The sequence below is a fragment of the Nansenia antarctica genome (assembly GCF_963989245.1).
Source record: "Nansenia antarctica genome assembly, chromosome: 12".
Classification (NCBI taxonomy): domain Eukaryota; kingdom Metazoa; phylum Chordata; class Actinopteri; order Argentiniformes; family Microstomatidae; genus Nansenia; species Nansenia antarctica.
The window spans coordinates 32,166,147-32,310,325 of record NC_137682.1 but is presented as its reverse complement, the minus strand read 5'-3'; the positions used below and the strand labels follow the sequence as shown (position 1 = coordinate 32,310,325).

The following is a 144,179-nucleotide window of genomic DNA, read 5'->3' as shown; positions in this document are numbered from 1 at the left end:
ATGGCCCAATTGGCCGCAGTTCCTGCAGAGCTTCGGCATACCGTAGTAGTAGACTGAGCCCCTGTTGTTCCCCAGGTTGATGGTGCTGGGGATATGTTGGACTCCGCCTATCCCCTCCGGGTCCGGACGGAGTTGCACCAGCCATTTCTTGGCCCCCGTCCACACTCCGTCTTCATCCAGGACCATCCGGGCCCCCGATTTAAGGGTGGCATGACGGTGTAGCCACACCTCAATATCATATTCCTGAATCACCTCATTGTGGAATTGAATTGTGACCACTTTTGATTCTAAATCCGTTAGTGGGTGGGCTGTAAAACGGTTAAGTGGGGGTTTGTGTTCATTAATCCTATGAAAGGTCCAGAATTCCTCTAACAGTTGGGGGGTTTTAAAGCTAACTTCAAAACATTCATTCGGCCCAGGGGGCTTCACCAGGCAGTTTAGATCAGACGGCACAAAGCCCATACCTCTCTGTAGAACCGCCCTGCTGAATTCCAGGCGGGTCATCGTTGTTACTGGTCTGGCAGTCTTCTGTTGGGGGGCTCCATCCATGGCAGCCTCCTCAGTTGGGTTGAGCGTCAACCTGACGGCGTTGTAGCGCCGCATCGCTCCGGGGTTCATCGTTGGAGTGGGGTGGGGGGGTGGGGGATCAGGGAGGAAGGAGGGAGAGGAATAGGGTTAGGGGGAGGTTGTAGATAATTTTTTGGGGGGGGGAATAGGGTACTTGCCGTTAGGTTAGGGGTGTTGTTCCTCTCAGGTCCTCACGGCAGATTTTGGACTCTGGCTTGGGTCTGGAACTGGGTTCCCGTCTGGGGACAAAAGAGGGACACCTGAGAGCGAGTGGGGACACCAGGTGGCCAAAGACCTACGGTCTTCAAAGCACTCCCCTGTGTCCCTCTCGCTCCTAGCTTAGATGTTATAGTTGTCCTCCCTCCTGGTCTGGTTGGGGTCCACTGGCTCAGCTGGGTCGGCTGGTGGGTGTTGGGCCCTCTCTCACCTCTGGCGTGCTTGGGAGAGTCGAGGTCTTCGGAAGCTCCTCTCGGGGTCCGGCCTTTCCGCTCTTTTGAGGGGGGCTGCCCAGGGGCCGAACTCGTGCTCCAGTGGCGGGCAGGCCACCTACTGAAAGAGTCGCGGTCTTTGGAAGCTCCTCTCGGGGTCCGGCCTGTCCGCTCTTTGGAGGGGGGCTGCCCAGGGGCCGAACTCGTGCTCCAGTGGCTCCAGTGGCGGGCAGGCCACCTACTGGTCACCTACTGGAAGAGTCGCGGTCTTTGGAAGCTCCTCTCGGGGTCCGGCCTTTCCGCTCTTTGGAGGGGGGCTGCCCAGGGGCCGAACTCGTGCTCCAGTGGCTCCAGTGGCGGGCAGGCCACCTACTGGTCACCTACTGGAAGAGTCGCGGTCTTTGGAAGCTCCTCTCGGGGTCCGGCCTTTCCACTCTTTGGAGGGGGGCTGCCCAGCGGCCGAACTGCCCCAGTGGTGAAAAGGCCACCTACTGGAAGAGTCGCGGGTCTCCGGCAGCTCCTCTCGGATCCCGGCCTGTTCCGCTCAAAGAGGGGGGGGTGGGTCGGGGGAGCCACCTCCCAGCAGCGGTCAAGCCACCTACTGAGAAGACGTGCTCCCCGACCAAGAATAGAAAAAAAGGAGGGGCATAGAGCCTAGTGAGGAAAAAGGAAAAACCCTAGATTTCTCAAAAAAACACAAAAACCCACACCCCACCGAAGACTAGCTTTAATAGAAGTCTCTAGTGAGGGCGAAAGGCCTGTGCGTTTCTTGAAGAGAAACCAGAGTTTGCTCTTAGCCAAAAGGCCGAGAAGCCCGCTGAAGCCCGCTGATTTAGGTGAATTTACCCTTGAACGTGTCACCTTAACCATCAACGCAACAATTGCCCCCCCTGAGAGATTTGGCAGGAGCCGCCACTGGTGCTGAAGGCGGGACAAACAGTCAAACCGGTATCTGATTGGGATGTCTATACTCGGCTCTGCCATCTGATTGGTGTAGCGAGTATGGACACTGTCATCTGATTGGCGTAGCGAGTATGGACACTGTCAATCACAACGCGTAGTGAGTATGGACATTGCACGACGATAGACTCGGCTTCTAGTCAAATGAGTGTGCAACAGCGCCGCCACTCTCCCTGTGTTCAATGTCGGCATTGCAGCCGGGTGTCTCACGGTCCTCTCGACTCTCACTCACAAACAAGGAACGACACATTAAAGAAAACACATTGAATCCATTTGGCCGATGCGTCTGAACTCTATTCGTTATACTGGCGGATATACAGTGTTCTTGCTTAGTTTAAGATCTCAGATGGACTGTAAAATATGCTGTAGCTGTACATGTTATATATGCCGCAATGCATGATGGGGAAATGACTGAGCCACACCGTGGCCAGTAGTTTGTGCACCACAGTCACTTGCCCACGACCGACGTGTACGACTCATACTTACCTGGCAAGGGAGACACCATGATCAAGAAGGTGGTTCACCATGGGCGAGGCTCAGCCATTGCACATTCGGCTGTACTGACCCCATCGAATTTCTCAAATGTAGAAATCTCGATTGCATAATTTCTGGTAGTGGGGGACTGCGTTCGCGCTCTCCCCTGATAAATTGTACAAAGTAAAGATCTGGCCTGGGTTGCACCAATTTGGCGTAAGTCATTACTAAAGGGGGTCCGTTGTATCTGAGTGCAATTGTTGAAGACGTGATTGGATAATAGTCCATAGACAGTCGCACCACCTGACGTGGGAGGTTCAAGGAAGAAAAGGGAGGTGACATTGACCGTGAGTGACAGATGAGATCTCCTACATACCAAGTAGCCATGTGTTACTAAGTGCCCTATGGCTTAATCACTGGTACAAACAATAACAATAACAGACTTAGCGATGTTATTGGACTGATTTTCCTGCTTGGAAATACAGCTTATTTGATCAAAAGTATACTTGTGCTTTGTCTTTTCCTAAATGCCATTTATTTACATTTATTCACATGTTATTGGACTGATTTTCCTGCATGGAAATACAGCTTATTTTATCAAAAGTATACTTGTGTGAGAGTGCTTTGTCTTTTCCTAAATGCCATTTATTTACATTTATTCACACAGAAATATGAAGATGTCTTAAGATGTCTTGAGGTGTCTTGGAAATATGAAGAACACAATGAATGTCATAGTATTGTCTCAGCATTTTATTATTTAAAAAACAACATACACAAATACATAATCATACTGTGGATTACTAATTGATAAAGACATTTACAGGAAATTGCAGGAACTATTATAAATAGGAACAAAATGATTATGTGTACAACATTATTATATGAACAAAATTATTATATGTACAAAACCTTTTGTAGGTAGGACACTATTGGACCTCGGCCCAAATCTAGTACTGAACCTGACCCCCCATGCTAAACCATTTGGAAGTACAGTATACTAGGACTCCAATTCAGACACACTGGGGGGCTGTCACAAATCTACTAACTCTAATTATGTAAAATACAAATAAATAAATAAACAAGAATGTGTTGTGTAACAACTCCCCCAAGATTCCCCTCCACCACAGAGAGACTAAACTGTCCTTCTGAAAGAGACTACACTGACATCCTCCATCCCAGACAGACTACAATGACCACCATCACAGTGTGACATGGGAGAGTTACTCCATATGAGAGTGGAGAAACCTATTCTTCAGGTAGCATGTGTTCCTGATGTTGTGGACTACTCTTTTATCAACAATTTCACAGTATTGCCCATTGGTGGCAGTTGACTTCATACCTATCCCAACAAGTTGGCGTGGTTCCCAAAAACATTTATGATGTAGGAACAGGAGGGTGTCAGTGATGGCTGAGGGTGGGAAGAGAAGCTCCCTACTCTTCACAGCCTGTCAGGGGATCTTCTCTGTGGAGTGGCAGGAACACGGTCCCTTCAAACAGGAGCTGTGGATTCTCTGAAAATAAAAGATATCAAGTATTAAGGTATACAGGCTATATATTCCCACCAATATTTTTTATACAAGGTCTTTCAGTAAGACTATTTTACCTGACATGGTAGCCCATATGCCTGTGATTTTCACCGGTTGCCTGTGGTTCCTGTCTTCACCAAGTAGGGTTGAGTTGGGTTGGCATTGTCTCCACATTTTTTTCTTTTTGTGGGTGCAGCTTTGTGGGTGCAGCACTGGCCAGAGAAGTCATTACACATCCTCTCCACCACCTCCTTCACCACCTCATCCTTGAACTACCAGAGAGAGGAGGAGGAGAGAGACATAAGGAGGAGAGAGACATAAGGAGGAGAGAGACATAAGGAGGAGAGAGAGAGACATGAGGAGGAGAGGAGGAGAGAGACATAAGGAGGAGAGAGACATAAGGAGGAGAGAGAGACATGAGGAGGAGAGAGAGACATGAGAGTGAGAGAGGAGGAGAGAGACATGAGGAGGAGAGGAGGAGAGAGAGACATAAGGGTGAGAGAGGAGGAGAGAGAGACACGAGGAGGAGAGGAGGAGAGAGAGACATAAGGGTGAGAGAGGAGGAGAGAGAGAAAATCATATTGGGCCAGAATAAAAAAAAAGATATATGGTCTGACAGACAGTACATATCATCTTCACCAATCATGTGTACATCTGAAACATTTGACAATCACCCATAACTAGCGCACTGTCCATAATGGACTAATGGGTGGATTCATACATGAATGAATGAATAAAGGATTAATTGAGTGGAGAGGCAGAGGGATAGGATAGGGCTTTCACACCGGCAAAGAACCGTGCCGAATACACGGTGCTGTAGGCGCGTGCAGTGGCCGAGGAGAGTGTACTATTTTCGGATAGACATATATGCATGCTCTCGGGGTTCAAAACATTACTTCCCGGGGTGCCAGAATGATGCCTGATGGCTCAAACTGACCGTATACTGATGGTGGAGTTATCAAGCATAGTCTTGTATTTTTACCACCTTCCTAGCCGGTGTTAGAGAGTGTATCCCGGGCACCGTCTTTGTCCGCGGTAGGTGTTATTCGCGGACAAAGACGGTGCCCGGGATACACTCTTTGCGGGTTAATAACGTCGCCTTACCGGGGCTTACGGTGAAAATTCAAATGTGTCCGGACAGGGGAGAGGACAGGGAATGTAAATCACTTTGAATGGAGTCGATTGGAGACCCCCATCGATGTCGACACTGCTCGGAGTGAAAAGAACTAGCTAACGCGCTAACTAGCATGCTTCGTGAAGGACATTGCTTCATTTACACAGAAATACTTTGACTTATTAAAATATTAAATATTTATATCAAAATGACTTAGTTACTCACTCGTTTTGAAGGCTAGAGTCTGATCGCTCTTCTGCTCAGCTCGCTCTGTGCTGAAGGCGTGACTGTCTTCATTGAAACAGTCAAACCTCTGTGCTGAAGGCTGGACAAACAGTCAAACCGGTATCTGATTGGGATGTCTATACCCGGCTCTGCCATCTGATTGGTGTAGCGTGTATGGACACTGTCATCTGATTGGCGTAGCGAGTATGGACACTGTCAATCACAACGCGTAGTGAGTATGGACATTGCACCAGGGTAGACTCGTTGCCTTGCGAAGGGGGGTCCGTCGTATCGGAGTAATGAGTGTGCAACAGCGCCGCCACTCTCCCTGTGTTCAATGTCGGCATTGCAGCCAGGTGTCTCACGGTCCTCTCGACTCTCACTCACAAACAAGGAACGACACATTAAAGAAATAACATTGAATCCATTTGGCCGATGCGTCTGAACTCTATTCGTTATACTGGCGGATATACAGTGTTCTTGCTTAGTTTAAGATCTCAGATGGACTGTAAAATATGTTGTAGCTGTTCATGTTATATATGCCGCAATGCATGATGGGGAAATGACTGAGCCACACCGTGGCCTAGTAGTTTGTGCACCACAGTCACTTGCCCACGACCGACGTGTACAACTCATACTTACCTGGAGAGGGAGACACCATGATCAAGAAGGTGGTTCACCATGGGCGAGGCTCAGCCATTGCTCATTCGGCTGTACTGACCCCATCGAATTTCTCAAATGTAGAAATCTCGATTGCATAATTTCTGGTAGTGGGGGACTGCGTTCGCGCTCTCCCCTGATAAATTGTACAAAGTAAAGATCTGGCCTGGGTTGCACCAATTTGGCGTAAGTCATTACTAAAGGGGGTCCGTTGTATCGGAGTGCAATTGTTGAAGACGTGATTGGATAATAGTCCATAGACAGTCGCACCACCTGACGTGGGAGGTTCAAGGAAGAAAAGGGAGGTGACATTGACCGTGAGTGACAGATGAGATCTCCTACATACCAAGTAGCCATGTGTTACTAAGTGCCCTATGGCTTAATCACTGGTACAAACAATAACAATAACAGACTTAGCGATGTTATTGGACTGATTTTCCTGCTTGGAAATACAGCTTATTTGATCAAAAGTATACTTGTGCTTTGTCTTTTCCTAAATGCCATTTATTTACATTTATTCACATGTTATTGGACTGATTTTCCTGCATGGAAATACAGCTTATTTTATCAAAAGTATACTTGTGTGAGAGTGCTTTGTCTTTTCCTAAATGCCATTTATTTACATTTATTCACACAGAAATATGAAGATGTCTTAAGATGTCTTGAGATGTCTTGGAAATATGAAGAACACAATGAATGTCATAGTATTGTCTCAGCATTTTATTATTTAAAAAACAACATACACAAATACATAATCATACTGTGGATTACTAATTGATAAAGACATTTACAGGAAATTGCAGGAACTATTATAAATAGGAACACAATGATTATGTGTACAACATTATTATATGAACAAAATTATTATATGTACAAAACCTTTTGTAGGTAGGACACTATTGGACCTCGGCCCAAATCTAGTACTGAACCTGACCCCCCATGCTAAACCATTTGGAAGTACAGTATACTAGGACTCCAATTCAGACACACTGGGGGGCTGTCACAAATCTACTAACTCTAATTATGTTAAATACAAATAAATAAATAAACAAGAATGTGTTGTGTAACAACTCCCCCAAGATTCCCCTCCACCACAGAGAGACTAAACTGTCCTTCTGAAAGAGACTACACTGACATCCTCCATCCCAGACAGACTACAATGACCACCGTCACAGTGTGACATGGGAGAGTTACTCCATATGAGAGTGGAGAAACCTATTCTTCAGGTAGCATGTGTTCCTGATGTTGTGGACTACTCTTTTATCAACAATTTCACAGTATTGCCCATTGGTGGCAGTTGACTTCATACCTATCCCAACAAGTTGGCGTGGTTCCCAAAAACATTTATGATGTAGGAACAGGAGGGTGTCAGTGATGGCTGAGGGTGGGAAGAGAAGCTTGTACTCTTCACAGCCTGTCAGGGGATCTTCTCTGTGGAGTGGCAGGAACACGGTCCCTTCAAACAGGAGCTGTGGATTCTCTGAAAATAAAAGACATCAAGTATTAAGGTATACAGGCTATAGATTCCCATCAATATTTTTTATACAAGGTCTTTCAGTAAGACTATTTTACCTGACATGGTAGCCCATATGCCTGTGATTTTCACCGGTTGCCTGTGGTTCCTGTCTTCATCAAGTAGGGTTGAGTTGGGTTGGCATTGTCTCCACATTTTTTTCTTTTTGTGGGTGCAGCTTTGTGGGTGCAGCACTGGCCAGAGAAGTCATTACACATCCTCTCCACCACCTCCTTCACCACCTCATCCTTGAACTACCAGAGAGAGGAGGAGGAGAGAGACATAAGGAGGAGAGAGACATAAGGAGGAGAGAGACATAAGGAGGAGAGAGAGAGACATGAGGAGGAGAGGAGGAGAGAGACATAAGGAGGAGAGAGACATAAGGAGGAGAGAGAGACATGAGGAGGAGAGAGAGACATGAGAGTGAGAGAGGAGGAGAGAGACATGAGGAGGAGAGGAGGAGAGAGAGACATAAGGGTGAGAGAGGAGGAGAGAGAGACACGAGGAGGAGAGGAGGAGAGAGAGACATAAGGGTGAGAGAGGAGGAGAGAGAGAAAATCATATTGGGCCAGAATAAAAAAAAAGATATATGGTCTGACAGACAGTACATATCATCTTCACCAATCATGTGTACATCTGAAACATTTGACAATCACCCATAACTAGCGCACTGTCCATAATGGACTAATGGGTGGATTCATACATGAATGAATGAATAAAGGATTAATTGAGTGGAGAGGCAGAGGGATAGGATAGGGCTTTCACACCGGCAAAGAACCGTGCCGAATACACGGTGCTGTAGGCGCGTGCAGTGGCCGAGGAGAGTGTACTATTTTCGGATAGACATATATGCATGCTCTCGGGGTTCAAAACATTACTTCCCGGGGTGCCAGAATGATGCCTGATGGCTCAAACTGACCGTATACTGATGGTGGAGTTATCAAGCATAGTCTTGTATTTTTACCACCTTCCTAGCCGGTGTTAGAGAGTGTCTTTGTCCGCGGTAGGTGTTATTCGCGGACAAAGACGGTGCCCGGGATACACTCTTTGCGGGTTAATAACGTCGCCTTACCGGGGCTTACGGTGAAAATTCAAATGTGTCCGGACAGGGGAGAGGACAGGGAATGTAAATCACTTTGAATGGAGTCGATTGGAGACCCCCATCGATGTCGACACTGCTCGGAGTGAAAAGAACTAGCTAACGCGCTAACTAGCATGCTTCGTGAAGGACATTGCTTCATTTACACAGAAATACTTTGACTTATTAAAATATTAAATATTTATATCAAAATGACTTAGTTACTCACTCGTTTTGAAGGCTAGAGTCTGATCGCTCTTCTGCTCAGCTCGCTCTGTGCTGAAGGCGTGACTGTCTTCATTGAAACAGTCAAACCTCTGTGCTGAAGGCTGGACAAACAGTCAAACCGGTATCTGATTGGGATGTCTATACCCGGCTCTGCCATCTGATTTGTGTAGCGTGTATGGACACTGTCATCTGATTGGCGTAGCGAGTATGGACACTGTCAATCACAACGCGTAGTGAGTATGGACATTGCACCAGGGTAGACTCGTTGCCTTGCGAAGGGGGGTCCGTCGTATCGGAGTAATGAGTGTGCAACAGCGCCGCCACTCTCCCTGTGTTCAATGTCGGCATTGCAGCCAGGTGTCTCACGGTCCTCTCGACTCTCACTCACAAACAAGGAACGACACATTAAAGAAATAACATTGAATCCATTTGGCCGATGCGTCTGAACTCTATTCGTTATACTGGCGGATATACAGTGTTCTTGCTTAGTTTAAGATCTCAGATGGACTGTAAAATATGTTGTAGCTGTTCATGTTATATATGCCGCAATGCATGATGGGGAAATGACTGAGCCACACCGTGGCCAGTAGTTTGTGCACCACAGTCACTTGCCCACGACCGACGTGTACAACTCATACTTACCTGGCAAGGGAGACACCATGATCAAGAAGGTGGTTCACCATGGGCGAGGCTCAGCCATTGCACATTCGGCTGTACTGACCCCATCGAATTTCTCAAATGTAGAAATCTCGATTGCATAATTTCTGGTAGTGGGGGACTGCGTTCGCGCTCTCCCCTGATAAATTGTACAAAGTAAAGATCTGGCCTGGGTTGCACCAATTTGGCGTAAGTCATTACTAAAGGGGGTCCGTTGTATCGGAGTGCAATTGTTGAAGACGTGATTGGATAATAGTCCATAGACAGTCGCACCACCTGACGTGAGAGGTTCAAGGAAGAAAAGGGAGGTGACATTGACCGTGAGTGACAGATGAGATCTCCTACATACCAAGTAGCCATGTGTTACTAAGTGCCCTATGGCTTAATCACTGGTACAAACAATAACAATAACAGACTTAGCGATGTTATTGGACTGATTTTCCTGCTTGGAAATACAGCTTATTTGATCAAAAGTATACTTGTGCTTTGTCTTTTCCTAAATGCCATTTATTTACATTTATTCACATGTTATTGGACTGATTTTCCTGCATGGAAATACAGCGTATTTTATCAAAAGTATACTTGTGTGAGAGTGCTTTGTCTTTTCCTAAATGCCATTTATTTACATTTATTCACACAGAAATATGAAGATGTCTTAAGATGTCTTGAGATGTCTTGGAAATATGAAGAACACAATGAATGTCATAGTATTGTCTCAGCATTTTATTATTTAAAAAACAACATACACAAATACATAATCATACTGTGGATTACTAATTGATAAAGACATTTACAGGAAATTGCAGGAACTATTATAAATAGGAACACAATGATTATGTGTACAACATTATTATATGAACAAAATTATTATATGTACAAAACCTTTTGTAGGTAGGACACTATTGGACCTCGGCCCAAATCTAGTACTGAACCTGACCCCCCATGCTAAACCATTTGGAAGTACAGTATACTAGGACTCCAATTCAGACACACTGGGGGGCTGTCACAAATCTACTAACTCTAATTATGTTAAATACAAATAAATAAACAAGAATGTGTTGTGTAACAACTCCCCCAAGATTCCCCTCCACCACAGAGAGACTAAACTGTCCTTCTGAAAGAGACTACACTGACATCCTCCATCCCAGACAGACTACAATGACCACCGTCACAGTGTGACATGGGAGAGTTACTCCATATGAGAGTGGAGAAACCTATTCTTCAGGTAGCATGTGTTCCTGATGTTGTGGACTACTCTTTTATCAACAATTTCACAGTATTGCCCATTGGTGGCAGTTGACTTCATACCTATCCCAACAAGTTGGCGTGGTTCCCAAAAACATTTATGATGTAGGAACAGGAGGGTGTCAGTGATGGCTGAGGGTGGGAAGAGAAGCTTGTACTCTTCACAGCCTGTCAGGGGATCTTCTCTGTGGAGTGGCAGGAACACGGTCCCTTCAAACAGGAGCTGTGGATTCTCTGAAAATAAAAGACATCAAGTATTAAGGTATACAGGCTATAGATTCCCATCAATATTTTTTATACAAGGTCTTTCAGTAAGACTATTTTACCTGACATGGTAGCCCATATGCCTGTGATTTTCACCGGTTGCCTGTGGTTCCTGTCTTCATCAAGTAGGGTTGAGTTGGGTTGGCATTGTCTCCACATTTTTTTCTTTTTGTGGGTGCAGCTTTGTGGGTGCAGCACTGGCCAGAGAAGTCATTACACATCCTCTCCACCACCTCCTTCACCACCTCATCCTTGAACTACCAGAGAGAGGAGGAGGAGAGAGACATAAGGAGGAGAGAGACATAAGGAGGAGAGAGACATAAGGAGGAGAGAGAGAGACATGAGGAGGAGAGGAGGAGAGAGACATAAGGAGGAGAGAGACATAAGGAGGAGAGAGAGACATGAGGAGGAGAGAGAGACATGAGAGTGAGAGAGGAGGAGAGAGACATGAGGAGGAGAGGAGGAGAGAGAGACATAAGGGTGAGAGAGGAGGAGAGAGAGACACGAGGAGGAGAGGAGGAGAGAGAGACATAAGGGTGAGAGAGGAGGAGAGAGAGAAAATCATATTGGGCCAGAATAAAAAAAAAGATATATGGTCTGACAGACAGTACATATCATCTTCACCAATCATGTGTACATCTGAAACATTTGACAATCACCCATAACTAGCGCACTGTCCATAATGGACTAATGGGTGGATTCATACATGAATGAATGAATAAAGGATTAATTGAGTGGAGAGGCAGAGGGATAGGATAGGGCTTTCACACCGGCAAAGAACCGTGCCGAATACACGGTGCTGTAGGCGCGTGCAGTGGCCGAGGAGAGTGTACTATTTTCGGATAGACATATATGCATGCTCTCGGGGTTCAAAACATTACTTCCCGGGGTGCCAGAATGATGCCTGATGGCTCAAACTGACCGTATACTGATGGTGGAGTTATCAAGCATAGTCTTGTATTTTTACCACCTTCCTAGCCGGTGTTAGAGAGTGTCTTTGTCCGCGGTAGGTGTTATTCGCGGACAAAGACGGTGCCCGGGATACACTCTTTGCGGGTTAATAACGTCGCCTTACCGGGGCTTACGGTGAAAATTCAAATGTGTCCGGACAGGGGAGAGGACAGGGAATGTAAATCACTTTGAATGGAGTCGATTGGAGACCCCCATCGATGTCGACACTGCTCGGAGTGAAAAGAACTAGCTAACGCGCTAACTAGCATGCTTCGTGAAGGACATTGCTTCATTTACACAGAAATACTTTGACTTATTAAAATATTAAATATTTATATCAAAATGACTTAGTTACTCACTCGTTTTGAAGGCTAGAGTCTGATCGCTCTTCTGCTCAGCTCGCTCTGTGCTGAAGGCGTGACTGTCTTCATTGAAACAGTCAAACCTCTGTGCTGAAGGCTGGACAAACAGTCAAACCGGTATCTGATTGGGATGTCTATACCCGGCTCTGCCATCTGATTTGTGTAGCGTGTATGGACACTGTCATCTGATTGGCGTAGCGAGTATGGACACTGTCAATCACAACGCGTAGTGAGTATGGACATTGCACCAGGGTAGACTCGTTGCCTTGCGAAGGGGGGTCCGTCGTATCGGAGTAATGAGTGTGCAACAGCGCCGCCACTCTCCCTGTGTTCAATGTCGGCATTGCAGCCAGGTGTCTCACGGTCCTCTCGACTCTCACTCACAAACAAGGAACGACACATTAAAGAAATAACATTGAATCCATTTGGCCGATGCGTCTGAACTCTATTCGTTATACTGGCGGATATACAGTGTTCTTGCTTAGTTTAAGATCTCAGATGGACTGTAAAATATGTTGTAGCTGTTCATGTTATATATGCCGCAATGCATGATGGGGAAATGACTGAGCCACACCGTGGCCAGTAGTTTGTGCACCACAGTCACTTGCCCACGACCGACGTGTACAACTCATACTTACCTGGCAAGGGAGACACCATGATCAAGAAGGTGGTTCACCATGGGCGAGGCTCAGCCATTGCACATTCGGCTGTACTGACCCCATCGAATTTCTCAAATGTAGAAATCTCGATTGCATAATTTCTGGTAGTGGGGGACTGCGTTCGCGCTCTCCCCTGATAAATTGTACAAAGTAAAGATCTGGCCTGGGTTGCACCAATTTGGCGTAAGTCATTACTAAAGGGGGTCCGTTGTATCGGAGTGCAATTGTTGAAGACGTGATTGGATAATAGTCCATAGACAGTCGCACCACCTGACGTGAGAGGTTCAAGGAAGAAAAGGGAGGTGACATTGACCGTGAGTGACAGATGAGATCTCCTACATACCAAGTAGCCATGTGTTACTAAGTGCCCTATGGCTTAATCACTGGTACAAACAATAACAATAACAGACTTAGCGATGTTATTGGACTGATTTTCCTGCTTGGAAATACAGCTTATTTGATCAAAAGTATACTTGTGCTTTGTCTTTTCCTAAATGCCATTTATTTACATTTATTCACATGTTATTGGACTGATTTTCCTGCATGGAAATACAGCGTATTTTATCAAAAGTATACTTGTGTGAGAGTGCTTTGTCTTTTCCTAAATGCCATTTATTTACATTTATTCACACAGAAATATGAAGATGTCTTAAGATGTCTTGAGATGTCTTGGAAATATGAAGAACACAATGAATGTCATAGTATTGTCTCAGCATTTTATTATTTAAAAAACAACATACACAAATACATAATCATACTGTGGATTACTAATTGATAAAGACATTTACAGGAAATTGCAGGAACTATTATAAATAGGAACACAATGATTATGTGTACAACATTATTATATGAACAAAATTATTATATGTACAAAACCTTTTGTAGGTAGGACACTATTGGACCTCGGCCCAAATCTAGTACTGAACCTGACCCCCCATGCTAAACCATTTGGAAGTACAGTATACTAGGACTCCAATTCAGACACACTGGGGGGCTGTCACAAATCTACTAACTCTAATTATGTTAAATACAAATAAATAAACAAGAATGTGTTGTGTAACAACTCCCCCAAGATTCCCCTCCACCACAGAGAGACTAAACTGTCCTTCTGAAAGAGACTACACTGACATCCTCCATCCCAGACAGACTACAATGACCACCGTCACAGTGTGACATGGGAGAGTTACTCCATATGAGAGTGGAGAAACCTATTCTTCAGGTAGCATGTGTTCCTGATGTTGTGGACTACTCTTTTATCAACAATTTCACAGTATTGCCCATTGGTGGCAGTTGACTTCATACCTATCCCAACAAGTTGGCGTGGTTCCCAAAAACATTTATGATGTAGGAACAGGAGGGTGTCAGTGATGGCTGAGGGTGGGAAGAGAAGCTTGTACTCTTCACAGCCTGTCAGGGGATCTTCTCTGTGGAGTGGCAGGAACACGGTCCCTTCAAACAGGAGCTGTGGATTCTCTGAAAATAAAAGACATCAAGTATTAAGGTATACAGGCTATAGATTCCCATCAATATTTTTTATACAAGGTCTTTCAGTAAGACTATTTTACCTGACATGGTAGCCCATATGCCTGTGATTTTCACCGGTTGCCTGTGGTTCCTGTCTTCATCAAGTAGGGTTGAGTTGGGTTGGCATTGTCTCCACATTTTTTTCTTTGTGGGTGCAGCACTGGCCAGAGAAGTCATTACACATCCTCTCCACCACCTCCTTCACCACCTCATCCTTGAACTACCAGAGAGAGGAGGAGGAGAGAGACATAAGGAGGAGAGAGACATAAGGAGGAGAGAGACATAAGGAGGAGAGAGAGAGACATGAGGAGGAGAGGAGAGAGACATAAGGAGGAGAGAGACATAAGGAGGAGAGAGAGACATGAGGAGGAGAGAGAGACATGAGAGTGAGAGAGGAGGAGAGAGACATGAGGAGGAGAGGAGGAGAGAGAGACATAAGGGTGAGAGAGGAGGAGAGAGAGACACGAGGAGGAGAGGAGGAGAGAGAGACATAAGGGTGAGAGAGGAGGAGAGAGAGAAAATCATATTGGGCCAGAATAAAAAAAAAGATATATGGTCTGACAGACAGTACATATCATCTTCACCAATCATGTGTACATCTGAAACATTTGACAATCACCCATAACTAGCGCACTGTCCATAATGGACTAATGGGTGGATTCATACATGAATGAATGAATAAAGGATTAATTGAGTGGAGAGGCAGAGGGATAGGATAGGGCTTTCACACCGGCAAAGAACCGTGCCGAATACACGGTGCTGTAGGCGCGTGCAGTGGCCGAGGAGAGTGTACTATTTTCGGATAGACATATATGCATGCTCTCGGGGTTCAAAACATTACTTCCCGGGGTGCCAGAATGATGCCTGATGGCTCAAACTGACCGTATACTGATGGTGGAGTTATCAAGCATAGTCTTGTATTTTTACCACCTTCCTAGCCGGTGTTAGAGAGTGTCTTTGTCCGCGGTAGGTGTTATTCGCGGACAAAGACGGTGCCCGGGATACACTCTTTGCGGGTTAATAACGTCGCCTTACCGGGGCTTACGGTGAAAATTCAAATGTGTCCGGACAGGGGAGAGGACAGGGAATGTAAATCACTTTGAATGGAGTCGATTGGAGACCCCCATCGATGTCGACACTGCTCGGAGTGAAAAGAACTAGCTAACGCGCTAACTAGCATGCTTCGTGAAGGACATTGCTTCATTTACACAGAAATACTTTGACTTATTAAAATATTAAATATTTATATCAAAATGACTTAGTTACTCACTCGTTTTGAAGGCTAGAGTCTGATCGCTCTTCTGCTCAGCTCGCTCTGTGCTGAAGGCGTGACTGTCTTCATTGAAACAGTCAAACCTCTGTGCTGAAGGCGGGACAAACAGTCAAACCGGTATCTGATTGGGATGTCTATACCCGGCTCTGCCATCTGATTTGTGTAGCGTGTATGGACACTGTCATCTGATTGGCGTAGCGAGTATGGACACTGTCAATCACAACGCGTAGTGAGTATGGACATTGCACCAGGGTAGACTCGTTGCCTTGCGAAGGGGGGTCCGTCGTATCGGAGTAATGAGTGTGCAACAGCGCCGCCACTCTCCCTGTGTTCAATGTCGGCATTGCAGCCAGGTGTCTCACGGTCCTCTCGACTCTCACTCACAAACAAGGAACGACACATTAAAGAAATAACATTGAATCCATTTGGCCGATGCGTCTGAACTCTATTCGTTATACTGGCGGATATACAGTGTTCTTGCTTAGTTTAAGATCTCAGATGGACTGTAAAATATGTTGTAGCTGTTCATGTTATATATGCCGCAATGCATGATGGGGAAATGACTGAGCCACACCGTGGCCCAGTAGTTTGTGCACCACAGTCACTTGCCCACGACCGACGTGTACAACTCATACTTACCTGGCAAGGGAGACACCATGATCAAGAAGGTGGTTCACCATGGGCGAGGCTCAGCCATTGCACATTCGGCTGTACTGACCCCATCGAATTTCTCAAATGTAGAAATCTCGATTGCATAATTTCTGGTAGTGGGGGACTGCGTTCGCGCTCTCCCCTGATAAATTGTACAAAGTAAAGATCTGGCCTGGGTTGCACCAATTTGGCGTAAGTCATTACTAAAGGGGGTCCGTTGTATCGGAGTGCAATTGTTGAAGACGTGATTGGATAATAGTCCATAGACAGTCGCACCACCTGACGTGAGAGGTTCAAGGAAGAAAAGGGAGGTGACATTGACCGTGAGTGACAGATGAGATCTCCTACATACCAAGTAGCCATGTGTTACTAAGTGCCCTATGGCTTAATCACTGGTACAAACAATAACAATAACAGACTTAGCGATGTTATTGGACTGATTTTCCTGCTTGGAAATACAGCTTATTTGATCAAAAGTATACTTGTGCTTTGTCTTTTCCTAAATGCCATTTATTTACATTTATTCACATGTTATTGGACTGATTTTCCTGCATGGAAATACAGCGTATTTTATCAAAAGTATACTTGTGTGAGAGTGCTTTGTCTTTTCCTAAATGCCATTTATTTACATTTATTCACACAGAAATATGAAGATGTCTTAAGATGTCTTGAGATGTCTTGGAAATATGAAGAACACAATGAATGTCATAGTATTGTCTCAGCATTTTATTATTTAAAAAACAACATACACAAATACATAATCATACTGTGGATTACTAATTGATAAAGACATTTACAGGAAATTGCAGGAACTATTATAAATAGGAACACAATGATTATGTGTACAACATTATTATATGAACAAAATTATTATATGTACAAAACCTTTTGTAGGTAGGACACTATTGGACCTCGGCCCAAATCTAGTACTGAACCTGACCCCCCATGCTAAACCATTTGGAAGTACAGTATACTAGGACTCCAATTCAGACACACTGGGGGGCTGTCACAAATCTACTAACTCTAATTATGTTAAATACAAATAAATAAACAAGAATGTGTTGTGTAACAACTCCCCCAAGATTCCCCTCCACCACAGAGAGACTAAACTGTCCTTCTGAAAGAGACTACACTGACATCCTCCATCCCAGACAGACTACAATGACCACCGTCACAGTGTGACATGGGAGAGTTACTCCATATGAGAGTGGAGAAACCTATTCTTCAGGTAGCATGTGTTCCTGATGTTGTGGACTACTCTTTTATCAACAATTTCACAGTATTGCCCATTGGTGGCAGTTGACTTCATACCTATCCCAACAAGTTGGCGTGGTTCCCAAAAACATTTATGATGTAGGAACAGGAGGGTGTCAGTGATGGCTGAGGGTGGGAAGAGAAGCTTGTACTCTTCACAGCCTGTCAGGGGATCTTCTCTGTGGAGTGGCAGGAACACGGTCCCTTCAAACAGGAGCTGTGGATTCTCTGAAAATAAAAGACATCAAGTATTAAGGTATACAGGCTATAGATTCCCATCAATATTTTTTATACAAGGTCTTTCAGTAAGACTATTTTACCTGACATGGTAGCCCATATGCCTGTGATTTTCACCGGTTGCCTGTGGTTCCTGTCTTCATCAAGTAGGGTTGAGTTGGGTTGGCATTGTCTCCACATTTTTTTCTTTTTGTGGGTGCAGCTTTGTGGGTGCAGCACTGGCCAGAGAAGTCATTACACATCCTCTCCACCACCTCCTTCACCACCTCATCCTTGAACTACCAGAGAGAGGAGGAGGAGAGAGACATAAGGAGGAGAGAGACATAAGGAGGAGAGAGACATAAGGAGGAGAGAGAGAGACATGAGGAGGAGAGGAGAGAGACATAAGGAGGAGAGAGACATAAGGAGGAGAGAGAGACATGAGGAGGAGAGAGAGACATGAGAGTGAGAGAGGAGGAGAGAGACATGAGGAGGAGAGGAGGAGAGAGAGACATAAGGGTGAGAGAGGAGGAGAGAGAGACACGAGGAGGAGAGGAGGAGAGAGAGACATAAGGGTGAGAGAGGAGGAGAGAGAGAAAATCATATTGGGCCAGAATAAAAAAAAAGATATATGGTCTGACAGACAGTACATATCATCTTCACCAATCATGTGTACATCTGAAACATTTGACAATCACCCATAACTAGCGCACTGTCCATAATGGACTAATGGGTGGATTCATACATGAATGAATGAATAAAGGATTAATTGAGTGGAGAGGCAGAGGGATAGGATAGGGCTTTCACACCGGCAAAGAACCGTGCCGAATACACGGTGCTGTAGGCGCGTGCAGTGGCCGAGGAGAGTGTACTATTTTCGGATAGACATATATGCATGCTCTCGGGGTTCAAAACATTACTTCCCGGGGTGCCAGAATGATGCCTGATGGCTCAAACTGACCGTATACTGATGGTGGAGTTATCAAGCATAGTCTTGTATTTTTACCACCTTCCTAGCCGGTGTTAGAGAGTGTCTTTGTCCGCGGTAGGTGTTATTCGCGGACAAAGACGGTGCCCGGGATACACTCTTTGCGGGTTAATAACGTCGCCTTACCGGGGCTTACGGTGAAAATTCAAATGTGTCCGGACAGGGGAGAGGACAGGGAATGTAAATCACTTTGAATGGAGTCGATTGGAGACCCCCATCGATGTCGACACTGCTCGGAGTGAAAAGAACTAGCTAACGCGCTAACTAGCATGCTTCGTGAAGGACATTGCTTCATTTACACAGAAATACTTTGACTTATTAAAATATTAAATATTTATATCAAAATGACTTAGTTACTCACTCGTTTTGAAGGCTAGAGTCTGATCGCTCTTCTGCTCAGCTCGCTCTGTGCTGAAGGCGTGACTGTCTTCATTGAAACAGTCAAACCTCTGTGCTGAAGGCTGGACAAACAGTCAAACCGGTATCTGATTGGGATGTCTATACCCGGCTCTGCCATCTGATTTGTGTAGCGTGTATGGACACTGTCATCTGATTGGCGTAGCGAGTATGGACACTGTCAATCACAACGCGTAGTGAGTATGGACATTGCACCAGGGTAGACTCGTTGCCTTGCGAAGGGGGGTCCGTCGTATCGGAGTAATGAGTGTGCAACAGCGCCGCCACTCTCCCTGTGTTCAATGTCGGCATTGCAGCCAGGTGTCTCACGGTCCTCTCGACTCTCACTCACAAACAAGGAACGACACATTAAAGAAATAACATTGAATCCATTTGGCCGATGCGTCTGAACTCTATTCGTTATACTGGCGGATATACAGTGTTCTTGCTTAGTTTAAGATCTCAGATGGACTGTAAAATATGTTGTAGCTGTTCATGTTATATATGCCGCAATGCATGATGGGGAAATGACTGAGCCACACCGTGGCCCAGTAGTTTGTGCACCACAGTCACTTGCCCACGACCGACGTGTACAACTCATACTTACCTGGCAAGGGAGACACCATGATCAAGAAGGTGGTTCACCATGGGCGAGGCTCAGCCATTGCACATTCGGCTGTACTGACCCCATCGAATTTCTCAAATGTAGAAATCTCGATTGCATAATTTCTGGTAGTGGGGGACTGCGTTCGCGCTCTCCCCTGATAAATTGTACAAAGTAAAGATCTGGCCTGGGTTGCACCAATTTGGCGTAAGTCATTACTAAAGGGGGTCCGTTGTATCGGAGTGCAATTGTTGAAGACGTGATTGGATAATAGTCCATAGACAGTCGCACCACCTGACGTGAGAGGTTCAAGGAAGAAAAGGGAGGTGACATTGACCGTGAGTGACAGATGAGATCTCCTACATACCAAGTAGCCATGTGTTACTAAGTGCCCTATGGCTTAATCACTGGTACAAACAATAACAATAACAGACTTAGCGATGTTATTGGACTGATTTTCCTGCTTGGAAATACAGCTTATTTGATCAAAAGTATACTTGTGCTTTGTCTTTTCCTAAATGCCATTTATTTACATTTATTCACATGTTATTGGACTGATTTTCCTGCATGGAAATACAGCGTATTTTATCAAAAGTATACTTGTGTGAGAGTGCTTTGTCTTTTCCTAAATGCCATTTATTTACATTTATTCACACAGAAATATGAAGATGTCTTAAGATGTCTTGAGATGTCTTGGAAATATGAAGAACACAATGAATGTCATAGTATTGTCTCAGCATTTTATTATTTAAAAAACAACATACACAAATACATAATCATACTGTGGATTACTAATTGATAAAGACATTTACAGGAAATTGCAGGAACTATTATAAATAGGAACACAATGATTATGTGTACAACATTATTATATGAACAAAATTATTATATGTACAAAACCTTTTGTAGGTAGGACACTATTGGACCTCGGCCCAAATCTAGTACTGAACCTGACCCCCCATGCTAAACCATTTGGAAGTACAGTATACTAGGACTCCAATTCAGACACACTGGGGGGCTGTCACAAATCTACTAACTCTAATTATGTTAAATACAAATAAATAAACAAGAATGTGTTGTGTAACAACTCCCCCAAGATTCCCCTCCACCACAGAGAGACTAAACTGTCCTTCTGAAAGAGACTACACTGACATCCTCCATCCCAGACAGACTACAATGACCACCGTCACAGTGTGACATGGGAGAGTTACTCCATATGAGAGTGGAGAAACCTATTCTTCAGGTAGCATGTGTTCCTGATGTTGTGGACTACTCTTTTATCAACAATTTCACAGTATTGCCCATTGGTGGCAGTTGACTTCATACCTATCCCAACAAGTTGGCGTGGTTCCCAAAAACATTTATGATGTAGGAACAGGAGGGTGTCAGTGATGGCTGAGGGTGGGAAGAGAAGCTTGTACTCTTCACAGCCTGTCAGGGGATCTTCTCTGTGGAGTGGCAGGAACACGGTCCCTTCAAACAGGAGCTGTGGATTCTCTGAAAATAAAAGACATCAAGTATTAAGGTATACAGGCTATAGATTCCCATCAATATTTTTTATACAAGGTCTTTCAGTAAGACTATTTTACCTGACATGGTAGCCCATATGCCTGTGATTTTCACCGGTTGCCTGTGGTTCCTGTCTTCATCAAGTAGGGTTGAGTTGGGTTGGCATTGTCTCCACATTTTTTTCTTTTTGTGGGTGCAGCTTTGTGGGTGCAGCACTGGCCAGAGAAGTCATTACACATCCTCTCCACCACCTCCTTCACCACCTCATCCTTGAACTACCAGAGAGAGGAGGAGGAGAGAGACATAAGGAGGAGAGAGACATAAGGAGGAGAGAGACATAAGGAGGAGAGAGAGAGACATGAGGAGGAGAGGAGAGAGACATAAGGAGGAGAGAGACATAAGGAGGAGAGAGAGACATGAGGAGGAGAGAGAGACATGAGAGTGAGAGAGGAGGAGAGAGACATGAGGAGGAGAGGAGGAGAGAGAGACATAAGGGTGAGAGAGGAGGAGAGAGAGACACGAGGAGGAGAGGAGGAGAGAGAGACATAAGGGTGAGAGAGGAGGAGAGAGAGAAAATCATATTGGGCCAGAATAAAAAAAAAGATATATGGTCTGACAGACAGTACATATCATCTTCACCAATCATGTGTACATCTGAAACATTTGACAATCACCCATAACTAGCGCACTGTCCATAATGGACTAATGGGTGGATTCATACATGAATGAATGAATAAAGGATTAATTGAGTGGAGAGGCAGAGGGATAGGATAGGGCTTTCACACCGGCAAAGAACCGTGCCGAATACACGGTGCTGTAGGCGCGTGCAGTGGCCGAGGAGAGTGTACTATTTTCGGATAGACATATATGCATGCTCTCGGGGTTCAAAACATTACTTCCCGGGGTGCCAGAATGATGCCTGATGGCTCAAACTGACCGTATACTGATGGTGGAGTTATCAAGCATAGTCTTGTATTTTTACCACCTTCCTAGCCGGTGTTAGAGAGTGTATCCCGGGCACCGTCTTTGTCCGCGGTAGGTGTTATTCGCGGACAAAGACGGTGCCCGGGATACACTCTTTGCGGGTTAATAACGTCGCCTTACCGGGGCTTACGGTGAAAATTCAAATGTGTCCGGACAGGGGAGAGGACAGGGAATGTAAATCACTTTGAATGGAGTCGATTGGAGACCCCCATCGATGTCGACACTGCTCGGAGTGAAAAGAACTAGCTAACGCGCTAACTAGCATGCTTCGTGAAGGACATTGCTTCATTTACACAGAAATACTTTGACTTATTAAAATATTAAATATTTATATCAAAATGACTTAGTTACTCACTCGTTTTGAAGGCTAGAGTCTGATCGCTCTTCTGCTCAGCTCGCTCTGTGCTGAAGGCGTGACTGTCTTCATTGAAACAGTCAAACCTCTGTGCTGAAGGCGGGACAAACAGTCAAACCGGTATCTGATTGGGATGTCTATACCCGGCTCTGCCATCTGATTTGTGTAGCGTGTATGGACACTGTCATCTGATTGGCGTAGCGAGTATGGACACTGTCAATCACAACGCGTAGTGAGTATGGACATTGCACCAGGGTAGACTCGTTGCCTTGCGAAGGGGGGTCCGTCGTATCGGAGTAATGAGTGTGCAACAGCGCCGCCACTCTCCCTGTGTTCAATGTCGGCATTGCAGCCAGGTGTCTCACGGTCCTCTCGACTCTCACTCACAAACAAGGAACGACACATTAAAGAAATAACATTGAATCCATTTGGCCGATGCGTCTGAACTCTATTCGTTATACTGGCGGATATACAGTGTTCTTGCTTAGTTTAAGATCTCAGATGGACTGTAAAATATGTTGTAGCTGTTCATGTTATATATGCCGCAATGCATGATGGGGAAATGACTGAGCCACACCGTGGCCAGTAGTTTGTGCACCACAGTCACTTGCCCACGACCGACGTGTACAACTCATACTTACCTGGCAAGGGAGACACCATGATCAAGAAGGTGGTTCACCATGGGCGAGGCTCAGCCATTGCACATTCGGCTGTACTGACCCCATCGAATTTCTCAAATGTAGAAATCTCGATTGCATAATTTCTGGTAGTGGGGGACTGCGTTCGCGCTCTCCCCTGATAAATTGTACAAAGTAAAGATCTGGCCTGGGTTGCACCAATTTGGCGTAAGTCATTACTAAAGGGGGTCCGTTGTATCGGAGTGCAATTGTTGAAGACGTGATTGGATAATAGTCCATAGACAGTCGCACCACCTGACGTGAGAGGTTCAAGGAAGAAAAGGGAGGTGACATTGACCGTGAGTGACAGATGAGATCTCCTACATACCAAGTAGCCATGTGTTACTAAGTGCCCTATGGCTTAATCACTGGTACAAACAATAACAATAACAGACTTAGCGATGTTATTGGACTGATTTTCCTGCTTGGAAATACAGCTTATTTGATCAAAAGTATACTTGTGCTTTGTCTTTTCCTAAATGCCATTTATTTACATTTATTCACATGTTATTGGACTGATTTTCCTGCATGGAAATACAGCGTATTTTATCAAAAGTATACTTGTGTGAGAGTGCTTTGTCTTTTCCTAAATGCCATTTATTTACATTTATTCACACAGAAATATGAAGATGTCTTAAGATGTCTTGAGATGTCTTGGAAATATGAAGAACACAATGAATGTCATAGTATTGTCTCAGCATTTTATTATTTAAAAAACAACATACACAAATACATAATCATACTGTGGATTACTAATTGATAAAGACATTTACAGGAAATTGCAGGAACTATTATAAATAGGAACACAATGATTATGTGTACAACATTATTATATGAACAAAATTATTATATGTACAAAACCTTTTGTAGGTAGGACACTATTGGACCTCGGCCCAAATCTAGTACTGAACCTGACCCCCCATGCTAAACCATTTGGAAGTACAGTATACTAGGACTCCAATTCAGACACACTGGGGGGCTGTCACAAATCTACTAACTCTAATTATGTTAAATACAAATAAATAAACAAGAATGTGTTGTGTAACAACTCCCCCAAGATTCCCCTCCACCACAGAGAGACTAAACTGTCCTTCTGAAAGAGACTACACTGACATCCTCCATCCCAGACAGACTACAATGACCACCGTCACAGTGTGACATGGGAGAGTTACTCCATATGAGAGTGGAGAAACCTATTCTTCAGGTAGCATGTGTTCCTGATGTTGTGGACTACTCTTTTATCAACAATTTCACAGTATTGCCCATTGGTGGCAGTTGACTTCATACCTATCCCAACAAGTTGGCGTGGTTCCCAAAAACATTTATGATGTAGGAACAGGAGGGTGTCAGTGATGGCTGAGGGTGGGAAGAGAAGCTTGTACTCTTCACAGCCTGTCAGGGGATCTTCTCTGTGGAGTGGCAGGAACACGGTCCCTTCAAACAGGAGCTGTGGATTCTCTGAAAATAAAAGACATCAAGTATTAAGGTATACAGGCTATAGATTCCCATCAATATTTTTTATACAAGGTCTTTCAGTAAGACTATTTTACCTGACATGGTAGCCCATATGCCTGTGATTTTCACCGGTTGCCTGTGGTTCCTGTCTTCATCAAGTAGGGTTGAGTTGGGTTGGCATTGTCTCCACATTTTTTTCTTTTTGTGGGTGCAGCTTTGTGGGTGCAGCACTGGCCAGAGAAGTCATTACACATCCTCTCCACCACCTCCTTCACCACCTCATCCTTGAACTACCAGAGAGAGGAGGAGGAGAGAGACATAAGGAGGAGAGAGACATAAGGAGGAGAGAGACATAAGGAGGAGAGAGAGAGACATGAGGAGGAGAGGAGAGAGACATAAGGAGGAGAGAGACATAAGGAGGAGAGAGAGACATGAGGAGGAGAGAGAGACATGAGAGTGAGAGAGGAGGAGAGAGACATGAGGAGGAGAGGAGGAGAGAGAGACATAAGGGTGAGAGAGGAGGAGAGAGAGACACGAGGAGGAGAGGAGGAGAGAGAGACATAAGGGTGAGAGAGGAGGAGAGAGAGAAAATCATATTGGGCCAGAATAAAAAAAAAGATATATGGTCTGACAGACAGTACATATCATCTTCACCAATCATGTGTACATCTGAAACATTTGACAATCACCCATAACTAGCGCACTGTCCATAATGGACTAATGGGTGGATTCATACATGAATGAATGAATAAAGGATTAATTGAGTGGAGAGGCAGAGGGATAGGATAGGGCTTTCACACCGGCAAAGAACCGTGCCGAATACACGGTGCTGTAGGCGCGTGCAGTGGCCGAGGAGAGTGTACTATTTTCGGATAGACATATATGCATGCTCTCGGGGTTCAAAACATTACTTCCCGGGGTGCCAGAATGATGCCTGATGGCTCAAACTGACCGTATACTGATGGTGGAGTTATCAAGCATAGTCTTGTATTTTTACCACCTTCCTAGCCGGTGTTAGAGAGTGTATCCCGGGCACCGTCTTTGTCCGCGGTAGGTGTTATTCGCGGACAAAGACGGTGCCCGGGATACACTCTTTGCGGGTTAATAACGTCGCCTTACCGGGGCTTACGGTGAAAATTCAAATGTGTCCGGACAGGGGAGAGGACAGGGAATGTAAATCACTTTGAATGGAGTCGATTGGAGACCCCCATCGATGTCGACACTGCTCGGAGTGAAAAGAACTAGCTAACGCGCTAACTAGCATGCTTCGTGAAGGACATTGCTTCATTTACACAGAAATACTTTGACTTATTAAAATATTAAATATTAATATCAAAATGACTTAGTTACTCACTCGTTTTGAAGGCTAGAGTCTGATCGCTCTTCTGCTCAGCTCGCTCTGTGCTGAAGGCGTGACTGTCTTCATTGAAACAGTCAAACCTCTGTGCTGAAGGCTGGACAAACAGTCAAACCGGTATCTGATTGGGATGTCTATACCCGGCTCTGCCATCTGATTGGTGTAGCGGGTATGGACACTGTCATCTGATTGGCGTAGCGAGTATGGACACTGTCAATCACAACGCGTAGTGAGTATGGACATTGTAGTCTAGCAGGAAGGGCCCTCAGATTTTGAGATACCCCTACCCGAGGTAGAGCAAATGACAACAATGATTTTTCTTATCTTTAGGGTCTCCCATTAATGAAATTGATTGTTGTCAAATTTTATTTTTGGGGAAAATATGTTTTTTTGGTTGTTCTTTAGAGCTACCCCAATCCCTGAAAAAGAGCCAAATTAGACCAGGCCGAATATGGGGAAGGTGACAAAAAAGCCCATAACTTGAGAATGATCACTCCTTTCCTCTTCAGATTTGCTGAGGTATGAACCAGGTGGTTGTCCTACATCACCAAATAGTCAGACAACTATTTACCTAAATAAATACTGAATTATAGTCCTGTAAACTTAGCTTTAGTTTAGACGGAAATTGTACTTTTTGGTGACAGGAACATAGGACTCCATCACTTTTCTCTCATTTATCAGAAAAACAGAAATCCCTGAAAAATATATCATTACTGAATTGTCTAGGGTGCTATTGAACAATAACCAGTAGTTGTATGGAAATATCTCATACAGTTCTATTGCAAATGAGATTTCTTTAGACATAGGCCTACCTCTTCTCTGATACAGTCAAATTCCGAATGGGGGATAAGTGGCATAATAGCCTATAAGTTAAGAATGCTCACTCTGATGGTCATTATATTTGGAGAGGGAAATACCAGGTGGCTGAACTACATCACCAAATAGTCAGAATAAGAGTAACCCAATCAATCCATTTTCCATTTTCTTTTTTCCATATAGGAGTAGCGCAAATTCTCTTGCGACTGGCAAAGACTCTTCCAAGCTGGCAGAGAGTCCAAAATGGGCCAGATCTTTGAGCTCGCTGAGATGGGTCTTGAGTTTGTTGAATGCTGTTGTCTTTCCTATTCTGTACAAACGACTTGTTGTGTCACAGCCAGTGAGTGCATGACATGCTGGTAGACAGTTAGACATGTCTTTTCCAATCTTCTCAGATATGGTGTTGATGGGGACATAGCTCTCTCTCATTCCATGGCCTGTATGCATGTACACCAGAGATGAACCAAACATTTCTTTGCTTGCATAGTATATGAGCAGTACTTCCACATCTGTGTCATCAGACCTCACAATGATGCGGGAATATGACTCTGCAAGATGTATGGCATGGAGCACCATCCTTGTGTCTGCCTCCTCCTGATCACTGTACAGTGATGTCAAACTGCTGACTCCTGCTGTGCAGATGCTCTTCACCTCCTCCCCTTTGTCAAATCCACCTGCCAAGATGATGGAGTCATCTGAGTGTAGTCTCTATGGGGCTGCAATGACAATGTAGTTGCTCACAAACATGCACAGTGCAGTCTTGTTTCCACTACTCCTCAAGTACTTCCTGTAGTTTGGGACATTTGTGTTGCCAGTGATAACATGTGTAGGCCTTCCATCACTTGCACCTCTCCTTTGCCTCTCCAGGTCTTTGATTGACTGTGGGCCGTCATACCTGTCAAATACCATGACCACACATTGCATTTCATCCTGCCAGCAGCCCGGAACCATGGTATTGCTTCAGACATGCAGTTGAGATGAAGGTCAAAGTTAGCTTCACGCTCTGATCGTAGCATTCTGAGTAAGAGATCAGCCCCTTTGAGGAAATTCAGCCAGTACTTAAAAGTTGCTGATTGTTGAACTCCCCTCTCTGAAAACTGTTGTATTCTTCTCCTCAGTTCAGGACGGTCTGTCTCCACTTCACTTAAGAACTGTCTGGCAGAGACCTGGTCGTCGCCATGAAAGGCATGCTGCACATCTCGCAGGAGGTGTTCTTGTTCAGCAGACAATGGACTCTGGCCTTTTTTGTTCAGCCAGGAGACCAGTGCCATCCAGAAGAGCCTGAACAGAGCCTCTGAAACAACCTTGATGCTCCTCACACCTCTTGTCAGTTGTTTCCCCTGAAGCATCTGCCGAGCTGTTGCGTCAGCATAGACTCCAGACTCGGTTATCATGTCAAAGAGGCCCCCGTCTGCATACACCTTCCCAATGCTTGCCAGAAAGGCCATGGTGACGTGCATTCCTCCAATTCTCATGGTGATCTTGCCATCCAAAGCTTCAGGTTTGCTCCACAGAATTTGCTGTGCTTTGCTGTAGATGGCAAGGTCAGCAGTTACAAGTATATGCCTCTGTCCCAGTTCTTGAGCAAGCTGTGTGAGCTGCAAAAGAGCTGTATAGATTGTAGATAGGTCTGATGGTGAAGCTCTTATGAAGGGCATATATTGTACTGTTGTTAATGGGATGTCTGACGTGGATACATAGGCATTGAATGCAGACCATCCTGGGATTCTCTGGTCTTCTTCTTTCATGATACGGCTCACCTTCCAAAGTAAGTCTTGGCCTTCTGCTGCCTGAGCTTTTGTGCTGTCTGATTTGAGGACCTGTGGTAGAACTGCTGGTGGTTCAGATCGCCTACCTGGCTTGATGTATCTGAAATTCAAGAACAAGTCATTAGGCATCTTTTGTCATATAATTCAATCTTTAACAAAATGCCCTTACAAACAACAACACTCCAGATTCCTTAGATTATGATGTGTGACCTCACAAATAATGTGTAACTTGAATATTGGACAAATGCTAGTCTGACTTACACAAGTGTAATGTGAAACTTGAAGCCTCCAGTGCACATTACACATTTTACATTTTAATATTGGATTATATTGCATTAACATACAGTATATCAGAGCCATTTCAATCAAGTATTGCATGTGTCTGGCAGATAGTTGGTCTATAATATTTACCTCTGAACCTCTTCATTATCCAAATCACAGCTGTCCAGGGCATGGAGAGATCTCTCTGGGATTCTCAGGATGGGGTTGTGTGCTGTGGCAACATCACCTCTTCTGTATACAACAATTGCCATGGAATCTGTTGTATTTTTGCCATCCAGCGTCTCTTCATTCTGGTCAAAGTTGTCAATGGCTGCATCAATTATCCCATGTTCTGTGGTTCTTGTCAGTCCATTTGGAATGTAAACACCTTTGCTTCTCTGTAATTGATCTGCTGCTACTGATGTGAGAAATTGACGCACTTCATCATACGACACACAATGACCCATCATGTGTAGCTTGTTGATAAGGGCCTTGCTGCCAAACTCATGATGGATCATAATCCCAAGTCCTAGTGTGATATGTGTACGCCTGCTGCAGCACTGTGCAATTAGATCATGGCAAAAGGTTATAACACTTGTGTTATTCTTCACAGCTGGGTCCTCATCACAGGTCTGCACATTTTTAAATGCACCTGCATTGACACACCAGTTCACAAAATCATACAGAGTGTTTGGCACATATTCACTGCACTGGAGAAGGGAAAGCTTGTCACTGCTTATGTAGAATTGAGGCTCATGCTCAACCTTTTCCATAGTTTTCCTCAATATACCTGCAGCCTGGTGGAGGATTTGAGTGTCAGTGAGGGTCTCTGTTCTCTGTGGAGGCATTGTCTCCCTGTCTTCTGTTATGTTTTCTCTGAGGAGAGAAGCTTCTCTCATTGCATGGCCAACAGTCATGGCACCAGAACAGATCAGATCAGATTTTCCAGGACGTTCAATGAAGATGAGTTTATCCCCATAATGCTGGTTCATCTTTTCTTTGAGTTTCCAGGATTTATACATTGTTGGTTCTGTAGCTGTACTCAGTTTTCCTTTATAGCTCTCAGTTACAGCACTCAGTGTTGTGACAGTCATATGCTTTGAAAAAACTGTCTTAGTTAATTCTTCAGTTAGCTCAATGAAAGCTCTTTCATGTTCATTTAACTTCTTTTCTGTTAAATGTTTGTTTCTAGCTGCTTTGCATCATAGGCAAAAAGATCTTCATAGGTCAGCATACGGTGATGTATTATTTCATCAAACCTCTCTGAGACTGCATTGAGGACCTTTGACCTTGTACTTTCACCTGTACCGGTACATATAGGGGTCAGGCCTTCTCTCTTTGTGACTTTCTGGCTGCAATTGAAACATTGGCTGCAAATGAAACACTGGCTACGGATGTCAAATCTAGTGTCTCTGGACAGTCTAAGTCTTTTACTGATCCTGGGGTGGTTCTTGATCACTGGTTGTAGGCGTATAGTTATGTGTGCTTGAATAACTGGCCCGACATGACCTGTGATATGAAACCTTGACCTTGAAGGACAGTATGTCATCTGAGTGGGGCGATAGTCTCTTATGAACTTCATCATCTCGTCCTTGAGCAACGTTCAGTATGGTTCTGAGTCCTTGTAAGCTGGGCTCTGCTAGCCTCTGCCTAGATCAGAATGCCTGCACTATGGTTTAAAAGCTCACAAATCTTTCAACATATTCAACAACATATTAATATCATAGTTGGACATATGTGTTACCTGTTATCTGTCATTAGATTGGTGATAATCTGAACAGAACTGTCAATCCACAGCCCCTCTCCCTCTGAGATGGAGATTGTTATGGCTGCTGCTGCCCAGTTGGCTACACAGTTTTGAAACATGCAGCTGTCACTCAAACCAGAGTGGCAGAGAGTGTTCCACTGTCAAGCTTCAAAATTATTTCTATACTGTACTTTGAATTAAGGTTCCAGTTTTAATAAAACCTGTACTATTTACACCTATGTTTTAGAGGCTTGCAATTTAGAACAAATAAACTTTATTTTATTGGGTTACTCTTATTCTGACTATTTGGTGATGTAGTTCAGCCACCTGGTATTTCCCTCTCCAAATATGATGACCATCAGAGTGAGCATTCTTAACTTATAGGCTATTATGCCACTTATCCCCCATTCGGAATTTGACTGTATCAGAGAAGAGGCAGGCCTATGTCTAAAGAAATCTCATTTGCAATAGAACTGTATGAGATATTTCCATACAACTACTGGTTATTGTTCAATAGCACCTTAGACAATTCAGTAATGATATATTTTTCAGGGATTTCTGTTTTTCTGATAAATTAGAGAAAAGTGATGGAGTCCTATGTTCCTGTCACCAAAAAGTACAATTTTCGTCTAAACTAAAGCTAAGTTTACAGGACTATAATTCAGTATTTATTTAGGTAAATAGTTGTCTGACTATTTGGTGATGTAGGACAACCACCTGGTTCATACTTCAGCAAATCTGAAGAGGAAAGGAGTGATCATTCTCAAGTTATGGGCTTTTTTGTCACCTTCCCCATATTCGGCCTGGTCTAATTTGGCTCTTTTTCAGGGATTGGGGTAGCTCTAAAGAACAACCAAAAAAACATATTTTCCCCAAAAATAAAATTTGACAACAATCAATTTCATTAATGGGAGACCCTAAAGATAAGAAAAATTATTGTTGTCATTTGCTCTACCTCGGGTAGGGGTATCTCGAAAACTAAAGCCTTTTTTGAGGACTTGCTGCTAGACTATTGCACCAGGGTAGACTCGTTGCCTTGCGAAGGGGGGTCCGTCGTATCGGAGTAATGAGTGTGCAACAGCGCCGCCACTCTCCCTGTGTTCAATGTCGGCATTGCAGCCAGGTGTCTCACGGTCCTCTCGACTCTCACTCACAAACAAGGAACGACACTTAAAGAAATAACATTGAATCCATTTGGCCGATGCGTCTGAACTCTATTCGTTATACTGGCGGATATACAGTGTTCTTGCTTAGTTTAAGATCTCAGATGGACTGTAAAATATGTTGTAGCTGTTCATGTTATATATGCCGCAATGCATGATGGGGAAATAACTGAGCCACACCGTGGCCTAGTAGTTTGTGCACCACAGTCACTTGCCCACGACCGACGTGTACAACTCATACTTACCTGGCAAGGGAGACACCATGATCAAGAAGGTGGTTCACCATGGGCGAGGCTCAGCCATTGCACATTCGGCTGTACTGACCCCATCGAATTTCTCAAATGTAGAAATCTCGATTGCATAATTTCTGGTAGTGGGGGACTGCGTTCGCGCTCTCCCCTGATAAATTGTACAAAGTAAAGATCTGGCCTGGGTTGCACCAATTTGGCGTAAGTCATTACTAAAGGGGGTCCGTTGTATCGGAGTGCAATTGTTGAAGACGTGATTGGATAATAGTCCATAGACAGTCGCACCACCTGACGTGGGAGGTTCAAGGAAGAAAAGGGAGGTGACATTGACCGTGAGTGACAGATGAGATCTCCTACATACCAAGTAGCCATGTGTTACTAAGTGCCCTATGGCTTAATCACTGGTACAAACAATAACAATAACAGACTTAGCGATGTTATTGGACTGATTTTCCTGCTTGGAAATACAGCTTATTTGATCAAAAGTATACTTGTGCTTTGTCTTTTCCTAAATGCCATTTATTTACATTTATTCACATGTTATTGGACTGATTTTCCTGCATGGAAATACAGCGTATTTTATCAAAAGTATACTTGTGTGAGAGTGCTTTGTCTTTTCCTAAATGCCATTTATTTACATTTATTCACACAGAAATATGAAGATGTCTTAAGATGTCTTGAGATGTCTTGGAAATATGAAGAACACAATGAATGTCATAGTATTGTCTCAGCATTTTATTATTTAAAAAACAACATACACAAATACATAATCATACTGTGGATTACTAATTGATAAAGACATTTACAGGAAATTGCAGGAACTATTATAAATAGGAACACAATGATTATGTGTACAACATTATTATATGAACAAAATTATTATATGTACAAAACCTTTTGTAGGTAGGACACTATTGGACCTCGGCCCAAATCTAGTACTGAACCTGACCCCCCATGCTAAACCATTTGGAAGTACAGTATACTAGGACTCCAATTCAGACACACTGGGGGGCTGTCACAAATCTACTAACTCTAATTATGTTAAATACAAATAAATAAACAAGAATGTGTTGTGTAACAACTCCCCCAAGATTCCCCTCCACCACAGAGAGACTAAACTGTCCTTCTGAAAGAGACTACACTGACATCCTCCATCCCAGACAGACTACAATGACCACCGTCACAGTGTGACATGGGAGAGTTACTCCATATGAGAGTGGAGAAACCTATTCTTCAGGTAGCATGTGTTCCTGATGTTGTGGACTACTCTTTTATCAACAATTTCACAGTATTGCCCATTGGTGGCAGTTGACTTCATACCTATCCCAACAAGTTGGCGTGGTTCCCAAAAACATTTATGATGTAGGAACAGGAGGGTGTCAGTGATGGCTGAGGGTGGGAAGAGAAGCTTGTACTCTTCACAGCCTGTCAGGGGATCTTCTCTGTGGAGTGGCAGGAACACGGTCCCTTCAAACAGGAGCTGTGGATTCTCTGAAAATAAAAGACATCAAGTATTAAGGTATACAGGCTATAGATTCCCATCAATATTTTTTATACAAGGTCTTTCAGTAAGACTATTTTACCTGACATGGTAGCCCATATGCCTGTGATTTTCACCGGTTGCCTGTGGTTCCTGTCTTCATCAAGTAGGGTTGAGTTGGGTTGGCATTGTCTCCACATTTTTTTCTTTTTGTGGGTGCAGCTTTGTGGGTGCAGCACTGGCCAGAGAAGTCATTACACATCCTCTCCACCACCTCCTTCACCACCTCATCCTTGAACTACCAGAGAGAGGAGGAGGAGAGAGACATAAGGAGGAGAGAGACATAAGGAGGAGAGAGACATAAGGAGGAGAGAGAGAGACATGAGGAGGAGAGGAGGAGAGAGACATAAGGAGGAGAGAGACATAAGGAGGAGAGAGAGACATGAGGAGGAGAGAGAGACATGAGAGTGAGAGAGGAGGAGAGAGACATGAGGAGGAGAGGAGGAGAGAGAGACATAAGGGTGAGAGAGGAGGAGAGAGAGACACGAGGAGGAGAGGAGGAGAGAGAGACATAAGGGTGAGAGAGGAGGAGAGAGAGAAAATCATATTGGGCCAGAATAAAAAAAAAGATATATGGTCTGACAGACAGTACATATCATCTTCACCAATCATGTGTACATCTGAAACATTTGACAATCACCCATAACTAGCGCACTGTCCATAATGGACTAATGGGTGGATTCATACATGAATGAATGAATAAAGGATTAATTGAGTGGAGAGGCAGAGGGATAGGATAGGGCTTTCACACCGGCAAAGAACCGTGCCGAATACACGGTGCTGTAGGCGCGTGCAGTGGCCGAGGAGAGTGTACTATTTTCGGATAGACATATATGCATGCTCTCGGGGTTCAAAACATTACTTCCCGGGGTGCCAGAATGATGCCTGATGGCTCAAACTGACCGTATACTGATGGTGGAGTTATCAAGCATAGTCTTGTATTTTTACCACCTTCCTAGCCGGTGTTAGAGAGTGTATCCCGGGCACCGTCTTTGTCCGCGGTAGGTGTTATTCGCGGACAAAGACGGTGCCCGGGATACACTCTTTGCGGGTTAATAACGTCGCCTTACCGGGGCTTACGGTGAAAATTCAAATGTGTCCGGACAGGGGAGAGGACAGGGAATGTAAATCACTTTGAATGGAGTCGATTGGAGACCCCCATCGATGTCGACACTGCTCGGAGTGAAAAGAACTAGCTAACGCGCTAACTAGCATGCTTCGTGAAGGACATTGCTTCATTTACACAGAAATACTTTGACTTATTAAAATATTAAATATTTATATCAAAATGACTTAGTTACTCACTCGTTTTGAAGGCTAGAGTCTGATCGCTCTTCTGCTCAGCTCGCTCTGTGCTGAAGGCGTGACTGTCTTCATTGAAACAGTCAAACCTCTGTGCTGAAGGCTGGACAAACAGTCAAACCGGTATCTGATTGGGATGTCTATACCCGGCTCTGCCATCTGATTGGTGTAGCGTGTATAGACACTGTCATCTGATTGGCGTAGCGAGTATGGACACTGTCAATCACAACGCGTAGTGAGTATGGACATTGCACCAGGGTAGACTCGTTGCCTTGCGAAGGGGGGTCCGTCGTATCGGAGTAATGAGTGTGCAACAGCGCCGCCACTCTCCCTGTGTTCAATGTCGGCATTGCAGCCAGGTGTCTCACGGTCCTCTCGACTCTCACTCACAAACAAGGAACGACACATTAAAGAAATAACATTGAATCCATTTGGCCGATGCGTCTGAACTCTATTCGTTATACTGGCGGATATACAGTGTTCTTGCTTAGTTTAAGATCTCAGATGGACTGTAAAATATGTTGTAGCTGTTCATGTTATATATGCCGCAATGCATGATGGGGAAATGACCTAGCCACACCGTGGCCCAGTAGTTTGTGCACCACAGTCACTTGCCCACGACCGACGTGTACAACTCATACTTACCTGGCAAGGGAGACACCATGATCAAGAAGGTGGTTCACCATGGGCGAGGCTCAGCCATTGCACATTCGGCTGTACTGACCCCATCGAATTTCTCAAATGTAGCAATCTCGATTGCATAATTTCTGGTAGTGGGGGACTGCGTTCGCGCTCTCTCCTGATAAATTGTACAAAGTAAAGATCTGGCCTGGGTTGCACCAATTTGGCGTAAGTCATTACTAAAAGGGGTCCGTTGTATCGGAGTGCAATTGTTGAAGACGTGATTGGATAATAGTCCATAGACAGTCGCACCACCTGACGTGGGAGGTTCAAGGAAGAAAAGGGAGGTGACATTGACCGTGAGTGACAGATGAGATCTCCTACATACCAAGTAGCCATGTGTTACTAAGTGCCCTATGGCTTAATCACTGGTACAAACAATAACAATAACAGACTTAGCGATGTTATTGGACTGATTTTCCTGCTTGGAAATACAGCTTATTTGATCAAAAGTATACTTGTGCTTTGTCTTTTCCTAAATGCCATTTATTTACATTTATTCACATGTTATTGGACTGATTTTCCTGCATGGAAATACAGCGTATTTTATCAAAAGTATACTTGTGTGAGAGTGCTTTGTCTTTTCCTAAATGCCATTTATTTACATTTATTCACACAGAAATATGAAGATGTCTTAAGATGTCTTGAGATGTCTTGGAAATATGAAGAACACAATGAATGTCATAGTATTGTCTCAGCATTTTATTATTTAAAAAACAACATACACAAATACATAATCATACTGTGGATTACTAATTGATAAAGACATTTACAGGAAATTGCAGGAACTATTATAAATAGGAACACAATGATTATGTGTACAACATTATTATATGAACAAAATTATTATATGTACAAAACCTTTTGTAGGTAGGACACTATTGGACCTCGGCCCAAATCTAGTACTGAACCTGACCCCCCATGCTAAACCATTTGGAAGTACAGTATACTAGGACTCCAATTCAGACACACTGGGGGGCTGTCACAAATCTACTAACTCTAATTATGTTAAATACAAATAAATAAATAAACAAGAATGTGTTGTGTAACAACTCCCCCAAGATTCCCCTCCACCACAGAGAGACTAAACTGTCCTTCTGAAAGAGACTACACTGACATCCTCCATCCCAGACAGACTACAATGACCACCGTCACAGTGTGACATGGGAGAGTTACTCCATATGAGAGTGGAGAAACCTATTCTTCAGGTAGCATGTGTTCCTGATGTTGTGGACTACTCTTTTATCAACAATTTCACAGTATTGCCCATTGGTGGCAGTTGACTTCATACCTATCCCAACAAGTTGGCGTGGTTCCCAAAAACATTTATGATGTAGGAACAGGAGGGTGTCAGTGATGGCTGAGGGTGGGAAGAGAAGCTTGTACTCTTCACAGCCTGTCAGGGGATCTTCTTTGTGGAGTGGCAGGAACACGGTCCCTTCAAACAGGAGCTGTGGATTCTCTGAAAATAAAAGACATCAAGTATTAAGGTATACAGGCTATAGATTCCCATCAATATTTTTTATACAAGGTCTTTCAGTAAGACTATTTTACCTGACATGGTAGCCCATATGCCTGTGATTTTCACCGGTTGCCTGTGGTTCCTGTCTTCATCAAGTAGGGTTGAGTTGGGTTGGCATTGTCTCCACATTTTTTTCTTTTTGTGGGTGCAGCTTTGTGGGTGCAGCACTGGCCAGAGAAGTCATTACACATCCTCTCCACCACCTCCTTCACCACCTCATCCTTGAACTACCAGAGAGAGGAGGAGGAGAGAGACATAAGGAGGAGAGAGACATAAGGAGGAGAGAGACATAAGGAGGAGAGAGAGAGACATGAGGAGGAGAGGAGGAGAGAGACATAAGGAGGAGAGAGACATAAGGAGGAGAGAGAGACATGAGGAGGAGAGAGAGACATGAGAGTGAGAGAGGAGGAGAGAGACATGAGGAGGAGAGGAGGAGAGAGAGACATAAGGGTGAGAGAGGAGGAGAGAGAGACACGAGGAGGAGAGGAGGAGAGAGAGACATAAGGGTGAGAGAGGAGGAGAGAGAGAAAATCATATTGGGCCAGAATAAAAAAAAAGATATATGGTCTGACAGACAGTACATATCATCTTCACCAATCATGTGTACATCTGAAACATTTGACAATCACCCATAACTAGCGCACTGTCCATAATGGACTAATGGGTGGATTCATACATGAATGAATGAATAAAGGATTAATTGAGTGGAGAGGCAGAGGGATAGGATAGGGCTTTCACACCGGCAAAGAACCGTGCCGAATACACGGTGCTGTAGGCGCGTGCAGTGGCCGAGGAGAGTGTACTATTTTCGGATAGACATATATGCATGCTCTCGGGGTTCAAAACATTACTTCCCGGGGTGCCAGAATGATGCCTGATGGCTCAAACTGACCGTATACTGATGGTGGAGTTATCAAGCATAGTCTTGTATTTTTACCACCTTCCTAGCCGGTGTTAGAGAGTGTATCCCGGGCACCGTCTTTGTCCGCGGTAGGTGTTATTCGCGGACAAAGACGGTGCCCGGGATACACTCTTTGCGGGTTAATAACGTCGCCTTACCGGGGCTTACGGTGAAAATTCAAATGTGTCCGGACAGGGGAGAGGACAGGGAATGTAAATCACTTTGAATGGAGTCGATTGGAGACCCCCATCGATGTCGACACTGCTCGGAGTGAAAAGAACTAGCTAACGCGCTAACTAGCATGCTTCGTGAAGGACATTGCTTCATTTACACAGAAATACTTTGACTTATTAAAATATTAAATATTTATATCAAAATGACTTAGTTACTCACTCGTTTTGAAGGCTAGAGTCTGATCGCTCTTCTGCTCAGCTCGCTCTGTGCTGAAGGCGTGACTGTCTTCATTGAAACAGTCAAACCTCTGTGCTGAAGGCGGGACAAACAGTCAAACCGGTATCTGATTGGGATGTCTATACCCGGCTCTGCCATCTGATTGGTGTAGCGTGTATGGACACTGTCATCTGATTGGCGTAGCGAGTATGGACACTGTCAATCACAACGCGTAGTGAGTATGGACATTGCACCAGGGTAGACTCGTTGCCTTGCGAAGGGGGGTCCGTCGTATCGGAGTAATGAGTGTGCAACAGCGCCGCCACTCTCCCTGTGTTCAATGTCGCCATTGCAGCCAGGTGTCTCACGGTCCTCTCGACTCTCACTCACAAACAAGGAACGACACATTAAAGAAATAACATTGAATCCATTTGGCCGATGCGTCTGAACTCTATTCGTTATACTGGCGGATATACAGTGTTCTTGCTTAGTTTAAGATCTCAGATGGACTGTAAAATATGTTGTAGCTGTTCATGTTATATATGCCGCAATGCATGATGGGGAAATGACTGAGCCACACCGTGGCCTAGTAGTTTGTGCACCACAGTCACTTGCCCACGACCGACGTGTACAACTCATACTTACCTGGCAAGGGAGACACCATGATCAAGAAGGTGGTTCACCATGGGCGAGGTTCAGCCATTGCACATTCGGCTGTACTGACCCCATCGAATTTCTCAAATGTAGAAATCTCGATTGCATAATTTCTGGTAGTGGGGGACTGCGTTCGCGCTCTCCCCTGATAAATTGTACAAAGTAAAGATCTGGCCTGGGTTGCACCAATTTGGCGTAAGTCATTACTAAAGGGGGTCCGTTGTATCGGAGTGCAATTGTTGAAGACGTGATTGGATAATAGTCCATAGACAGTCGCACCACCTGACGTGGGAGGTTCAAGGAAGAAAAGGGAGGTGACATTGACCGTGAGTGACAGATGAGATCTCCTACATACCAAGTAGCCATGTGTTACTAAGTGCCCTATGGCTTAATCACTGGTACAAACAATAACAATAACAGACTTAGCGATGTTATTGGACTGATTTTCCTGCTTGGAAATACAGCTTATTTGATCAAAAGTATACTTGTGCTTTGTCTTTTCCTAAATGCCATTTATTTACATTTATTCACATGTTATTGGACTGATTTTCCTGCATGGAAATACAGCGTATTTTATCAAAAGTATACTTGTGTGAGAGTGCTTTGTCTTTTCCTAAATGCCATTTATTTACATTTATTCACACAGAAATATGAAGATGTCTTAAGATGTCTTGAGATGTCTTGGAAATATGAAGAACACAATGAATGTCATAGTATTGTCTCAGCATTTTATTATTTAAAAAACAACATACACAAATACATAATCATACTGTGGATTACTAATTGATAAAGACATTTACAGGAAATTGCAGGAACTATTATAAATAGGAACACAATGATTATGTGTACAACATTATTATATGAACAAAATTATTATATGTACAAAACCTTTTGTAGGTAGGACACTATTGGACCTCGGCCCAAATCTAGTACTGAACCTGACCCCCCATGCTAAACCATTTGGAAGTACAGTATACTAGGACTCCAATTCAGACACACTGGGGGGCTGTCACAAATCTACTAACTCTAATTATGTTAAATACAAATAAATAAACAAGAATGTGTTGTGTAACAACTCCCCCAAGATTCCCCTCCACCACAGAGAGACTAAACTGTCCTTCTGAAAGAGACTACACTGACATCCTCCATCCCAGACAGACTACAATGACCACCGTCACAGTGTGACATGGGAGAGTTACTCCATATGAGAGTGGAGAAACCTATTCTTCAGGTAGCATGTGTTCCTGATGTTGTGGACTACTCTTTTATCAACAATTTCACAGTATTGCCCATTGGTGGCAGTTGACTTCATACCTATCCCAACAAGTTGGCGTGGTTCCCAAAAACATTTATGATGTAGGAACAGGAGGGTGTCAGTGATGGCTGAGGGTGGGAAGAGAAGCTTGTACTCTTCACAGCCTGTCAGGGGATCTTCTCTGTGGAGTGGCAGGAACACGGTCCCTTCAAACAGGAGCTGTGGATTCTCTGAAAATAAAAGACATCAAGTATTAAGGTATACAGGCTATAGATTCCCATCAATATTTTTTATACAAGGTCTTTCAGTAAGACTATTTTACCTGACATGGTAGCCCATATGCCTGTGATTTTCACCGGTTGCCTGTGGTTCCTGTCTTCATCAAGTAGGGTTGAGTTGGGTTGGCATTGTCTCCACATTTTTTTCTTTTTGTGGGTGCAGCTTTGTGGGTGCAGCACTGGCCAGAGAAGTCATTACACATCCTCTCCACCACCTCCTTCACCACCTCATCCTTGAACTACCAGAGAGAGGAGGAGGAGAGAGACATAAGGAGGAGAGAGACATAAGGAGGAGAGAGACATAAGGAGGAGAGAGAGAGACATGAGGAGGAGAGGAGGAGAGAGACATAAGGAGGAGAGAGACATAAGGAGGAGAGAGAGACATGAGGAGGAGAGAGAGACATGAGAGTGAGAGAGGAGGAGAGAGACATGAGGAGGAGAGGAGGAGAGAGAGACATAAGGGTGAGAGAGGAGGAGAGAGAGACACGAGGAGGAGAGGAGGAGAGAGAGACATAAGGGTGAGAGAGGAGGAGAGAGAGAAAATCATATTGGGCCAGAATAAAAAAAAAGATATATGGTCTGACAGACAGTACATATCATCTTCACCAATCATGTGTACATCTGAAACATTTGACAATCACCCATAACTAGCGCACTGTCCATAATGGACTAATGGGTGGATTCATACATGAATGAATGAATAAAGGATTAATTGAGTGGAGAGGCAGAGGGATAGGATAGGGCTTTCACACCGGCAAAGAACCGTGCCGAATACACGGTGCTGTAGGCGCGTGCAGTGGCCGAGGAGAGTGTACTATTTTCGGATAGACATATATGCATGCTCTCGGGGTTCAAAACATTACTTCCCGGGGTGCCAGAATGATGCCTGATGGCTCAAACTGACCGTATACTGATGGTGGAGTTATCAAGCATAGTCTTGTATTTTTACCACCTTCCTAGCCGGTGTTAGAGAGTGTATCCCGGGCACCGTCTTTGTCCGCGGTAGGTGTTATTCGCGGACAAAGACGGTGCCCGGGATACACTCTTTGCGGGTTAATAACGTCGCCTTACCGGGGCTTACGGTGAAAATTCAAATGTGTCCGGACAGGGGAGAGGACAGGGAATGTAAATCACTTTGAATGGAGTCGATTGGAGACCCCCATCGATGTCGACACTGCTCGGAGTGAAAAGAACTAGCTAACGCGCTAACTAGCATGCTTCGTGAAGGACATTGCTTCATTTACACAGAAATACTTTGACTTATTAAAATATTAAATATTTATATCAAAATGACTTAGTTACTCACTCGTTTTGAAGGCTAGAGTCTGACTCCCTCGGGGGAGGGAGGTGGGGGAGCCACGGCTTTGCACTGGTGGGCAAACTGGATAGTAGTCGCTCTACAACTAGAGGGCTGCAGGGGAATTTTTTTCCCGGATGCACAGCGAACAGGTTTTTTACCCCTGCCTCCTACCGACACTGGAACCTGGACACTGAACACTGAACACTGAACATTACACTACACTGGACAATACACTGAACACTGAGCACTTTAGTTAGTTTAATGTTGGTTGTTGTTGAATGTAATGTCTTAAATGTCTGATTGTTTGATTAATTGATTGTATACACGGTGTTGCGTTTTTATAAAAACCAATAAAAAACACCTCTCGACTCTCACTCACAAACAAGGAACGACACATTAAAGAAAACACATTGAATCCATTTGGCCGATGCGTCTGAACTCTATTCGTTATACTGGCGGATATACAGTGTTCTTGCTTAGTTTAAGATCTCAGATGGACTGTAAAATATGCTGTAGCTGTACATGTTATATATGCCGCAATGCATGATGGGGAAATGACTGAGCCACACCGTGGACCAGTAGTTTGTGCACCACAGTCACTTGCCCACGACCGACGTCCACAACTCATACTTACCTGGCAAGGGAGACACCATGATCAAGAAGGTGGTTCACCATGGGCGAGGCTCAGCCATTGCACATTCGGCTGTACTGACCCCATCGAATTTCTCAAATGTAGAAATCGCGATTGCATAATTTCTGGTAGTGGGGGACTGCGTTCGCGCTCTTCCCTGATAAATTGTACAAAGTAAAGATCGATAGTTATGGAGATAGACTCCAGTTCTATGAGTGGAGCGGAGCCCCATAGGGGAGCTCTGCTCCTATTGGTTTACCCGCTACCTAAAGTAGCCAATGACTGAATTTTTCAATGCCTGCGCCCGCCTGGGGTGCTATATAAAGGGGCATACTTCGCTCCATCATTCTCCCAAACATACAAAACAGCCGGGTTTGAACGAGTCGAAGTGGGCCAGCAGCCCTATGGGGCTCCGCTCCACTCATAGAACTGCAGTCTATCTCCATAACTATCGTTCTATATCGTGGAGCTCCGCCCCATAGGGGAGCTCTGCTCCTATTGGTTTAGGCGGAGCGAGCGAGGCCAAATGTACCCCCACTGAGACTATTAATCCGAAAACAATCTCAGCGGCACCCGGAGCTGACCACTGATGTTGGTTCAAGACAACCTTAAAAAGTTGGCCCAACCCACACCGAGTCTGCTCCACTGATCTAGCCCTTACGTGAGCACGCAGGGTTGTAGATCTAACGGAACATGTCCTGGAGGAGGGTCCCCTCCCCAGGCACATCCGTAATCATCCTGACAGCACTTGAATAGCATCCCCAACCAGGGTAATCCAAGTGCCATCCCCACTACATCAGTCCTCAGCAAACTGAGGACAGAATGAGAAAAGGATGAGGAAGAAATATCACTTACCTAACCCTTACGTTGGGTTGTTGATCTAACAGACATGTCCTGGAGGAGGGTCCCCTCCCCAGGCACATCCGTATTCATCCTGACAGCACTTGAATAGAATCCCCATGACCAGGGTAATCCAAGTGCCCTTCCCACAACATCAGTCATCAGCAAAACTGAAGACAGAATGAGAAAGGATTGAGGAAGAATATCACTGACCTAACCCTTACGTGAGCACGTAGGGTTGTTGATCTAACGGAACATGTCCTGGAGGAGGGTCCCTTCCCCAGGCACATCCGTATTCATCCTGACAGCACTTGAATAGAATCCCATGACCAGGGTAATCCAAGTGCCTTCCCCACTACATCAGTCATCAGCAAAACTGAGGACAGAATGAGAAAAGGATGAGGAAGAAATATCTTCCAAGTAATACCGTATAAAAGTGATGGCGATGACCAAGACGCCGCCACACATATCTCCTCCACTCCCACTCCCCTGAGAATGGCCACTGATGTGGCCATGCCCCTGGTGGAATGAGCCCGAATGCCAGTCGGCACGGGCTGCCCCTTCGATTCGTATGCGAGGCTAATAGCCTCGCAAAACCAAAGGGACAGCCTCTGCTTCGAGAGTGGTGTCCCGGCTTTCTGTCCGCCATAGCAGATCAGAAGCCGGGGAGAAGATCTCAGTCCTGCCGTGCGCTTCACATATTGTGCCAACGCGCGCACCGGACAATACAATGTAAAACGCCTCTCCCTCTCTCCGTCGTGAGGAGGAGGAAAAAAAGGCGCTCAGAGCACAGCTCTGAACCCTAAACCCACGATTAACCTTAGGGATAAAAGCCGGGTTAGGGCGTAATACAGATTTTGTTTCGTCATCAGAAATGATCAAACAATCTGCCCGTGACGAGAGAGCGCACAAATCACTCACTCGCTCAGCCGTAGTCAAGGCGAGGAGTAGACTCGTCTTGAGAGACAATAAAACGCAACGACACAGTGACAATGGGTTCGAATGGGGGCACGCACAGCGCCTCTAGCACAATCGACAGGTCCCATTTTGGCATTAGAGTCCTATGAGGGCGTCTAAGCCTACACACTCCAGTCAAAAAACGCTTAACCAGCGAATGACTGAAAAAACCAGTGTCGTTGTCGCAAAACCCTCATGACAAGCTGAGATGGCAGCCGCGTAAACTTTAATAGTTCCCGCCGCCAATCCCTTGTCAACAGCGACTGTAAGAAGCACAAGAACGTTTCGACCCGACAACAGACAGGGTCAACGTCCTGTCCCTCACACCACTGTGTAAAACTCGCCAGCGCGCCGCATATCCCTTTGCAGTGGATTGCGCGCGCGCACTCTGAATGGTCTGAATGACCGCGTCTGTCAGACCCCTGCGTTCTAACAATCCCTCTCAGTAACCAGGCCATGAGGGGCCCCCCCTCATAGGCGGCCCCTTCACCAAGCCTCCGGCTTGAGAGAGTGCATCTTGTCGATGAGGTATGGGCCATGGGCCCTCTACCAACATCTCCATCAGTTCCGGAAACCACGGGGCTCCGGGACGGTCCGGGGCTACAAGAATTAACTCTAGCCTCTCTGACCTCACTCGTGCCAACAGTGGGAGGATAGATGCCAGGGGTGGGAACGCGTATAACAGGACCCTCGGCCATGGGTGGTGTGCGAATGTATCGACTCCCAATGGCGGGTTGTCCTGTTCGCGCAGGAAGAACCAAAGGCGACACTGCGCATTCGTCCGTGACGCAAACAGAACCACTTCTGCTTGCCCGAACCGTGCCCAAATCAGCGACACAATGGAGGGTGCTAACCTCCAGTCGTCGTCCCTCGGGCCTCCCCGTGATAACAGATCTGCTCCTTCGTTGAGCAGACCTGGAATGTGGAGAGCTTTCAGCGAACTCAGGCGACTCCGCGCGCGATGACGCGCGGGTCTCTCCAGTAGCTCAGGTCGGTTTTCACCGATCTCTGTATTACAATTAACTTGCGACGGCGTCTCACTGGAACCCGTCGCAGTCGTGCGAACCGCCTCTGCAGTCTGCGCATGTGTAACAGGCCTAAGGGGACCACTACATGGGCTGCAGACCTCAGTCCTAGTAAGGACATCCTTGACAGAGCGGTGATTGTATTTGTCACTCGACACACCCGGAGAGCTGACGTCAGTGTCGCTCTCCGTGGTGCCGATAAACTGGCCCTCATCTCGGCAGTATCCAACTGAATGCCTAGATAGGAAAACTGTTGAGCCGGCCACGGAGCACTCTCTGTCCAGTTTACAGCTAACCCCAGCTGAGTGAGGTGCTGCACCAGTGAGGTTGCGTCCCGAATGGCTCGATTTGGGCATTGGGCCAAGACCAGTAGGTCGTCGAGATATGCTAATATGCGTATCTCGTTACGCCTCAGTGGTTCGAGTGCTGTCTGCACGCATTTGGAGAAAAAACGAGGAGCAAGCGCGTACCATCTCATGTCCCACTGGTCCCTCGGAACCAATGTCACTGCGCCCTTTGTTAGGAGATTCGTAATCTCCTCCCGGAGCGCACGTGTCTTTATCGGGCAGGACAAAAAACAGTCTCTCTCACGCCCCTGAAGGGCGGAGGAGGCTGAATGAACTGTAGTGCATATCCCCTCCTCAATGTCCTGTCTAGCCAGCCCGACAGAATACCTGTCCCTTCTAGTCATTCTGCATAACGCAACGACAGCGGCTGGGCCGTCTGTTGTGTTGCAGTCGACAGAAAAAGCTTGAATTTCTGTATGACCCCAGCCGCCGCTGCCCACCGAGGAGGTGGCACAGCCCAAGGTGGGGTCATTTCAAAAAAGGTTGGGCTGCCGTCTGTAAAGAGTGTTTGTTATGTGTAACAATGCTCTTTATTGACGCAGGTTTATTATGCCTGATAATCAAAGAACCGGCCGCACGCTCATGAGCTGGGCCAGGTCTTGATAGACATGGAGGGGTTTTTGATGTAAATAACGCCTCGTGTCGTGATAGGGGTAAGTCCGCTAGGCAGAGAGCTGGCCACACGCCGGTAAGCTGGGCCAGTCTCCGCTCTGTTTCTAACCGGTAGCGATTCGACCACACTCTGACAATGCAGGTGGATCTCCACTCTGGTAGATACCATGGAAAATCCTCCTTAGGGATTTACTGTCTGACTTACCGTCTGTAAAGAGTGTTTGTTATGTGTAACAATGCTCTTTATTGACGCAGGTTTATTATGCCTGATAATCAAAGAACCAGCCGCACGCTCATGAGCTGGGCCAGGTCTTGATAGACATGGAGGGGTTTTTGATGTAAATAACGCCTCGTGTCGTGATAGGGGTAAGTCCGCTAGGCAGAGAGCTGGCCACACGCTGGTAAGCTGGGCCAGTCTCCGCTCTGTTTCTAACCGGTAGCGATTCGACCACACTCTGACAAGGCAGGTGGGTCTCCGCTCTGGTAGATACCATGGAAAATCCTCCTTAGGGATTTACCGTCTGACTTACCGTCTGTAAAGAGTGTTTGTTATGTGTAACAATGCTCTTTATTGACGCAGGTTTATTATGCCTGATAATCAAGAACCGGCCGCACGCTCATGAGCTGGGCCAGGTCTTGATAGACATGGAGGGGTTTTTGATGTAAATAACGCCTCGTGTCGTGATAGGGGTAAGTCCGCTAGGCAGAGAGCTGGCCACACGCCGGTAAGCTGGGCCAGTCTCCGCTCTGTTTCTAACCGGTAGCGATTCGACCACACTCTGACAAGGCAGGCGGGTCTCCGCTCTGGTAGATAACATGGGAAAATTACCTTTACTGAAAAAGTAAGGTGGGGATTTTCCTTCCTTTGCCTCTTTATGAGGTAGCAGCCATGAAGAGGAAACCGGTGGTGGGGTCATTACCGACCCCTCCGCCAGTGAAACCGGGTCACGCTGCCGTGGGGGGCCGTAGCGGGCCCTCCCAGTGGTCAGCGGCGGGGGCTGGGGATGCCGAGTGGGGCATGGCTCCGTCGGTAGAGGTGGAGCCAGTGCCGCATCACGCCGAAAACTCCGTTTCGCAGCCGTTGACGGCCTAGTCGTCACCACGGCGGAAGAAGAAGAGGTGGACCAGGTACATCGTCGCGGCACTGAGCATGCTCAGAAAACTCCGCCTCCGCTGCAGACAGACCGATGGGTCGATCTGTGGTGATTTTCGCAATGGCGGCGTTAAACACGGCGATGTTATTCGCCGCCGCCGCCGCCTGCGCACCGAGCTCATCAGAGCTTTCTGATTCTGACACCGGCACCGACCACTCAGCTGGGTGAGGGCGGCGTGATGTCAGGGCCGGCTGAGCGGGCGGGACCATCCCTACTTGGGGAGGTGCCTGCCCAGAACGCCGCTCTGGGGCCTGTCCGGACGCATCATCGGCAGAGCTATTCGAGTCGGATAGCATCCCCGAGATAGCGCCCGCCAGGGGAACGCTCTCCTTGAACCAGGCCATCCCCTTTCGCCTTTCCGCGACGGAAAGGAGGTGGAAGGGGAGGCAGCTGGGGGAGGCGACCAACGCCGCCTCGGCATGTTCGGGGCCTAGGCAGACGTGGCAGAAGTCGTGCTTGTCCTCCGCTGCTAGGAAATCGCAGCGGCAGGTGTCCCGGAGGAACTTCTTCGTGGTCGGCGGCGGACGATCCATCGCTGAAGGGAAAAGTCTCCTCCTGTAGGAGTGACGGCAATAACAGGACGATGTAGTCGGTTTGCCGGTAGAAAAACAATCATGTGCTTTATTCTCACTCTCTGCATGCGTACTGACAACAACAAACATTCATTCATTTCTGTCCCACTTATATCCCGTCATATCACCCGCTAAGCAGCCTGGGTGATGGAGTAAACACAAACATATCAACAGTGCTTTATACAAGGCTGGAACGCCGTGAATTACGAATACTCTGCTCACTAACGAGCGGTCACTACACACGTCCCCCCAGAATTCACAAGAACCGGCCCCAAAAAACGGTCAGGGACTCTGATAACTCGCCCAAAGCGACTCTGGCGCCCTTGAGCAGGCACAGGAGACCGAGGCAGGGGAAAAACAACAGGCGGCCGGCCTCGGACGGCAGGGCAGGGGGTCTGCAGGAGCTAGGGTCGGGACTGTTTTAACAGGGGGGCGACCGCGGCGGGGCGGGTGGGCCACCTCGATGGGACGGTCCAAGTCCAGATGAGCTGGCTTAAGGCGATCCACCGAGATGCGTTCCTTACTACCCCCCATGTCGATAATAAAGGATTTGTCGCCTGTCTCCACGACCCGGTAGGGACCATCATAGGGCGGTTGCAGAGGGGCTCGATGGGCGTCTTGGCGGATAAAGACATACCCCGCTGCCTTAAGATCAGGCGGGACACGTACCTTAGGAATGCCGTGAATGAGGTAGGGATCGGCCGGAAGGACTTGGCCTTGTCCAGCAGCGCACTTCGCTGTTCTGGTGCTGACCAGGGGACCGTAGCACAGGGGAGGAAATCCCCCGGAACCCGGAGGGGTTGGCCGTACACCAGCTCAGCAGAGGACGAAAGGAGGTCCTCCTTAGGTGCAGTACGGAGTCCCAGCATCACCCAAGGAAGCCTGTCGACCCAGCCGTCGCCCCGGAGATCGGCTTTAAGTGCAGCCTTCATGGACCGGTGAAAACGTTCACACAGGCCATTAGCCTGTGGGTGGTAAGCCGTAGTGCGGTGGAGGGAGACACCCAGCTGCTGAGTAATGGAAGTCCATAAGCCAGAAGTGAACTGGGCCCCCCGATCAGAGGACAGGTCTGAGGGGACCCCAAACCGGGAGACCCAGGTGCCGATGAATGCGCGGGCCACCTCAGCTGTGGTAGTCTCCGTCAGTGGGACGGCCTCTGGCCAACGGGTGGTCCTGTCCACCATCGTCAGAAGGTGAGTGTACCCCCTGGAGGCGGGAAGGGGACCCACCAGATCAATGTTGACGTGGTCGAAGCGTCTTTCCGGGACCGTGAACCGCTCCAGCGGGGCCTTAACATGACGATGGACCTTCGCACGCTGGCATGGCACGCAGGTCCTGACCCACCCACCAATGTCAACCTTCATCCTGGGCCAGACGAATTTCGCCGCAATCAGGCGCTGCGAAGGTTTCCTGCCTGGGTGTGAGAGGCCATGTATGGCCTCGAAAACTTGCCGTCTCCATGCATGTGGAACCACGGGGCGCGGCTGCTCCATGGACACGTCACAAAGCAGCGTTGTGCCGTCGTCACTGAAGGGGATGTCCGCCAACTGGAGGCCAGAAACTTTAGTCCTGCATGCCTGGATGTCTGGGTCCGAAACCTGATCCGCAGCCATATGGGCGTAGTCGATGCCGAGGTGGACAGCCCCGATAGTGGCACGAGAGAGGCAGTCAGCTACGGGGTTGTCCTTCCCCGCCACATGCCGAATATCTGTAGTGAACTCGGAGATATAAGCCAGATGACGCTGCTGCCTGGCAGACCACGGCTCCGACACCTTAGCCATGGCAAAAATCAAGGGTTTGTGGTCCACAAAAACTGTGAATGGACGAGCCTCCAGCAGGAAACGGAAGTGCCTGACTGCCAAGTACAGAGCGAGGAGCTCTCGGTCAAAGATGCTGTATTTTTGCTCACTGGAGCGGAGTTGTCGGTTGAAAAATGCCAGGGGTTGCCAAACCCCCTTGACCAGCTGTTCGTAAACGCCTCCAACGGCATAATCTGAGGCATCAGTTGTCAAGGCCACGGAAGCTTCAGGCACGGGGTGAGTCAGCATGGTCGCGCTCGCGAGGGCTTCCTTGGTGTCTGAGAATGCCTTTGACATTTCGTCGGACCATGTGATGATGTGCTTAGGGGTCTTGTCCTTGAGAGCCCTATACAGGGGTCGCATTAGGTGGGCAGCCTGGGGGATGAATCGATGGTAGAAATTCACCATCCCCAGGAACTCCTGTAAAGCTCTAATGCTGGTAGGGCGTGGGAGCTGCAGCACAGCGTCCACCTTTGATGGCAGCGGGACCGCCCCAGCAGTAGTGATGTGGTGGCCGAGGAAATCCATGGCAGGCAGTCCAAACTGGCACTTTGCTGGGTTGATGATTAATCCATGTTCCCGGAGGCGACTGAAGAGGAGACGGAGGTGGGATAGGTGCTCTGCCTTGGACGTGCTAGCTACCAGGATATCGTCTAGGTAGACAAACACAAAAGGGAGGTTGCCCAGCATGGCGTCCATCAACCTCTGAAAGGTCTGGGCAGCATTCTTGAGGCCAAACGGCATCCTCAAAAACTCAAAAAGTCCGAATGGTGTTATAACCGCTGTCTTGGGGACGTCCTGAGGGCTAACTGGCACCTGGTGGTATCCCCGTACCAAATCCACTTTAGAAAAAATAGACGCGCCCGCTAGATGGGCTGAAAAGTCTTGAATGTGTGGAACGGGGTAACGGTCAGGTGTGGTGACATCATTTAGACGCCGGTAGTCGCCGCACGGACGCCAGCCTCCGTTGGACTTGGGAACGAGATGGAGAGGCGAGGCCCAAGGACTGTCAGAACGGCGAATGATGCCAAGTGCCTCCATGGCTGCAAACTCCTCTTTCGCGATGGTGAGCTTGTGTGGGTCGAGGCGACGGGCCCTGGCATGCACTGGTGGGCCTTCCGTGGAGATGTAATGCATGACGCCGTGTTTGGTGGTAGCAGCCGAGAAGGTAGGTGTTGTGATGTCTGAGAACTCCAATAGAAGAGGAGAGAAATCATCAGCCGGCGAGACAGCACTGGACAGCTTCATTGCGGCTGCGTCACTGCGAATGTCTCAGCGTTGACGAGTCGGCGGTTCCCCACGTCCACCAGGAGGCTGTTAGCGCAGAGAAAGTCAGCGCCTAAGAGGGGAGTAGACACTTTGGCCAACACAAAACTCCAGGTAAAACGCTGGTCAGCAAAACACAAAGCCACAGTGCGCTTGCCGAAGGTAGCGATAGCACTGCCATTGGCAGCCTCAAGGGAGGGTCCTCGTTTCGCTGTTTTAATGTCTATTGCCGATACAGGCAGCACGCTCACCTGGGCACCTGTGTCACACAGAAAACGGCGGCCGGAGAGGGAGTCAGTGACGTACAGCAAGCCTGCAGAATGGCCGGCACCCACAGCTGCTAATGAGTGGCGGCCTGTGCGTTTCCCGACACACTGAAGTTGCATGGTGGCAGGCACTTCTTAGCTTTGTCCCCGAATTTCATATGGTAAAAGCACAACCCCGACGGCCTCACCCGTCGGGCCACAGCAGTAGCGGAGATGGAGAGTGGTTGGAACCCAAACTCATCCATGGTGGCTGTAAAACACTTCTTCCCAACTGAGAAAAAAATATCCGCTTCCTTGGCTAGCTGACGAAAGTCTGTTTTGATGGAATTAGCCATTGAAAAACGAACCTGGTCTGGCAACTGTTGCAAAAAAAGCTCTTTAAAAAGAAAACACGGCTGATGGTCGCCCAGCAGAGCTAGCATGTGGTCCATCAGTTCAGAGGGTTTTGTGTCACCGAGCCCAGGGAGAGAGAGGAGCTGGCATGCACGTTCTGATTCAGACAGACAAAACGTATCTATAAGGTGTGCCTTCAAGGTAACATATTTGTGCTGTGCCGGTGGGTTTTCAATAAGACTCACCACTCTCGCTGCAGTTGAATTGGTTAGAGCTGCTACCACGTAGTAGTATTTGGTATTATCCACGGTAACATCTCTGAGGGCGAATTGAGCTTCAGCTTGTGCAAACCATGCTATGGCATTTTGTTCCCAAAACACGGGCAGCTTGAGTGAAACTGCGTTTGTTGTCATGTTCAATGATCTCCGAAAACGTTCGAGAGAAAACCAGGGTCACCAATGTAGGAGTGACGGCAATAACAGGACGATGTAGTCGGTTTGCCGGTAGAAAAACAATCATCTGCTTTATTCTCACTCTCTGCATGCGTACTGACAACAACAAACATTCATTCATTTATGTCCCACTTATATCCCTTCATATCACCCGCTAAGCAGCCTGGGTGATGGAGTAAACACAAACATATCAACAGTGCTTTATACAAGGCTGGAACGCCGTGAATTACGAATACTCTGCTCACTAACGAGCGGTCACTAAACTCCGCTGAAAAGTGTCCTCCGCTGCTTGGAAGTCGCAGCGGCAGGCGTCCCGGAGGAACTTCTCCATAGGCGGCGGACGATCCATATCTTGAAGGGAAAAGTCTGGCGGGTTCTCCAGTCTTAGTAGTCGTCCTTCTCAGTCTTCAGATATAAACCCGTGCTGAACTTTTTGGGAGAATGATGGAGCGAAGTACGCCCCTTTATATAGCACCCCAGGCGGGCGCAGGCATTGAAAAATTCAGTCATTGGCTACTTTAGGTAGCGGGTAAACCAATAGGAGCAGAGCTCCCCTATGGGGCGGAGCTCCACGATATAGAACTGGCCTGGGTTGCACCAATTTGGCGTAAGTCATTACTAAAGGGGGTCCGTCGTATCGGAGTGCAATTGTTGAAGACGTGATTGGATAATAGTCCATAGACAGTCGCACCACCTGACGTGGGAGGTTCAAGGAAGAAAAGGGAGGTGACATTGACCGTGAGTGACAGATGAGATCTCCTACATACCAAGTAGCCATGTGTTACTAAGTGCCCTATGGCTTAATCACTGGTACAAACAATAACAATAACAGACGTAGCGATGTTATTGGACTGATTTTCCTGGGCCCTATTCCACAAAGCTCGATAAAGTTCTAAGCCTCGATAAAGTTCTAAGCCTCGAAAATGTTAGCTTGCGTTCGGTGCCATCAATGTGGCTCAAATAATTCGCTGCTTGTTTGAGCTCCTTCTGAGTCAGATATAATTAGCCTGGTCCCGACCAGGCTAAAACACAGGCTATAGTCATCCGTGCGTCAAAAAAGGCTCACAGGCGGAAACTAAACCCTGAACGAAAGTTCCTCATGTGTCTTTTAGGAAATATTAGTTCCCACTTCACACGAGATAGATAGATTAGATAGTTTGATTAGATAGTTTGACTGTGTGATAGATAGATAATTTGATATTTTGAAAGTGTGATCGATCGATAGATAGTTTGATTGTGTGATAGATAACTTGATATTTTGAAAGTGTGATAGATAAATCGATAGATCAATAAAGAAAAGAGTGTAAAAATAAAAAGAAGTAATTGTCTCAACTTGCATTACCGTCATCACAGCGGTCTGGCTGGCGTAGTGGTAAGACTGCGGACTCGAGTTCCAAAGGTTGCGAGTTCGAGACTTGACTAAGTCATTCATTTTATTTATTTTTACATTTAACCGAAGATTTCATGCAAAGGTTTCAAACACCATTGTAATCGTGTCAGTTCTTGTAAATTAGCCTGCACCATAATTTTATAGCCTACAATACTTTTTTAGATGAGATTTTAGATTAGATTCAGACAACGAAATGCAGTAAAAAGTGCGCCTGAAGAGGGATTCGAACCACTGATATAAAATGACGAATAAATCCTATGGCAGCAGTCAATACCACTAGGCCATTGTGGCGATATGACGGTTTGTAGCCTGCTGCGGATATCACCACAGTAGTAATATTCATTTATTAAAATATGAACATATAACAATAACTGGGGCTAGTATGACCTACGCATTTAATCGGTCAGCAATTTCTTGCCAAACCATTTCCCTCGCCTTGTTAATTGCGGCAGTATTGCACTATTTTACATCTTATTTTTCCGTCTTCATAAAAAGCAATAATTCGGAATGCTGCGCAAATGTAGTACCCCTGCAGAGTGGAGTATCTTTATTTCGACAGATCGACACTTCAGGGCTTTTTATGTCTGCGTGCACGCGCCCATATCGAGGATTTGTAAGCCTGTCTTCTGTGAACACTGATGACACAAGGCTGATCCTCATTCGAGGAATCACCTGAGGCTTGAATACTAATCTCGAGTTCCCTGAGCGCCGCATTTATTTATAGCGCCGCTATATTAAGCCACCTTTAGTGAAATGGACCCCTGGTGTGTATCTAAGCTGGTGTGTATCTAAGCTGGTGTGTATCTAAGCTGGGCCCTATTCCACAAAGCTCGATAAAGTTCTAAGCCTCGATAAAGTTCTAAGCCTCGAAAATGTTAGCTTGCGTTCGGTGCCATCAATGTGGCTCAAATAATTCGCTGCTTGGTTGAGCTCCTTCTGAGTCAGATATAATTAGCCTGGTCCCGACCAGGCTAAAACACAGGCTATAGTCATCCGTGCGTCAAAAAAGGCTCACAGGCGGAAACTAAACCCTGAACGAAAGTTCCTCATGTGTCTTTTAGGAAATATTAGTTCCCACTTCACATGAGATAGATAGATTAGATAGTTTGACTGTGTGATAGATAGATAATTTGATATTTTGAAAGTGTGATCGATCGATAGATAGTTTGATTGTGTGATAGATAACTTGATATTTTGAAAGTGTGATAGATAGATAAAGAAAAGAGTGTAAAAAAAAAAGAAGTAATTGTCTCTACTTGCATTGCCGTCATGACAGCGGTCTGGCCGGCGTAGTGGTTAAGGCTGCGGACTCGAGTTCCAAAGGTTGCGAGTTTGAGACTTGACTAAGTCATTCATTTTTTTTTTTTTACATTTAACCGAAGATTTCATGCAAAGGTTTCAAACACCATTGTAATCGTGTCAGTTCTTGTAAATTAGCCTGCACCATAATTTTATAGCCTACAATACTTTTTTAGATGAGATTTTAGATTAGATTCAGACAACGAAATGCAGTAAAAAGTGCGCCTGAAGAGGGATTCGAACCACTGATATAAAATGACGAATAAATCCTAAGGCAGCAGTCAATACCACTAGGCCATTGTGGCGATATGATGGTTTGTAGCCTGCTGCAGATATCACCACAGTAGTAATATTCATTTATTAAAATATGAACATATAACAATAACTGGGGCTAGTATGACCTATGCATTTAATCGGTCAGCAATTTCTTGCCAAACCATTTCCCTCGCCTTGTTAATTGCGGCAGTATTGCACTATTTTACATCTTATTTTTCCGTTTTCATAAAAATCAATAATTCGGAATGCTGCGCAAATGTAGTACCCCTGCAGAGTGGAGTATCTTCATTTCGACAGATCGACACTTCAGGGCTTTTTATGTCTGCGTGCACGCGCCCATATCAAAGATTTGTAAGCCTGTCTTCTGTGAACACTGATGACACAAGGCTGATCCTCATTCGAGGAATCACCTGAGGCTTGAATACCAATCTCGAGGTCCCTGAGCGCCGCATTTAATTATAGCGCCGCTATATTAAGCCACCTTTAGTGAAACGGACCCCTGGTGTGTATCTAAGCTGGGGGTCATTCCACTAAAGGTGGATCAGTTTAGCTGCGCTATAAATAAATGCGGCGCTCAGGGAACTCAAGATTGGAATTCAAGCCTCAGGTGATTCCTCGAATGAGGATCAGCCTTGTGTCATCAGTGTTCACAGAAGACAGGCTTACAAATCTTCGATATGGGCGCGTGCACGAGAGTCGATCTGTCGAAATGAAGATACTCCACTCTGCAGGGGTACTACATTTGCGCAGCATTCCGAATTATTGATTTTTATGAAGACGGAGAAATAAGATGTAAAATAGTGCAATACTGCCGCAATTAACAAGGCGAGGGAAATGGTTTGGCAAGACATTGCTGACCGATTAAATGCGTAGGTCATACTAGCCCCAGTTATTGTTATATGTTCATATTTTAATAAATGAATATTACTACTGTGGTGATATCAGCAGCAGGCTACAAACTGTCATATCGCCACGATGGCTTAGTGGTACCGACTGCTGCCACAGGATTTATTCGTCATTTTTAGACGTGGTTCGAATCCCGCTTCAGACGCACTTTTTACTGCATTTCGTTGTCTGAATCTAATCTAAAATCTCATTAAAAAAAGTATGTAGGCTATAAAATTATGGTGCAGGCTAATTTACAAGAATTGACACGATTACAATGGTGTTTGAAGCCTTTGCATGAAATCTTCGGTTAAATGTAAAAAAAAAAGAAAAAAGAGTGACTTAGTCAAGTCTCGAACTCGCAACCTTTGGAACTCGAGTCCGCAGCCTTAACCACTACACCAGCCAGACCGCTGTGATGACAGCAATGCAAGTTGAGACAATTACTTCTTTTTTTTTTACACTCTTTTCTTTATCTATCTATCACACTTTCAAAATATCAAGTTATCTATCACACAATCAAACTATCTATCGATCGATCACACTTTCAAAATATCAAATTATCTATCTATCACACAGTCAAACTATCTAATCTATCTATCTCGTGTGAAGTGGGAACTAATATTTCCTAAAAGACACAATGAGGAACTATCGTTCGGGGTTTAGTTTCCGCCTGTGAGCCTTTTTTGACGCACGGATGACTATAGCCTGTGTTTTAGCCTGGTCGGGACCAGGCTAATTATATCTGACTCAGAAGGAGCTCAACCAAGCAGCGAATTATTTGAGCCACATTGATGGCACCAAACGCAAGCTAACATTTTCGAGGCTTAGAACTTTATCGAGGCTTAGAACTTTATCGAGCTTCGTGGAATAGGGCCCTGGTGTGTATCTAAGCTGGTGTGTATCTAAGCTGGTGTGTATCTAAGCTGGTGTGTATCTAAACTGGTGTGTATCTAAGCTGGTGTGTATCTAAGCTGGTGTGTATCTAAACTGGTGTGTATTTTGTGACATCTAAACTGGTGTGTATCTAAACTGGTGTGTATCTAAGCTGGTGTGTATCTAAGCTGGTGTGTATCTAAGCTGGTGTGTATCTAAGCTGGTGTGTATTTTGTGACATCTAAACTGGTGTGTATCTAAGCTGGTGTGTATCTAAGCTGGTGTGTATCTAAACTGGTGTGTATCTAAGCTGGTGTGTATCTAAGCTGGTGTGTATCTAAGCTGGGCCATATTCCACTAACGGTAGCTTAATATAGCTGCGCTATAATTAAATGCGGCGCTCAGGGACCTCGAGATTGGTATTCAAGCCTCAGGTGATTCCTCGAATGAGGATCAGCCTTGTGTCATCAGTGTTCACAGAAGACAGGCTTACAAATCTTCGATATGGGCGCGTGCACGCAGACATACGCAGCCCAGAAGAGTCGATCTGTCGAAATGAAGATACTTCACTCTGCAGGGGTACTACATTTGCGCAGCATTCCGAATTATTGATTTTTTATGAAGACGGAAAAATAAGATGTAAAATAGTGCAATACTGCCGCAATTAACAAGGCGAGGGAAATGGTTTGGCAAGAAATTGCTGACCGATTAAATGCGTAGGTCATACTAGCCCCAGTTATTGTTATATGTTCATATTTTAATAAATGAATATTTACTACTGTGGTGATATCAGCAGCAGGCTACAAACCGTCATATCGCCACAATGGCCTAGTGGTATCGACCGCTGCCATAGGATTTATTCGTCATTTTATATCGGTGGTTCAAATCCCTCTTCAGACGCACTTTTTACTGCATTTTGTTGTCTGAATCTAATCTAAAATCTCATTTAAAAAAGTATGTAGGCTATAAAATTATGGTGCAGGCTAATTTACAAGAACTGACACGATTACAATGGTGTTTGAAGCCTTTGCATGAAATCTTCGGTAAAATGTAAAAAAAAAAAAAACATGACTTAGTCAAGTCTTGAACTCGCAACCTTTGGAACTCGAGTCCGCAGCCTTAACCACTACGCCAACCAGACCGCTGTCATAACGGCAATGCAAGTTGAGACAATTACTTCTTTTTTTTTTTACACTCTGTTCTTTATCTATCTATCACACTTTCAAAATATCAAGTTATCTATCACACAATCAAACTATCTATCGATCGATCACACTTTCAAAATATCAAATTATCTATCTATCACACAGTCAAACTATCTAATCTATCTATCTCATGTGAAGTGGGAACTAATATTTCCTAAAAGACACATGAGGAACTTTCGTTCAGGGTTTAGTTTCCGCCTGTGAGCCTTTTTTGACGCACGGATGACTATAGCCTGTGTTTTAGCCTGGTCGGGACCAGGCTAATTATATCTGACTCAGAAGGAGCTCAACCAAGCAGCGAATTATTTGAGCCACATTGATGGCACCGAACGCAAGCTAACATTTCCGAGGCTTAGAACTTTATCGAGGCTTAGAACTTTATCGAGCTTTGTGGAATATGGCCCTGGTGTGTATCTAAGCTGGTGTGTATCTAAGCTGGTGTGTATCTAAGCTGGTGTGTATCTAAGCTGGTGTGTATCTAAGCTGGTGTGTATCTAAACTGGTGTGTATCTAATCTGGTGTGTATCTAAGCTGGTGTGTATCTTCTTGTGTGTTGTGCCAGGAAGGAGATGATTACGAGGTTGTTCTATGTGTCCAGAACCGCCTGTAAGGACAACACCTCAGCCTACCACGTCCAGAACCGCCTGTAAGGACAACACCTCAGCCTACCACGTCCAGAACCGCCTGTAAGGACAACACCTCAGCCTACCACAGAACCGCCTGTAAGGACAACACCTCAGCCTACCACCTGTAAGGACAACACCTCAGCCTACCACGTCCTGTAAGGACAACACCTCAGCCTACCACAGAACCACCTGTAAGGACAACACCTCAGCCTACCACGTCAGAACCGCCTGTAAGGACAACACCTCAGCCTACCACGTCCTGTAAGGACAACACCTCAGCCTACCACGTCCTGTAAGGACAACACCTCAGCCTACCACGTCCTGTAAGGACAACACCTCAGCCTATCACAGAACCGCCTGTAAGGACAACACCTCAGCCTACCACCTGTAAGGACAACACCTCAGCCTACCACGTCCTGTAAGGACAACACCTCAGCCTACCACGTCAGTGGCAAGAAGGCCACCTTCAAGGAGGTGGGGGCTCTGCTGAGGAGCCACGGCATCGACCTCGACCACAACAGATTCCTCATGTTACAGGTAATCATACACGTTATTGTGTTATTTTACAGGTAATCATACACGTTATTGTGTTATTTTACAGGTAATCATACACGTTATTGTGTTATTTTTTTTATTTTACTTTATAATTACTTTGTCATACCTCAGCTGACTGTTCCATCCAGTCCAAGTTTTTCAGCTTTGTTTTTTCCTTTCTCCCTCAGTCAAACGGTAAATAAGAATCTGAAAGCAATGTGCTGTAGCCAAGTCATTGTGACCTTTTAACCTTTACTAATGGAGAGACAGGGGATGTGTTCCTACTGTTAAGGCTACACTGTAACTGTCCCTGCTAGGACCTCTTCATCCCCTCTACCCCCCAGTTTTCTCTACAATTTCTAAAATTCTTCCTTCTTCTAGCATTGTGACTGCCAATAGCCCCTGGTCCTACCATAGATTACTTTTTCTTGCAATGACTGGTGGATAGATGATTCACTGACCTAGACAAATGTATTTGTTGTAAGTCACTTTGGATAAAGGCCTCTGAAAATCAAAAAAATATATATGTGAAAATGCTCCTCAATTCCTTAGACTGCTATAGCAGCGCATCATGGTTTGAAACGATGTCAAAAGGGTGCGAACCATCATTTGCTGCTTTAGGATTTTAAGGAAGAAATCTTCCCATTTGATTCCCAGATGATGTGGATTTATTTGGTGTTACTCTGTACAACTGGGTGCAGGATTCTATAAAGTAGGGCTGTAGGGGTTTATTTTTGGGAGGGTTTGGTGGATAAATAAAAAACTAAAAAGGGGGTTGACTGGACAAAAGGAGGTTTGCTGTTTGTCACTGAGGGGGGGTCCCCCCTTTTGCCCGCTACGCTTCAGCAGCACGTAAATATTGGCGTGAGTATACAGACCCCAACCCCAATATTAGCAGTGCTGCTTCAGTGTGGTGGGCTCCAACATCCCTCTTCATTTCGCTCCTTTGATTTCAACACATAAACATCACTTGGGTTATTTATTTATTTATTTTCTCCCCCCCCCCCTCCTCAGAATGGCTTCTCAACGTGTATTGCCAATGTCATCTATTGGTTCTTCCTCTTTTAATGACATTACATCATATTATATGGTTTGTTTGATCATTGTTGCTCCTTGTCGTAGTACCATTGAATAATATGTTCTTCATTTTCATGAATGTTTTTGAGCTGAGAGAATTCCACTCGCCTGTTGAAGACTGAAGATAGTGTAAAGGACAGGGCAGTCCACTTGTTGCACTGAGCTAGAATGTTGTTCTTTTTCTATTTTATTTTACTAGACGATTCTACAAGATACTTACTGTTACTATTGCCTGTCAACTCTGGCCTCATGGTTTAGGATGATGCATCTTTTAGTTGTTGTGTGTGTGTGTGTGTGTGTGTGTGTGTGTGTGTGTGTGTGTGTGTGTGTCTGTGTGTGTCTGTGTGTGTCTGTGTCTATGTTGTGCTGTATTTATGGGAAATGGGAGTTCTACTGTCTTATCTTGGTAAGTTGATGAGCCTATGTTAGGGGTGTAACGGATCACGGAAATTCCGTGATCCGTTCGGATCGCCCTCCACGGTTCGGAACGCATGTGTACCGCGGATCAATTGCAAAATGTTAACAAGTAATAATATTACTTAATATCTTACTTAATATCTCTTGTAAATCACAATGTAGAGTTGCCATGAAAAGATAGACGCGACAGTTGCGGGCTTTGTAGGTTGATAACGCGAAAGAAAAATAATCCGTTGTTTGCTCGCTACACGTGAAGCTGGGAATCCACAACAACAAGGCTGCATTCGTAAATCCGCTCTGGAATCTGATCAGCGTTCAAGGAACGCCTCTTGTCCAATCAAATTACTTGGTCCCTTTATGACGTCGGACCCAGTGTGCGCTCCGGCGCTCTCAAAGCGAATTTACGAACGCGGCCCAAGTGTGTCATGTTACGTTGTTCGGCGGAGAAGAACTCAAAATGCCTCCTTCGTCATTTAAATCCCATGTATGGGAACACTTTGGCTTCTCTGTCAACTATGACGGGAGGCACGAAAAAGGTAGCTCAACAACTTCTGATAATGTAGGCATTTTTTTCATACCATGTTCAAAATAAGGGTTCACTTTATTATTTAGTTAAAAGTGCCATAAAACATCTGCTTTAAAGAGCCCAGTGATTCACTGCTGCAACCAGGCGCCTCCTCCCTCTCTCCTATCATTTAAATTGAGTGTATTTCAGTATAATTATGTAATGTTTGAGTGTAGAATATGTTATATATATATATATATATATATATATATATATATATATATATCTTATGTCCTGTCTTGTTATCTGAACTGTTTTTTAAGCTACTATTTTGACCCTGTCTTGGCCAGGTCTCTCTTGTAAAAGAGGTTTTAATCTCAATGTGACTTCCTGGTAAAATAAAGGTAAAAAATAAAAATAAAAAATTGCAATTGATCCGCGGTACACACGCGTTCCGAACCGTGGAGGGCGATCCGAACGGATCACGGAATTTCCGTGATCCGTTACACCCCTACATAATACACACGTTTTGTAATATCTTGGCTTCTAAATAAGCTAGAACATTTTAACTGCTAAACCTACATTTTCAGGGTCAAGGAATCCAATGGTTGGAGTTACAAAGCTATTTTTTAATATATATAAAAAATATATATATATAAATATATATATATATATTTTTATATCATCACATAAAAATGTGTAACTTATACTTTAAGAAATTGTTGTTTTTCTATTACTTCCATACGTGAGTCCACAGACCACAGTATGATCACGACAACCTCCTGCATTAGATAGTACATGGGCGTCACCACCATATATTTGGGGGGGGACGTGTCCCCCCCACCTTTGAAACAAGGTCGTTTGGACCCCCCCACATTTGCCATCAAAAATATGTTGCATGACTGGTCAGCGTTATTTTCATTGCTTCACAATCAAATCCGTTCCACTTTATGAGTAGGGGATTGCCCATATCCAGAAATCCACTCCGCGTTTTACTTCTGTTTTTAACACGGCAGCAGCACGCAGATTCGAAACATTCAGACTGGGCAAGACGATATTTAGATCATCCACCAAGATGGATATAAGGGAAAAAAATGTCTAAGAAGAGAAAAGTAAGTCAAAGTCATCCAAGTTTTCCCGTGAGTGGCCAAACAGCAACATTGCGTTCTCCCAAGGTCAAACACAGCCAGCTTTTCTGATAAGAATGTTAGCACCTTATGAGACATTCTCTGTATTAGCAATATAATTAGCATAGCCTACTAGCAACCAAATACGAGCTAGATCAGCTATATGGCGCTAGCAGTTTTGTTAGGCATTACTAGTGCGGTTAGACATGTTTAAATGCAGAACAGACACAGGCGAAATGTCATCAAAAGCACAGAATGGCGACAAACACCTCACAGTGCTTACCTGTCCTGTCATTATTGCATCTCCTGCTGTGTTCATTGCCCTGAGCATTTGCACTATTTAATTTGGCCATTGCACCCACCCAAAGAATCAATTTGGCATCTGATTGCTTGAGCTAGGGTTAAAAAAGAAGAAGAAAACACCTGTTCCATTTATTTTTCTATTTCTAAAATGTTCTATTAGAGAAAAACAATATGAACAAGTGCTCAATGCATCCCCATTTCTGAAAGAATGGAGTAAAAGCAAGTAAGGTTGTATTGAGTTATAGTTGAATGTTCTGCAATGCACTGAAGAGGGCTAAGTTTGATTGTAATTGGCTCTGAGTAGCCTAGGTACATATTTTATGTTTCCGCATAACTTTTTATTCAATTTGTTGACTCAAAGTTACCTCATTCTTTTCTAATTCACTCTTTGATTCTTTTTGAATCTTCATATTTAATAAAGTACCTAAAAAGTGCCAAGTGTCAGTGTCAGGCCTCTGTGAGTTAAACCAAAACATAATAGTAGTCAGTAATTGCAGACCATGCCAGCTCCAAGGAAAAACAAAGAAAGAGGGAGATTATTTTGGGTGTAAAACGCACCAGAATGCAGGAAATTGAATCTACTATTTAAAAAATTTCGGGGGGAGGACCCCCAGACCCCCCGAAAAATAAGTGTCCCCCCCACATTCAAAAAGCTGCTGACGCCCATGGATAGTCTCGATGTTATGATTTAAACTTTTGTTGGCTTTTTGGGGGGATTTGCTAATCTATACATTTTTGGATGTTATGGCAACAGCCAGCAACCAGTAAGGCAATACAGAGGCAGGTAAATCTATAGCCTAATGGCATATTTAATGATCTTCTTTCGGCGTATGGGTAGTTGTTTTCCTCTCCACTCCACCATGCTCGGGGCCGAGGGGCTACCCTTTTACCACCCCGAGACCTGGTTGAGGGGCTCACCCGGGCTATATTTCTGGACACCCCTCCAGAAGCCACGTCATCGTCTCGTCATCTAGTACCGACAGAACATGCATCCCGTTGGGTGGGTGGTACACCAGGCAATCCAGGATAACATGGTCTGCGGTTTGGTCCTCTGTGCCACACTCGCACGACGCATTTGGGGCCAAGCCCCATCTGTGCATTGATGAGCGGAAACGCCCGATGCCGGTCCGGAGACGATTGAGCCTCACCCAGGATAGCCTTGGCAAGTCCATCCCGAGGGGCTCAGGGCCGGCGACTGGGATATGGTCGCGGAGTTTGCCACACGAGCTGTTAACTTCACGCGCAGTGACTCGAGGTGCCGGCGAAACGTGAGCGTCCTGTCCAATGTCACGCCGAGATAGATTGGCTCAGCGGAACATGGCAGGGGAGTTCCATCTAGGTATACTCTAAGCTCACATTTAGCCTCCCTGTTGTTAAGGTGGAAGGCAGCCGACACCGTCTTTGCCTCGCTAAGCTTCAATCTCCATTTCCGGAAGTATGCCACTAGTGTCTGCATGTCCTGGCTCAGAATCCCCTCCACAGACTGCCAATTTCCAGAAGAGTACACCACTGCGAGGTCGTCTGCGTAGGCGTACATCCGCGAGAGTGTGTTGGGCAGGTCATAGGTGTAGATATTATAGAGGAGGGGGGCCAGGACCGATCCCTGAGGGACGCCGTTCTTAAGGCGTCGAAGCCTGCTTAGCTGTCCGCAACCGGTGGTAAGGGTAAAGCTGCGGTTACGGATGAGCTCCATGATCATTCTGACCATGTGCCTGCCCGGCAGCAGGCGGAGCAGCTTGCAGGTGAGGCCGCGATGCCATACGGTATCGTAGGCAGCCGTCAGGTCTATAAAGACGGCCCCGTCTCGAGGATCTTGAAGGGGATGCATAACAGAGAGATGGAACGGTAACTCTTAGGGTCCCCTTCAGGCTTATTCGGTTTAGGGATCGCAACAACTAGGGCTCTTCGCCAGATTTTGGGGATCTTGAGTTGGCGCAAACAGGAAGTGAGGAACGCTCTCAGGCAGGACTTCAAGGCGGGTGCGGCATGGAGAATAAGCTCTGTATATCATATTTAATGATAAAAATAGGGAATGAAACAAAATAAATGAATGGGAGGAATGTGGGGAGTGTATGGTGTGCTGGTTGTTCTGTTTGTGGGATGTGTATTTACTCTATGTGTAATGACAGGCGGGTTGTGTCTCTTGACTATGTATAAGCGTTTATGCTATGTGTGATGTGATATGTGAATGGCGAGTCCAATGCGTGCCAATGTGAGCTGGGCTGTTAGATTAGTTCATCATCATCACTTTCGTGCGTCAAAGCTTGGGAATCGTCATCGTTCTGGCACTGGCTGCTGCACATGTCGGTACAGGCTAAGTTCTTAGCTCTGCATGAACATCTGCCAGAAGAACAGTCAGTTTTGCATTTGCATTGTACCATCTCAATGATGGACTTTGGGGCTGGGAGGACGTCTGTGGTTGTTGGTTTAAGCATGCCATCCTCATGTTTGGAGTACCAATTTTGCAGGGGATCCAATTAGCCTATGGATCCTGCAGAGCAATGGCTGCCTGTGCCCATATACTTTTTTTTTTTAAGAAGAAGAATACAAAAAATTGCTTTGTAACTCCAACCATTGGATTCATTGACCCTGAAAATGTAGGTTTAGCAGTTAAAATCAATGTTCTAGCTTATTTAGAAGCCAAGATATTACAAAACGTGTGTATTATGGCGGCCTCTTTGTAAATGCCAAGATGGCCGCCTTTCAGACATCTGTGCAAATGGAAACATATATTTTCTGATTCCTCATACAATGCCCTTTCCAAAAATGTATAGATTAGCAAATCCCCAAAAAATTCCCACGAAAGTTTAAATTGAAACATAGTGAACCTGACTATTATGTTGTCATGCACATCAATTATAAATATTTGTTAGTTATTTATTGTATTTTTTTATATTACAACTATGCAGCTTTCCTACCAGTGACATTTAGTAATCTATTGAATACTACGTAATAGTAATTCAGTACCTTTCATTGTTTTGTCAAGGCTGTTGTATCTGTGACTGGCGTTGGTGGTGTAGTGAAAGTTGCCACATCTTCATGGAAGTTCTGGTTTGTCAGAAAGAAAGAGTACACCCATAAGACCAGCTAAGATAAGACTGACCTAAGAGACTGTCTTCAAAGAGGAAAACGAGGGTTCAGTGGGGGACCATCATAACAAAGATCAGACATTTCACCCCATCATTTTGCAAAAAAGAGTTGGAATTATGTATCAGCATGTTATTTAGTTTTTAAGAACCATCTCACTGTTTGAGATTCAGTGCTTAGATTTTTCTCCATTTTAATATTTTATTCACTTGTTGAAGGATTGCAGAATTAAGCAAAAAAAATCAAAATAATAATAGTTTTCTGAAATCTGAAAATGTGTGTTCCCATCACCACTGTGTTGGTAATCTACTCTCCATGACTCTCGATAGGACCAGGTTGAACTCTGCTTATGATTGATTATATACTGATTGATTATTATACTGATTGATTATAATGTCAATACAATCTACCAGTCTTTCATCCCAACATGGCTGTTGGAGAGTGTGACGGACCCCAGACATGTCTTAACGTGTGTGTGTGTGTGTGTGTGTGTGTGTGTGTGTGTGTCTGGCGCGTCTGGTGTGTGTGTGTGTCCCCATGCAGGGCGAGGTGGAGCAGATTGCGATGATGAAGCCCCGGGGCCAGACAGAGCATGACGAGGGCATGCTGGAGTACCTGGAGGACATCATCGGCTCCTGCCGCCTCAAGGAGCCCATCCACACGCTCAGCCGCCGGGTGGAACTCCTCAACGACCAGAGGGGGGAGAAGGTAATGTGGTGATGCGCCATTTAGCTGCCGCTTGTAGAGGGCCATTGACCTTCTCCAGGCATGCCACTTGTATACAAAGAGACTTGCAGTGAGTGCATACATTTTTCAGTATATACGGTCCAAGTGGGAATCGAACCCACAACCTAAGTGTTGTTAACGCCGTGCTCTACCAACTTGAGCCACAGAGGAGCACAGATCTGAGAGGATGGGTCCTCAAGATGGCAGTTGCTCCACTCGTGTTGAGGACTGCTGTGGTGTGTTGAGGACTGCTGTGGTGTGTTCAGGAGTCTTGAGGACAGGGCTGTGGTGTGTTCAGCAGTCTTGAGGACAGGGCTGTGGTGTGTTCAGCAGTCTTGAGGACAGGGCTGTGTTGAGGTCTGCTGTGGTGTGTTGAGGTCAGCTGTGGTGTGTTGAGGACAGGGCTGTGGTGTGTTGAGGTCAGCTGTGGTGTGTTCAGGACAGGGCTGTGTTGAGGACTGCAATGTTGTTGATCCTCTGTCAGGCAGATGTTTGTGAGTGAATCTTACAGCCCAGTTCAAGTTCAGTTCAAGTTCTTTGAAGCCCAAACGCCTCAATCTTTACCTGCCACTCTGGCAGGCGGCCAGGAAAGGTTTGCGAATACTAGGATCTTAATTAGAAAACAGAACTGGTGCAATGCAGTAGTATGGTTACAGGTTGATTTTGACTAACTGCCAGATTAGATTAGATTCAACTTTATTGTCATTGTATTAGAGTACAGTACCAGACAACGAAATGCAGTTTGGCGTCTAACCAGAAGTGCAAATAGTGGTATTAAAAAAACATGACGTTCTGCGCATCTCAGCCACGCTTTCTCCTGACCTTCAGACCCCTTGAGTTAGGAGCTTTTCTTAGACACAACGCTGCCTCTGGTGACGACCTACACTGAAGCATAACTGTGAAATTCAACTACACACCTAAGCATGAGATGACAACTTGCACGCGGCCGCTTGAGATGACGGAAAACATGCGGGGGGGGGAGAATCTAGCAGTGTTTTGACAGGGATGGGTGCGAAATGTAAAGCTTACAGGAGTTCGTTCTACATTTACATTACTTTATTTTTTCTCCATTTAGCAGCTGCTTTTATCCAAAGCGACTTATAATTAGAGATGACAGGGACAGCCTCCCCGGAGTTACTTAAGGCTGAGTGCCTTACTCAAGGGCACACCAGTCAGTGGTGGGGATTTTAACCAGGTGGGATTTGAACTCATGACCATCTGATCACCAGTCAGAACTCACTCGTTATGTGCAGGGAGTCAAAAATAAATAAATATATTAAATCTTTCTTTAAGTAATTTTTTCTGAGTGCAGCAGTCCCACTCATATTTTTCTTTTTATTGCGATAGAGACAGTAGAGGTTTGACAGGAAGGATGGGTGAGACAGAGAGAGAGAGAGAGAAGGGATGACATGCAGGATATGTCTGACGTGGCCGGAATCGAACCGGGAACCCTGCTGTTACACGGTCGATGCTTAGTGCGCTAAGTCATGCAGCAGTCATGCTAATGTGGTGGTGGTGTTTTTTTTTTTTTTTTAAAGCTTTGCCTTAGTGTTGGTTAAAAAAATTATGTAAAAAATCATCCGACTGCCTGGTGAATTTAGTCATCACCTTCTGGTAGTAGACAGAAAAAAAAGTACAGTTGATGCCCTGGGTGGGGTCACATGATCTGTTTTGACGCCTACAGTTGAAATGAAGCTATCCCCAAACCGCCACCCTCTGTTGGCTGACGTAGAGCACAGCTCTTCTTCTGGTGGGGGAAGTCTGGACAGAAGATAAGAACATTTTGTTTGTTTTTGGGGCCAGACCCAATTTGTGGCGACACTAGATTACCAAACCGGTCTTTGCACGTGGTTTTAGTGGCTCACAGAGATCTTTAGCAGCAGCAAATTGGGACCCAATGTTTTTCGTGTGTGTGTGTGTGTGTGTGTGTGTGTGTGTGTGTGTGTGTGTGTGTGTGTCTTCAGCTGAACAAGGTGAAGATGGTGGAGAAGGAGAAGTCTGCCCTGGAGAAAGAGAAGAACACAGCTGTGGAGTTCCTCACCGTGGAGAACGACATCTTCATCCAGAAGAGCCAGCTGTACCAGTACTATGTGTGAGTATATACAGTATATCGCAAAAGTGAGTACACCCTTTAGATTTTTGCAAATATTCTGTCATATCCTTTCAGGGGATAACACTATCTTAATGAAACTTTGATATAACTTAAAGTAGTCAGTGTGCTGCTTGAATAACAGTATAGATTTATTGTCCATTGAAAATTACTCAGTACACAGCTGTTAATGTCTAAACAGCTGGCAACAAAAGTGATTATGCAAAAAAAAAAAAAAAAAAAAAGTGGGCATGGAATTCACCAGAGCTGGACAGGTTGCTTCTGGAATATTCTTCCACTCCTCCATGACGACATCATGGAGCACACGGATGTTGGACACCTTGCACTCCTCCACCTTCCTCTTGAGGATGCCCCACATGTGCTCAATTGGGTTTAGGTCTGGAGACATACTTGGCCAGTCCATCACCTTAACCTTCAGCTTCTTCAGCAAGGCCGTTGTCATCTTGGAGGTGTGTTTAGGGTCATTATCATGTTGGAAAACTGCCCTACGGCCCATTATTTTGGTCTCATCAGACCACAGGACATGGTTCCAGTAACTCATGTTCTTGGATTCATTGTCTTCAGCAAACTGTTTGCGGGCTTTCTTATGCATCGGTTTCAGAAGAGGCTTCTGTCTGGGGCGACGGCCATACAAACCGATTTGATGCAGTGTGCGGCGTATGGTCTGGGCACTGACAGGCTGACATCCCACTTCTGCAACCTCTGCAGCAATGCTGGAAGCACTCGCACGTCTATTTTTGGAAACCAACCTCTGGATATGACGCTGAGCACGTGGACTCAACTTCTTTGGTCGACCCTGGCGAGGCCTGTTCCGAGTGGAACCTGTCCTGGAAAACCGCTGTATGATCTTAGCCTCTGTGCTGCAACTCATTTTCAGGGTGTTGGCAATCTTCTTATAGCCAAGGCCATCTTTGTGAAGCGCAATAATCTTTTTTTTCAGCCGCTCAGAGAGTTCCTTGCCATGAGGTGCCATGTTGTCCAGCATTCAGAGAGAATTGTGCCCAAAACACCAAATTTAACAGCCCTGCTTATCATTTACACCTGAATCCTTGTAACACTAACGAGTCACATGACACCAAGGCAGGAAAACAACATCATTGGGCACAATTAGGACATGTTCACTATGGGGTGTACTCACTTTTGTTGCCAGCTGTTTAGACATTAACAGCTGTGTACTGAGTAATTTTCAAAGGACAATAAATCTATACTGTTATTCAAGCAGCACACTGACTACTTTAAGTTATATCAAAGTTTCAGTAGGATAGTGTTATCCCCTGAAAGGATATAACAGAATATTTGCAAAAATCTAAAGGGTGTACTCACTTTTGAGATATACTATATACATACAGAGCAGCTGTACTATGTGTGTGTATATAAACATACAGAGTCAGCTGTACTATGTGTGAGTATATATACATACAGAGCAGCTGTACTATGTGTGTGTATATATACATACAGAGCTGCTGTACTATGTGTGTGTATATATACATACAGAGTCAGCTGTACTATGTGTGAGTATATATACATACAGAGCCAGCTGTACTATGTGTGTGTATATATACATACAGAGCAGCTGTACTATGTGTGAGTATATATACATACAGAGCAGCTGTACTATGTGTGTGTATATAAACTAGGGATGCACGATATGCATTTTTTCCAACCGATACCGATAACCGATGTTTACCCGCTTCTTGTGGCCGATAACCGATATGAGAACAGATATAATTTCACAGTTGATAACCTGTAGTTCATGCACACCTGAAGGTAAGAAAGGCTATGTAGTGAGCAAAGATTGATGATTTAATATTCCATAGTGATCTCACCAAATCTAACTTACATCACTATTGTTAACACAACAAAGAGAACACTTCTGACTCTTCAAATGTTGAAATCATTTCAGCCTCTTTCACACATAGTTCCCTGTAACTTCAATGGAATCCCAAGCTGTGCCGTCCAGGCATTTTCGCCGTTCACTCATGAGTCAAATGCCGGTAGATTCGCGTCTTGCTCCCTTTAACACATGTCGGCATTTCCCTGGTTGCGAGATCTAAAGTACTAGAACTGAAAGCGGCAGGTAACAGGCACGTAACATCCATATGCTGTATATATATATAAATATATTTGACTACCAGCAAGACACCGGAGCACTCGTATCTATAACAAATGCGGGGATTGTATGAGCCCCGCGTCAGTCAGCCTTTCCGTAGAAATACATCGCTCCGTTATATATCTAACGTTACATGTTTTAAGGCTGATCTGTGCATGATAGTGCTGCATTATGTTGATCTATTTATATCGATCTATTCTTGCCAATTCCTTATTACCAGTGGAAAGGGGGAAGGCTAAAACACTTTGAATGGAATTCAATGGAGGAAGCATGATACTCGCGAGTTCATCTCGCTTTTCCCCCCGTTGATGTATTAAACAATCTAAGCAGAGCAGTTGTTATTATGTAATATTATTGATGGATGTGCCATTTTTGATGGAGAGCAGTGAGCGGATGACTGGATGTGAGCATGTATTTTACTAATGCCGATAGATTCGCGTCTTGCTCCGAAATCGGAGCTGTCGGCGCACAGGATTTTATAGCGTTCCTTCAAACTATCGTAATTCATGAACTATATGCCCAATCTAAACATTTTTAAAAAAAGTTGCACTTTTTGAACAGTTGAACTTTTTTAGGCTTATTACGGTAGTTCACCGAACTTTTGCCGAACATGTATTGCAAATTGCAAACGCACTATCTGCCTCAGAAACTCTGCAGAATGTCCACACCGGGGAAGCCATGTTTCGCTCTCGTCTCTCCACTGCGTGGCTGTACGCAGGCGCAGCATCATGAGCTCGACAACGGGAACCGGAAATATTTCCGGCTTCATCTTATCGGCTCTATATCGGCTAAAATTGTATAAAAACGATAAATATTTAATAACATTAATTTCCCAATATCGGGCCGATAATATCGTGCATCCCTAATATAAACCCCTCAAAAAAAGTTCGGAAATGCTTTTTTGGTTGATTATTCCTCCCCTTTAATAATACCAATTGGTATTGTATTTTATATTGTTGGAAAGCCTGATTAGTCACCTTTACAACGAGGTACAACTTGTAAGGATCATGCATTCGTGGAATGAGCAACAGAGCTAAACGTGTGGGTAGCGGCCCAAAAATATTTGCCAAAATCCCCTATATTCTTCTGTTGGTTTTCTAACTTTTTTTGAGGGGTTTACATACAGAGTCAGCTGTACTATGTGTGAGTATATATACATACAGAGCAGCTGTACTATGTGTGAGTATATATACATACAGAGCAGCTGTACTATGTGTGAGTATATATACATACAGAGCAGCTGTACTATGTGTGAGTATATATACATACAGACCAGCTGTACTATGTGTGAGTATATATACATACAGACCAGCTGTACTATGAGTGAGTATATATACATACAGAGCAGCTGTACTATGTGTGAGTATATATACATACAGACCAGCTGTACTATGTGTGAGTATATATACATACAGAGCAGCTGTACTATGTGTGAGTATATATACATACAGAGCAGCTGTACTATGTGTGAGTATATATACATACAGACCAGCTGTACTATGTGTGTGTATATATACATACAGAGCAGCTGTACTATGTGTGTGTATATATACATACAGACCAGCTGTACTATGTGTGTGTATATATACATACAGACCAGCTGTACTATGTGTGTGTATATATACATACAGACCAGCTGTACTATGTGTAAGTATATATACATACAGAGCAGCTGTACTATGTGTGAGTATATATACATACAGAGCAGCTGTACTATGTGTGAGTATATTTACATACAGAGCAGCTGTACTATGTGTGAGTATATATACATACAGACCAGCTGTACTATGTGTGAGTATATATACATACAGACCAGCTGTACTATGTGTGTGTATATATACATACAGACCAGCTGTACTATGTGTAAGTATATATACATACAGAGCAGCTGTACTATGTGTAAGTATATATACATACAGAGCAGCTGTACTATGTGTAAGTATATATACATACAGACCAGCTGTACTATGTGTGAGTATATATACATACAGAGCAGCTGTACTATGTGTGAGTATATATACATACAGAGTCAGCTGTACTATGTGTGTGTATATATACATACAGAGCCAGCTGTACTATGTGTGTGTATATATACATACAGAGCAGCTGTACTATGTGTGAGTATATATACATACAGAGTCAGCTGTACTATGTGTGAGTATATATACATACAGACCAGCTGTACTATGTGTGAGTATATATACATACAGACCAGCTGTACTATGTGTGAGTATATATACATACAGAGCAGCTGTACTATGTGTGAGTATATATACATACAGACCAGCTGTACTATGTGTGAGTATATATACATACAGAGTCAGCTGTACTATGTGTGTGTATATATACATACAGAGTCAGCTGTACTATGTGTGAGTATATATACATACAGACCAGCTGTACTATGTGTGAGTATATATACATACAGACCAGCTGTACTATGTGTGAGTATATATACATACAGACCAGCTGTACTATGTGTGAGTATATATACATACAGAGTCAGCTGTACTATGTGTGTGTATATATACATACAGAGTCAGCTGTACTATGTGTGAGTATATATACATACAGACCAGCTGTACTATGTGTGAGTATATATACATACAGACCAGCTGTACTATGTGTGAGTATATATACATACAGACCAGCTGTACTATGTGTGTGTATATATACATACAGACCAGCTGTACTATGTGTGAGTATATATACATACAGACCAGCTGTACTATGTGTGAGTATATATACATACAGACCAGCTGTACTATGTGTGTGTATATATACATACAGAGCAGCTGTACTATGTGTGAGTATATATACATACAGACCAGCTGTACTATGTGTGAGTATATATACATACAGAGTCAGCTGTACTATGTGTGAGTATATATACATACAGACCAGCTGTACTATGTGTGAGTATATATACATACAGACCAGCTGTACTATGTGTGTGTATATATACATACAGAGCAGCTGTACTATGTGTGAGTATATATACATACAGACCAGCTGTACTATGTGTGTGTATATATACATACAGACCAGCTGTACTATGTGTGTGTATATATACATACAGACCAGCTGTACTATGTGTGAGTATATATACATACAGACCAGCTGTACTATGTGTGAGTATATATACATACAGACCAGCTGTACTATGTGTGTGTATATATACATACAGAGCAGCTGTACTATGTGTGTGTATATATACATACAGACCAGCTGTACTATGTGTGAGTATATATACATACAGAGCAGCTGTACTATGTGTGAGTATATATACATACAGACCAGCTGTACTATGTGTGTGTATATATACATACAGACCAGCTGTACTATGTGTAAGTATATATACATACAGAGCAGCTGTACTATGTGTAAGTATATATACATACAGACCAGCTGTACTATGTGTGAGTATATATACATACAGACCAGCTGTACTATGTGTGAGTATATATACATACAGAGTCAGCTGTACTATGTGTGAGTATATATACATACAGAGCAGCTGTACTATGTGTGAGTATATATACATACAGAGCTGCTGTACTATGTGTGAGTATATATACATACAGACCAGCTGTACTATGTGTGAGTATATATACATACAGACCAGCTGTACTATGTGTGAGTATATATACATACAGACCAGCTGTACTATGTGTGAGTATATATACATACAGAGCAGCTGTACTATGTGTGTGTATATATACATACAGAGCAGCTGTACTATGTGTGTGTATATAAACTAGGGATGCACAATATGCATTTTTTCCAACCGATACCGATAACCGATGTTTACCCGCTTCTTGTGGCCGATAACCGATATGAGAACAGATATAATTTCACAGTTGATAACCTGTAGTTCATGCACACCTGAAGGTAAGAAAGGCTATGTAGTGAGCAAAGATTGATGATTTAATATTCCATAGTGATCTCACCAAATCTAACTTACATCACTATTGTTAACACAACAAAGAGAACACTTCTGACTCTTCAAATGTTGAAATCATTTCAGCCTCTTTCACACATAGTTCCCTGTAACTTCAATGGAATCCCAAGCTGTGCCGTCCAGGCATTTTCGCCGTTCACTCATGAGTCAAATGCCGGTAGATTCGCGTCTTGCTCCCTTTAACACATGTCGGCATTTCCCTGGTTGCGAGATCTAAAGTACTAGAACTGAAAGCGGCAGGTAACAGGCACGTAACATCCATATGCTGTATATATAAATAAATATATTTGACTACCAGCAAGACACCGGAGCACTCGTATCTATAACAAATGCGGGGATTGTATGAGCCCCGCGTCAGTCAGCCTTTCCGTAGAAATACATCGCTCCGTTATATATCTAACGTTACATGTTTTAAGGCTGATCTGTGCATGATAGTGCTGCATTATGTTGATCTATTTATATCGATCTATTCTTGCCAATTCCTTATTACCAGTGGAAAGGGGGAAGGCTAAAACACTTTGAATGGAATTCAATGGAGGAAGCATGATACTCGCGAGTTCATCTCGCTTTTCCCCCCGTTGATGTATTAAACAATCTAAGCAGAGCAGTTGTTATTATGTAATATTATTGATGGATGTGCCATTTTTGATGGAGAGCAGTGAGCGGATGACTGGATGTGAGCATGTATTTGACTAATGCCGATAGATTCGCGTCTTGCTCCGAAATCGGAGCTGTCGGCGCACAGGATTTTATAGCGTTCCTTCAAACTATCGTAATTCATGAACTATATGCCCAATCAGGGCTGGACTGGCCATCTGGCATACCGGGCATTTGCCCGGTGGGCCGCGGTAGTTTTGGGCCGAGCCGACCGGCAAAAAAAAAAAAAAAAAAAAAGTTTTATTTTTTTTTTACCAGCCGGCCCGGCCGAAAGCTACCATTGAACGGCCCATAAATCAGGGACAGCGGCCCGTTGGTCAATTTTCTATACAGACACTGGGCTGGCCCAATCAACAGAGAGAAGGGGGGGGGGGGGGGGGGGGGTCAGGGGTCACGCACGCACGCAGCACCAGACCGCGTCTCAGTTTTGCGGTAGTTTTGGGCCGAGCCGGCCAGCAAAATACATTTAGTTAGCCTGGATAGTTACTAGATAGATACTGAGAGAGATGGAGCGCAAAAGCACACTAAAACGGAAGGGAGGCTGGGAAAAACTTAGGGAGAAAAACAAGAAGAAACTCGAGGCAGATCCTGCCAAATGTGTAAACATTAGGGACATGTTTGCTGCACCCTCAAGTTTACCACAGCAGCAACAGCAACAGGTTGAAGAGGAGGCTGGCAGGGAGGAGCGGGAGCAGGGTACAGATACAGAGGATAGAGAGGATACAGAAGAAGCGGGGCCGAGTCAGCCTGTAACCGTTGACCCGGTAAGGAAAATATACGTAGCTGTGTAGGGGTGTAACGGATCGCCCCCCACGGTTCGGCACGCATGTGTACCGCGGATCAATTGCAAAATGTAACCAAGTAATAATATTACTTAATATTAGTTAATATCCCTTGTAAATCACAATGTAGAGTTGCCATGAAAAGATAGACGCGACAGTTGCGTGCTTTGTTTTACTCTAAAGCGCAATGATAGGTTGATAATGGAAAAATAAATCTAGAACAACAAGGCTGCGTTCGTAAATTCGCTCTGGAATCTGATCACTGAGTACACTGGTCTACTTGCACTGGTACCATTGCTTATTGTATGTAGTCGTCTTTATAGTGGTTTGGGGGAATACTACAGTTTGTCATATGACTGTACAGCACATTATATAAGACGAGTATATAAGGCAAGTATTTTTGTGCTGGTGGGTGTGGTCCGACCGATTGGGGTGGGCCTGTCTGGGCCCAAAATGCCAGGGCCTAATTTTTGTCCCAGTCCAGCCCTGTGCCCAATCTAAACATTTTAAAAAAAAGTTGCACTTTTTGAACAGTTGAACTTTTTTAGGCTTATTACGGTAGTTCACCGAACTTTTGCCGAACATGTATTGCAAATTGCAAACGCACTATCTGCCTCAGAAACTCTGAAGAATGTCCACACCGGGGAAGCCATGTTTCGCTCTCGTCTCTCCACTGCGTGGCTGTACGCAGGCGCAGCATCATGAGCGCGACAACCGGAACCGGAAATATTTCCGGCTTCATCTTATCGGCTAAAATTGTATAAAAACGATAAATATTTAATAACATTAATTTCCCAATATCGGGCCGATAATATCGTGCATCCCTAATATAAACCCCTCAAAAAAAGTTCGGAAATGCTTTTTTGGTTGATTATTCCTCCCCTTTAATAATACCAATTGGTATTGTATTTTATATAGTTGGAAAGCCTGATTAGTCACCTTTACAACGAGGTACAACTTGTAAGGATCATGCATTCGTGGAATGAGCAACACAGCTAAACGTGTGGGTAGCGGCCCAAAAATATTTGCCAAAATCCCCTATATTCTTCTGTTGGTTTTCTAACTTTTTTTGAGGGGTTTACATACAGAGCAGCTGTACTATGTGTGAGTATATATACATACAGAGCAGCTGTACTATGTGTGTGTATATATACATACAGAGCTGCTGTACTATGTGTGAGTATATATACATACAGAGCAGCTGTACTATGTGTGAGTATATATACATACAGAGTCAGCTGTACTATGTGTGAGTATATATACATACAGAGCAGCTGTACTATGTGTGAGTATATATACATACAGAGTCAGCTGTACTATGTGTGAGTATATATACATACAGACCAGCTGTACTATGTGTGAGTATATATACATACAGACCAGCTGTACTATGTGTGAGTATATATACATACAGAGCAGCTGTACTATGTGTGAGTATATATACATACAGAGTCAGCTGTACTATGTGTGAGTATATATACATACAGACCAGCTGTACTATGTGTGAGTATATATACATACAGACCAGCTGTACTATGTGTGAGTATATATACATACAGACCAGCTGTACTATGTGTGAGTATATATACATACAGACCAGCTGTACTATGTGTGTGTATATATACATACAGAGCCAGCTATACCAGTACAATGTGAAAATTCTCGCGAGAGTTTTGAAAAATAAGCCTTCCTTTAGTGACGTTGATGGAACAGGACGGTTGTGAACATGAGCGTGTTGTGTGTTGTGTGTCAGCCATGACATCCAGAAGAAGATGGCGGAGAAGGAGGAGGAGAAGCAGGACATCCTGGACAACAGCAAGGAGCTCTCAGAGAAGACCAGCAGACTGGCCGAGCAGATGGAGGAGAACAACCAGGCCCTGAAGGCAGTGGAGAAGTATGACCGTTGACCTTTACTGGAGACGTTTTTAGAGACGTAATCAGGTTGAGTGAAAGGCATTTTTTGTTTTTTTGTTAATATTTTTTTATTGAATTTCACATAAGACATGTACACAACAGGACATCAGAACAACTAGTGTCTGTGGGGAAAGGTTATTGTCCCAGATAAGAGTAGAAAGATAGTTTTGCACTTCCCTATATGCAGTACCTCGTCCATAAACAATAACAGAACATGTTATTTTTCCCCCTTTTTTTTAACTAACAAACAAAAAACTAAAACACAAACAAAACAAAAAACAGGGGGGTGGGCCATGTCACAGATCACCCCCACTGGAGACACCCAAGTCGTGAGGCACTTTTGATGAGCTCTTCTATGATCACTGTGCACTACGTGAGAAGAAGAATGTCTCCCCTCCCACCCAGGCTCATCTCAGTAAACACACTCCCCTCCCACCCAGGCTCATCTCAGTAAACACACTCCCCTCCCACCCAGGCTCATCTCAGTAAACACACTCCCCTCCCACCCAGGCTCATCTCAGTAAACACACTCCCCTCCCACCCAGGCTCATCTCAGTAAACACACTGTCAGTGTCATGATTACATTCTACTTTATTGTCATGGCAGTGTACAAGCACAACACAATGAAACGCAGTTGAGCATCCAACCAGAAGTGCACATAGTGATTATAAGAACATGATATAAATAGTGATTATAAGAACATGATATAAATGGAAGAAGAATGGTAGTGTAACCCCTGCCATATGGGCGGGGCCTGAGTTCTATTTTAAATAAGTGGCGGTATTACCTGTAATAATAAACTATTCAAATTATGACGATCAGTGCCTCCATTAACTATGTGGAAGTATTTTAAATAGGACTTCCTTTTTAATCCTTTTAATGTATTTATGTTTTAATATATCATATGAATTGCCTATTACCTGTTTATGACACAACACAGTGGCTTTAATGAATGAATGAATGAATGAATGAATGAATGAATGAATGAATGAATGAATGAATGAATGAATGAATGAATGGTCTTTATTGTCATTGCTACAGTACAGGTACCAAACAACGAAATTTAGGAGGGGTGGCTCCCCTGGTGTTAGGAAAGGGAGAAAAAAAAATCACAATAAATATAAATAAATAAATAAAATAAAATCACAAGAAGGGAAGGAGCTGGTTTACATAAATAAAGGCTATGTACACTATCCACTATACTATACTGTACAGATAGACGACTAGTGTCATGGTTTCTTAGGTTTTCATTTTAGAGACATCTAGTGGACATTTTATGACATTACATTTGTTACTGCCTTTATTCAGTTTCGGTTTTGATTAGTCACATGACGAACATTAGTCACATGACGTGAGCACACTGTTCAGACGTGATAGCTCATAGCAACAGCTAGTTGAGAGAAAAAGCTCCGGAGAATCTCTTTGTTTACATTCTTGCCCTGGAAAAGGCTTTGCTTGTAAGTTGCCTTTTCTTTTCTTGTTTAACTACAATGTATAATGTATATGTTTATAAATACATAGCTTATATTATTTAAGTATAACTATTTGTATTGCTATATTGATATTATATGTTGGCTACATACTGTTGATGTTGAAAGTGTAACAGTATAGTTTTGAGCATTACAGTAATTGTACTCTTATGTTTATTTACAGTTTTACAAAATAACCAAACGACCACTCATGTTTCTGAGGATTGAGTAAAGAACTAAACTTTACTCCAGCGTCTGAGGATTCATTTGTGTGTCAGTGTGTGTTCGCTATCTGTGGAAGTTGCGCCCTGGTTACGCGCAGTGGGAACAGAATAGTAAAAAAGCAACCACTCAGCGGGCGGATCGACTCAAGGAGAGAGATCTTCAGCGCAAGCACTGCTCCCCATCATCCTTGCTCACGCCAAGCACACAGCAATATTCATGATGGAAGAGTTGAGCAATGCTGAGACAAGGTCAGTGGCCTCTAGCACATCTAGGTCTTTTAAATCAACAGCCAGTAGGGCAGCTGTCAATGCACGTGTCAAAGTGGAAGTAGCACGCACACGTGCTGGCTATGCAAAAATGGAATCAGAGATTATGATCGAAAAAGCCCAAATGGAAGCAAAATTAAAGAACTTGCTGCATGAGAAAGAAGTGGCAGAAGCCATCGCTGAAGCTAATGTTCTTGAAGCAGCAGCGGAGGAAGAAAACAACGGTATCGAAGCTGTCATTCATGCCACTGTTGACCGCACACGCCAGTACGTAGAACAACAGTCACAGCTACCACTATCTGCCGAAGATGTTAAGGACTCTATAGCCAATCTGGAACCGATAGTCCATAGGCTGAGATCCTCCTCACCACCCAGACAGCGTCTGGCTGTTTCATACGAGAGACAGCACTCCTCCACCGTGAAGCATGAGCACAGCTCTCCATCACTGCGACCTAGTAGGCCAAAGACATCAGAGCAGCTCACACCCAGCAGGCCCAAGGGTTCACCATACAAACCAACAGGAAGCGGTGACACAACCGACATCAGTGATGTGGCTCGGTACCTAGCACGCAGAGACCTCTTAACCTCCGGTCTCACCAAGTTCGATGATCACCCAGAAAATTACTGGGCATGGAAGTCGTCCTTCAAGAACGCCATTGACGGACTACTACTCAGTGCTAATGAAGAGATGGACCTCATGATTAAGTGGTTAGGGAGTGAATCTGCAAAGCACGTGAAACGAATAAGAGCAGTACATGTAAGTCATTCATCTCAAGGTCTATGCAAAGCTTGGGAACGCTTAGAAGAGTGCTTCGGGTCTCCAGAGGTAATTGAAAAGTCCCTCTTCGACAGGCTGGAGAACTTCCCAAAGATCAGCAATAAAGATCCTGTGAAGCTGAGAGAGCTAAGTGACCTTCTCCAAGAGTTGGAAGCAGCCATGTTCGAAGGTTACCTGCCTGGTTTGAGCTATCTGGACACTTCACGCGGCATTTTGCCCATCGTAGACAAGTTGCCCTACAACATCCAAGAGAAATGGATATCACAGGGTTCCAGATACAAAGCTGAGCGACAGGTAGTTTTTCCCCCATTCACATTCTTCTGCGAGTTCATCACCAAAGAGGCACGAGCTCGCAATGACCCAAGCTTCAGGCTATCGATGAGTAACACAGCCCAGATGAAGTCAGAGCAGCCATTCAAGAGACAAAGTAAGAGCATGGTCTCTGCACGTAAGACAGATGTCTCTCACGAGAAAGACACACGAGACGGTTCAGGCCGAACAGCAGTGGACATAAAAAAACTATGCCCTCTCCATAAGAAGCCACACCCCCTAACACGCTGCAGAGGTTTCAGAAGCAAGCCCCTCGAGGAGCGCAAGGCCTTCCTCAAAGACAACGGTGTCTGCTTCAGATGTTGTTCCACAACTACTCATCTAGCCAAGAACTGCACCACAGCCATCAAGTGCATGGAATGTGAGAGTAACAGCCACACCACGGCTCTTCATCCAGGACCTCCGCCTTCAGCCCCATCTGAGGATGGCGGGGAGGGAGAAGGAGGATCAGACCAATCTGCAGTCACCTCAAATTGCACAGAAGTCTGTGGAGAGGGTCAAAGCGGCAGATCTTGCTCGAAGATTTGCCTGGTGAATATATTCCCAGAAGCACACCCAGAGAGAGCAACCAGAGCATACGTTGTGCTGGATGACCAAAGCAACAGGTCGCTTGCACGGTCTGAATTCTTTGATATGTTCCACATCAAGATGTCAGATTCAGCATTCACACTTCGTACATGTGCAGGTACAACTCAGATGACAGGAAGGAGAGCCACAGGCTTTGTGGTGGAATCTGTGGATGGAGCTACAACAGTGACACTACCTACACTAATAGAGTGTAACAACATTCCCACCGAAAGAGCTGAGATACCTACGCCAGAAGCAGCGTTGCATCATTCCCACCTCAAGCCCATAGCATATGGTATACCACCTTTGGATTCTAAAGCACAGATCCTTCTCTTGCTAGGCCGAGACATCCTTAGAGTTCATAAAGTGCGGGAGCAACGGAACGGTCCACATGACGCCCCCTACGCACAACGACTCGACCTGGGATGGGTCATCATAGGAGAAGTCTGCCTAGAGGCAGCCCACAAGCCTTCAGACATCCAAAGCTACCGCACCAATGTGCTTGAGAACCAACGCCCTTCATTCTTCAGCCCATGTCCGAACAGGATCCAGGTGAAGGAGCAATATGTTCCGAAGCCAGCACATCAGATTGCCCCAGCGCAAGGCACCCACAGTATCCGGGAATGCAACTTAGGGAGCACCATCTTCAACACGTCCGAGGATGACAACAAGATTGGACTCTCTATTGAAGACAGACTGTTCTTAAAGGTCATGGACAAAGAAATGTATATGGATGACTGCAACAGCTGGGTGGCACCATTGCCATTCAGAACACCACGTCAGCAACTCCCTCACAGCCGAGGCCAGGCCCTCACACGACTTACCTCTCTTCAAAACACACTGGAGAAAAGGCCCGAGATGAAGAGGCACTTCATCGCGTTCATGCAGAACATCTTCGACCGTGATCATGCTGAGCTGGCTCCTACATTGGAGAACGGACAAGAATGTTGGTACTTACCTATCTTCTGGGTTTATCACCCTCAGAAGCCAGGCCAGATTCGAGTCGTCTTCGATTCCAGTGCAAAATGGAAAGGCGTGTCACTGAACGATGTTCTCCTTTCTGGTCCGGACTTAAATAACAGCCTCTTAGGAGTACTGGTGCGATTCAGACGAGAACCGATCGCTGTCACTGTGGACATAGAACAAATGTTTCACAGCTTCGTTGTGAAAGAAGACCACAGGAACTTTCTCCGCTTTCTGTGGTACGAGGACAACGATCCTAGGAACGACATATGTGAGTACCGCATGAAGGTTCACGTATTCGGGAACAGTCCCTCTCCTGCGGTGGCAATCTATGGTCTCAGACGTGCTGCAGCTCATGGTGAAGAAGAATTTGGGTCTGACGCCAAACAGTTCATCGAAAGAGAGTTCTACGTTGACGACGGACTCCTGTCAAGGCCCACAGCACGTGAAGCCATCGACCTACTGAAGCGGACACAGGAGATGCTTGCTGCGTCGAACCTGCGACTTCACAAAGTTGCTTCCAACAGCCAGGAGGTTATGGAAGCATTCTCTGCTGAGGACCGAGCAAAGGGACTCAAAGACCTAAACTTGGATGTCGATCCCACTCCTATTCAACGGAGCCTTGGAGTGAGTTGGGATCTGAAGAAAGATGTCTTCACGTTTCAAGTAGCAGAATCCACAAAGCTTTTCACACGTAGGGGTGTTCTAGCTACTGTCAACGGCCTCTTCGATCCACTTGGATTCGTTGCGCCAGTTACGATACAGGGAAAGATCCTGTTACGAGAGCTCACAAATGAAGCCTCCGACTGGGACTCTCCTCTTCCTCCAGAAAGGGAAGATGAGTGGAACACTTGGAGAAGCTCTCTTCAAGACCTCAGGCAGTTGGAGATCCCAAGAACCTATTCTGCTTCTACAATCTCAACAGCCATAAGAAAGGAGCTACACGTGTTCTCAGACGCTTCAGTGAAGGCTATGGCAGCAGTCGCCTATCTCCAAGTAATTGATGTTGAGCAAAAATGTCAAGTAGGATTTGTCCTTGGAAAAGCTAAGTTAACTCCACAGTCGGCTCACACTATCCCAAGATTGGAGTTGGGAGCTGCCGTGTTGGGTGTGGAAGTCGCTGAGCTAGTCACAAGCGAGCTAGATATAGCTCTGGATGCTGTCAAGTTCTATACAGATAGCCGAGTTGTCCTAGGATACATTAGCAACCAGACAAGAAGGTTCTATGTATATGTGAGCAACAGAGTGCAGCGTATACGGCGGTCTTCTGAACCAACCCAGTGGCACTACATCTCCACAAGCCATAACCCAGCTGACCTTGGCACACGTTCTGTGCCTGCAGCTATGCTAGGTGAGACAACCTGGCTTAGAGGACCAACGTTTCTGCTACAAGTAGAGGAACCATCATCACCTGAAGTCTTTGACCTCATCAACCCGGACTCAGACATAGAGGTGCGGGCACACATCACCAACCTGCCCAACGACAGAACACACCTTGGATCTCACAGATTCAAGCGTTTTTCCTCATGGAAGCGACTTGTGAGAGCAACAAGTTCACTCATCCATATCGTGGAATCCTGTAAGGCTACCAGCAAAGATCAGGATCAAACTTGCAGTTCATGGCATCACTGCAAGCAGCCTCGCACAGCTGAAGAACTGACAAAAGCTGAACTCATCATCATCAAATGCGTGCAAGGAGAGGCTTACAAGGACGAACTTGCGTGCATAGCAAGTGGAAAGGACATCTCAAGAAGTAGTCCTCTGAAGAAACTCAATCCCTATTGCGACGAAGAAGGCCTCCTGAGAATAGGGGGACGGCTCAGACATTCAGATCTCGCCTACAAGGAAAAACACCCTCTTGTTATTCCGGGACGGAAACACATCGCAAAGCTACTTGTGGAACACCATCACCAAAGGGTGATGCACCAAGGCCGGGTCTTTACCGAAGGCGCTGTCCGCACTGCAGGGTACTGGATCATGGGAGCAAGACGACTGATCAAAGGCATCCTTCACGACTGTGTAACCTGCAAGAAGCTCAGAGGCAGAGTGACGGAACAGAGGATGGCCGACCTACCTGTTGATCGCCTGAGTACTGAACCCCCATTCACCTACGTGGGACTGGACGTCTTCGGCCCCTGGCATGTAAGCACAAGACGCACACGAGGAGGACAGGCAAACAGTAAAAGATGGGCTGTTCTTTTCACATGTCTAAGTACGCGCGCTGTCCACATCGAATTGATTGAGTCAATGGACACATCATGCTTTATCAATGCGCTACGCAGGTTCTTTAGTCTAAGAGGACCTGCCAAACAGATTAGATCAGATTGTGGAACAAATTTCACAGGCGCATGCCGAGAGCTGAACATTCTGCTGACCGACCCCAACATGCCTAGCATTCGAAAGTACCTGGGAGAAGAGGGCTGCTCATGGGTCTTCAACCCACCTCACTCATCCCACATGGGAGGCTCCTGGGAAAGGATGATAGGGATATCAAGGCGCATACTTGACTCCATGCTGCTCAAGGCTTGCCCTTCTCGCCTGACTCATGAAGTTCTCTCCACCCTGATGGCAGAGGTTACAGCCATAATCAACGCAAGACCTCTCACCCCCATCTCAATGGATCCAGACTCTCCTTTTCTTCTAACACCAGCTATGCTTCTTACGCAGAAGATGTGCACTCCACTTCCTCCTCCGGGAAATTTCAGTGATACGGACCTCCACAGACAGCAGTGGAAACAGGTTCAGCACCTTGCAAATACTTTCTGGAGCCGATGGAGACATGAATACCTCACGACACTACAGAGTCGCAGCAAGTGGCAAGAGGAACGTCCGAACCTCAAAGTAGGGGATTTGGTCCTTCTCAAAGATGCTCAAGCTAAGCGCAACGACTGGCCCTTAGGACTAGTCAGCCAGACATTCCCTGACAAGGACGGGAAGATCAGAAGAATCGAAGTGAAGATCACCAAACATGGGACGGCTAAAACGTTCTTGAGACCAATATCTGAGACAGTGCTTCTCATGTCGCCAAAGGACTGAGTATCCCTGAGTTAGTTCATAGTGGTATTTCCTCCATACCAGACGGGGAGTGTCATGGTTTCTTAGGTTTTCATTTTAGAGACATCTAGTGGACATTTTATGACATTACATTTGTTACTGCCTTTATTCAGTTTCGGTTTTGATTAGTCACATGACGAACATTAGTCACATGACGTGAGCACACTGTTCAGACGTGATAGCTTGTGCAACAGCTAGTTGAGAGAAAAAGCTCCGGAGAATCTCTTTGTTTACATTCTTGCCCTGGAAAAGGCTTTGCTTGTAAGTTGCCTTTTCTTTTCTTGTTTAACTACAATGTATAATGTATATGTTTATAAATACATAGCTTATATTATTTAAGTATAACTATTTGTATTGCTATATTGATATTATATGTTGGCTACATACTGTTGATGTTGAAAGTGTAACAGTATAGTTTTGAGCATTACAGTAATTGTACTCTTATGTTTATTTACAGTTTTACAAAATAACCAAACGACCACTCATGTTTCTGAGGATTGAGTAAAGAACTAAACTTTACTCCAGCGTCTGAGGATTCATTTGTGTGTCAGTGTGTGTTCGCTATCTGTGGAAGTTGCGCCCTGGTTACGCGCAGTGGGAACAGAATAACTAGGGTTGTCATATTGCACAATAGTGTTATTTCACATTTATCTGCCATCAATCCGTCCAGACTGTCCAGGGCCCAGAACCTAGGTCTTTGCTGTGTTCAGGGCCTGGACGGCCCTGTGGTAGAAGCTGTTCTTCAGTCTGTTTGTCCTTGCGGCCAAGGTCCTGAACCGCCTTTTCGAGGGCAGCCGGGCAAAGTGTTCGTACCCAGGGTGGGTCGGGTCCCTGGAGATCTTGGAGGCCTTCCTGAGACAGTGTGTGTTGTACAGCTCTTTAAATGCAAATACCAAAGGGTATATACGTATTTTTTTACTAAATGCTAAATTTAAAGTGTTGGTAGTCAATTATAATGTTATACAAAGTCAATAGACAATATTCACAATACAATGTCAACAGACAATATCACAATATCACATAACAAAATATAGGCTCAAGGCCTATTCCAATTCCTTTCAAGGAAATAAATGTAATGTTTCCAATAAACTCAAAGTCAACTCAAAGGATTCACAATTGTACAATATATTATTAAGTAAAATAAAACACACACACGCACTCTGTAACTCAGTCCATTAACCAGTGTTACCGTTGCAGCTGACGTGGCTTGTGAGCGGGGGGGCCTTGAAACAGATATGGCCACTTCACTCGTTTACACGAGCCTAAAATAAAAGCACATGCGTGGTTCAGTACTCACGTAACCTCGTGGGGAACTCGTAGGTAAACGAGGGGTTTGAAAGATGGTGTAAAAAGAGGCAGAGATATGAGGGGGGATGAGGTCCAGCGCTCTCCCACGAGCGCAGGAGAATGATTTGAATGATGAAGTACACTGACGCGAAGATTCACTGGACGGTCTCGAGTTACCCCAGGCGATTGGAAACGGTCTCCGTTGTCCAACGGAGAGCTTTCCTTTGGCTTGGTCTCTCGACTTCCAATTCTGAATTAACAGAATACACTGAGCTACAAAATCCAATAGCTATTTCGTTTTGATATAGATAGAAACAATTTATCACTCAGCAAATGCTAGCAACATGCTAACATAATTATGCTAAGCTAACCGCTTGCCGCGATTAGCTCTACAGTCAAATATAACATACTACAACGAGTAGATGTAGCTTATAAACAAACACCAGACATATGTATTTACCTCTGGTAGCTTCAATGTGCACCAACATCTAAAAGAATAACTGTTCGTTGATTCCCGAATTGTTATACACACATACAGATCTTACTTCACTCGAAGATGTCATCAATCATTCTCACACGTTACTTAGTGCAACCTATCGTTATTAGTACAAAATCCCGCCCCTCTATCTCAGCATACATTACAGTTGGCTAGCTCTTCCCGATGGACCAATGAAATAAAGAAATGAATGAATGACATTCATATCACGTAGTATAACCAATGAGTGAACTCACATTAGAGCTTGTAAACAAGTACACATTATAAACGTATAACCATGTTAATAACCGTGTACATAACCATGAAATGATGCTTATTTATTCAATGGACTTATTTATTTAACTTATTAAATGGACTTATTTATTGAAATGCTCATAGCTCACTTTAGTAGCTGGGCTACAGTAGTGATGGGTAACTATGTAATATCCAGTATGTGCAGAGGTAGTAGTTGTAAACATCATGTGTGTAACGTGAACAGAAGGGAGGAGCTAACGCAGAGTGTCCCGCCCCGGCAGGAAGCAGGGCATGCTGTCCAAGTTCCTCGACGGTGAGAAGCTAAAGTTCACCCAGCTGGACCTGCAGGACGTGGAAGCACAGGAGAAGCTGAAACACACCCAGAACAAGGCCAAGAAGCTCCAGAAACAGCTGGAGAAGGACAAGGAGAAGGTGTGTCTGTGTCTCTCTCTCTCTCTCTCTCTCTCTCTCTCTCTCTCTCTCTCTCTCTCTCTCTCTCTCTCTCTCTCTCTCTCTCTCTCTCTCTCTCTCTCTCTCTCTCTCTCTCTCTACTAGATGGCAGCTACTGCACTGGAAATGAGGATACTATCTTCCACTACAGTATCTGAAATAAACACTATTTTCTATGAAACAAAAGACACTTTCTACACGCGTTCTCTTACTAACCAGCTGCTCCATTGCTGGAATAGAAATGGCTTACGATATCTGCGTTCACGTGTGTGTGTTTGCTGAGCATGTGAGGAAGATGGAGAGAATGATGAAACTTTTTATAATTGTTTTGATCACTAATGATTAGATTTAGATTACATTTTGTCTCCTTCCTTCTTGCTGGTCTAGATATGACACACCCACTGACGACGTGACTGTTCTACGTTTTGGTTCCCGCTTGAGAACCACTATTTTCTGGTTCCCGCTGCGAACCAACTTTTCAGTCTCCGAACCAATTGAGTTTCGGTCTGAACGCGCCGGCCGGTTCCAGACTTGGTTTGCGAACGTGACCCGGAACGATTCTTTGCCGGTGTGAAAGCCCTATGTCTGTCTGACTGTTTCTCTCTCTCTGTCTGTCTCTCTCTGTACTGTTTCTCTCTCTGTCTGTCTCTCTGTCTGTCTGTTTCTCTCTCTCTCTCTGTGTTTCCTCTCTCTCTCTGTGTCTGTCCTTGTGTCATTCACTTTGATTCAGGTCACTATGTGACACACAACTCCAATGTTTGATTTCTTACCCCATGATCATAGCTCTTGTACAATTAAGTGTGTACAGACACACACACACACACACACACACACACACACACACACACACGTACTTAGCTCACGGCAGCTCTTCAAATCTATAAGTTAGGAGGCTGTGATCATGGCCAACATCTTACCTAACCCCACAGAGCCGTGTTATAAATTCTAATATATAAATAAAGTTGCCGTGTACTGAACACAGGGACGGCACCAAGGTTCTGGACCTTCAGTTTATTTAGTCCCCTGCCCAACGCTTCTTGTCCAAACACCGGGCCGGGTGTAGGAGACCTGTGGGAGGCCGTTGCTCCATGACTTACACAAGTCATTATTAGTAATTGCTGAGTTGCATAACGGAAGCAAATTCATTTTTTTATTTTATTTTTTTATTCGCAATGTCACATCATAAACCTTGAGAGAGTTTTAATGGCCTTATTCCAAAGCGCTCTACAATTGCCTCTCATTCACACACCGATGGCGGCAAGCTACCATGCAGGGCGCCGGCCCGCTCACTGGGAGCAATTAGCGGTTCAGTGTCTTGCCCAAGGACATCTCGACATGTGGCCAGCCGGGGTTCAATCTGCCGACCTTGCGATCATTAGACGCCAGGTCTACCTCCTGCGCCACAGCCGCCAGTTTTGACACAAAGTTGTGTGTCGTGTGTGAGGGAGTGATCCAGGAGTAGTGGCTGTGTCTGGGCAGTGGGGGTGATCCAGGAGTTGTGTTTGTGTAATCCAGGCGTAGTGGCTGTGTCTTTGCAGCGTGGGTGGGTGTGTGAGTGACTGTGATCCAGGAATTGTGTGTATGTGTGTGTGTGTGTGATCCAGGCATGTGTGTGGAGTAGAGGCTGTGTGTTGGCAGCGTGGGTGGGTGTGTGTGGCGGGAGGCAGGGTAGAGCAGCCTCGGGGGAGCAGTGTTCTCAGTGTGGTATGGCCTTGTGTAACACTCCCTGCAGCCACACTCACTTTTTAACCCTGCTAACCATCTCTCTCTCCTTCTCTCCCTCCACCCCTCTCTCTTTCCCTTCCTCCCGCTCTTTCTCTCTCTCCTTCCCTCTTTCTCCCTCCTTCCCTCCCACTCTCTCTCCTTCCCTCTCTCTCTACCTCTTGCTTTTTCTCTCTCTCTCTACCTCCCTCTTTCTCTCCATCTCTCACTCTACCTCTCTCTCTCTCCCCCTCTCTCTCTCTACCCCCCTCTCTCTACCCCTCCCTCTCTCTACCCCTCCCTCCCTCCAGCTAGAGGAGGTGCGTAAGGTGCCGGCCAGCAGTGAGAAGGTAATCTCGGAGGCGTCGGCCCGCAGGGAGGAACTGGAGGAGCAGAAGGGGAAGGAGGAGGAGAAGCTGGCTGCCGTGATGGAGAGCCTGAAGCAGGAGACCAGCGAGCTGCAGCAGGAGATGGAGGTGTGTGGGGGTGTGGGTGGGTGGGTTTGTAAAACCGTACAGTGACCGTTTTTGATGTGCGCTCTTTTGTTGCTTATGTGTTTTGATCTCGGATATCCACTCAGACTCTACTCTCTCTCCCCTCACCTCTCCTGCAACCCTCCCCCGCCACTCTCTCTCCCCCCCGTCCCCCCCCCCACTAACCCTCTCTCCCCCCTCACCTCTCCTCCAACCCCCCCCGTTCCCGTCCCTCCCCAGGACAAGGAGAAGGAGCTGATGGAGCTGAGCAAGGCGGTGAACGAGACGCGCTCCCCCATGGAGGTGGGCCAGTCTGAGCTGGACATCTACCTGAGCCGCCACAACAAGGCGCTGGCCCAGCTCGCCGCCGCCCGCCAGGCGCTGCAGACGGCCTCGGACACGCTGGCGGAGCGGCGCCGCGCCCTGGCCGACCTGGGGGTGGCGGCGCCCCGCTGCGAGAAGCAGCTGCAGGAGGACGAGGCGGAGCTGGAGCAGCTGACCCGCCAGGACGGCCAGGCCCGGGAGACGGTCCGGGACATGACGCAGAAGATGGAGGAGGCCAAGAGCTCGCTGGCGTCCAACCGCAGCGGGGGGAAAGTGCTGGATGCGCTGATGCAGCAGAAGAAGAGCGTGAAGATCCCCGGCATCCTCGGACGACTGGTGAGGGAGGGAGGGAAGGATGTGTGCGTGTGTGCTCATCTCCCTCACCCTCCAGTTAACACTAGAACAGCCATGGGTGGGGTCATTTAACACTAGAACAGCCATGGTGGGGGTCATTAACACTAGAACAGCCATGGGTGGGGTCATTTAACAGTAGTACAGCCATGGGTGGGGTCATTTAACACTAGAACAGCCATGGGTGGGGTCATTTAACACTAGAACAGCCATGGGTGGGGTCATTTAACACTAGAACAGCCATGGGTGGGGTCATTTAACACTAGAACAGCCATGGTGGGGTCATTTAACAGTAGAACAGCCAAGGGTGGGGTCATTTAACAGTAGAACAGCCATGGGTGGGGTCATTTAACAGTAGAACAGCCATGGGTGGGGTCATTTAACACTAGAACAGCCATGGGTGGGGTCATTTAACAGTAGAACAGCCATGGGTGGGGTCATTTAACACTAGAACAGCCATGGGTGGGGTCATTTAACACTAGAACAGCCATGGGTGGGGTCATTTAACACTAGAACAGCCATGGGTGGGGTCATTTAACAGTAGAACAGCCATGGTGGGGGTCATTTAACAGTAGAACAGCCATGGGTGGGGTCATTTAACAGTAGAACAGCCATGGGTGGGGTCATTTAACACTAGAACAGCCATGGGTGGGGTCATTTAACAGTAGAACAGCCATGGGTGGGGTCATTTAACAGCAGAACAGCCATGGGTGGGGTCATTTAACAGTAGAACAGCCATGGGTGGGGTCATTTAACAGTAGAACAGCCATGGGTGGGGTCATTTAACACTAGAACAGCCATGGGTGGGGTAATTTAACAGTAGAACAGCCATGGGTGGGGTCATTTAACAGTAGAACAGCCATGGGTGGGGTCATTTAACAGTAGAACAGCCATGGGTGGGGTCATTTAACAGTAGAACAGCCATGGGTGGGGTCATTTAACACTAGAACAGCCATGGGTGGGGTCATTTAACACTAGAACAGCCATGGGTGGGGTCATTTAACACTAGAACAGCCATGGGTGGGGTCATTAACACTAGAACAGCCATGGGTGGGGTCATTAACACTAGAACAGCCATGGTGGGGTCATTTAACAGCCATGGGTGAACGAAAAAGTAAAGTAAGCAAAACATGTATATCTTTGCACTCTAACATTTCAGGATTCTCCTTTCATAACTTTTCCTAGATATGTGTGTTCTACCACCCAGTATCCTTCCATTTTCTAAATCACATCAGGATAAGCTAGTATGAAGCTATTTTGCAGTATTTTGTGTAGGAGGCAGGCTCATTTACAAGACATGCCAACTAGTGGTCGTTATGTGTAAATAGCAGCTTTCCACTGTAAAGACTATGGTCATTTAAGGCGGCTCTTATAGTAGGTAAAAAAGACGTGGTTCTAGTGTTAAGAGATTAAGCCTGACGAAGTGTGAGCGCCTGTCGCCTGTGTCCGTACTACGTTTCCGTGCCAACTCGCTCACCCCCGGAGACGCTGCTGTTGTTGTCTCTTCCAGGGGGACCTGGGGGCCATCGAGGAGAGGTACGACGTGGCCATCTCCTCCAGCTGCGGCGCCCTGGACAACATCCTGGTGGACTCCATCGACACGGCCCAGAAGTGCGTGACCTTCCTCAAGGCCCAGAACATCGGGGTCGCCACCTTCATCGGCCTGGACAAGGTCAGGATGGGAACCGCTCAGAAACCAGGGGCCGGTTGCATAAACATAGATTAAGACTGGTCTAAGCCTTAGACTAGTCTTATATTCTCATAAACATAGATTAAGGGCCAATCCCAATTCCCTTTTCTACCCCTATGGCTCGTTTTCGAGTGTCACTCGATTCGAAGGCAAGGCCTTCGAATACGTCACAAGCCCTACCCCTTGAAATCTAAGCCCTATGAATTGGGACAGCCCTTCACGGCGCCTACGTCATCAACAGTGGTTTAGACGCGGTACGGGTGACGCGTTGTGTTGCCGGCGAATTCTCACATCTCCTGTGACCGGAGGAGATAGCAAAGATGGCGGCCGTTAGCATCAAACACTATGATAACATCCTCCGTAGTATCTAGTCTATTTCAGTCACAGACATGTTCAACAACAACACGTTTTACAACAAGGAAGGGATACAACTAATAAACATGTTAACTCACTATTCACCTTGTTATACAACAACTACTACTACAAGTGTCTATGACTACTGTTAATGTTAAATCCGTGTGGAGCTAATGCTATCGCGTCTCCACAGGCTAAAGTACAACACTGATATCCTTAACTTATGTCCTAAACACACTACTGTCATACAAGTCGTACCTTCTCATTGACATGGACATAAACACCTGCTACCTTCTTTGAAAGAAATCGCGATTTATTCAGTGAAAACTAGTACATGATAGCACAACATAGCATAGCATTCGCGAACACTATGCTAACAACACTATGATAACATCCTCCGTAGTATCTAGGATAAACGGGTTATTTTGATAAACTGGACACATTTTGTGAATATATATGGTTACTTTCTCGCCTGAAAACATATATATATATATATAAAATGACATATTAACACTTGTAGAGCCAAATTACAGATTGTAGCCAATGGCGGCCAAAATTGAGGATTTTATATTTGTAGATGATTCGCAATGCATCCTGGTATCAAGGGGTAGCGTACCTCTAGCCCTTCAAAGCTAGTCTGGTCCTGAAATCCCTCGAAACGAAGTAATAGTTAGCCCTCCCCCTTACCCCTAGCCCTCGATGAAATATGAATTGGGACAGCCCTCCCCCTAAACGTGAACGCGCAAATCGAGCCATAGGGGTGAAAACGAAGGGCTAGGGGTGAATTGGGATTGGCCCTAAGACTGGTCTAAGCCTTAGACTAGTCTTATATTCTCATAAACATAGATTAAGACTGGTCTAAACCTTAGAGTAGTCTTATATTCTTAGGTTAGACCATTCTAATTAAGACTGCCTGTTGCATAAAAAATAAGACTGACTTATTTTGAGGTTAGAAAGTTAGCCACCTTCCCACCCTGGCTAAGCTTGATTTTAAGAGCTGTGTTGCTATGGGAACGACTCATGGCTAGTAGCTAGGGATGGGACGATTATCGTTTTTATCGTTAATCGCGATAAAAACACCCGCGATAAATTTTAATTATTTAAATAATCGTCATAATCGTATGTTATGAATAAACTGTGTTTAACAAATGTCTGACGCTATTTTTCAGCCTAGGCTACATTACTTTTGCAGTCAAGTTAGCGACTGTTACTGTAATATAATTTCGATTCCTCACATGAGCCGCGCGCGAATATCCTCACAGAACTTGTCTCGCGCTATTGTTCAGCCTGCATGGGTAACGTTACTGTCAAGTCAGCCTTGTCAGTCAGTCACTAGGTAACGTAGGTACCATGGCTGGTGAAAAACTTTAGACGGGATACTGTCATTTGCCTACCTTGTTATTACCAGGCAGTGACAGTCTATGGCTGCAAAAGGCACGGTCGCCCCTAAGCTTTAGCAAATATATTGTGGTTTACTTAATACTGTTCAGCACTTGAGGTTACATGCAATGCATGACTTGTGCTATAGGCTAAATACAATGATTAAAGCGGCAAGTAGCAAGTGTGCGCATCAAAGGCATTAGGCACGTAACATCCATGCTGTATAAACACATGACAACCGTCCGTTATTTCCCGAACTTTGCCCGAGGACCCGGGGAACAACGGTACGCTCCCCGCAGCTGCTATCAGACTGGCCGTGGGAGTGAGTGTTGAGGGAGAGAGGAGACGGCAACCCTCGCTCGCCATAGACTGTATCCCTACTCGTCTCTCCTGAGCTCGGTTGTAACGTGAGCCGTGGAATACGGGACAGTGTTTCCTCCAGGATTTTTCACATTACGTAGTGGCGGAGCGGCTATCTGTCGCGGAAAAACGCCCATATGGCGCACCAGACGTGACGAGTGCCCCGGCTATGGCAAGACATGCCGGAAATGTAGCCGCCAAAATCACCTTGAGAAGGTCTGCCTGGGTAGCCGGCCGGCCAAACCCCCACCTGAGAAGACAGATGTGGTGGGCGACGAGCAGGCGGCAGCCTTCGTCGAGCTGTGCACGCTCACCGTGGCCAGCGCGGATGACAAGCTACACACACTTCCCCTCGCTCACCACCTATACGACGATATGTGTGACAAGTGGATGAAGCGTACATCCAACCCGCAGACTTACATCAACCTCTCCCTCACCGTCGAACGTGAGGATTACAGAGCACTGGGATTTGACCTCCTGAAACGCACCCGCGCAGTGACCCTGCCTGCCATGGCCGACACGGGCTGCCAGAGCTGCCTGATCGGTATCAAGGTCGCCCAACACATGGGGTTGAGTACGGAGGACCTCATTCCCGTATCCATGACCATGAGGGCGGCGAACAACGAGGGAATTCGAATTCTTGGTGCCGCGGTGGTCAGGTTCGCCGGTGACAGCAACGACGCTCGGAGGTTGGAGACACGCCAAATTGCATACGTGACGGACACTTCAGACCGCATATTCCTCTCCCGCTCAGCCTGCGTGGATCTGGGCATGATCTCGGATAGGTTCCCAACACTTGGGGAGGTGAATCTGGCGGCCTCAGAACTATGTGACTGCCCACGGCGTGCAGAGCCGCCAGCCAAATCAACCACGCTCCCCATGCCGGCGACCGAAGCTAACAGGGAAGCTCTACGCGAGCACTTACTCAAAACGTACGCCCAGAGCACATTCAATACGTGCCCCCACCAGCCCCTACCAAGGATGTCAGGCCCGCCGCTCCGTCTCATGCTTGATGAGAATGCGACACCAGTTGCCCATCACACCCCCATCCCCGTGGCCATACACTGGCAGGATGAGGTGAAGGCAGGCCTCGACCAGGACGTTCGCCTTGGCGTGTTAGAGGAGGTACCCGTCGGTACACCGGTGACGTGGTGTCACCGCATGGTGATCTGTGCCAAGAAGAATGGCAAACCACGCCGCACAGTCGACTTCCAAGCACTCAACAAGCATGCGTTCCGCGAAACCCACCACACACAGTCCCCTTTCCACCAGGCGAGACGTGTACCCAGCGGGAAACGCAAGACTGTGTTCGACGCGTGGAACGGTTATCACAGCGTCCCACTGCACGACGATGACCGCCACAAGACGACATTCATCACTCCATGGGGGCGCTACCGGTACCGTTCAGCCCCGCAAGGGTATATGGCGTCGGGAGACGGTTACTCACGAAGGTACGACGAAGTGGTTGCAGACATCGGCAGCAAGACCAAATGCGTGGATGACACACTGCTGTGGGCTGACACGATCGAGGAGAGTTACTTCCAGGCAATACAATGGCTGGATGTATGCGGCCGGAACGGAATCATCCTCAACCCAGAGAAGTTCGTCTTCGGCGCATCCACGGTGGACTTTGCAGGCTTCACGATCACCATGAACGACGTACGGCCATGCAGCCGCTATCTGGAGGCGATCCACGACTTCCCACGTCCACGCAATATCACTGACATCAGGTCATGGTTTGGACTGGTCAACCAAGTGGCCTACGCCTTCAGTATGGCTGAACGTATGCAGCCGTTCCGGAAGCTCCTGCAGAGTGGGGCACGCTTCGAATGGTCCCCGGAGTTGGAGGACATATTCTGCGAGTCGAAGGACACGATCGTCCAGGAGATCGAGCGTGGTATCCGCATCTTTGATAAGGCCAAGCCGACGTGCCTCGCCACAGACTGGTCGAAGGAGGGCATTGGGTTCTGGTTGTTTCAGAAGCACTGCCGGTGCATGCCAGTCAGGCCCTTCTGCTGCACTGATGGATGGAAGATAACCCTGGTCGGCAGCAGGTTCACGCATGCAGCGGAATCCAGATACGCACCTGTAGAGGGTGAGGCCCTCGCAGTCGCAGACGCCTTGGACAAGGCGCGCTACTTTGTGCTGGGCTGCAAGGACTTGATCATAGCGGTTGACCACAAGCCGCTGCTGAAACTCCTTACAGACAGAGCACTCGACGACGTACCCAACCCCCGCCTCAGGAACCTCAAGGAGAAGACCCTGCGTTATCGCTTCCGCATCGTACATGTCCCGGGCATGAAGAACAAGGCGGCGGATGCCATGTCACGCAGGCCGGTCGGCACCTCTCGACCACCGCTCATGAACCTTCCGGACGACAGCGCTGCCGCGGTGACCTACCTCTCGCCCAGCACGCACACTGACATCCTGTCTCTCCTACGCCAAACTGAGCCGGAGGACAGTGACGACATCGAGGATGGTGACCTGGCATGGTGCGCCGCGGGGCTGGAGTCATTGCGATCAGTGACATGGGACCGCGTCAGGGATGCCACCAGCAGTGACAGCGATATGCGTACGTTGGAGGAGATGGCGGTGGACGGCTTTCCCGAGTCAAGGATCGGGATGCCTGTGACAATTCGTGGCTTCCACCAATACCGTGACCACATTACATCCACTGACGGGGTGGTCTTGTTCAAGGACAGGGTGGTCATACCGCCCTCACTCCGCGTTGAGGTACTGAGTGCCCTACACGCTGCCCACCAGGGCGTCTCGATGATGACCGCCCGCGCGGAGTCCTCTGTGTTCTGGCCAGGCATGTCAGCCGACATCAGCGCCGCTCGGAACAACTGCGAGCACTGCCACCGGATGGCGCCTTCACAACCTGGGGCACCGCCGACCCCGCCCATCCCGGCCGTTTACCCCTTCCAGGCGGTGTGCTCAGACTTTTTCATGCACAGAGGTGTACACTACCTCGTGACGGTGGACCGTTACTCGAACTGGCCGATCATCTCAAGGTCATCGGGTGGCGCTCTCGACCTGATAAGCCACTTACGTCGCGCCTTCGCGACATACGGGACACCTGAGGAGCTCTCATCAGATGGGGGGCCTGAGTTCACCTCCGCCGAGACCAGGTCTTTCCTGCGCAGATGGGGGGTCCACCATCGCCTCTCATCAGTGGCTTTCCCCCACAGCAACTGCCGTGCAGAGATAGGGGTGAAAACGATGAAACGGCTGATCACTGACAACACTGGCCCGAAGGGTGAACTCGACACTGACGCCGTGCAGAGGGCGATACTGCAGTACCGCAACACGCCTGACCCGGACACCAAGATTTCCCCAGCGATGTGTGTGTTCGGCCGCCCGATACGCGATTTCATCCCGATCGCCCCCGGAAAATACAGGCCTCATGAAACTTGGCGTGAGACACTGACAGCGAGGGAGGAGGCCCTCCGCAAACGCCATATCCGCACAGCGGGCACCTGGGCGGAGCACACTAAACGCCTTCCGCCGCTCGTAGTTGGGGATTTGGTCCGTGTACAGAACCAGACAGGACCCCACCCCAACAAATGGGACCGGACGGGCTGCGTCGTGGAGGTGCGTCAGCACGATCAATACGTGATCAAGATTGACGGCTCGGGCAGGATCACACTTCGGAACAGGAGATTCCTGCGCAAGTTCTACCCGGTTCGCAATGACCAGCTTCCGCCCCGATCGATCTATTATGATCTGGCGATCCGCATCGCCAGGCCGGCGCCTATTGGTGCACCGCGGATGCCTGACCCCACAAGCGGCCCTGGAATACCCGTATCGGAGCCTGGGTCCGCCCCGCCGCTGGCGCTGCCATCAGCGGGCTCTCCCCGGCGTGGGACACACCCCACATCCGCCTCGCCTGTGACACCAGCTCGAGACTCGCCAGGGTGTGCCGTCCCCCAGATGTCGCTGCCGGCCCCTGGGGCCACAGTGGTCTCTTCCCCGCCAGTCCCGGTCACGTCGCTGCCGCCGCCGCCGTCAGGCCTACGCCGGTCCGCTAGGGCAACCTGCGTGCCTGCCTGGCACAGAGACTTTTCCATGGGTTGACATTGCTGGGTTATATGGGCGTTGTATTGTGTTGTGCACTTTGCTTGTTGATTCGTGTTTTGTACGGACACTTGAGTTATTCTCTTCTTATAGGCTTGTTGTTGTTTCAGCCTTTATTGTGGTCGTGTTAAAGGCTCGGGGGGAGATAGGGAATATTGCACTACGGTCATATATTTAGGTGCACGCACCGGAAACGGAAGTGGATAGACTACTGTTATAATGTGTACACCTGCATTCGCCCTGCTCAGGACTTGTTTGATTATTGTCATTTTGCAGAGTTATTTCATTAAAGAAGCGAATGAACAAATGGAATATCGTTCTTATTTATTATGTTTCTGCCCGTGGGTGCTCGAAACATTTGGGTACGACCAACACGCATGCACACACACGCACACACACGCACACGCACGCACGCACACACGCAAAATATTCGCAGGGACTGGAGGAGATCACTATGCAGACCATGAAACGAACGGAAAATAAATAAAGTACCTGTCTACCCAGAGAATGCAACGGACAGCCAAACAAGTTATTATAATACACACACGCAAGGCATTCAAGCGCACGCAATAGTCAATGAATTAACCAATAACCATCAACTATGGAGGACCAAGTCTGACAGAATTAACAATAAATATATAGGTACATAAATGAATGTATGAACAAATAAATGAACGAATACACACTAGGATCCTCTGTGATATTCCTTGAGCAGACAATTCCGCAGTTTCCACAAAGCCTACTGCTCGTTCTTTAATTACCCCTCCATGAATGAATCGAATACAGACAGCAACTAGCTCGCGCTTGGATAGATCTTTATACTCATCCGCAAGTATGGCATAATATGTGGATTGCTCATGCAGTTCAGACTTTATCTTTCGAATTAGCAGTGAGGCTGCAGCCTCAAGCAGCTCATCCTGAATGTGATGGCTTAGGAGCGTGGCATTTCGAGGCAGTTCCTTCAGTCTATTTTCAATTTCTGGATCATATTTTGACATGAACTTGAATAGCTCCAAGAAATTACCTTTATTGAGCGCCTCTTCCGTTTCTCTGTGACCTCTAAGTGGAATTTCCAACTTGGCACACAACATAGCAATGTCTAACACAACTTTAACATGTTGCCGGTTTCGCTCTATGAATGAAACGGCATCACCGTGCATTTGATTTAACACTGTCCCACGGCTTTGGGGTCCATGGCTTTGCCTGTACCCATCCAACTTGGTGAGGGCAACAGCATGCGGCTTGCTAGACTCGTGTTTGTCACAGGCCTGCCGGAGACGTTTCCAATTTTTGTATCCATCTCTTATAAAAGTGAACTCTGTGTGCGCCTCTGGGAAATGTCGACACACTTTACAAAAAATAGCGTCTCTTTCTTTACTATATTCCATCCACTTGAACTTCTCGTACCAATTTCTACTGAAGGAGCGCGATTTCCCATCTATTACAGTGGTAGGGAATGTTACCAGCTTTGGTTGAGTGGCTGGTTCCTCCATGGCTGACAGATCCGACGGTGTAGTCCTACCAGTTAGCTCTTCACAAGCCGGTGGCAATGACGGTCGCAAGACAAAACTATTCACATTACAGTTAGTTAGTGAAAATTAAACTTTAAAAATATTTTATTATTATTATTATTATTTATTATGTATTTTTATGAATCTGACTGGGTGGGCCAGCTGTCAATCTGGCCTAGGCCCACCCAGGCCCACCCAGGCCCACCCAGGCCCACCCATAGATCCGCGCCTGGTCAGTACGCATGCAGAGAGTGAGAATAAAGCGCACATGTTTTTCTACCGGCAAAACGACAAGATCGTCCTGTTATTGCCGTCACTCCTACAAGGTGATCAAATACCAATATATCCTACAGCTGCAGCGGAACATGCGGAATGCGCATTACACACACACACATTCGGACCAATCACAAAACTGTTTTGAAAGCGTGTCGCCTCGCTATCTGATTCAGTCTCGATTGCAGTGCGAACACAAACGACGAGGTTAATTGCAACATTGGAACATATTGTAAATAACTACGCCCTAAATCGTAACGAAATGTAGGTCTGGAAGTGGCCTAAATCTAGCTTCAATCTGCTTTTTTTCTGTTCTCCGGTCATAATAACTCGCTGCCTTTCTGCGCAGCCTGAATCAAAGTGGACTGTCTGAATCAATTAGTGGCGGAGGAAATTCTTTCGTGGTGGCCCGCCACGAATAAATGCATATAGAGGAAACACTGCGGGATATGTTAGATGCTTTACAGTAATTCCCCAAATGACCAGAAAAGGAAGTTAGATTTGTCGCTGGTCGCTTTTGACTAATTAAGTCGCCAAGGGGCTCTGGAAGTTGGCAACACTGGGAGTGCGTTCTTTAAACTTCCTTGGGTACGTTAATGAAAGGGGCTGATTGGCCGAAAAGGAGTTAGGTCAATCAGCGCTCGATTGCTCTTTCTTAAGGACCCGGATTATGGCCAGAGATATGTGCCACTAGAATCTGAATTTGAATTACTGACTTAAAATGTCATAAAAATACAACAAAAGTTAAAGTGATTACAGTGTGTTTTATTGGCATTCTAAAAAATAAAAATAAAATATTTTTATTTTCATTTATTTTATTTTATTATAATTCTCGCGATAATATCGTGGATCGCGATTATTTTGCCCACGATAATCGTGACATGACATTTTCTGATCGTCCCACCCCTACTAGTAGCTAGCTAACACTGTAACTCCAGTGCGGTAAACTACTTCACTGGTTAAAACTGCTAAGCAGTATACTTTTCTCCACATTATATTCCTCCATTATACTACATAAGTTTTCAGCAGAAGAAAAGGGAGTTGATCTCTCAGATCTTCCGCCGCTGGGTGTAGCTGTTTCGGGCCAGACAGACTAAAGTGAGATCTAAGTCTAAGACTGGGTCTATCTTTATGCAATGGCCCCTGCACCATGTCGCTGATCCCAACCCGTTTTTTTGTAACAGAGCGTCTGTGTGCACGAATTCTAATACTGGCCTATACAAGCCTATTGGACAAACTATTTGGCTAAAAACAACAGAATTTAAAAAAATAAATAAATTGTTGTGGGGCGCCAGGCAGCGATAGTGGAGAAAGACAGGAAAGTAAGGAGGGGAGAGGGTTCTCTCAGCAGGCTGTGGGCCCGGATTCGATCCCATGTGTGCATGGGCCGTGGTGCTGGACTACTGGACTACCCCAGACCACCTTGTGTATATATACGATATATACGATATCTACGAAGGACAGCTGGTGCTTAAACACAAAAACTGTAAGTAGCCACTGCTCCCCAGACCTGGAATACTTGACTGTTAAATGCTGACCCACATACCTCCCGAGGGAATTCAACGCAGTGTACATTACATGTGTTTACATACCGCCGAGCGCGGTTGGTAGCTTAGCATTGGCGCGGCTATATGACGTCATCAGTAGTGGACTGAGCGCGGACCCTCAAGCCGTACACATCATCGCGGGAGATTTCAATCATGCTGACCTGAAGGTAGTACTACCGAAGTTCTATCAGCATGTTAAATGTGCAACAAGAGGAGAAAAAACACTGGATAAGGTATACACCAACATCAAGCTTGCTTACAAGGCTAGACCGCTAGCTCATCTAGGCATGTCTGACCATGTGTCAATCCTCCTGATCCCAGCCTACACTCCCATGAGGAAAAGTGCTCCCATCACCACTAAGACTGTCAGAACCTGGCCAGCAGGGTCCGCTCCACTGCAGATCTGCCTGAATGACACCTCATGGCAGGAATATGAGCATGAGGACCTGGAACAGTTCACGTCGTCGGTAGCAGCAGTGAACTGCACCAACTCAGCCACCGTGGACAAACGGGTCCGGGTCTACCCCAACACGAAGCCATGGATGACTGGGAAGGTCCAAAAACTGATCAAGGAGAGGGACAACGCCTTCGCAGGGAAGGGCACACTGCTGTACAGCACCACCAGGGCTAACCTAAAGCGCGGCATCCGGGAGGCCAAGGCAGACCACAGAGAGAAGATTGAGGAATGCTTCCTGAGCAACGACTCCAGGCGGGTGTGGCAGGGGGTTCAGCACATGACAAACTTCAGAGCCAACAGGCTCACAGCCGCGGAGGACGACCCCCTGCTGGCGGAAAAGCTGAACTCCTTCTACGCCCGGTTCGACGAGGGGCGAACGGAGGTAACCACAACACAAACACCACTCTCTCCAGCTCTTAGCAGCCTCACCCTCACAGAGCATGAAGTGAGACGCGTGCTGAAGGCGGTGGACCCCAGAAAAGCCTCAGGGCCGGATGGCGTCCTGGGACGGGTGCTGAGGGACTGCGCCGACCAGCTGGCCGGGGTTTTCACCAACATCTTCAACCAGTCCCTGTCCCAGGCCACCATCCCACCCTGCCTGAAAACCTCAACTATCATCCCAGTCCCGAAGAAAAGCACGGTGAGCTGCCTAAACGACTACCGCCCGGTGGCACTCACACCAATCATCATGAAGTGCTTCGAGAAACTAGTCCGGGCCCACATAGTCACACGCCTCCCGCCCAACCTGGATCCATACCAGTTCGCCTACAGAGCCCACAGGTCCACAGAGGACGCCATCGCGACGACTCTCCACTCCACTCTATCCCACCTGGAGAGGGGAAACAGCTACGCGAGACTGCTCTTTATGGACTTCAGCTCTGCCTTCAACACCATCCTTCCAGACAGGCTAGTGACCAAACTACTAGACCTGGGACTATCACACTATATATGTGCATGGATCAAGGACTTCCTGTCTGACCGCCCCCAGAGGGTGCGGGTGGGCTCCCACACCTCCACAGCCCTCAGACTCAGCACTGGGTCCCCCCAGGGCTGCGTGCTAAGCCCCATCCTCTACAACCTCTACACCTACGACTTCACCCCCGTCCACCCCAGCAACTCCATCGTAAAGTTTGCAGACGACACCACCGTGGTGAGCTGCATCTCGGGGGGGGACGAGGCGGCGTACAGGGATGAGGTAGAGCAGCTGAGCAAGCTGTGCAAGGTTAACAACCTGCTGCTGAACCAGTCAAAGACCCAGGAAATCATCGTGGACTTCAGGAGGAAAAAATCTGAGGTCCAGCCCCTGCTCATCGACGGAGGGAGCGTGGAGAGAGTCTCAACCCTCCGATTCCTGGGGATGCACATGCGGGATGACCTGACCTGGAAGGACAACACAGCAGCCATCATCAAGAAGGCACAACAGCGGCTCTTCTTCCTGAGAGTCCTCAGGAAAGACCACATCGGACAGGAGATGCTGGTGGCCTTCTACCGCTGTGCAGTGGAGAGCATCCTCACCTACTGCATCTGCAACTGGTTCTCCAGCTGCACAGCCGCAGAGAGGAATGCGCTACAGAGAGTCGTGAGATCGGCCCAGAAGATCACCGGCGCCCCCCTCCCCTCTCTGGAAGAGCTGTACAACACACGCTGCCTCAGGAAGGCCTCCAAGATCTCCAGAGACCCATCCCACCCTGGGTACGAACACTTTGCTCGGCTGCCCTCGAACAGGCGGTTCAGGACCATGTTCGCAAGGACAAACAGACTGAAGCTCAGCTTCTACCCCAGGGCCATCCAGGCCCTGAACACAGCAAAGACCTAGGTTCTGGGCCCTGGACAGTCTGGACGGATTGATGGCAGCTGCTGGATTGAAATCAGGTGTAGTGCTGAGGCACAAATGTGTACATTTCAAGCCTGCAAACTGCGACACTTTAAATGAATGTGCAATAACACTATGTGCAATATGACAACCCTAGGGTACATAAGGTTCAGAGAATAGGAAATGTTAGAATAGGTATAGCATAGCATAGAGTACAGCACAGTGTTTTATTTGTATTGTATAGTATAGTGGATAGTGTAGCCTTTATTTATGTAAACCAGCTCCTTTCCCTTCTTGTTTTTTTAGTGTTTTTTTTCCTAGCACCAGGGGAGCCCCCCCTCCCAAATTTCGTTGTTTGGTACCTGTACTATATCAATGACAATAAAGACCATTCATTCATTCATTCATTCATATATTCTTAAAACATATGCATCCATGACAGATCCTCCTCCCTCCCCCCCCCCCCCCCCAGATGAAGGTGTGGGAGCAGAAGATGGGCCCCATCTCCACCCCGGAGAACATCCCCCGGCTGTTCGACATGGTGCGCGTGAAGGACGAGAGCGTGTGGCCCGCCTTCTACTTCGCCCTGAAGGACACGCTGGTGGCCCAGGACCTGGAGCAGGCCACCCGCCTCGCCTTCCAGGGCAGCCGGCGCTGGAGGGTCGTCACCATGCAGGGACAGATCATAGAGATGGCTGGTAGGTAGACCTGGTCACCCAGATCATACAGATGGCTGGTAGGTAGACCTGGTCACCCAGATCATACAGATGGCTGGTAGGGAGACCTTGTCTGTCTGTCTGTCTCTCTCTGTCTGTCCCTCTCCCACTCCCCCCCCCCCCCCCCCCCTCTCTCTCTCTATACCCTCTCCTGTCTTTCTCTGATACTGGATGATGTGTGTGGTCCTGGGTGATGGTGTGACTGTCCTGTGCTGTGTCTGACAGGCACCATGACCGGAGGAGGAGGCAGGGAGAAAAAGGGCAGGATGGGGTCCTCCATCGGCACTGAGGTCTCCCAGGAGGAGGTGAGATCACACACACGCACTCAACTAGAGTCTAACTAGAACCCCCACACAGCTACACACACCATAAGCTACGGGGCGGGGGGTAGCCGAGAGGTTAGAGAGGCCGGCTGCATGTGCCCTTGAGCAAGGCACTTAACCCCTAATTGCTCCAGGGGTGCTGACCATACCAAATTCCAATAATTTATTGACAAGTTGATTGCATGGCAAATAAAACATTATTATTATTATAATAGAACTACAGCCTAACTATGTGTTGGTGTATGTGTGTGTGTGTGTGTGTGTGTGTGTGTAGCTGGAGCGCATGGAGAGCCGTCTGAGGGAGAAGGTGGGCCAGCTGCAGGCGGGCCGGGAGAGGAAGCTGCAGCTGGAGGAGAAGGTCCAGAGGCTCAGAACCCAGCTGAGGGACATGAAGAACACGCTGGAGAAATACACCAACAGCCTGCAGGTAACACACACACACACACACACACACACCCTGGAGAAATACACCAACAGCCTGCAGGTAACACACACACACACACACACACACACACACTCACACACACACACACACACCCTGGAGAAATACACCAACAGCCTGCAGGTAACACACACACACACACACACACACACACACACACACACCCTGGAGAAATACACCAACAGCCTGCAGGTAACACACACACACACACACACACACACACACACACACCCTGGAGAAATACACCAACAGCCTGCAGGTAACACACACGCACACACGCTGGAGAAATACACCAACAGCCTGCACCTGTCCTGTCCCTATCACTATCATGTTTCATATCACTATTTATCTCTTCTGGTTAGATGCTGAAGTGTGTCTGGTTGTAGCAGGTGAATGTGACCCCGTCCTCTCTGTCCTCAGTACCTGACGGAGCAGGAGGCCCACCTGAAGCCCCAGATCAAGACCCTGGAGGCCAACGTGGTCGCCAACACCCCAGAGAAGACCAAGCAGAAGCAGCTGGAGAAGAGCCTGGACGCCTTCAAGAAGGGTAGGAGGCCGGCGGCACCTCACATAATATATATATATATATATATGTTACATTCTACATTCACTAGGGAGAATAAGAAGTAACAAAAGATTACAGGTGTTATGTAATAAAGATATTTATTACTTAAAGGGTAAATTAAAGTCACAATGGTACAAATAAAACAGAATTAGAACTAACAAATGCCTCATACTCAAATAAACAATAAACTCATCCCGAGGATGGTTAAATAAACAATAATAATAAAAAGGTTTCAAACACAACGTATCACTAACAATATCAACTGAACAAAGTCTCAACACAATTATAACCAAATGAAGTATCAACTAAATCATAACAAAAATATCTCTAACAAAGTATCACTAAACAAGATCACTAAACACAGAACACAACTAACAAACTAAACCACCAGCAAGGCAACACAAAATGGTGGGAACTGTGTGAATGGATCACACAGCTGCTGCTGGTTCTCCCTCAAGGTCTTTTGTAGGGTGTGGCATCTGATGATTGGTTGGGGGTTGATTATTGGCTGGTGATGATTGGCTGGAGTTGATTGACCACTGCTGGAGTTGATTGGTAATTATCACGGGGGGGGGGGTGGATCCCCTGGACTGGACTTATGGCTGTTAAAAAGACATACACACAAATACACAGACACAGACAACCAGGCTACTCATAGCCGTCACACTCCCCCCCTTAAGACACAAACCCAAGGATTCAGACATGTAACACAAACCCAAGGATTCAGACATGTAACAAATGTTATTACCACCACAAACCAACCTGTCCGCCTATTTTTATGCTTTATCTCTAATCTGTAATTTTGCACTATGAAAAACCCATCTCATCAAACGTTGATTGTGATTACACATGTGAGATAGGAAAACAATGGGATTATTATCGGTGAACACCACCACCCGCAACACTGGACCCTACATACACCTCTAACTTAACTGGTCTACCAAGATCAGGAGCCGTGAGTACGGGAGCATGACTTAGTAGCTTGACTCGGCATATCACCAAATATACACAGAAAACGCTCGATCAACTTCATCACCTCAACTTGCTGTTCATCTGACAAATTAGTTAACTGAGTGGGCAACACTTTCAACATTTTCGAGTTGCCCATTCGAGTATTCTGATGAGAGGAATGACGTGTCCTCAACTCCTCATCGGTCACGCACAGCGTCTTTGTCACAATTAATGCACCGCGGCCAGTGACTACCGGCTTAGGGACAGTTTTACAAGTCTCCTGACTAATTTTAGATTCCTCACTGGAGCAATAGCGTTTTAACATGTTCACATGACACACTCTAGTACTTCTCCGTCTCTCGGGAGTACTGATCACATAATCAGTGTCACTAAGACACTCACGAATATCATACGGACCACAGAATTTCGCCGACCGCGCAGCGCCTGGAATAGGCAATAGAGCTAAAACTTTATCACCTACATGAAACTTTCTAAAAACAGCAGTGCGATCATAATGACGCTTCATCACTGTTTGCGAACTAACAAGAGACTCTTTTGCAATGGTATTAGCCTGATGCAAACGCTCACGAAAATGACTAATGTAATCTAACACATTCCGCTCCGGACTACTCTTCCCACTCTCTAGACAGTATTTACGAAGCATCGCCTTTAACGTCTGATGCCATCGTTCTAATGCACCCTGACTCTCAGGATGATAGGCACTGGAAACAACATGTCGTACCCCTAACGTTCTTAGGGCTTGTTTGAAACGCTTAGACTGAAAGTTAGTGCCCTGGTCAGATTGTATAACAAGAGGAAGACCGAATGTGGAAAAGAACTTTGTTAAAGCTTCCACCACTGAGCTGGCTAATATGTTACGCAACGGCACAGCTTCGGTAAAACGAGTAGCAGCGCACATAATAGTGAGCAAATACTGACTTCCACTTTTAGTCCTAGGCAAAGGTCCAACACAATCAATTATTACACGTTCAAATGGCTCCCCTATTTCAGATTTTTCACTTGCTGCATTTACAAAACATGTGTTTAATGACTGATCATCTACCTGAGCGACACGCAATCTATCACCGGTTACAGGGAGAGATAGGCTGTCAGCGGATGGTATGGTAGGACTCGGGGAGGATGGTAACTCTACCACTTTCTCCCTGGGAGAAACTAAAACAATCGGGTTTTCATTCCTTTCAGACAAGGCTTGCATAATCACACTATCGCAGAGAGAAACATCGCTATCCTCCTCTCTGCCTCGACTCGATTGTGCACGAGTTACGGCGCACACCGGAAACAAATCAACATTTGTTGAATCTTTTGTCTCAGATTCCCTGCATTGAGGCGAATCCAATACTTCCAACGTAGGAGTCACCTTACCCCCAGCAATATCATTGCCCAACAACAATGTCACTCCTTTAATGGGTAACGCTGGACATACAGCAACCGAATAAAAACCAGTAACCAACTCAGATTGTATGTGAATGCGGTGTACAGCCCGCGAGACATAACCCATTTCAATACCACACAACACAGCTTCATTTCCGCACGCAGACTGATCAGAGAATGGCAGGACACTACATAGAATTACAGACTGTGACCCCCCGGTGTCTCGTAAAATACGTACTGGACACTGATCTTTTTGTTCGCCCGTCAATGACACTAAGCCAGTAAATATGAATGGATCAAAACATTTATCACTTTCAGTGCCGGTGGTGGTGGTCATCTCCATGTCAGAACATGATACCGCCCTAATCAATCCAATACCCTGCACTTGTGGTTCCTTCTTAGACAACTGCTGATCTTTGTTTTTAAGAATTAAACAATCGGCAATGACATGTCCTGGTTTGTGGCAGTAATAACATTCCCTATCTTCCTTCCTCGAGCTCTGCGTCCTAAAGGAAGAAGTGTTCACGGAATGAAACTGAGTAGCCGGCACATTACGAGGCTTCTCAGCAGGAACAGAAGGGAAATGGATTTTGTGCAGGAGCATATACTCGTCTGCGCGCACAGCAGCAAGGGAGAGGGACTCTATGTTTCGTTCATTTAAATATACAACAATGCTATCAGGCACATTTTGCTTAAATTCTTCCAGAAGAATTAACTCTTTCAAGGTTTCGTAATCATTTGCTTTACACGCATTGCTCCATTTATCAAATAAAATTCCCTTCTCCCTAGCGAACTCCGCAAACGTTTGGGTGGGGGTCTTCTTAAGATTTCTGAACTTTTGTCTATATGCCGCAGGAACCAACTCATAGGCGCGAAAAATGGCGGCCTTAACCTTAGTGTAATCTAAACTATCAGCAACGGGAAGCGCAGTTACTGCCTCCCGAGCTTTTCCCTGCAACTTGCAGTTTAGCAGTAATACCCAAACATTGTCGGGCCAGTGTAAGGCGGCAGCGGTGCGTTCAAACGCAATAAAATAGGAATCCACCTCAGTCTCTTTAAAAGGAGGCACCAAAGAAATATGCTTACTGACATCAAAAGGTTTTGGGGTGGTACTGGGAGATGGGGCTTGATTGAGAGCTTGACTCTCGAGCTCTAGCTGACGTAACTTGATCACTTTAGCAGACTCGATCTCACACATCCTCAGCTCATGCTGTCGGGCCTCAGCCTGAGCCTCTCGGGCATCAGTCTTTTCCTGAGCCTCTCGGGCCTCAGTCCTCTCCTGAGCCTCTCGGGCCTCAGTCCTCTCCTGAGCCTCTCGGGCCTCAGTCCTCTCCTGAGCCTTCTCTTCTCTGATGGCTGCCCTTTCCTGGGCCTCCATTTGGAGACAGGCTAACTGAAACTGCTGTTTCGCCTCCTCTCCAAGAGCCCCAGTACTGGCACTACCAATAGGAGATGGGTCAAACTGCTCCAAAGTGATATCCACTTTTTTCAGTGGTGTCTTAAAGGATGGGACGGGCGTCTGAAGAAGCTCCTCTCCCCCTGAAGGTAGAGAGCCCCCAGACTCCTCCTCCCCATAATTTTCATCCTTAGCCTCTTCAATCACACCCTTCTCAACCAGTTCCCCCACCAGAAGAAGTTTCAGCTCCTTCTTTGTTATCCTTTTCTCATATGTAAGACCAACGTGAGTAGCTATTTCTATCAACTCTGCCTTTTTGCATTCCTCCAGTTGTTCTATAGAGGGCTGGGTCATAAATTGTTCCAATTCAAACTTTCTTGTTGCCATGATGGTTATTAACTATTAATTACCCCAGCCAAATACCTTTTTTAGATCCGGACCCTTTAACGGCGTTAGATCCCGGATGAGCCCCCACTTGTTACGTTCTACATTCACTAGGGAGAATAAGAAGTAACAAAAGATTACAGGTGTTATGTATTAAAGATATTTATTACTTAAAGGGTAAATTAAAGTCACAATGGTACAAATAAAACAGAATTAGAACTAACAAATGCCTCATACTCAAATAAACAATAAACTCATCCCGAGGATGGTTAAATAAACAATAATAATAAAAAGGTTTCAAACACAACTATCACTAACAATATCAACTGAACAAAGTCTCAACACACTTATAACCAAATGAAGTATCAACTAAATCATAACAAAAAGATCTCTAACAAAGTATCACTAAACAAGATCACTCAACACAGAACACAACTAACAAACTAACAAACTAAACCACCAGCAAGGCAACACAAAATGGTGGGAACTGTGTGAATGGATCACACAGCTGCTGCTGGTTCTCCCTCAAGGTCTTTTGTAGGGTGTGGCATCTGATGATTGGTTGGGGGTTGATTATTGGCTGGTGATGATTGGCTGGAGTTGATTGACCACTGCTGGAGTTGATTGGTAATTATCACGGGGGGGGGGGGGGTGGATCCCCTGGACTGGACTTATGGCTGTTAAAAAGACATACACACAAATACACAGACACAGACAACCAGGCTACTCATAGCCGTCACAATATATATATACACACACACACACACACCTGAGAGGAATACACCAACAGCATGCAGGTAACACACACACACACACACACACACACACACACACACACACACACACACACACACACTGGAGGAATACACCAACAGCATGCAGGTAACACACACACACACCCTGGAGAAATACACCAACAGCATGCAGGTAACACACACACACACACACATTGTGTGTGACCATGTCTCTCTCCCTCTCCCCCCTCCCCCCCAGACTTCGAGGCAGCGTCCAGTAAGGCAGGGAAGGTGGAGGCGAAGGTGAAGCAGCTGTACACTCTGATCCTGGACATCACCACGCTGAAGGCCCAGCAGGACCGGCTGGACATGGTCACCAAGGAGATGGACGACTGCTCCTCCGCTGTCACCAAGGCCCAGGTGGCCATCAAGACTGCCGGCCGGTGAGACACACACACACATACATACACACACACAGGACAGTTACACACACACACACACACACACACACACACGACAGACACACACACACACACACACACACACAACAGTTACACACACACATACACACACACACATGACAGTTACACACACACACACGACAGTTTCACACACACACACAGGACAGTTCCTGTAGTGACACTTCACCCCACAGGGGATGAAATAAGAGTGGATGGATGTGATGTCCTGCTGCCCCCAATCCTCTGCTTTGAAATCCATGTGGGGAAGAAGTGGCTAAATGGGGCGCAGCAATGCAGACGGACGGACATAGGACTGTGTTCAGGTTTGAAATAAAGGGTTTTGAATTAAATGTAACAACTGCTGTCTCCCCCTACACCTCCACCAGGAACCTGAAGAAGTGTGAGGAGGGCGTGGCCCGCGTGGAGGCGGAGCTAGAGGAGAACCAGGCGGCCAAGGCGGAGCTGAAGGAGCGCATGACCAAGCTGGAGGAGGAGGCCGGAGAGGTCATGAAGGGCATCCAGGAGGCCGAGGTACAACCATGCCACAGGCCACGCCTCCTCACTACACAGGCCACGCCTCCTCACTACACAGGCCATGCCTCCTCACTACACAGACCACGCCTCCTCACTACACAGGCCACGCCTCCTCACTACACAGGCCACGCCTCCTCACTACACAGACCTGCTCACTACACAGACCTCCTCACTACACAGACCTGCTCACTACACAGACCTCCTCCTCACTACACAGACCTCCTCACTACACAGACCTGCTCACTACACAGACCTCCTCACTACACAGACCTCCTCCTCACTACACAGACCTCCTCACTACACAGACCTGCTCACTACACAGACCTCCTCACTACACAGACCTCCTCACTACACAGACCTCCTCACTACACAGACCTGCTCACTACACAGACCTCCTCCTCACTACACAGACCTGCTCACTACACAGACCTGCTCACTACACAGACCTCCTCCTCACTACACAGACCTGCTCACTACACAGACCTCCTCACTACACAGACCTGCTCACTACACAGACCTCCTCACTACACAGACCTCCTCCTCACTACACAGACCTCCTCACTACACAGACCTCCTCACTACACAGACCTGCTCACTACACAGACCTGCTCACTACACAGACCTGCTCACTACACAGACCTGCTCACTACACAGACCTGCTCCTCACTACACAGACCTCCTCCTCACTACACAGACCTCCTCACTACACAGACCTCCTCCTCACTACACAGACCTCCTCACTACACAGACCTCCTCACTACACAGACCTGATCACTACACAGACCTGCTCACTACACAGACCTCCTCACTACACAGACCTGCTCACTACACAGACCTCCTCACTACACAGACCTGCTCACTACACAGACCTGCTCACTACACAGACCTCCTCACTACACAGACCTGCTCACTACACAGACCTGCTCACTACACAGACCTCCTCACTACACAGACCTGCTCACTACACAGACCTGCTCACTACACAGACCTGCTCACTACACAGACCTCCTCACTACACAGACCTCCTCACTACACAGACCTCCTCACTACACAGACCTCCTCCTCACTACACAGACCTCCTCCTCACTACACAGACCTCCTCACTACACAGACCTGCTCACTACACAGACCTCCTCCTCACTACACAGACCTGCTCACTACACAGACCTCCTCACTACACAGACCTCCTCACTACACAGACCTCCTCCTCACTACACAGACCTGCTCACTACACAGACCTCCTCCTCACTACACAGACCTGCTCACTACACAGACCTCCTCACTACACAGACCTCCTCACTACACAGACCTCCTCCTCACTACACAGACCTGCTCACTACACAGACCTGCTCACTACACAGACCTCCTCACTACACAGACCTGCTCACTACACAGACCTCCTCCTCACTACACAGACCTCCTCCTCACTACACAGACCTGCTCACTACACAGACCTGCTCACTACACAGACCTCCTCACTACACAGACCTGCTTACTACACAGACCTGCTCACTACACAGACCTCCTCACTACACAGACCTGCTCACTACACAGACCTCCTCCTCACTACACAGACCTCCTCCTCACTACACAGACCTCCTCCTCACTACACAGACCTCCTCCTCACTACACAGACCTGCTCACTACACAGACCTCCTCACTACACAGACCTGCTCACTACACAGACCTGCTCACTACACAGACCTGCTCACTACACAGACCTCCTCCTCACTACACAGACCTGCTCACTACACAGACCTGCTCACTACACAGACCTCCTCCTCACTACACAGACCTCCTCACTACACAGACCTCCTCACTACACAGACCTCCTCACTACACAGACCTCCTCACTACACAGACCTCCTCCTCACTACACAGACCTGCTCACTACACAGACCTCCTCACTACACAGACCTGCTCACTACACAGACCTCCTCACTACACAGACCTGCTCACTACACAGACCTCCTCACTACACAGACCTGCTCACTACACAGACCTGCTCACTACACAGACCTCCTCCTCACTACACAGACCTCCTCACTACACAGACCTCCTCACTACACAGACCTCCTCACTACACAGACCTGCTCACTACACAGACCTCCTCACTACACAGACCTCCTCCTCACTACACAGACCTGCTCACTACACAGACCTCCTCACTACACAGACCTCCTCACTACACAGACCTCCTCACTACACAGACCTCCTCCTCACTACACAGACCTCCTCACTACACAGACCTCCTCACTACACAGACCTCCTCCTCACTACACAGACCTCCTCACTACACAGACCTCCTCACTACACAGACCTCCTCACTACACAGACCTCCTCACTACACAGACCTGCTCACTACACAGACCTCCTCCTCACTACACAGACCTCCTCACTACACAGACCTCCTCACTACACAGACCTCCTCCTCACTACACAGACCTCCTCACTACACAGACCTCCTCACTACACAGACCTCCTCCTCACTACACAGACCTGCTCACTACACAGACCTGCTCCTCACTACACAGACCTGCTCACTACACAGACCTGCTCACTACACAGACCTGCTCACTACACAGACCTCCTCACTACACAGACCTGCTCACTACACAGACCTCCTCACTACACAGACCTCCTCACTACACAGACCTCCTCACTACACAGACCTCCTCACTACACAGACCTGCTCACTACACAGACCTGCTCACTACACAGACCTCCTCACTACACAGACCTCCTCACTACACAGACCTGCTCACTACACAGACCTCCTCACTACACAGACCTGCTCACTACACAGACCTGCTCACTACACAGACCTCCTCACTACACAGACCTGCTCACTACACAGACCTCCTCACTACACAGACCTCCTCCTCACTACACAGACCTCCTCACTACACAGACCTGCTCCTCACTACACAGACCTGCTCACTACACAGACCTGCTCACTACACAGACCTGCTCCTCACTACACAGACCTGCTCACTACACAGACCTCCTCCTCACTACACAGACCTGCTCACTACACAGACCTGCTCACTACACAGACCTCCTCACTACACAGACCTGCTCACTACACAGACCTCCTCACTACACAGACCTCCTCACTACACAGACCTCCTCACTACACAGACCTCCTCACTACACAGACCTGCTCACTACACAGACCTCCTCCTCACTACACAGACCTCCTCACTACACAGACCTGCTCACTACACAGACCTCCTCCTCACTACACAGACCTGCTCACTACACAGACCTGCTCACTACACAGACCTCCTCACTACACAGACCTCCTCACTACACAGACCTGCTCACTACACAGACCTCCTCACTACACAGACCTCCTCCTCACTACACAGACCTCCTCACTACACAGACCTCCTCCTCACTACACAGACCTCCTCACTACACAGACCTCCTCACTACACAGACCTCCTCACTACACAGACCTGCTCACTACACAGACCTCCTCACTACACAGACCTCCTCCTCACTACACAGACCTCCTCACTACACAGACCTCCTCCTCACTACACAGACCTGCTCACTACACAGACCTGCTCACTACACAGACCTGCTCACTACACAGACCTGCTCACTACACAGACCTCCTCACTACACAGACCTCCTCCTCACTACACAGACCTCCTCCTCACTACACAGACCTCCTCACTACACAGACCTCCTCACTACACAGACCTGCTCACTACACAGACCTCCTCACTACACAGACCTCCTCACTACACAGACCTCCTCACTACACAGACCTGCTCACTACACAGACCTCCTCCTCACTACACAGACCTCCTCCTCACTACACAGACCTGCTCACTACACAGACCTCCTCACTACACAGACCTGCTCACTACACAGACCTGCTCACTACACAGACCTCCTCACTACACAGACCTGCTCACTACACAGACCTGCTCACTACACAGACCTCCTCACTACACAGACCTCCTCACTACACAGACCTCCTCCTCACTACACAGACCTCCTCACTACACAGACCTCCTCACTACACAGACCTGCTCACTACACAGACCTGCTCACTACACAGACCTGCTCACTACACAGACCTCCTCACTACACAGACCTCCTCCTCACTACACAGACCTGCTCACTACACAGACCTCCTCACTACACAGACCTCCTCACTACACAGACCTGCTCACTACACAGACCTCCTCCTCACTACACAGACCTGCTCACTACACAGACCTCCTCACTACACAGACCTCCTCACTACACAGACCTGCTCACTACACAGACCTGCTCACTACACAGACCTGCTCACTACACAGACCTGCTCACTACACAGACCTGCTCACTACACAGACCTGCTCACTACACAGACCTGCTCACTACACAGACCTCCTCAGTACACAGACCTCCTCACTACACAGACCTCCTCCTCACTACACAGACCTGCTCACTACACAGACCTCCTCACTACACAGACCTCCTCACTACACAGACCTCCTCACTACACAGACCTCCTCACTACACAGACCTCCTCACTACACAGACCTGCTCACTACACAGACCTCCTCCTCACTACACAGACCTCCTCACTACACAGACCTCCTCACTACACAGACCTCCTCCTCACTACACAGACCTCCTCCTCACTACACAGACCTGCTCACTACACAGACCTCCTCACTACACAGACCTCCTCCTCACTACACAGACCTGCTCACTACACAGACCTGCTCACTACACAGACCTCCTCAGTACACAGACCTCCTCACTACACAGACCTCCTCCTCACTACACAGACCTGCTCACTACACAGACCTCCTCACTACACAGACCTCCTCACTACACAGACCTCCTCACTACACAGACCTCCTCACTACACAGACCTCCTCACTACACAGACCTGCTCACTACACAGACCTCCTCCTCACTACACAGACCTCCTCACTACACAGACCTCCTCACTACACAGACCTCCTCACTACACAGACCTCCTCACTACACAGACCTCCTCACTACACAGACCTCCTCACTACACAGACCTCCTCACTACACAGACCTCCTCACTACACAGACCTCCTCACTACACAGACCTGCTCACTACACAGACCTGCTCACTACACAGACCTCCTCACTACACAGACCTGCTCACTACACAGACCTCCTCACTACACAGACCTCCTCACTACACAGACCTCCTCCTCACTACACAGACCTCCTCACTACACAGACCTCCTCCTCACTACACAGACCTCCTCCTCACTACACAGACCTCCTCACTACACAGACCTCCTCACTACACAGACCTGCTCACTACACAGACCTCCTCACTACACAGACCTGCTCACTACACAGACCTCCTCACTACACAGACCTCCTCACTACACAGACCTCCTCCTCACTACACAGACCTGCTCACTACACAGACCTGCTCACTACACAGACCTCCTCACTACACAGACCTCCTCCTCACTACACAGACCTGCTCACTACACAGACCTCCTCACTACACAGACCTCCTCACTACACAGACCTCCTCACTACACAGACCTCCTCCTCACTACACAGACCTCCTCACTACACAGACCTCCTCACTACACAGACCTCCTCCTCACTACACAGACCTCCTCACTACACAGACCTCCTCACTACACAGACCTGCTCACTACACAGACCTGCTCACTACACAGACCTCCTCACTACACAGACCTCCTCACTACACAGACCTCCTCACTACACAGACCTCCTCACTACACAGACCTCCTCCTCACTACACAGACCTCCTCACTACACAGACCTCCTCACTACACAGACCTGCTCACTACACAGACCTGCTCACTACACAGACCTGCTCACTACACAGACCTCCTCACTACACAGACCTGCTCACTACACAGACCTGCTCACTACACAGACCTCCTCACTACACAGACCTCCTCACTACACAGACCTGCTCACTACACAGACCTCCTCACTACACAGACCTGCTCACTACACAGACCTGCTCACTACACAGACCTCCTCACTACACAGACCTGCTCACTACACAGACCTCCTCACTACACAGACCTCCTCCTCACTACACAGACCTCCTCACTACACAGACCTGCTCCTCACTACACAGACCTGCTCACTACACAGACCTGCTCACTACACAGACCTGCTCCTCACTACACAGACCTGCTCACTACACAGACCTCCTCCTCACTACACAGACCTGCTCACTACACAGACCTGCTCACTACACAGACCTCCTCACTACACAGACCTGCTCACTACACAGACCTCCTCACTACACAGACCTCCTCCTCACTACACAGACCTCCTCACTACACAGACCTCCTCACTACACAGACCTGCTCACTACACAGACCTCCTCCTCACTACACAGACCTCCTCACTACACAGACCTGCTCACTACACAGACCTCCTCCTCACTACACAGACCTGCTCACTACACAGACCTGCTCACTACACAGACCTGCTCACTACACAGACCTGCTCACTACACAGACCTCCTCACTACACAGACCTCCTCCTCACTACACAGACCTCCTCACTACACAGACCTCCTCCTCACTACACAGACCTCCTCACTACACAGACCTCCTCACTACACAGACCTCCTCACTACACAGACCTGCTCACTACACAGACCTCCTCACTACACAGACCTCCTCCTCACTACACAGACCTGCTCACTACACAGACCTGCTCACTACACAGACCTGCTCACTACACAGACCTGCTCACTACACAGACCTCCTCACTACACAGACCTCCTCCTCACTACACAGACCTCCTCCTCACTACACAGACCTCCTCACTACACAGACCTCCTCACTACACAGACCTGCTCACTACACAGACCTCCTCACTACACAGACCTCCTCACTACACAGACCTCCTCACTACACAGACCTGCTCACTACACAGACCTCCTCCTCACTACACAGACCTCCTCCTCACTACACAGACCTGCTCACTACACAGACCTCCTCACTACACAGACCTGCTCACTACACAGACCTGCTCACTACACAGACCTCCTCACTACACAGACCTGCTCACTACACAGACCTGCTCACTACACAGACCTCCTCACTACACAGACCTCCTCACTACACAGACCTCCTCCTCACTACACAGACCTCCTCACTACACAGACCTCCTCACTACACAGACCTGCTCACTACACAGACCTGCTCACTACACAGACCTGCTCACTACACAGACCTCCTCACTACACAGACCTCCTCCTCACTACACAGACCTGCTCACTACACAGACCTCCTCACTACACAGACCTGCTCACTACACAGACCTGCTCACTACACAGACCTCCTCACTACACAGACCTGCTCACTACACAGACCTCCTCCTCACTACACAGACCTGCTCACTACACAGACCTCCTCACTACACAGACCTGCTCACTACACAGACCTGCTCACTACACAGACCTCCTCACTACACAGACCTCCTCACTACACAGACCTCCTCACTACACAGACCTCCTCACTACACAGACCTCCTCACTACACAGACCTCCTCACTACACAGACCTCCTCACTACACAGACCTGCTCACTACACAGACCTGCTCACTACACAGACCTGCTCACTACACAGACCTGCTCACTACACAGACCTGCTCACTACACAGACCTGCTCCTCACTACACAGACCTCCTCACTACACAGACCTCCTCACTACACAGACCTGCTCACTACACAGACCTGCTCACTACACAGACCTGCTCACTACACAGACCTCCTCACTACACAGACCTGCTCACTACACAGACCTCCTCACTACACAGACCTCCTCCTCACTACACAGACCTCCTCACTACACAGACCTCCTCACTACACAGACCTGCTCACTACACAGACCTCCTCACTACACAGACCTCCTCACTACACAGACCTCCTCACTACACAGACCTGCTCACTACACAGACCTCCTCCTCACTACACAGACCTGCTCACTACACAGACCTGCTCACTACACAGACCTCCTCACTACACAGACCTGCTCACTACACAGACCTGCTCACTACACAGACCTCCTCACTACACAGACCTGCTCCTCACTACACAGACCTCCTCCTCACTACACAGACCTCCTCACTACACAGACCTGCTCACTACACAGACCTCCTCCTCACTACACAGACCTGCTCACTACACAGACCTCCTCACTACACAGACCTGCTCCTCACTACACAGACCTGCTCACTACACAGACCTGCTCACTACACAGACCTCCTCCTCACTACACAGACCTGCTCACTACACAGACCTCCTCCTCACTACACAGACCTCCTCACTACACAGACCTCCTCACTACACAGACCTCCTCACTACACAGACCTCCTCCTCACTACACAGACCTCCTCACTACACAGACCTCCTCACTACACAGACCTGCTCACTACACAGACCTGCTCACTACACAGACCTCCTCACTACACAGACCTCCTCACTACACAGACCTCCTCACTACACAGACCTCCTCACTACACAGACCTCCTCCTCACTACACAGACCTCCTCACTACACAGACCTCCTCACTACACAGACCTGCTCACTACACAGACCTGCTCACTACACAGACCTGCTCACTACACAGACCTCCTCACTACACAGACCTGCTCACTACACAGACCTGCTCACTACACAGACCTCCTCACTACACAGACCTCCTCACTACACAGACCTGCTCACTACACAGACCTCCTCACTACACAGACCTGCTCACTACACAGACCTGCTCACTACACAGACCTCCTCACTACACAGACCTGCTCACTACACAGACCTCCTCACTACACAGACCTCCTCCTCACTACACAGACCTCCTCACTACACAGACCTGCTCCTCACTACACAGACCTGCTCACTACACAGACCTGCTCACTACACAGACCTGCTCCTCACTACACAGACCTGCTCACTACACAGACCTCCTCCTCACTACACAGACCTGCTCACTACACAGACCTGCTCACTACACAGACCTCCTCACTACACAGACCTGCTCACTACACAGACCTCCTCACTACACAGACCTCCTCACTACACAGACCTGCTCACTACACAGACCTCCTCACTACACAGACCTGCTCACTACACAGACCTCCTCCTCACTACACAGACCTGCTCACTACACAGACCTCCTCCTCACTACACAGACCTGCTCACTACACAGACCTGCTCACTACACAGACCTGCTCACTACACAGACCTGCTCACTACACAGACCTCCTCACTACACAGACCTCCTCCTCACTACACAGACCTCCTCACTACACAGACCTCCTCCTCACTACACAGACCTCCTCACTACACAGACCTCCTCACTACACAGACCTCCTCACTACACAGACCTGCTCACTACACAGACCTCCTCACTACACAGACCTCCTCCTCACTACACAGACCTCCTCACTACACAGACCTCCTCCTCACTACACAGACCTGCTCACTACACAGACCTGCTCACTACACAGACCTGCTCACTACACAGACCTCCTCACTACACAGACCTCCTCCTCACTACACAGACCTCCTCCTCACTACACAGACCTCCTCACTACACAGACCTCCTCACTACACAGACCTGCTCACTACACAGACCTCCTCACTACACAGACCTCCTCACTACACAGACCTCCTCACTACACAGACCTGCTCACTACACAGACCTCCTCCTCACTACACAGACCTCCTCCTCACTACACAGACCTGCTCACTACACAGACCTCCTCACTACACAGACCTGCTCACTACACAGACCTGCTCACTACACAGACCTCCTCACTACACAGACCTGCTCACTACACAGACCTGCTCACTACACAGACCTCCTCACTACACAGACCTCCTCACTACACAGACCTCCTCCTCACTACACAGACCTCCTCACTACACAGACCTCCTCACTACACAGACCTGCTCACTACACAGACCTGCTCACTACACAGACCTGCTCACTACACAGACCTCCTCACTACACAGACCTCCTCCTCACTACACAGACCTGCTCACTACACAGACCTCCTCACTACACAGACCTGCTCACTACACAGACCTGCTCACTACACAGACCTCCTCACTACACAGACCTGCTCACTACACAGACCTCCTCCTCACTACACAGACCTGCTCACTACACAGACCTCCTCACTACACAGACCTGCTCACTACACAGACCTGCTCACTACACAGACCTCCTCACTACACAGACCTCCTCACTACACAGACCTCCTCACTACACAGACCTCCTCACTACACAGACCTGCTCACTACACAGACCTGCTCACTACACAGACCTGCTCACTACACAGACCTCCTCCTCACTACACAGACCTCCTCACTACACAGACCTCCTCACTACACAGACCTCCTCACTACACAGACCTGCTCACTACACAGACCTGCTCACTACACAGACCTGCTCACTACACAGACCTGCTCACTACACAGACCTGCTCACTACACAGACCTGCTCACTACACAGACCTCCTCACTACACAGACCTGCTCCTCACTACACAGACCTCCTCCTCACTACACAGACCTGCTCACTACACAGACCTCCTCACTACACAGACCTCCTCCTCACTACACAGACCTCCTCACTACACAGACCTCCTCACTACACAGACCTGCTCACTACACAGACCTCCTCCTCACTACACAGACCTCCTCACTACACAGACCTCCTCACTACACAGACCTCCTCACTACACAGACCTGCTCACTACACAGACCTCCTCACTACACAGACCTCCTCACTACACAGACCTCCTCACTACACAGACCTGCTCACTACACAGACCTCCTCACTACACAGACCTGCTCACTACACAGACCTCCTCCTCACTACACAGACCTGCTCACTACACAGACCTGCTCACTACACAGACCTCCTCACTACACAGACCTGCTCACTACACAGACCTCCTCACTACACAGACCTGCTCACTACACAGACCTCCTCACTACACAGACCTGCTCCTCACTACACAGACCTCCTCCTCACTACACAGACCTCCTCACTACACAGACCTGCTCACTACACAGACCTCCTCCTCACTACACAGACCTGCTCACTACACAGACCTCCTCACTACACAGACCTGCTCACTACACAGACCTCCTCCTCACTACACAGACCTGCTCACTACACAGACCTCCTCCTCACTACACAGACCTCCTCACTACACAGACCTCCTCCTCACTACACAGACCTCCTCACTACACAGACCTCCTCACTACACAGACCTGCTCACTACACAGACCTGCTCACTACACAGACCTCCTCCTCACTACACAGACCTCCTCACTACACAGACCTGCTCACTACACAGACCTCCTCACTACACAGACCTCCTCACTACACAGACCTCCTCACTACACAGACCTCCTCACTACACAGACCTCCTCACTACACAGACCTGCTCACTACACAGACCTCCTCACTACACAGACCTGCTCACTACACAGACCTGCTCACTACACAGACCTCCTCACTACACAGACCTCCTCACTACACAGACCTGCTCACTACACAGACCTCCTCACTACACAGACCTCCTCACTACACAGACCTCCTCCTCACTACACAGACCTCCTCACTACACAGACCTGCTCACTACACAGACCTCCTCACTACACAGACCTGCTCACTACACAGACCTCCTCCTCACTACACAGACCTCCTCACTACACAGACCTGCTCACTACACAGACCTCCTCCTCACTACACAGACCTCCTCACTACACAGACCTCCTCCTCACTACACAGACCTGCTCACTACACAGACCTGCTCACTACACAGACCTGCTCACTACACAGACCTCCTCACTACACAGACCTCCTCACTACACAGACCTCCTCACTACACAGACCTCCTCACTACACAGACCTGCTCACTACACAGACCTGCTCACTACACAGACCTCCTCACTACACAGACCTCCTCACTACACAGACCTCCTCACTACACAGACCTCCTCCTCACTACACAGACCTGCTCACTACACAGACCTGCTCACTACACAGACCTGCTCACTACACAGACCTCCTCACTACACAGACCTCCTCACTACACAGGATGTCATACATGACATTTAGAATACTTTATTTATATATATACATATACTGTATATATATTTGTTATATCTAACCACAGCCACAGTGAGTGCTCGGTCTCTCTCTCTCTACCTTATCTTTCTCTCTGTCAGCCTCTCTCTCTCTGTGTCTGTCTATCTCTATTTCTCTATCTCTCTATTTCTCTGGCTGTCTCTTTCTACCTCTACTCTCTATCTTTCTCTCTCTGTCAGCCTCTCTGTCTCTCTCTGTCTGTCTCTCCCCCTCCCCCATCCTCTGTACCAGTGAACAGACAGTAGGTCCAGTACTCATCTCCCGGTCCTGTGTGTGTGTGTGTGTGTGTGTAGGCGGCCCTGCAGGCCCTGCAGGAGCAGCAGCACGGGTTGCAGCAGGAACAGGCCCTGCAGGAGCAGCAGCACGGGTTGCAGGAGGAACAGGCCCTGCAGGAGCAGCAGCACGGGTTGCAGGAGGAACAGGCCCTGCAGGAGCAGCAGCACGGGTTGCAGGAGGAACAGGCCCTGCAGGAGCAGCAGCATGCGGTTGCAGGAGGAACAGGCCCTGCAGGAGCAGCAGCACGGGTTGCAGGAGGAACAGGCCCTGCAGGAGCAGCAGCACGTGTTGCAGGAGGAACAGGCCCTGCAGGAGCAGCAGCACGGGTTGCAGGAGGAACAGGCCCTGCAGGAGCAGCAGCATGCGGTTGCAGGAGGAACAGGCCCTGCAGGAGCAGCAGCACGGGTTGCAGGAGGAGTCCCTCAGCGTCAGGCTGCGTGTGCAGAAGATAGACACCACCCTCAGTGAGCAGGCCGGCAAGATCAACCACTGGCAGAGAGAGGTGTGTGTGTGTGTGTGTGTGTGTGTGTATACAGTCTAGTGCCATGGTGTGTGTTGTCTGTGCGTGTGTGTCTGTTGCCTGTGTGTGTTGTCTGTGCGTGTGTGTCTGTTGCCTGTGTGTGTGTGTGTGTGAGTGTTGCCTGTGCGTGTGTGTGTGTCTGTTGCCTTTGTGTGTGTTGCCTGTGCGCGTGTGTGTGTCTGTTGCCTTTGTGTGTGTGATGTTTGTGGCCCTGGAGAAATCACTGACGGTTCTTTTTGTATTTTCCTCTTCCTCCTCTTCTTTCTCCTCCCTTATTCCTCCTCTAACCCCCCTCCTCCTCAGGCCACTATGCTCTCTCTGCATGTGGTGGAGGACCGGCCAGTGGAGCTGCGGGTGTTGCCCCCCGCTGAGCTGCAGGCCCTGAGGGACCCGTCTGTCTTCACCAACCAGATCAAGGTGCTGGCCGCCCACGCCGCCCAGCTGAAGCCCAACCTGGGGGCCATCGCAGAGTACAAGAAGAAGGTACACCTGTCTGTCTCTGTCTGTTTCAATCTCTCTCTCTTTCTCTGGCTGTCTGTGTGTCTCTCTCTCTCTCTCCCCCTAGGGCTGTCCCTAACGACTATTTTTCTAACGATTAATCTAGCGATTATTTTTTCGATTACTCTAACGACTAATTTATCGATTAGTCTAACGATTATTTTTTTGCTGTTCGGTTAATGTATCACTTAATTTTCCCCAAATAAATATCAAAAACTTCTCTTATTAACATTTCAGTATTATTATTATTCAATTATTCTTGTACAAATATATAAATTAGGCTTCTGCACTGCAGGGCAATATTCCACAACAAAAAAATATCCTCTCTTTCTTACAGTCCAACATAAAATATAATATTATAAAATGTAAATGTTCTCACATTCATAACATTCTCCCCCTCTCTCTGCTCTCCCCCTCCCACGCTCCTCTCCCCCCGCCTGCCTCCTGGTTATTATTATTATTATAGGTCAGTATTTCTCAAAGTGTGGGGCGGGCGCGTCGCGAGAGACAGTTAGGAGGTCAACAAGTTACAGTATCTTAGCTGTTCATAATGATGGCATGTCTAACAGGGACACTGACAGGGAAAAGAAAAACGACAGAAAATCACAATACTTGAGTGTAGGGATGCACCGAATGATCGGCCAGGTTCAGAGGGATAAGCCTTAACCGCGCCATTGATGTACGACTGTGTCGGAGATCTCCTGTCGATAAAAGCTCGCATGATTATACTACTATCTAGTATACTAGTATACATACTATCGCATGTGCGGAGTCCATACTCCACCCACTTTACAGCACAGTCGGAGTTCGGCCATTCCGTGTTCCGTGTGAATGTTCGCCAATGTGAGACGTACATTTTTTATGACGCGATCAAACAGTGCAACAAACCATGCTGTTCTGTAAATGAGACGAGCATTGAGTGATGACTGCCTACTGCCAAGTAATATAATTACAGCAAACATGCCGGCAGTTTGGTATCTGTTCTCTGACTCTAAAAGACAACAAGAGGCACATTCTGATATTATAGACTTCCGGTTTCGTTTTCGCGTCTTCAAAATAAAAGCGTGAGTTAAGCGTTGTTGAAAATCAATGACACGTCGCTCGTAACTGGTCGCAGCCATGTTTATTTGCGACGCACCGACGCACATTACGCAAGTCGACGTATTGACGTAGTCGATTACGTCGACGCATCGTCCCAGCCCTATCTCCCCCCCACCTGTCTAGCTAGTTGTGACACATTGTCTCATATCCTTCTCATGTCCTTCTCTTCTGGCTGGTGGAGTGATGTTATGACATGTTCCATTCTCAGTGACAAACCCTTCCTCCCCCCCCCCGTAGGAGGAGCTGCACCTACAGCGCGTGGCGGAGCTTGATGACATCACCACGCAGCGGGACGGCTTCAAGCGCGGCTACGAGGACCTGCGCAAGCAGCGGCTGAACGAGTTAATGGCCGGCTTCAACGTCATCACCAACAAGCTGAAGGAGAACTACCAGATGCTGACGCTAGGGGGCGACGCCGAGCTGGAGCTGGTGGACAGCCTGGACCCTTTCTCTGAGGGCATCATGTTCAGGTGAGGGGGGGTGCATAAAATGAGAATGCAGCCTCACCAAATCTCTTCTTTATTTTGTATTTTTTTTCTTTCTTATTTTGACTGCCAATGACCCTTGGTCATAGACTTTTTCCTATGTTGACTGGTGGATAGATGACAAATACATTTGTTGAAGTAAGTGAGTCATATATTTGCTGTAAGTGAATCATCTATCCATCAGTCATGGTAACAAAAAGTAATCTATGCCTGGGCCAGGGGCCATTGGAAGTTACGATGCTAGAAGAAGGAAGAATTAAGATTTTATATTTACATTAGAGAAACTGTACAGGGGGTAGAGGGGATGAAGCGGTCTTAGCACAGTCGCAACACAATTAGGCTTCTTCATAGTTTCACAAATATAGAAGGTCGCTGGAATGCGATTTTCTTTTCAATACATTATTAGTGCATGTAAGACGCATCCATAGACTAAAGGACATTTAACCAGCAAACATCATATTCACATCAGCAGCGCAGCGGCAACTTCAAAGAGACAAAGGGGAGATTCCTTATTTGACAGCATCAAGAAAACACAGCACAGAGAGTCCGCTCAACCAGGATAATGTGAATATGCAAGCCGTATACCATCCATTAATACACAGCTTAAGGCACAGGTAAGCCTACCTGGCTTCTGTGATTGGCTTTGGCTGTGGGTCCCGAAGTAGTAATATGTTGACACGTTCCGTGATTTATCTCCGATGGTCACTTAGTTAATCTCCTTCCATATGATTCTTCTTCCAATGCGCCATCCGATGTTATTGTGCGAGCTTTCGGTCTTTCATAGACCTTCTTCAGGCATACGTGCTACCAAAATCAATTTGTATTGTATCCTACAGACCGTAGCGGTCTGCAATGTACCCCATCACAGTGGGCCTGAAAGTTGCATGAAGACTAGTCTATTTAGTCTTAAAGGCTATTCTAGGTTTTTTTGCCAGAAAAAAAACGTTGTTCACCTTTTCAGTCTTCAGAAGGGCTGGTAACTGTCTGCTGTGCTGAACACACACTTTTTTTCTTCTTCTTTTTTTCAGGGAGCATCTTGCTTCCCTAACAGTGTTGCCAGATGGGATTTGATTACCAGCCCAACCACAGACTAAAAACCACCCAGTGTGATCATAAGTAGCCCAATTGGGTGGGAATACGCCCAATCAGGCAACACTGTTCCCTAATTCTCCGTTCTGAGGAGAAGCTGTCATGTGACGTCTTTTTAGAGTTAATTTATTGACAAATTCAATTTTTGGAAACAATCACTTTCATAGCATCTTCAACCACACACTCTTAAGGTGTTTATTTATGATATTGTGATTTTAAATGTTAAAAATAATAATAAAATAAGTCTGGTTTTAGTAAAGTTTTTTTTTAGAAACCGCGGTTTTCGGTTTAACAGTAAAACCGTCCAACCCTAATGAGAAGATCATTAAACCAAAGCTGTGTGTTTGAAAAGAACATGGTCGTTCAGGAGTTGACAGGTCTCTCTCCTCTCTCCCCCTCTGCCTCCCGGTCTCTGTTCCCAGTGTGCGTCCACCTAAGAAGAGCTGGAAGAAGATCTTCAACCTGTCCGGGGGGGAGAAGACCCTGAGCTCCCTGGCGCTGGTGTTCGCCCTGCACCACTTCAAACCCACGCCGCTGTACTTCATGGACGAGATCGACGCCGCCCTGGCCTCCAAGAACGTCTCCATCGTAGCCTGCTACATCTACGTGAGTCCTCACACACTCTACACACGCACTTGTACTCATGCACACACACACTCGTTCTCATACACGCACACACACACACACTCGTTCTCATACACACACACTCTTTCTCATACACACACACTCGTACAAGTACACACACACACACACGTTCTCATACACACACACTCATACTCAGGGTGGGATGATACATTCAGCTCACAGTACAGGCTTCACCATACGTGTTACTTTCAAGATATCAGACCCCAAGTTAAGAAAGAAAACACAACCGTATGTCTGAACAAGATTAGCTTTTAATTCCTCAAATGTGGAGGAGAAATGTCTCGTTAAAACAATGTGGAGAAGATGACTGATTGATTGACTGACTTGTCCAATGCTAGCCACCATACACACGTTCATGAAGCATCTGTACATGTGTGTTTGTCGTCCCAGTGTGGACGACTCCAGTACACCAGCAGAGAGGGAGAGAGTCCTGTAGAAATAAGCCCCTCTGTGTTGTGTAACAGGAGGTTGTTGGGGGAGCTATTCAGGGGGAATCACACATTTCTTTCGCCGGGGTCAGAAGTACAGCCTTCTCTTCTGCTCCTGGCGTCAAGCTGGTGCCGTGTATTTAGCCTGGTCAGCGTTTCTACTTTATCCCACAGTTTACTTTATTGATCCCCGACGGGAAATTCAGGCTTTACAGCATCTCAGACCACAAACAACAACAAGATAGGCCCTCTGTAACTAAAGCTCTCTCTAAACTCTCTATTAGGTCTGTTACATCCACAGCATTATTTGATACTGTAATTTAGTAGTAATTAAGACTATTTGGTCTCCTTTAACATTCTCCCCCCTCGAACCCTCCAGGAACAAACCAAGAACGCCCAGTTCATCGTCATCTCCCTGAGGAACAACATGTTTGAGATCGCCGACCGCCTCATTGGCATCTACATGACCCACAACACCACCAAGTGCGTGGGCATCATCCCCAAGACCATCCTCCTGACCCAGCCTGAGGCAGCCTCTGCTTAGAGCAGGAGTCTCCAGGAACACCAGGGGCGAGGACTCCTCCTCCACGGCCCCGCCCAGAGACACCAGCGCACGCTGCTCCTCCTGGAGGGAGGGAGGGAGGGAGGGGTACCATAGCCATCATCCATCCATCCATCCATGGAGACATTCATCCATCCATTCATCCATCCATGGAGACATTCATTCATCCATCCACCCATCACTCACTTTCCACTATGTACTGTTTAAAAGCAGGCTACCTGCTGTCATCTACTGCTACATCAGGGCTATATTCATGCTCTAGCTATTTTTATTATTATACTGCTCCATTGTCTATTGTCTTATTGATTAGTTTTTAATAACTATTGCCATGTTTCTCTTGTTGCAATGTCAGGAACCGGACTCTCTTTACTTGTATAATGGGATGTAACAATAAACTTCTGATACTGATAAGCTTCACAATGCCAATGTTGTGCACTTTAAGCCTGGTACACACATAAAGATAATCTGGCCAATTTTGGCCCGATTTCCCCCCATCCGACCAAGGACAGCAAACGTCAGATTATCGGATGGCTCTAAAGATTATCCTTCAAGAAGATCCTACTAGATAGGATTGACAATTTCCAGTCTAACCAGTCTAAAAACCGCTAAATCCACCAAAAACAAGCCCAAAACCTAGATTGTCAGAAAACCGCTAATTACTATTGGGCAGGTGCCCATCTCCTGCCCCCGAAACTGTATGTCTGTTGCCAATGATGTTTCTAAAATAAAATAAAAACCTGCCCCATCTGGCAACCCTGCTCGCGAGTCCGATTGTGACGTGGAATGTAATGTAGCCAATCAAGAAGCGAGCTGATTGACGCATCTTCTTCTTTTCAATCTTCTGCACTTTATTGTACGAGGCAGCCATGTGCGACACCAGCTCCCTGTCGAACATGGCTGCCTCGCACAGGTCAGTCAGGGTACTACTACCCTGATCATGCGAGATTTCTGGCTTGGTGGACGTGATTCTAGAGTCTAGACCAGGGGTCGGCAATTAAGTTTGGCCTTGGGCCCCAAAAAAATGTAGCCACTAGATGGCGGGCCCAAACATAATCAAAGGCTAATTTAAGTAATTGATTGTTTAAAAATTTGACACGTTCTAATGCTTTGACTTTTCTTTCGAAAAATGTACACATCGCTAGTCAACTAACACAGCTTGTTTTGTGAGCCTGCTAACAATGTAAAGTAGTGTTATAGTTAACTAGGTAGCAGTCCAATCCATTACGTTGCAGTATTTTGGCTTGACTAGCGAGTTTGTGTTGTGATTCTCAACAACGTTGAAACGTAGTTTCACCCTTTTCCATATTTTTTAATAATAAATGTATGGACTGACGATGTAGCGCAGCCTAACTTATTGTAATAATTATTTAACATAGGCTACTTTTATTCTGATAATTATTTCCCCCTCCTCCCAGACAAGGTCACATTATTATTGGATTGGTTGTTTGCGTGTCGGGTGAAGTTAGCTAAACATTTAACCTGCTAGCTAGCAAGAGAAACATAATGTCACTCTCCAAAGGTCTAAAAAGGAAAGTTGACGGTGAAACAGGGCATTTAAAGAGGAATGGACAGCGAACTTTACGTTCATCCTACCTGGTTTCATCAATGCAAAGCCGTTGTGAGACTCACATTTTCCGTGCTCACAATGTTCCCTTTCTATACATGCGAGTTGTCCTTTTCGTCAATGAATGCGATAAAGACGCACGAGAGGAATCGATTGATGCATAAAAACCTTGAGAACTGCCTGCGGATTAAATGAATGAATGGCTCATTGTAATTATTATCCCTAACAGCGTGTTTGCTCTGTCATTTCAGGAGCATAGGCCACCACCCCTCGACCTCCATGAACAAGCGGATTCTGCTTCTCTTTTTTTTTGCGCCGATTTTGTTGTCAATGTTTTTCAGAAAATTAAACTGAATTTGCTTTGTTACTGTTCATATGTGTGTTGCAGTCACATACGTAAACATTACGTTTGAATGATTTACTGAGCTGGTGTTATTTTTTTCAAACCACACACCGCATGTCGGCTATTTCAGCACCACGCCTTGTCCACCTACTTATGATTCACTATGAGGGGTTCAGCGTCAGTGCGCTTCGGTGCACCCCGCTGCCTGATTGTCTGTCCCTGTGTCACTCAACATGGATAAAAGTACAATAAGCATTATTCAGGTGGAGGTAGATTCTCTATTCGGACATTATAGGCGCTATATGTGGGACTGTCGGTCCGATATTGTAAAAAAATTAAAAATTAAAAAGTGGATTCACAAAATAATCTGCTGGGCCAAATATTATTGGTGATGGGCCAGCAATGGCCCGCGGGCCGCCTATTGCCGACCCTAGACTGTCGTAGATCAGATCTTTATGTATGTGGTGTGCTCTATTGGGAATATCGGATTACACCACACACAATACGATCAAAACTGTTCAATCCATGATTTTTTTTATCTCCATGTGTGGGGTCAATCTCAGATTAAAAAAATCTGTTAAGATTTAGAAAATCTTTGTGTGTGTACCAGGCTTTAGTAAGGGAAGCATTATTACTATGTCGCAAAAAACGATCGCCCTTTTGGAAACGCAGACGGGCTCCGTTATTTATTATTATGCTACTCTCTCGTCTTATTATAACTATTGCCTCCTGTTGCTAACAATGTCGAGGGAACCGAATCCGAAGAATCTGTACTCTGTTTACTTGTATAATGCAGTGGTTCTCAACCCTCTCCTCAGGGCGCCCCAGCCGCTCCACATATTTGATCTGTTCCACCACCAGCTCACCTGATTCAACTAATCAAGTACAAAGACACCTGGCAAATGTTAGACAAATGTATTTGTTGTAAGTCGCTTTGGATAAAGGCGTCTTCTAAATGTAAAACATTTAAATGTATTGTAGGTTGAAAACACATTCGAATTTCACTTGTCTGTGTAAATCTTAACTGGTAGAGTTTAACTGGTGAATTTAAGGTAGTGTGAATCTAATAACTGGTAGAGTGAATCTAATAACTGGTAGAGTGAATTTAATAACTGGTAGAGTGAATCTAATAACTGGAAGAGTGAATCTAACTGGTAGAATGAATCTAATAACTGGAAGAGTGAATCTAATAACTGGTAGAGTGAATCTAATAACTGGTAGAGTGAATCTAACTGGTAGAATGAATCTAATAACTGGTAGAGTGAATCTAATAACTGGTAGAGTGAATCTAATAACTGGAAGAGTGAATCTAATAACTGGTAGAGTGAATCTAATAACTGGTAGAGTGAATTTAATAACTGGTAGAGTGAATCTAATAACTGGTAGAGTGAATCTAATAACTGGTAGAGTGAATCTAACTGGTGAATCTAACAGGTAGGGTGAATCTCAGGCTGGAGTAAACACATCCCAGATGGATCTTTCAGGGTAGGCGACAGTTACGGCTTTCCTCTTTCCTTCCCTACCTTCTCGACGATGGCTCGGAGGGAGACGTTGCTGGGCAGCGCGTCGACCCCCGTGGGCGGCAGCTCCACCACGTCCCGGCAGTTCGGGCACTTGAGCGGCAGCCGCAGCGGGCGCCAGATGGAGTAGTTGTTGGAGGCCTGGAGCACGTTGTCCAGGCAGCCCTTACAGAAGGTGTGGGAGCAGGGCAGGACCCGCGGGTCGGCGAACAGCGAGTAGCAGACGGAGCACGTCAGGTCCTCTTCTAGGTTATCCATGTCGGGAGGTTCGGGAGGATCAGGGGAGGTGACGGGACAGCGACGGGCCGTGAGACCGCTACGGGTTTTTGGTGCGTCCGCTCGCAATTTAGCTGCGCCCTGGAATTGAGGCGTACGCATTTGTTCATGTAAGTATCTGGTGTTCCTCCTAAATACCTTCTCATCCCCACTACTCCCCTGTACATTAAAAAAAAAAAAGTATAATAATAACCCAGCCAGCACGCCCACGTGGGTCCCATATGGTTTCAAGGTGGGCTAACCCATATGGGCCTCATGTCGGCAATGTTAGCGGGATCCACTTGGGTCCCAACTGGGATGCCCATGTGGGCTTTAGGTGGGTTCTACCTGGGCCCTAGGTGGGCCTCAACCAGGCAAGTCTATATGGGACCGAGGTGGGTCCTAACTGGGTTTGGTTGTGCAATGGTTCCTTTGATTTCCAATGTGGGTCCTAATAAGATTTAAATATAAATAAAATAGATTAAGCAGTATTTGACATGAACCGTGTTAATTCTTGTAAACACACCTAAAATAAAAATTGGGTATAACATTTTACACGTCTTAAGTTTTACCAGGATGAAAATAGACAATATATATTTTGACAAATTTATTCAAAACAATATTACAACAAGATAATAAAAATACAATGAAAATAACAATGCAGCAGTGTAAAGGTGCAGGAAAAGGCACACATCAAATGTACAGGTGTACATACAGTATATACATACAAATTGTGTGTTCAGTTCAGTTCAGTTCAATGCAGTTTAGTTCGGTTCCTAAGTATTCCTGTGTTCAGGATACGGCAATTAACTCAGTGACTTAGTTCAGTTCAGACACGTCCATACACTCAGTACACTCAGTGACTCAGTTCGGTTCGTTAGGTTCAGTTCAGTTCAGTACAGTACAGTTGAGTTGCAGTTACAGTAGTGTTCCTGAAGTGTTCGTATGTTCAGGTCACGGCCGTTCACTCAGTGACTCAGTTCAGTTCGGTACAGTTCCAGTTCGGTGGGGGTGTGGCAGGGTAGGGGGGGGGCGGAGGTGGGTGGTTGGTGGTGATGGTGGGGGTAGTGGTGGAGTCACCACCCGCCACCCTGCCCCAAGCCTGCAACCTGCCCACCGAGCAGTTGTACAGTTTAATGGCTGATGGGACAAAGGAGTTATTGAACCGCTTCGTACCTGCTGGCAGTGCGATGAGCCTCCAGCTGTGGCTGCTCTTCCGCCCCGCGAGGATGGGGTGGTGTGGTGTGGTGTGTCCAAGCAGTGCAATAAAAAAAAAATCTTGGGCCCTCTGTGCGTGTCTCTTCAGCCTTTCGGTTTTAATCCCCAGTGACAGAACCAACCACAGGGCAGCATTGTAGAGAAAGAGAGACAGAGACTTTGCCTACTGGATTGGTGCATCATCCAGTTGTAGAAGCTGCATGTGTCCGAGGTCTAACTCTTTTTCCACCTCTATCGCGAGCTCCAATGAACCACTTGAAGAGAGCCTTTTCTGCATCCTTGTGGTTGGTTTCTTGAGTGAGGGCATTTTTCTTTAGTCCCCCTAATAGAAATGACAAGAGGCCAACTGTTAGAAATTATAGCATTATGGAACTTTCTTGAGTGACATCAGTTTAAATGTGTTGAAGATTTGTTGTGCCCCGTTTCCATTGCTGTATATACTGTCTTTGCTGTGGCATACCTTCTATTGGTATACATCAAATGTGTTGCCAAATTAAAAATGTAAAAGTTAGACTGAGCAATTCAACACTCAAACTTACCATATATGACATCATAAAGGCGCATTTCTCTGAACTTCCTCTTGCTGTGACGTCCATGAAGGTTGAACTGGACTGCCAGATCATTTGAGAGGAGGTACGGCATCATTCTTCTGGTAGCATCATCCAGTGAAGTACCTCCGATATCTCCAACCATGGCAACCTGAGTGTATGGGGGGAAAAAATCACAGGAAGGAAAAGCTGTAAGTGCCCAATATAAAATAGCCAGACCTGCTAGACTAATGTCAAAAGAGAGTGACCGTGGGTGCACATGACTGGATTGAAGGAGAGGAGGGTGACCTCTCACCCTCACCTGAGAAGAACTGGACGATCTCCTCCTTGCTGCAGCCGAAGGGCAGGCCGCGCAGCCGCACCAGGCCGTCCCCCTCCGTCTCTGGGCAGTTGGGACCAGTGTGTTTCATCACCCAGTCCATCTCCACATTGTTCGACTTAAACACTGAGACAAACACATAAACATGTCCTGAATTAACATCCAATCATGCAACCGGTAGTCTCTTAAACGAGAGCGGCCAGCTGCGTCGATCTGGCAAGCTAGACTATAAAACCTATGTTTTTAGGCCATACCACCTCCTTACTCATGGTGAAGTTGTTAGTGATTAGTGCAGTGTTTCCTCTACATGCATTTCATCGTGGCGGACCGCCACGATGGAATTTCCTCCGCCACCATTTAGATTTCTCAACCCCCCAAAAAAAAACTGATTTAGGCCGCTTTTCAGACCTTCACAGCGCTAGACACACCCACAAGCGCTGAAACTGGACCAGTCCGTGTGTGTCGCGAGTATTGAACTTGAGGCTGCGTTCGTAAATTCGCTCTGAGAGCCCCGGTGCGCACACTGGGTTCAACGTCATAAAGGGACCAAGTCATTTGATTGGACAAGAGGCATTCCGTGAGTGCTGATCAGATTTCCAGAGCGTATTTACGAACGCGCCCTGGCTGTCACCCGAACACCGCGAGCTAGCGTAGTGTAGTGTAGTATAGGATGCGTAGTGTAGTGTAGTGTAGGATGGAGAGAGAGAGGAGAAGCCTCTCTATGTGTTACCTATGTCCAGTGTACTAGAACCACTCTAACAGGAGTGTTTGTCCGTGAATAACACCGGCTATGCCCGGGGTAGAAACACAAGACTATAGCTGGATAAGGTCTACAGGTCTACACGGTCATTTTAAGCCGTCGACCAGCCCTCTACGACCACGGGAAGTCATGTTAAAAGTGAAGATACTTCTGTTAAACTAAGCTAAGCTAAACATCGCTAATCGCTAACTCCCTCCTGGGCTTAAAGTGACAAGTAATAACGTTGTGAAAAAAAACGTCAGATCAGTGTTTTTGTTTTTATTGACAACGGAATTACATGCTGGAAAAACATGCAGACACAGACAATAAGAGACACACGGGAGAAGTACAGGAAAACATTTTATTTTTTTGGGCCATCCTCGAGTTTTGGCTGAAATTACGTCGTTGTTTTGAGCGCGCGTGCGCGTTTCATGCGCGTGCACGCGAAAAAATCGCGCGCGCGCGGTCAGCACTACCCGCCACCATTGTAAAAATTCCTGGAGGAAACACTGTAGTGTATTGATGAATATGGATAAAAAAAGAAAGAAAATAAAAATACCTTCCACATATCTGTGCCCCAGGGTCTGTCTGTCTTTCTTGACGGCGATCTTCAGGTCGTCTTCGGTCTCCAGCTCAACGAACGCCTCTCCGCTGGGCCTGCCCTCCCGGGTGTAGGTGAAATGGATACTCGTGCCATTGTTTGCAACTTTACAATCTGGAAGACAAATCAACAGTTGTTGAATTTTCCACACACACACACACACACACACACACAAATGCCTTTGAAGAGTCTTAGTAAATAATCAGTGATAGGCTAAATCTGTTGAATGAATGCCACATGCAAAAGCTTAGTTTCTAGACGACTAAAACCAGATTGGTGTTCATAGTAGAGTATCCTATCTTCTCACCTGAGAAAAACCTGGAGACTTCGTCCACAGCGCAGGACCAGGGGAGGCCCCGCACGCGTACCACAAACCCTTCTCCATCAGCCATGATGGTCGTGTAGTCTGGATAGTCAGCCCTGGGAGACGCACAAGATCACACAATGTAGATGAATGAATGGTCTTTATTGTCATTAATACAGTACAGGTACCATACAACGAAATTTGGGAGGGGGGGGCTCCCCTGGTGCTAGGAAAAAAATACTAAAACAAGGGAAAAGAGCTGGTTTACATAAATAAAGGCTATGTACACTATCCACTATACTATACTATACTATACAAATAAAACACTGTGCTGTACTCTATGCTATGCTATAAATATCCTAACATTTCCTATCTCTGAACCTTATGTGCACGAGGGTTGTCATATTGCACATAGTGTTATAGCTTAGCTAACATACAGTTGGCTGACTGGTAGCCGAGATCATCAAATGCCAGATCATGGTCATACTCATAAAGATCGTTGGATAGTGTGCAAATTGCGTTTGACTAATGCATATGGGGATACGTGAGGCTAACATACTCAGGCGCCATTTCAGAGGCAGAGCGCATCATTAAAACAGTCCTGGGACTAAAACCATTGGGACCAGCGTGGATCTAGTCTATTTGCAGAATGCACACGCGAGTATGCTGATTTGCGAAATAAACGACTGGCCTTTATTGATGCATTAAGTTACATTCATTAGACATGTTATTCTGATTCATTCGAATATAGTGTGAAATGCGGCGAGCTGCGCTACTTGCTACACAAAGCATGCTATCCGAACGCAGACAAAGGCGCAGGCCTCAAGACTTTCCACGGCTTATTCATTGGAAGTGATTCAGGCCAGTCTTACAACCTGCAAACACAAACATACATGCGACTAGGCCATTGGAGCATGCATTCTTACAAACGCGTTGATTTAGGTATACTTACAGTTTGAATTTCATGCAATAGTACCTTGATTTCGTAAGAAATAAATATGGTATTCGCTATTCGGCGTTTGCTGGGCTGGCGTGCGCATTCTGGACAAGGTGCGCATGCGCATTACCCCGGCACCGTTATCTAAAGAAGATTCTCAACTCCTCCTCTTACGTTGACAATTCGAATGCTGTCACGTGGGACACGTCTATCAAGAACATATCTTTAAAACATAATAATTTAATCTAAACGCAAATGCAGGTAATACCTCTCTATGACATGAAGTTATAACAATTAATTCAATATTAATTTCAAAATCTGTGATTTGACCCCAGAGGAGCTTTCTTGACTAGGTCTGGCTCCTTTTTTACTTAATTGTCTTTTGCAGCAAGCTCTAAAAAAAACACACAAAAAAACCTGGAAGAGGCCATAACCAGCTTAAACTCAGGAAAGACTAATTGGCATAAATGCTTGTACTCGTGTCTTTGTATGCTACCATTGATAATGGCCTGCTCCTCTGAAGTGGCTTTCAAAACTTCGAAAATGGCCCCCTGTCAAAGTCTTAACTTAACCCCCCCCCCCTTCCAACCCATGCCAGTGAGCCCACATGTAGCCCACGTGGGACACACATGGGCTTGCCCACTTCCAACCCGTGCCAGTTAGCCCACATGTAGACCACGTGGGACCCACATGGGCTTGCCCACTTCCATCCCATGCCCAGTTAGCCCATATGCAGACCATGTGGGACCCTCATAATTTGCCCAGTTCCAGCCCATGCCCACTTGGTACCCAAGTAGCCCGCATTGAACCCATATGGGTCCCACGTGGGCGTGCTGGCTGGGCAGGGGAGGAAGCGGAGAAAGGAGGAGGAGGAGAAACGTACACATAACAGAGGTAGGCTATGTCATGTCCATTTATTAATATTTTCGTTTCTTATTTTGGTTAATATCAAGCTATGCAAACATTCGCTAATCGCTAGCTAGCTAGCATCATTCCATTACCCACTGCTGCACTGCAACATAGCTAGCTAGCTCTGTTGATGTGATAATTATGTTTATTTTATATTAGCTTGTCCCTGCTGCTCACAACAAACAAATCACCTTGCTATTACTGTATGATATTAATTTAGATGGTTTTAGCCCACTTGATGCTAGCTAATTCACTTCAGCTAGCTAAATCATGGTAAACCGTTTTTTTTTTGTCCTTTTTTTTTCTTTCTTTTTCTGAGTGGGGCAGTCCCACTCATATTTATTTTCATTTTATTGACAGAGATAGTAGAGATTTAGACAGGAAGGATGCGGTGAGAGAGAGGAGGGATGACATGCAGGACATGTCCCTGGTGATGGTTCTGTTTATGAGTCCTACTCTGCAGCTACCAAATGTTTTAGCTTGTAATAGTCTAATATTTACTCTATAACTGTCCAGATGCACTGAGGAAATACTTTCAGAAGCCCCCAGACCCAGGTGCTGGAGAAGGGACATCTGATCTCCCATCTACACCATGTAAGTTCAGCCAATTATATGTAATTATTATTATTATTTTTAAATGTATTATTATTATTGTTGTTGTTGTTGTTGTTGTTGTTGAATGTTACAGATATACCTTGTTACTAATTAAATGTAGGCATTAGTCAAATCAAATAAAGTTTATTTGTACAGTGCTACTTTATATGTAGTAGAATGACACAAAGGACGTAATGCAGTGGTGTAACAGTATGGATGTGCTACTAATAAATACTTTTTTCATATTTATTCATATTTATTCACTTTACTTGAATCCTCCATCATAAGGTCTTCATAATAGTGTCATAAAGTTGACATTAGAGGTGTATGTTTGGATTTGCCTGCAGGTGAAGGAACCACAAGCACTACTCTACAGCCTGCAGCAGACACCCCATCAGCCTCATCTGGAACATCTCCTGTATGTGAGTCTATCAAGGCAGCACAGTCTACAGATCCTGCTGACTGGCCAGCCCTGTCTGATAAGGTGAGGACAGAGTTAGTTAGCAGAGGGCCATATCAAGTTACGTCAGACTTTAGATTTCCAAAAAGAGAGGATGGGAGAAGTTGCCATCATCACCACTTTTACAGAGCATTAGTGAATGGAGAGAAAATCAAGAGAAGCTGGGTTGTATATTCCAAGAAAAAAAATAGTCTTTACTGCTTCTGCTGCAAGCTGTTCTCACAAAAAGAATACAAACTCAACAGTGATGGACTTGATGACTGGAAGAATTGCAGTGACATACTCAAAAACCATGAGAACAGTCCTGAACATTCTAGGCACATGACATCGTGGAAGGAACTGGAGAATCGTCTTGACAAGGGCCAAACAATAGATAAAATAGAAATGGCACTTCTGGAGGCTGAAAGGAGGAAGTGGCGTGAAGTCCTGACCAGGTTGGTGGCCATAATTCAGTCGTTGGCAGAGCGAAATATTGCCCTTAGGGGGACCACAAACACACTTTATCAGACGAATAATGGTAATTTTCTGAAAGAGGTTGAGCTCATGGCCAAGTTCGACCCAGTCCTTAAGCAGCATGTTGCTGAGGTGGAAAGAGGAGCCATCCATACATCCTATTTAGGAACAAGGATTCAAAATGAATTAATAGATTGCATCGGTGGAAAGATTGTGAAGTATATGGTCGATGAAATTTAAAAATCCAAATACTTCTCAATTATTTTGGATTGCACCCCCGATTTGAGCCATAAAGAGCAACTATCAGTTATAATTCGACTTGTTGCAATGGAGGGCACGGTGGGCACCCCCCAAATAAAAGAGCATTTTATGGGGTTCCTTGAGGCGGAAGAGTCCACTGGAGAAAGCCTCTCGATCCTCATTCTGAAGAGACTAGAAGAGCTCAACATCCCTTTTGAAGACTGTAGAGGGCAGTCCTACGACAACGGGGCTAACATGAAAGGAAAGAGAAAGGGAGTCCAAGCCAGACTTCTGCAAATAAATCCAAGAGCTTTATTTGTGCCATGCGGAGCACATACATTGAATCTGGTGGTAGCTGATGCGGCAAAAAGCTCTGCAGAGGCCACTGGCTACTTTGGCTACCTGCAGAAGCTTTTCACACTGTTCTCTGCCTCCACTCAGAGATGGACCATCTTAAAAAGCCATGTCAACACAACGCTGAAATCCTGGTCAGATACCAGATGGGAGAGTCGGATCAAGAGCGTAGAGGCTGTAAGGTACCAGACTGCAGAAGTCAGAGATGCACTTGTACAGGCGAGGGACAAAGCCACAGATCCAGTCATACACATTGAGGCACAATCTTTGGCTGAAGAGGTTGCATCATACCGCTTTGCAATCTGTACTGTGGTATGGTGACATCCTGACCCAAATCCAGCATGTCAGCAAAGTATTGCAATCAGTGTCAATGCAGTTGGATGTTGCAGTTGACCTCTTGAGGAAAACAGAAGCCTCTCTGGTCAGCTACAGAGGCACTGGATTTGCTTCTGCCCAAGCATCTGCCAAAGATATCTGTGAGGATATGAATGTGGCAGCTGTTCTGAAGCAGAAGAGGCTGAGAACAACCAAGAGACAGTTTTCCTATGAGTCTCCTGATGAGCAAGTGAGTGATGCACTTAAGAAAATGGAAATGTCCTTTTTCAATGTGGTGGTGGATGTTTCAATTGTGTCACTGCAGGAACGATTCCAGACCTTAGGTGAAGTCGAGGAAAAGTTTGGGGTGCTTGTCAACTTCCCTGACTTGCCTAATGTAGAGTTGACAAAAAAGTGCGAAACAGACCTGGATGGGAGGGAACTGGCACTGGAGATGCAGACTTTCCCAGATTTGCCAAAAGCCACCCTGGAACTTCTGGCTTTCTTACAGGAGAAGCAACTGAAGGAGGTATATCCAAATATGTGGGTGGCCCTCAGAATCGCTGTCACTATTCCAGTGACAGTTGCTGCAGCAGAGAGGAGCTTCTCCAAATTGAAGCTAATGAAAACCTACCTAAGGTCGACAATGGCTCAGGAGCGTCTCAATGGACTTGCATTAATGAGCATCAATCGTGAGGTTTCTAGGCAGATATCACTTGATGATGCCATAGATGACCTTGCAGCAAGGAAGTCCAGACGTGTCCGATTTTAAGGATATGTAGGCTACCTGATGGCTGAGGGATCCAGGGTCCTCCACACTGGGAACTGTCTGTAGGCTGCATCAGAAGGAGAACTGTTGTTGGCCTGAATGGGCCCTACGGAAGGCGGAGGAGTCCCTCCAACTCCAAAGTTTTGGGTTTTAAACCAAGTACTATTGCACATATGTTCCAATATGTTTATTTGTACCTTGTTTTCTGATTTCTGTAAAAAAAAAAAAAAAGACAAATTGTCTTGAAACCATTGTTGTCCATATTTTGTTCTGTATGTAAAATTTAAATTTGAAAGCTTTTTTTTCCATGTACCGTACATAGCAACTTTAATATATATCACCTTTGGTGTATGTACCTATATATTGTACCTTCACCAGATTTTTAAAAAGGTATATTTTTGTGGATTATTGCCAAGTTTACAAGGCATCGTCCTTTTTTTTGGTCATGTATTCACTGGGTAATATTTACTATTTTGTTAAGTATGCTGTACTCAAAATGGAAGCATTGGTAACCAGTTTTACAGAGTCAGTGGATGGTAAAAGTATGTTCTTAAAACGTGTAATGATAGTGCTATTTGGTCACGTGTCAATGTTTTCTTTTTGTAATGGAGAATTGATCCACTTGTGATGAAATGGTTTCAACTGAACTGTGAAAGTTTACCTGACAACGATAGTGGTGAGATTTTGGCTTGGGTGCTTATTCTGGCAACTCAGTCAATTAATTCTCCACATACTGTGTAGGGTTTCATCTTAAAACAGTTATATCTTAAAGTCAGATAGATGGAAATAAAGCAGCTATATGTACCCTGAATATACACATGGTTAGTGATTTTTTTTCTGTTTGATACATTGTTTATAAAATGTAAATGTTGTACATACATTATTACTTAAGTATGAAATAACAACAGATCATGAGAGTGAAATATATATTATACCCACAAATTGTATTTTGTTTTATTTTTCATCTGCTCCCGCTTAATATATAATAGTAAAACTAATTATGGAGGGCATTTTCAATGTAGGAGATCACTAGGAATACAATCCCAATGTTTTTAATAAGAGGGTGCAATTACTGAGGGCAAGTACATGTATTTTATGAGGACTCTTAAAGATACAGTTAGCAAGAAGCAGTTGGGGTGCTCATGACTTCAATCAAGAGTTCTGTAAACTAGACAGCCATGGTGAGTAGCTTACTGTAGCCTATTCTACATTTTTCATTCATATACCGGTAGTCTACACTTTCTTGTTCAGTTCTGATATGCAACTAGTATGTATACTGCACACTCATTGATATATATACATTCGTCTATAGGACATTAGACTATAGGACATTAGACTATAGGACATTAGGCTATAGGACATTAGGTTATAGGACATTAGGCTATAGGACATTAGGCTATAGGACATTAGGCTATAGGACATTAGGCTATAGGACATTCGTCTATAGGACATTAGGCTGTAGAACATTAGACTATAGGACATTAGGCTATAGGACATTAGGCTATAGGACATTCGTCTATAGGACATTAGGCTG

At 46.4% G+C, this 144,179-nt stretch overlaps 1 protein-coding gene and 1 pseudogene across 2 annotated transcripts; one reads left to right on the top strand and one right to left on the bottom strand.

The window, feature by feature from the left end:
- The first annotated feature begins 58,735 nt into the window (after positions 1-58,735).
- Positions 58,736-130,250, top strand: LOC308169069 (structural maintenance of chromosomes protein 4-like; annotated as a pseudogene). The gene is made up of 20 exons (XR_013938058.1): positions 58,736-58,812; positions 59,242-59,329; positions 66,386-66,550; positions 68,533-68,660; positions 77,942-78,082; positions 88,053-88,203; positions 90,234-90,398; positions 90,636-91,055; positions 92,581-92,742; positions 105,005-105,230; positions 105,474-105,553; positions 105,846-105,998; positions 106,434-106,560; positions 111,695-111,878; positions 112,283-112,427; positions 124,893-125,377; positions 125,699-125,878; positions 127,232-127,464; positions 128,991-129,174; positions 130,021-130,250. The product of XR_013938058.1 is annotated as a structural maintenance of chromosomes protein 4-like (transcript).
- A 3,356-nt stretch (positions 130,251-133,606) lies between these two features.
- On the bottom strand, positions 133,607-133,888 carry LOC308169068 (tripartite motif-containing protein 59-like; the record flags this gene model as incomplete). Its single annotated transcript, XM_080543702.1, has 1 exon — positions 133,607-133,888. The coding sequence occupies one exon, from the start codon at positions 133,886-133,888 to the stop codon at positions 133,607-133,609; it is 282 nt and encodes a 93-aa protein (XP_080399828.1).
- Between the last annotated feature and the right edge of the window lie 10,291 nt (positions 133,889-144,179).